At 38.6% G+C, this 144,179-nt stretch overlaps 1 protein-coding gene across 1 annotated transcript; it reads left to right on the forward strand.

Moving 5' to 3' along the window:
• Positions 1-60,366: 60,366 nt before the first annotated feature.
• LOC132363354 (MAP/microtubule affinity-regulating kinase 3-like) lies at positions 60,367-100,192 on the forward strand. Its single transcript, XM_059919081.1, has 2 exons — positions 60,367-60,806; positions 99,965-100,192. The coding sequence occupies exons 1-2, from the start codon at positions 60,543-60,545 to the stop codon at positions 100,190-100,192; spliced, it is 492 nt and encodes a 163-aa protein (XP_059775064.1). The 5' UTR covers positions 60,367-60,542.
• Positions 100,193-144,179: the final 43,987 nt, after the last annotated feature.

Below are 144,179 nucleotides of genomic sequence, written 5' to 3' on the forward strand. Positions count from 1 at the left end.
TTTGCATTTTCCTTAATTCTGACTTGCTCATGATTTAGCCCTATACAGTGATAAACCAATGCAGATTTAGAAAATAAATTGGCCCAGGATAACTTTTCCTTCAGGCTGCAGAACTGGTGAAATGAAAGCTAATCCCTAAAAAGTGATCTGCCAGGAAGAAAAACTGCACTGAAATGGGCACCTAAATTTCTCCTTCCTACTTGTTTGCTTTGGTCTTAAAGAATGTAAGAAATTCTTCCAGCAGGAATTTCTTCACTGGCTCCCAGTCACCTCTTCCGAACATAGGTTCATCTTTTATTTTTAGAGCTTTGTTTGGATCTATATGTCTTTTAGCTCTGAGTAGTGCCTTCCATGAGATAATTCAATTCTGAGAAATCAAACCAGGTGAAGATGAAATGTAAGATTTTCCCCACCTCTACTGTACTTTTTGTCTGCTTTTAAAGATGTATTCTTTCCCTCCAGGATTTCTTGGCACCATCTATATTTTTTCCTCTTAGTTACAGAACATTTTGGGTTTGATGGTATCCTAGCAATTGTGCAGTCCACCCTTCTTATCTTACAGAAGAGGAAATAGAGGTCTGAAGAAGTATCTGGCTTGTCAATAATTATACAGTTAGTGACTGAATAGGGACTTGAACACAGTTTTTCAGATTTCCAGTTTCGCGTGCATTCTACTTCCACGAGAGGCCAACTAATTGACCAAGTCAAGAGAATAAAAGCAATTCCCATTCAACGCAAACTGAAGAAAAAATATGGAAAAGAAGAAGAAATAGAGTTTTCAAAGTATTGAGTTTCACTAGGCAAAAGGGGAAGATTTTGAGCCATGTGGAGGAAAGAGGCAGAGAGGTATTGCTTTTTGGATGGATTGCTTTTAAGCCCACTGCCAGATTGCTTTATTCTCTGGGCAAGTGCCTGCATGTTTATTTCATGGGTTAAATGATCCCTTCAAGGTGAATGAAACACCGTCTCATTTCCATGTGAACAAAAATTTTAAAAAGAACTTTTTCCCTTTTGGGAGTTTGTCACATTAAATCTGCTTGTTTTGAGCATCTGTGTTGAAAACGGGCTAAGGGGGACTGGAACTTCATCTTACTTCTCTAATTGGCTTCTTGCCTTAACTGTCTTGCAAGAAGTGATGATGTCTGGGCGCCCTTTTCCTTTCCCGGCTCAGCACTGAATGTCCACTGTCCGCTGGGTAGCTTGTCTCTTTTTGGGCAACCACGCCCTAGGTCAGGATGGTTTGTTTTCAGTATAGGGCCAGCTGTTCCAGGATTACTTTTTCAGAGTTGGAAACCACCAATTTGAACCCTGAGGCAAAAGGCTGAGAATAAAAATGTAAAGAAAAATGTCAAAGAACTTTTTGTCAAATTGTCGCCTTTCTATTTGGAACTGATTCTGTCTTCAGTGTTATTCAGTATCCCTGCTCTAGACATATTGCTCTAAAGAACATATGATGAAAAGTCATAAATATTAAGTGAAAACACACATCCTTCTCCTTTCTTCTAGGCAACAAAAGCAAATATTAAAAAGGAGTAGAATGACTGAAATTTATAATCTTCCTTCTGAATAAAGAGGTATTTCATGGTAACACGAAGGGCTTGGGTTCCGGGCCTGGACTCTCAAGTCCCTCACTGTGTAAATAAAAGACAATGATCAAAGCAAACATTTTGGTGAGGAAAACAACTTCGGAGCCATCCTTACCATAATGGGTTGCTGAAGTTGAGTAATTAGTAGCTACAGAATTTAGAGCAGGGTTTTAGGAAGTCAGTCTCTGTAGTTGAAAGCATATGCCATGTCATGAGAATTTGCTGTACCATAAGAATATTCAATGAATTCTTTAAAACAAAGAAAAAGGAAAAAGAAAAAGATAAATATCAAGTTCAATAATTGAAGCTTGTTGTATTTTGGAAAGTTGGCTATTTTTCCCTTTGTATTTAGATTACACTTACAAACCTTTGAATCATAAATCCCTGTGATTTTTAATAAAGGTCAACAACAATATAAACACACATTTAAAACCAATTCATAATCACATTTCTCCATTCAATGATACATATTTTTGCATAATAGTCTCTATAGTTCTTTTCATAGGCCTATGTGTTTTATGATATTTATAACCACACTATTTTATATTATGCTTTTTTTAATGTAACATTCTGTTTCTCAACATTAAAATTTCCGATTTTTTATCATATTAACAATTGCTATTTTAAATGATTGCACAATATTTCATATTATCTATCTTAATTTGCTAACTTCTACTATTGGCCCCTTAGATAGCTTATATTTTAGAAATATAAATGTGTATTATAGATAACATTGCATTGAGCATCTTCATGTTTGTAGGTATTTATTTTATTAGTATTGAATTCCTTTCTCCTAACTAAATTACCCTAAATGGTATAAAGGTTAAAGATTATGAACATCTTTATGGTTCTTGCTGTACAACAACACGACACGTTGCTTTCTGAAGTGTTTATGTAATATGACCATATGACATCCTCTGCAGTGTTACGTATATTGAGTATTATCATTTCTTTGTTTTAATTTGCATTTCTTTGATTATTACTGGAATGAACATTTTCCTTTGTGGATTTTGTTTTATTGTTTTTGCTAGTTGTATTTATTTGGATGTGCATTGTCTATGACAGTTCAACAACTTATTTTTTCCTGTTTAATAGGTTCTCTGAGGAATAGTACACTTTGATCTCTGGACACTTGATTGTCTATTCTAAAGTGACCTTCAACGCAGAGGTAGAGAACGGACTTGAGGACATGGGGAGGGGGAAGGGTAAGCTGGGACGAAGTGAGAGTGGCATGGACATATATACACTGCCAAATGTAAAATAGATAGCTAGTGGGAAGCAGCCGCATAACACAGGGAGATCAGCTCGGTGCTTTGTGACCACCTAGAGGGGTGGGATAGGGAGGTGGGAGGGAGGCTCAAGAGGGAGGGGATATGGGGATATATGTATACATATAGCTGATTCACTTTGTTATACAGCAGAAACTAACACAACATTGTAAAGCAATTACACTCCAATAAAGATGTTAAAAAAAAAAAAAATACAGTGATCTTCAGGCCAGAAACATAGAACAGTTTCTTCTTATGTGAGATTTGCCTGAAACCATTGCACTACATTTTAGCTGAAATAACTATTTGTACCATGAGGAAACTATTCCACTTTCTCACTATGTCCTCAGAGAGAGAGAGAGACCTCTCCGGTGGCTCTTATTATACAGGCATTAATCCCATCACATCGCTCCACCCTTATGACCTCATCTAAACCTAATTACCTCCCACAGGCTCCATTTCCAAATATTACCACATCTGAGGTTAGGACTTCAATACATGAATTTTGGGGGGACACAAGCATTCAGTCCATAACAAGAAGGGGAGAAGTCCCCTTCTCCCTCAGGTCACTCCAACGTCTACCCAAGTACATATCCTCTTAAGTAAGGGGGACTTGATGTGTGTTAAAAACAGAGGTGAAATTTCATGAACACTTGATTGAGCTTGTAAAAATCTAGTCAGTAGATATGGAACAAAATGAAATAAACAAACAAGAAAACAGTGTGGAAAGAAAGAAGTTGGAGCATTTTACATCAGGGCCAGTCTCTAAGCATGATTTGTCTTGTGGGTATTGATGGTGGCATGTGGTTTTAAGAGTCCATTTGGAAGGGTATTTTTATGTCTTGTAAATCATGCATTCTGAAGTTTGAGTCTCTGTCATGAACGATAGGGATGGAACATCATAATGCAGGGATCTTAGCAGCACTAGGAATTACGTCGTTGGTGACTTCTCTCCTCCCCCTCCCCTTTTCTCCCTTCCCTTCCCTTCCCTTCCTTTCATTCCCTACCCACATCCCTTGCCCTAAGCTCCCACATACCAACTGGCATCAGGCTAGTTACACATCTGGTTATTTCTTTATTTTTCTTTTGTGAGTCAGAAATGAATCAATATCCTGGCAAGGAGTTAAGAATGCTGGTCTTTTCAAAGAGCTGTTTTGTAGGTAAATACAAACATGATAATTTGAGTGTTTAAAAACTTAAGCTTGAATAGTTATTTTAGGATTAAAAATAATTCCATTATTGATAATTTAAAAAATGCAATTAGTTTGTAGAATCTGAATAAATCTTATTTGCACATGGTAAAAATGCAAGCATTTCAAAAGGTGTGTGGTGAAAAACAAATTTCCTTCCCATCCTACAATCCCAGTTCCTTTGTCTCTCTTTTTCTCAGAGGCAACAACTACTAATTTCTTGGTAGTGCCCTATGGAAACACTCCCTATATAATCAAACTTAAATATTATTTATATAGTCCCCCTTAAAAAAATCCCAAATAGGGGCTTCCCTGGTGGCGCAGTGGTTGAGAGTCTGCCTGCCAATGCAGGGGACACGGGTTCGAGCCCTGGTCTGGGAAGATCCCACATGCCGCGGAGCGACTAAGCCCGTGAGCCACAATTACTGAGCCTGCGCGTCTGGAGCCCATGCTCTGCAACAAGAGAGGCCGCGATAGTGAGAGGCCCGCGCACCGCGATGAAGAGTGGCCCCCGCTTGCCGCAACTAGAGAAAGCCCTCGCACAGAAACGAAGACCCAACACAGCCATAAATAATAAATAAATAAATTTTGAAAAAAAAAAAAATCCCAAATAGAAAATACTATATATACCTTGTTTTTATTCTAATTTTTTACTTTTAACTTAACTATGTCTTGTTGCTTGGAGATTGCTCCATATCAACACATACAGCTTTATCCCATTCTTTTTACTGGCCATATATTGAAGATATGCTGTAATTTATTAAATTAGCCCCCTACTAATAGGTATTTAGGTTATTTCTAGTCTTTTAAAAAACAAACCCTACTGCAATGAAAAGGCTTGTATATATGTACTTGTGCATTTGTGCAAGTATATTTATAATATATTTGCATGCTGAATAATAGCATGAAGAGAAATGTGGTATTGTAGTGGTTAAAAGCATGGATATTAGAGTTTTACTATCCATTACCTGCCTACCACTTACTAGCCTAGGGACAAGTTCCTTAACTTTCTGTACCTCAGTTTCCTCATCTGTAAAATTGGTATAAATATTGGTATAAATAATAGTACATACTTTGGAGATATAAATATTAAGGGTACTAATATAAGTACAGCACTCTGACATAAGCATATAATATGTTCTCTATAAATTATCTTATTGTGATAATTTTCTAGAAGCCAGGACGTTATCTTTTAGAAGCATCAATGCTATTACTGGAGAATAACTTTTTTTCCCCAACCCTGATAAAGAAGAACTCACTGCTAAGCTTGTTATAAGTATTGACATAACTGATGCTTAATTTTGGCTCAAAGGAGATAGTTGGGAGGGCAAATTGAGAGTAAGAGTTCCTGCTGTAGGTGGGAAGTTGAATTTAGTCTCATTTGTTTTTGAACATTGGATTAAAAGTCATCATTTTGGGCCTCAATGTTCTTGTCAGTTATATGCAAGGATTAGATTAGATGATTCCTAAAGTAACTTCCAGCTCAAACAATTTTGTCTGTGCTTATTCCATTCTCAAAATGAGATATGATTTACATGGCATAGGCAATTGTGAGAGATAAAATTAAATCCTGACTCATGTAACAGTGTCACTTTGCACATGTTGTTCCCTCTATGCGGAATGACCTTCCCCCTTGTCTGACTGTGTAGCTGAGCCCTGACTCATCCACATAGACTTAGCTCTGGCTGCGCTTTCACGGTGAAGCCTTCCCTGGGTACCCCAGCTCAGTTAGAATCTCTCTCCCTTTGAACTATTTTGGCCCCTGTGTTATGTGGTGGGATAAGAGTTTTAAATTATTACCCGATAGCTTTTATTTGTCACCCCAGACTCAGCTTTGATATTTCATCTTTGATGCATCAAGGAGGATGAGATGACACAGTCTTTTCTTGGATTTTAAGATTCAAAAGTCTGGGCCCTTCAGGGAGTGAGAAGGTACATGTACATAGATAAACCAATCACCAGGAGAAGACATGCTGAGCAAGTAAAGCTCCCATGCTCCAGAAGAAGAGAGAAAGCTCTCTGGACTGGAGGAAGCAAGGGGTTTATAGACACTATGTGCCTCTGACAAAGGAGCAAGGCTCTCTGCCTGGTCCTCTTGGTCCTTTCCCTGAGCTCAGCACAGGAGTAAGGAGCATGGCAGAAATCCCCCAGAGATGTGCAGAATCTGAGCCCAGAGGGAACCCATGTTTCCTTTCCTGGATAGAGCTCAGCAAGGTGGGAAGAACCCAGAGTGGACATGGGGGCACAGAGTACCCAGGTACACAGGACTGAGGGAGCTCACAGAGGTTCCATAGAGTGTGGCATGGCATGGGAGCAGAGGGTGACATCCTGTGCTCTGAGAGGAGCATGGAGGTGGTGAAGGACTGAGGATGGCCCTGCTGCATTTCCTGGGACCCAGTGTGGTATGGGAAACACCAAATTGTCCCATGTACTGTAAAGGGGCAAGGGAGTTAAAGAGGGTTGGGCCCCAAGGTACTTTAGATAGAGAACATGGACAGAATCAGCAGTGTCCTACATGGACCAACTCCTGAAGACCAGTTGGAGGACAGCTCAGTAAATACCTGGACCTGATGTTCACACCCTCCCAACCCATCCCTGAGAAATGGCGGAATCCCAATTTGACTGAGATTCAGTTTCTGTAACCTGGAGAAACAGGAACTCCATGGTAGAAATTTTTTGTTAGAATTTTAAAATATTTAATAAATATTCCTAGGACTTCAAATTCTTCCCTATTGAATCATAAATGTTCGATTCCTTATCTGCTTCTCTGGATCACAAGCTCTTTGAGGGAAGACACTAAGTCTTTATTTTCTATTTTATTTTTTCCTCTTCATTGCAAGTGCTAACACAGAGAAAGCCTGTAGTAAGCTTTTTGAATGAGTAAATGGACATTTATTGGATGGCTGTTCTGTGCCACAACCTATCCTGGGTGCCTTCAGAGCCCTGTGACCTAGACGTTATTATCTCCGTTTTGCAGTTGAGAACACTAAATGAGACACAGGAAGTGATGTAACCATCCCTGGGCAGTCAGAGGCAGATCTATCATTCACACTCTAGGCCCTCTGACACCAGACTGCCTTCCTAGGTAAAAATGATTCTTTTCTCTTATTGTCTGAATATAACTATGGAATTAGGATGAAAATTAGTTTTTCACTTATTGTAGTAAATTTTTACATATTTCTTGATTACTTTTAAAATAAAGAGCAGAGTGTTCTGTTCATTTGACTTTCTTATCGATTACAAATTAGAAAAAAGTACCTATCACTGTATGACCATGATACTACAAGCATAATAAATGTACAGATAAAGCTTAATATTCTTGCTAACACTGCTTTATTTATAAAAGAAATATATATTTTTTGTAGATGATATGTAAAATCAGAAAAGTATAAGAAGTTAGAATTCACTTATAATTTCACTTCCTACAGATACCCACTATTAACCTTCAGTTATATTTCACCCTGATTTCAGAAAATTAGAAAATGTATACTGACACTTTGTTTATATGTCATTATATCCAGAGTGTTCTGCATAGCACAGGGTGTTTAATGTTTGTGGAACCTACTCTATTTAGACTGCAGGGATCAGTGGGACAAGTTATTGGAGTTAAGGCTTCACAGGTAAATTGAGATACTCAATATGCAAATTCTTGTCTTAGATACTCTTCTAGAAAACTTTTAAAATTTCATGAAAAGTGACTATATATATAATCCAATAAGACTATCATGACTACAATAAGGTTTAATTGCAATTTGAAATACCAAGAAGATGGTAAAAATAACCTACAGCATGGTTTATAAATGGTTTAACAATCTGCTGGAGAGAGGAGGGGCCTCATGTCCTGGAGGGATTTGACCACCTGACCTCAGTGTACCATCCATGCCCATGGGCAGATCTGTCACTTCATCTGTTTTCTTGAACCAAAGAGAGAGGTTAGAAAGTCAGTCATGGGGCACAAGAGTGACTGTGTAGCAACTCCCTACCACCCCAGAGGTGGTGAAACGGGGCTACAACAAGGAGGAAAGTTTAGTACTAGATTTACAGTCCAAACTTTCTAGAAAATTAACATGTCTGTTTCAGGCCAATTGAAGAAAGGTACCTTCTACCCAAGGTATTAGAATTTTCTCAATGTGAATGGAAACTGCTGTAGAATTGTTTTGGCTTGTTTCCATGGAGTTTAAGAAAGAAGGAGGCCTGGAGGGCAATCTAAATTGACTTGATGTTTTTAGGTTTTTGACATGTGGAGACTAATCTTATTTCCATGTCAATGTACCCTGTCAGCTGCTGCAGATTAAAATATGATTAGCCTTTCCCTTTAATTGGCCATGTAATAAACTCATCATCTCCAAACCATGGCTTGGTGGTTCAGAGCACAGACTTAGAGCCAGACTGCCTGCATTCGAATCCTAATTTTGCTCTTTATGGGCTTTGAGACTTGGGGCAATCTACTAAAGATCTTTATGCCTCATTTTCCTATTTGTTCTTATCTCATGGGGGTTGTTGATAAGGATTAAATGAGCTAAAACGTGTGAAGCACTTTGAATAATGCCTGGTACAGAGTCAGAACTACAAATGTGTTAAATAAGAAGTCATATAATTAGGCTCCCCATTTGTGATTGCTGGTGAACCAGCGGTAAAACAACTAACTGGGAGTGTGCTAATGACATATGGCTGACTTGGAAATCTCATAATAATGAAACAGTGCCTATGTTTTTGTGGCAAAGTGGGTGGGTGGTTTAGCAGGACACTGGCAGGTTAGGGCTGAGTACTGCAGGGGTCTTCAAGCCCCCTGGGTTGCTTCACTGAACATGGTATACTGGGGCTGCCCTGGGGAGTGGATAGGAAAACTGGGTTACTTTAGGAACAGGATGCATATTTGAAAGGAGGATTTGGATTTCTCAGATTACTTACCTGGACTGTGGGTGAGGTAAACTGAATCTGGGGATAGATTGGAGAGATCCAGGGTTATTCCTTCTTGCTAGATTTCTGGATAAATCAGATAGAATTTTAATCTTCAATTCACTGTTTCTGTCAGTTACCATTTGTTGGCTGGTATCACATAAGTCACTGCTGGCCGCTTGAATCAGAGAAGTAATTTATTGGAAGCAGGGAAGCTCAAACAAGCAAGAGGAAAGTCAAGGCAAGAGGCTTAGAAGGGCCAGGAATTACGGCCACTGGGAGTCTGGAAATCAGGAACTGCTGCTCTTGTCCCTTGTTCATATTCCAGAGAGGGGAATCTGATAAGCTTTGCTTGTGCCAGGTACCCAACCCTTGGCTAGAGGGCAGGGCATGTAAATTGGCAATCATACTTGCCTGTATTTGATGGAGCAGTTCCTCCAAAGCGAAATCAGGATGCTATTACCGGAAGAAGGAAGAAAGGAAGCAGAGTGGACAAAAACAGCAGATGTCTACCACACTACTCTGTATTGCTTCAAGAAACCGATGAGGAAGACAAAAGGCATAAGGAAATAAGGAGACACTGAACACTTTGATTTTTAATCTTTCTCCCCTATTCCAGCTGCCTTCTTCTCTGACCTTGAAGCTAGACTCCAAAGCCTGGACTTACACCAGAAGAAATCCTCAGATTCTGATGGAATTATCTCCTGATCCTACCATAGTCCAATTTAAAGGAAACAGCTTAAAGCACTGTATGGATTTTTATCAAAATGGTGATAGTTGTTTTTCCATTAGATACTTACTGGGTGTCTACTATCTATCAAAAAAAGGCAAATAGCCCTGTCTCCTGCCTTTCAGAAACTTATAGTCAGGGAAGCAAGACAGACAAATAAATTACATGATTACAATGTAGTGTGGAGAATAGAATAATAGAGAAACAAAAAACACGCAGCTAAATCTGCCTAGGGGCTTCAGTGGAGGTGGTATTTGAACTAAGTCTTGAACACTGAACGAGCATTTATAATTTTAAATTGAGGCATTTAATATAAAAACAAAATTGTGATCCCAAATTATAAACATTATTCACATGGCTGTCAGTGGCACCAATTTCATCTACTGGCAGGATAAATATTGTTCTTTTGGTCTTCTAAGGTTAAGAAGTGAGCTCATCAAAAGAAAGTCAAAGACTGAGGAACAAATACGCTGTTGCATTCCTAAATTATAACAAGTTTTAAACAAAGCCGCGTTCCTAATAACTGTAGTTTCATGAACTTAACTAGATATAGAATGTGCCAGGTCCCTCCAGGGCTTCTGGAACCCTTCAGAGCTGTCACTTATTGACTGGGCAGCTTGAAGGTCAGAGCCTCTCCTGGATCAGGCCGGGGTCTTGGGTCAGCTACTGACTTTTTATTACAGAAGCTACTTATGCATTTAACATTCATATCTTGGCTAGAACTCATCTATAGTATGCTTTTGGGTTAGTAATGTGTCTGGATTTCAACCTTATGTAGAAACTGAAATGAGAGTCAGGAATATAGCAATAAAAAAGAACTCAAAATTCCCATGGATAAGAAGAATCTCATCACAAAATAGGATGATAAAGCCTCACGAACTAGCAGATTCTTTTTTTCTTTTATATTCTTTTCCATTACGGTTTATTGCAGGACATCGAATACAGTTCTCTTTGCTATACAGTAGCACCTTGTTGTTTATCCATTCTCTATAGGATAGGTCACATCTGCTGACCCCAACCTCTCCCTCCCTCCCCCAAACCCCTCCCCCTTGGCAACCACAAGTCTGTTCTCTATGTCCGTGAGTCTGTTTCTGTTTCATAGGTTCATTTGTATTAGATTCCACATATAAGTGATATCATATGGTGTTTGTCTTTCTCTTTCTGACTTCACTTAGTATGATAATTTCTAGTTCCATCCATGTTGCTGCAAATGGCATTATTTCATTCCTTTTTTGTGGCTGAGTAGTATCGCACTGTACATATGTACCACATCTTCTTTATCCATTCATCTGTCGATGGACATTTAGGTTGTTTCCATGTCTTAGCTATTGTGAATAGTGCCAGCAGATTATTCTTACTTAGTAAAACTATTGTCAGAATTTCTTATAATGGGAGTGTGTTTTCCTGTGCCAAATGAATATTCCCAAAGTGTTAGAAAATATGTTTTCTCTTAGATTGATATGCATGCTTTACCGTGTTGCATGGCATGTGCCTCTGTAAACTACCTCAGATCACTTTTTAGACCAAGGTGGGAAAACAGAGGAAATGAATGAATGAAGGAATATATAAGCTCCAAAAAATAAAGTCTGTTAAAAATTGCCTTAATTATCTAATTTGAATTAATGAAGACTGTCCAGAGTCCTATAAAATGGTTCCTTTAGCCCCATTAGTTTGCCACAGATAAACTGGGAGTTAGAAGACCTGAGTTTTGTCTTGGCTCTGCACCGACCTACCTGTATGAGTCTAGGTAAAATAGTAGGAGGACCCTGATGGATGAATTGACCTCTGAGGAAATTTCTACAAGAGATGGTTAGCCCTACCCTTTTGCAATCTCTTCAAGTCACTCATCAATTTACCCCAAGAGTTATCACTACTTAAATCAACCAAATTCATATAATTTGTGAAGTTTAGTGCAGACATATTTGATTGAGGTCTACTTTTCATTTTAGTAAACATTCCTACTATCTGTTTTGATTAAAACCTCTCTGAAACAGAATTTAATTTAAAGGACATGCAGGCAAAAATAGCACCTCTAAAGGCTGTTTGTTGGTGGGCAGGGATAGATTCTAGGTGACCTGTGGATTTCCTGTTTGTAGGAACGTAGAACGACTTGATAAGTAGTTACATACTTAGCTTTCATATAACTACTATAATAGATAGTTTTCTCTAAGTGTTGGTGGGCAGAAATCCTTAAGCATAACATTTTGATAGATTCAATTTAGGTATTGAATTGCTTTATTATCAGAGGTTCACTTACATTTTCCCAGAGTCATCTCAAGGTATATAACATAGGAGAGCTAAGAGTGTATGTGCATTAAAAAAACAAAACAAAACATATTCCACCTAAAACTTGGAAGACCAGTCTTCTTAGGTAAAATTTGAACTTCAACTTAATGATTTCCTTTTTTCAGGATTCTACATTTTCTTCATCTTTCTGTTTTTCTTAGATTCTTATTCATTCTTGCTCATGGAAACTTTCTCTATACCAGAGGTACATAATAGAGAAAAGGCTCAGCAGAATGGAGGACGAGAGATAATCATAGAAACCCATGTTGAGCTAAATGATCCTTGGAATGCAATTTGAAGATGGATGTTCCAAATTATTTTTTCTCTGTCTAGTTGACAGAATAATAAGGGAATCAATCCATCAGTCAAACTCAATCAATGAGAACGGAGTGAAGCTCATCTGAGTGGTGATGGATGATACTTGAAAGTGAATTAGTGACTGATTTGGAGAGATTTCAGAGGAGTAGAGCTAACAATGGCAAATCAGGTTAACTTGTATGTATTACTGACAGGATGCGGGCTGGGCAACAGCAAATTTTATCCGACAGCCTCCAACTGCCTGTGAAGCTGACCTAGAGATCACTTCATATCCGATGGACTGAAACAGGTCCATCTGAAATAGTTTTTTTCAGCCTTGAAATTTCTATAATAATATGTATCAAGCCTAGAAACCTACATTTAAGTATCTGAATACATCTGCACGGGGCAAACAACTCCCAGCAATGCCTCCATGACAGTATGCTGTTAGTTGCTAATTGGGAAAAAGCACAAGTAATAATTAGAAGGCGTTCTATTGCTTGCTGGGGGGCTCCTTCCCGAGGTGGTTAAAATATTCAGCTCTATTGGGCAACCACCTGGTTTAAAAATCTTTGGCAGGTGGTGTTAGCAGTGCATATTTACTTGTTCATGTAATATCTGTGCAAAAGCTCAAAAAATCAAGACAAGCTACAAATGATCATTTATATGACCACTCTTGGGACCTCATCACCTCCTCTAGAGATAAAGTTCCTCCCATGTCAGTTCACCCTCAACACTCATCTAAGCCGCTGCCGTTCCTCTCTGTCCTCTCCAGGCCATGGTGCCAGCAGGATCTGTTCCCCAGGTGTTGACAATCAACACTTCAGCAAGGTGATTGCCAAGTAGCAGAGAAATATTTTGTAATGCATCCTGAAAGGACGTCAAACCCAGACTTTTAGCAGATTCAAATAAGTAAAATTAAGACAAAGCGAAAGTGTGTGGCTCACATTCTCTCAGCCTTTGAAGCCCAGGATTCCTGCCTGGGTCCTATAGTTTTGATTGGATTGCACCACTGGATGGAGATATTAGTGTTGCAAATCCATTAGGGGTTTATTCACTCTAGAAAATTTTTATATTGGAAAATAAACTATAGGGTTTTTACTATATTTTCTACTATATCCATTTCCCCCACATTTCAGTAGTTAGGAAGCTGTTCAATACTCGCCAGTCTCTCTTTAGTCTTATGTTTCTGGTGTATTGTCCCTCCCCCGTGCTCTTTTCCCCCAAGAAACAGGGGCAAAGAGTAGATTTTGAATGCTCCTGCTTGTGGCAGGCATCCTCTTCCTGGCTCACAGCTCACCCTGGCCTTTTTAGGCAGCAGGCTGGTGGGGTTACTGGGATACCCAGAGGTGATGTGTGTGGCTCTGACAGTACCCTGGTGGACTGAGCCGATTTGTCACAGCCAATTGCTTATTTTCAGGGATTTTCTTACTTTGCCAGCATCATCTAGGTGAGGACCAGATGCTTTTAGTTAGCATCTTTTGCAGTTTAAGGGGCTCCAAAAACCTTCTTTTATTCCGGGAATCTAATGCCCAGGCCTGAACAAATAGGTTTCCCCTATTCGCTTGGAAGGCAGTATGTGATTTTCAAAGGAGCAAGTGAACATATGGGTGCTTTTCTTTTCAACACAGAATGGAACACTGTTTTGGAGACAGTGGGGGAGCAGACATGAGTATGTATTTTAAAGACTGTAAATTGGTGCACACTTTTTTGGAGGCAATTTGATTCTATCTACCAAGATTTAAAATGCAGATACTCTTGACTGAGGAATTTTGCCTCTTACCATGTATCCCCAAAGTATAGCAGCATATGTGTTCAAGGGCGAATATATATTTATACAGCATTGTTTACAATAGCAAGAGATTGGAAGCAATCTAAATGTCCATTTAATAGGGGACTAGTTAAATTATCGCACATACATACAATAGATTCTTTTAACAATTGTTAAAAGAATGAGGCAGGTCTATATGTACTAATATGGAAAATTTCCAAGATATACTAGGTATCTAAGAAGGGATGGACAATGCTGCCATTAATGTAAAAAAAGAAAGAGGGGGGGCCATATGTACACATGTGTATGTGTAACCTATCTTGATTTATTATCAGCAGTTGACTCTGATGAAGGAACTGGGGAGCTGAGAGAGAACTGAGAGGGAAAGAGTATTACTTTTCACTGTATGCCTTTTTTTTTTTTTCATAAGGTTTTTAATCAAAAGATCACAAATTCTTTTGTGGATGATTGAGTCTTATACTCCAACTGTGAAGCAAGGGAAGAATAAAAGAGGAATATATCATATAACCTGAAAAAACTGTCAAAAAGAAAATATAAAAAGGGAAATGCAATCTTTTTTTTTTTTTCTTTTGCTGCTCTGAGACTCTTCCTTGTTTTTGTTTTTTTTTTTTCACACACACACACACTGTATTTTATTTTTACACGAGATAGACAGACACCAAACATTGTAAATGGATGACCACAACAGAAGCAACAATGATTGCAATTACCAAACATGAAACACACTCATACTACGGCATAATATTGACATTCAGTCCAGTAATCCTCCACTATAACAGCTCCTTTACTTTGCAGTGAAAATTGATTTGTATAATTTTTGCCTCTGAGTCCTTGTGGGGTTTTTTTTTTTTATTCAAACAGAAAGTCACAAAAATTATAATCATCCTCATCAGTTCACTCAATTGTATGCCTTTTTATAAAGCTTAAAATGTTTTCCTTGTGCATGTAATTCCTATTCAAATAAGTAGGTAATTAAACAAACCAACAATAAAGATGTTAATTTTTCATCTTTTCTTTAGGATATCTTCTCACTGCTCGCTTTCCACAGAAAGGATCCTCTTCCTGGTCATTGGTGTCAGTTAGACCTTTAGCTCTGGCCCCAGTGACTAGTTGTGTGATACTCAGCAGATGATTTAGTGTTGCCCAGAGCCTCACCACTGTTTTTCTCCTCTAAAGATGATTAAAAATATCTCAAGACTTGTGAGGCTTAAATAAGTTTCCTCGCATAATGCCTAGGACGTGATCCTTAATGGGACCTTGAGAAAAGGAGGTAATGCTGGTGGGATAGGTATTTCTAGCACCTTACTGCAGCCAAAAATCTTTCCTTTGCCCTTGTTTGAAGGCAAGTCTTCTCCTCATAGGACACTGAAGGTTTTATGGCTCACTCGGTTAAAACTAACAAAAACAGATGAGAAGATGCCATAAAGTAAAGAAGCAAAACCTCTTCTCCACTGGTGTTATGATTCAAAACAGGTCTCCCATGAGGGCCTCAGGCTGGCGTTAGAGCAGGTGGGACTGTGGTCCCACTGAGCTTGAAGCATCCTCCCAGGGCCCCCGAAGCTTTACAGTTCTTTGTGGCTGTGGCCCTTAGGCTCCTCTTGGGTCCTCTTAGTTTGGCAGCTGCTCAGTCAGCCCAGGAGGACCAACAGCCACCGAACTATTCAGAGTCTTTTTCCCCCAGTCTCCTGGGGTCTTAACTTTCAGGAAGAGGGTTTTTTTCCCCCTCGTTCTATTTATTTTTAGTTTTCAAACATGTTTAAAATATTGCTTCTGTTTTGGTGGGAAGAAGAGGGTACTTTTTGAATAAACACCTCTCTGGGGAAATTGCTGTGGCAATAGAGTGTGTGTGTGTGTGTGTGTGTGTGTGTGTGTGTGTGTTTCTTTTCGGAGATCAGCAGAGAATCTGAAGCAGCTGAAGTGTTTTGTGTTGGTCACACTGTGGCCGTGGTCTAGTTGCAGTATACCACATCCTGGGTAGTTTTACACACACCAGCTTCAGATTCTGTTGAAGCCAGAGGCCATGGCCTTGAATCCACAGAAGAGGACCTAGTTCTTTTGAGCTCTGGTGAGAGGCCCGATACCTATCCATTTATTCTAGCTTTTGGAATTTACTCTGGTTGCAGGTTCACAGGTGCATCTTCATGAGTATGGATATGTCTGTGAGTAGCAGAGACCACAGTACTTTGCACCTGTCTCCATTCCCACTCCACACATTGCATCAGGGTGTAGTATAGGGCTGGGGTGGAGGATGCTGGCTCTGGAGGAAGACTGACCTGGGTTTGAAAGCCAGACTTGCTACTTTCTAGCTGGGTAGCCTTGGTGCCTTAGTTTGTTTTGTCTGTTCTAACAGAATACCATAAACTGGGTAGCTTATAAACAGCAGAAATTTATTTCTTACAATTCTGAAGGCTGAGAAGTCCAAGATCAAGGCATCGGCAGATTCACTGTCACGTGAGGGTCTACTTCCTCACAGATTGTTTCTTCTTGCGTATAACCTCATATGGCAGAGGAAGAAGCGAGGGATTTCTCTATGATCTTTTTATAAGGGCATTAATCTGATTCTAACCACAGGCCCTGCCTCCTAATATCGTCATAATGGGGGTTAGATTTTCAACATATCAATTTGTGGGGGGACAGAAACATTCAGATCATAGCACTTGGGTAAGTTATGGACTCTCCCAAAGTCTTAGTTTCTTCATCCGTGATACAGGGATAATAATGGTACCTGTCTCATGGGGCTGGTGTGCCCAGCACAGTGCCTGGCACACAGCGAGCCCTCAGTCAGGTACACTGCTCGCTCAGACCCTGGCTGTCTTTCCACTCGATGATGAGTTCTTGCAGGGCAGACACTGTGTCTTTCCCTTTATTACATTCCAAGTGCCCAGCACATTACCTAAGCACTTGATGAATAAATAAAGGAAAAATGAATGAATGGATGAGATCCCCAAAGCAGAATCACAATATGACTGATTTTGTGACACATTTACCATTCTTATTTAACTGGCCTCCTTGGAAGAACTCCTTTTAACTTCATTTCCTTCTTGACTACTCCTCTCTCCTTGGAAAACTCTCCTGCTTCTATGTATTGTTCTATAAATTATTTTCCACAGGTGCCTTATTATAGTTTGTTTTGTCTTTTTTGGTCTTAAAGAAACCCTCTCATTCTCAAGACCAAAAGAAAAGAAAAGGGAAGAAAAAAAGATATCAGATTTATAGCAGATTTCGTTAGTATTTCTTTTTCCTTAAAATACACATTTGGCTAGAAAATAGGAGAAATATTTGCTTTTCAGGATTTTATGTATAAAATTCCCTTAGGTCTACTCTGTGGCATTCAGTATGTATCCTTAGACTCTTTCCTCGCCAAACTTGAGTTGGGCATCTTTTAAGTTTTCACGTAGCTTCCTGATGTAGCTTCATGATACCCAAATTCAAGATCACCATTACTGAGTTGGTTCAAACTATGCATTATGACTTTCAAAAAGTGAAAACCGACCAGTTAACTGTTTTGTATTTGACCTAAAATTTTTTTTATGACATACTACCTATAAATGGGAATAATTTGATATGAGCTTCCCCCCCAAATATTGTGATTATAAAGAGAAGGCACTGGAGTTTTTCTATTTCCTGGAGAAAAACCTCTTTACTTCTGCCTTTCAGACATGGCCAAACTGGGCTCTGATACCCTGTGGGCAGCTTTATAATCATAGAAGGAAAGAGCTGGCAGAGAACATAGAGGTCCCCCAGTTCAACCCCTTCATTTTACAGAGAGACTGTGTGGCTTAACCAGGATCACAGAGCTAGTGACCGGGTGGTGCCTAGAAGCCGGAGTTCTTAAATCATTGTTCAGTGATTTTTCTAATTCATGCAATGCCTTTTCTCCTACACTCAGGATTTAGAGGCTTTAGTGATTCACATTCTGATATTGTTATTCTTAAGTTAAATAATTTGAGGATTGATGGCAGGAGATTGATTTCATTGAGGAAATTCCACAGGCAGTGATGAGGGAGTGCCAAATTATTAAAATGAGAGAAAGCAAAAATGAGGGATCAAACAAAATGTGTTCGGGATCATATTTGATAGGAAGACCAGCATTTTGTGACCTAATTTATTACCTAGTTATGGAGATGAGTCTAGTGCACGTGAAATGAGCAGTGAACAATATACAGATGTTTTGTGAAGTGACAGATTATATGGTACAGAGAAAATGTTTATTGAGTAGTGCAGGAGTGAAAGAAGGCTTCATGGAGGATGTGAAACTAAATGCAGGCCCTGAAGAATGAGAAGGGTTAGGATATGCAGTTGGAGAAGCAGGGCATTTTATACAAGAGCAAACAGCATATGTGTAGTAGTGGAAGGCACTATGAAGCAGTGTGGGTGTGAGTCTTGAGTGTTCATGGGAGATTTGTGAGGAAGCCTGTCTGACTGGAAAATACGGACAGGTTGGTAGGGTGGAGTCAGATTATAAAGGACTGAAAGTGAGGAGAACTCAGACTTGTAGACCTCAGGAAGCTCACCTTGAATTTTGTGCTAAAGTGTGACTATAGAGACCTGTTTGAGATGGTCACTTGGGCAGTGTGGTTTGGAGACTCTGAACGGCTAGTTACCAGGCACTTGAGTGTACAGGCGGGAGCTGGTAAAGATGTCAGAGGCAAGTGGAGATGGAAAAGAAGAAGAAAATATGTAGACTTTCAAAGGAATAATTACTGGGGTAACTGGTTAGATTTGGTAGGTCGAGAGAAGAAAGTGTTCAAAGTTGGATCCAAGGGTTTTAACCTGCGTCACCAAGCTCAGAAAAGTTTGTCTTTGTCCCTGAACTTCTTTTCCTGCCAAGACTAGAGTTTGAGCTGATTGCTCTAATAGAACCTATTCCTGTTGGCCAATCTTTCTCTCCCCACATCTCTTTTCTTCTTGTTTCAGGTTACAGAACTGTTGTATTAAAGACGTGTCTCATTTCCCTTAAGGAAAAATAATCTTTGTAAAAAGGTTCTTGGTTCCTTGCACCTGCCTTCTGATTATTGTTGACTTTGCCACTTAGTTATCTCATGGTTAAATACAGAGAGAGATCCCTGGAGCCCATTAATCTCTGCAGGTGAGAATGTATTTAATCTATGGGAGAAAACAACTTACTTACTGGAATGTTTGTTCTCTGACTAATAATTTAATCACATTGATCCACCCTGTATGCCCAATGAGTTCCTATTTGTATTGGAGGGGGGGCATTAGAAATGGTTTAATTCACATATATAACTAAGGAGTCAGTTGAGGGACCTTGGTTACACTCACTAGGAGACTGATGAAGTTAAAAAAATATATAGTGCACAGAGGCCTGCAGATCTTGTATAACAGAGTGACATTTTTTTTCTGGTCCAAGAGACATCTCATTCTATCACTGCCATATCTCCTTCATCCTGAGAGACTGAAAAGAAGATACACTAGAAGAGGGCTGTGCTGCAGGTTTTCCTACTGCCAGCAAACGTTTATGTAGTATAAATATTTATTATTATTATTTAATCCTCACAGTAATCTTGTGATTACTTGTAAATATAATTATCGTTTTCATTTTACAGATAATGATACTGAGAAAGGCCGAGAGAGGTAAAATGAGATGGGTATTAAACCGGCTCTCTGACTTGAAATCCTGAATTGTTCTCACTCTACTGTGAAGAGCATGGGCAAGAAGTCAGGCTCACAGAAGCTGCCAACTTGTTTAGATGTTTATTTTTCAATTATGTGACACTGGTTCTTTATGGATTGTTTGGACTCGTCTATTACAACAAGTAATTCAGGGGGTTGTATATTTCTTTCCACTGGCCATTAGTTCCTGTGAACTAATTATGTTGGGAGTCATCCTTGCAGCTGTCTAAATTACCCAGCAAACCCAAATTCTTGTTTTGCTTTTTATAAGGTTCTGCTTGACTTGGGAAAAAATGGGTGTTCCATTTCTTTCACTGTATTTATCTGTGTGGAATGGTAACTTCTACCTGCTCTTGGGAGTTTGGCTCAAAGCCAAGGTGAATTGGGTAGTTTAGGCTTTATCTTGTGTCAGCCGTTTTCACAGGGGCAGCATTTTGAGAAAAATGTCACGACATGGCTGAAGGAAATGCTGGTTTGCAAACATACTTGCTGTGGTTTCTATAATTTTACTCATTTTTTTTACCCCATTAGGCTTTCTTGATAAGCTTGTCTTTTGGACATGTGTTACTCTAAAATAGAGTTCCATAAAAGGTGGCATGTTCTCTGCTTAAACATGTGGCAAATCATCAACATCACTCCTTTTAAATTCCAAGAAAATATTCTAGGCACCAAGGAAAAATTAGCTCGGATTTCTTCCTCATGTGATATAATCATTGCATTCCTTGACTGGAGGAGACCTTGAGAAGGCCAGCTTATACTTTCTACCTTGCCCCTATCTTCTTGACATGGATCCATTAAAAACATCCTTGGAAAAAAAATCACACTGTATTAAACCCCTAAAGAGAGTCCAATTTCTTTTTATTATTAATTCTACTGTTTAGCATTTAGACTGTGTTTAAATAACAGAAAAATGCAGATGATGACAAAGCTGACCAACTTTGTAGCCATCTTCCTGTTTGTTTTGGCCCCTACACAGCCAGTTGAATTGATTATGTAAACATCAGCTATTCATATGGAAGAAGACTTAGAGTACGTGGCACTCAGGTCACAAAGAAAGACCTAACCTTAGTATCAGTAAATGCATCTTTTACCTTACCTCAATTTCTGGGGTGTTATTCAAGTAAATCTCCTCTGAAGCTGTCCTAAATGGAGATGGGAGTACCTTCCTGCCAACTACTGTGTAAGAAACGTCCATATATACTGAAAGATAAGATAAAGAAACTTTGGATTCTTAGAGTAAATCATCAGAGACGTCTTTGCTGCTCAAGTCATCCTAGGGACCTAAAGTTGCTCATTAAATGAAATTGCTTATAAACAATTTAGCATAAAGCCCAACAGTTTTAAGGATTTGGCAAAAATTAGCTATTCTTCTTATTTAAAGAAACCAGAGCTTAAAATGAGCCCTCCACACAGAGAAGGACAAAAGAAGGTGATAGAACAAGTCGAAGGTGTTGGGAGCAGAACCAAGCCATTGTCCTAATGAATCCCTCTGAACAACTGTCATAACTTTAGAGAAGAGGCATTCTCACTCACTACCCAAACACGCCTCTGCAATACTGTGGTGTTGCTTCCATTTCATTTAACCACGTAGTAATCTGTTCCCTATTTATCCAGTTGACCTTGTCATTCTCAAATCCTCTTGTTTGAAGACCCTGGCTTTAAGACCCTATTCCATTACCATCTGCAGCAGAAGTATCTGAAGCTAGATGGCCCCTATCACCTGAGTGAAGGGCTGTACCTGCTTGGGCCCAGCAGATCCCTAAAGTACCTGATCAGATAACATTAGGTGAGAACCCCACACCAGTGCTCTGAGCAGGCCAGTACCATAGACCCCCATCAGAGCTGGCAAAAGGATGCCACTCCTGGGGAATGTTCCCATCAGTGGACTCCTGCTGGCAGTGTTTTGCATGTGTTCATGCAGATGAGTCACACAGATCACCAAAATTATCCAGCGCACTTAAGAAAACCACAATTTCCTGTGCCCTACCACCTGATATTCTGATCCTTTAAGTTTGAGATAGGGCCCAGGGAAAAATTTTAGAAGCTTCTTAAATGATTCTAGGAGCCTTTGATCTAAGTAACTGAGCTTTTCCAAAGGAATGATTTATCCTGAATGAATGGGGAAGCTCTCGGAGCTCTAACAGTTACTCACCTATCTACAAATGTAATATTTTACAGGGCTTTGGAGGGCTCTGATTTAATTCCATTATTAGCCCTTATTGAATTAGTTGTACCTCCTACAAAGTTCATGACAACACCAAGGTCTTTATTGGGATTTCAAGGTAGGACAGGCTCTTCTTAGGTCACCTTCAGTTTCTGAGACATGGGCTGGTGGACTGAGAGGCAGCAGTGTCTGGTCAGCCCATCTTCCCAGGCCCCCCACTGCAGGATCAGCCTCTTCTTTGCCCAGTCTTGCCCAGGTCTGGAAGTAGATTGATGGCCTTAGTCTATATTCTTCTGGGCCTGGCATGAGTTCTACCACATGCAGGTTGTATCTGGTGTGCCAGATGTGAGTGCTGTGTGACCTCTCTGTTGGAGCCTGTCGCTCCCCTAACATGCTGGCTTCTGCCTCAGTTTACCAGCCTAACTTTCCAGTTCTTCGCTGGGTCTGCAGCCTGCCTTGAGTGTTGGCCCACTGGCCCAGCCCTCTACCTTACTGCCTGGCTCTTGCGTCTTCTCTCCTGTGGCCAGCTCTCTGGGTTCCCTACCGACTAATCCTACAGCGCATGGAATGAAGTGTCCCGTGGGGCTAACAGTACATCTCTAGACTTAAGCTGTCTGCGTTGGAAGCTGGCTTGAGCACCTTCTAGCTGGGTGAGCTTGGGCAAGTGACCTAACCATTTAGTTTTTCCACCTTACTTTCTTCATCTTTCCTCCCTTAGTCTCTTTATCTGTAAAATGGAGAAATAATAGGTTCTACCTCACAGAATTGTAAGAATTAAATAAGACAACCATGTAAAATACTTAAAAAGTGCTTAAGTGTAAGCTGCTCTCATTATGTTATTATTGGCTTACTCGGAGTCATGAAACCATTGCCTGCTTGATTACAAATTTTGTCTGCTATATGAAGTTGAGTTCACCACATCCTTTTAACATTGTCCATCATGCTGCCCAGCTCATGAGTTCCCAGCTGCTTATCCTCCCCCATCCCCCAGTAATGTCAGCTGTGTCTCCTGGGACCCTGCAATTACCTTGCCCAACCAGCCTCATTTATAATAATTCATTCTCTTCAATTCTCTTGCTTTTTTCCTGACTGAATTGACTAAGTTCCTTCAGATTCATGGGTTTTAATTTCTAATCACTCAATCATCTGTCTGCCTCCACTTTAAACCTTTTCCAAATTCTTTACTCATTTAATTGCTTTATCCAAATGCAGTTTTAAAAGGTTACAAACTAGGCTGAGGGCAGTGGAAAGATTATCTTGGGGTTTCTACGTGCTTTCCCTGATTCTCCATTCAGGAGCATGCTAATATGAGGAACCTCAGAATACAGATGCTCATGTGCCGTCACTCATAACCAAGCATTTTCTGTGTTTTGTTGCATTATTCTACAAAAATAAACAAGATCTCCTCAAGAAACTGCCCATCTGTTATGGGAGGCTTAGTGGTAGGCTGCCTTTTTCTTTTTTTAAATTAAAAAAAAATTTTGCAGTGGTGAGGATAAGGAAATAATGATGAGACAAGAAAGAGTATTGCTATTTATTCAGGATATTTAACTAGTGCCATTTTGTGCCAGGCTTTGGTCTAGGTGCTTAGGAGGATATGAATGAATAAAACAGACAAAGATCCATGTCATGGAAATTCTCTATCAAAAATGGACACAAAATCAATAGTTGTTTTTTAATCAAAAATATTTTTGTTAAAATGTGGAGGGTAGAAATATTTTAAGATGTGTTAAAGTTTAAACAGATCATCGAGGATTGGGAATTATGACATTTTATAACATGCTTGGCAAAATCCAGATGCTAGTGATATTTGAATTAGTAAACAATAAATATAATAAATAGTAAATGTAATTACCTTGATATTTTTTACATTTTCAAAAACTAAACTGAATAATGAAAAGTATATAATTTTATTCTGGTGATCTGGAATCTTGTAGAAAATGTTGATGAGACTACGAGGCTCTAAGGTAAATTGTATGTAGTAAAATTTACAAATACTGTTTGACAGTGATCAGCCATCGTCTACGAGGGGCTGGCAATCTTTTGGATTAAAAAAAGTCAGATCTTCATTTATTATGATTTTCTGAGTAGTAGCAGAGGTGGCGTTCCTGTCTAAGAAGAGTTAACGGTGATGGCGGCAAGAGTAGTGGGAGGGCAGGTGTGAGAGTGGTTTAAAGATCATTTTCTTCTCACATCTATGTTGTTAGGTTGTCTGGTGGATGTAGAGGTTATTTCAGGACATTCAGGGGCAGCAAAACTGAGAGAGGATACAGAAAAGAGAGAGTAGTTCATTCCAGCCTTTAAAAATACAAATCACTTGGTGAAGAGTCATATCTTAATTCTTTTTAAACTAACATGCTAATATTATAGGAAAGAAAACCACATGAAACTGTGTTTTGAAATGGTTCTGATATTTTAGTATGTTTAAATTTATGTGTTAAAATATTAAATAGAAAAAAATAAAGCACAGCTATTAAAAGAAATAGAGTGGAAATTTAGAAATTCAGAGCAAATTCAACAAACTGTTATTGAAAATCCAGCCTGTATTCGGCATTTTGCCAAGACCCTGTGAATACAAAAATTGGCTAAGACACATCTCTGATTCTCAAAGAACTCACAGTATGGTAAAGGGTGAGAGTGACACACACACACCACCAAATAAATACTATTCAGTGTTGCAGATGGTCTATCAGGCTAGATTTTCTCAAATTGCAGTGTGGTGGAGAATGGGCTGGTTCTGGGTGTTATGTTATCAGGTTTTCTCTCTCTTTTTATTTTTTGTCTTTAATCTTATGTCTTAATTGTATGTGTGGCTCTTTGTGCAAGTCATCTCAAATTCTTTTGAGAAGTAAGAAATATCCTTTGTCAATCAATAAAGGTAATCCTCTGATAAAGTAAAATTTGAATACACAAATCATGTTGGTTTTACTCTAGCTGAGGCACAATGAATCTGGCCAGAATTGGGAAGAGAGGGCAACTGTGAAGAAGGAGGATTCTCCAGGTGGAAAGGCAGGTGAAATTATAGTTCTGGGGGATTATAGGAGAGGGAAAATAGGGTCTGCCTAGGTAATTAGTAACGAGATGTTTAAAAAGTTTGATCCCATTTCTGATCCCAGGGAGCAGGTTGAGAAGGTAAGATTTCACTCAGTAGCTCCAAAGCACAATCAGATGAGTATAACCTAAATGTTTCCAATTCTGAAAATCAAGACAGGGAGAAAATTTGGGCATGAGAAATAACACTGCATTAAACGAGTAGTGACAGGAGTCAAAGAGTCATGTGATGGAAGGCACCAACTTATTTGTATGAGTTTGCATTTCTTTAAATCTTATTTTATGTAGTTTTAAGAATATTTTATATTGTTTACAATAAGCAATGCTAATGAGTAGCTTCCTATTTATATTGTTAGTTTAGTAAAACTTCTTTTATACAAAAAGAAAAACTGACTCAATTGTGTGCTAAATATTCTGAGAAACTTATCTGGGGAAAGCCAGCTGGAATACATGACATAATCCAGACTCTATTGTGTCCCCTAGTGGCAACAACACAAATTGCAGGCATAGTGATCCTGCCTAGGAAGAATTAACCAGCCTTGCAAATCCAAACCTACTGAGTGACAGTAAATGGCAAATTATGGCAGGGATTGATTGGCAACCACTTTAGATCAAGAATGGAGCATACTATATTGTCATTACTTATTCCTATATTTCCCACTGTGTGATAAATTTTGTGAGAGCAGGAACTGTATTTGACTTATTTAAAGTTACATCTCTAGAGCCTAACAGTATATGATGCATAGTTGGTATTTGAGAAAAGTTGTGAAATAAATGAGACACTGGGGTGAGGAGTAAGGAAAGAAGCAGAAAAAGGGAAGTAGGAGGACCTCAAAATTGAACTGTATTTATTTCCCAAATTTGCCTAGAATCCTCTTTGGCTTTTCCCATGAGCCCAGATGTTTAACTCCATCTAGAAGGGCTTATTAAGTACTAAAAATAGTCTTAATTTTAGTTTTCAAAGTATTGATTTGTCTCTCTATTGACAGCATGTTTCATAACAACGTTAGTAATTTGATTGGTAGTTTCTTTGTAGTCTTAGAACTAAGAATTCAGGGCAAAGATGTGAGATTTCAGACCAAAATATATTTTCCATCACCTAAAATACACCAAATAGAGTAAGACTATTGTCTCCAGAGAATTCTCAGCACGCAGGCCTGTCCATTTTATAGAGAGCAGGTAATGAAGTGCCTTTATGAAAGTGCCTATTTAACTCATCTGAATTAAGTGGGAACAACAAACAGAAGAGTTTTAACCACAGAGATAAAGTAACCATCTGAGTTGCAAAGCCAAGAATGAGTCCAAGTTCATGGACACATATTAGGAAAGGCTTAGGAGAGCCCATTAGAAGAGGCACTGCAAAAATACAAAATGGGGTCTTAAAAAGGATCGTCTCCATACGGATTAAGGATTAGTGCTTTGAAAATATGATAGCACATAGAAAAATAGCATTAGGAACTGAAAAAGCCATTTTCTAATGCAGCCGTTCTCACCCAGAGCGCAAAAGACGCCTTTCAGCTGGAGTGGCTTTTGCCATTGCCTAGTTCCAGGGAGCTGCAGCATTGGCAGGCAGCTTCACATGGCTCCTTCCCTGCAGGAGTGCCAACAAGGAGAGGCTTCCAGACCCTGTCTGCACAGGAGACCAGAAAGCTCAGGTTCCTTAAGGTCTAAATAAGGAGATTCATTCTAAGATTCCTCCTTAGTCAATCCTTGATGACTCCAGAGATGGTAGCCCTGTTGGTTTCATTATGTTATTTAAAGGAACATATTAAAAATGTTAATAGGACCCCATGACTAACTATATGTATTGTAACACAGGATAAGGTCGGTTTTACACACCTTTTGTCTATTTTATATACTACTAGCCAGACTCCTTAGGTCCTCCTAGAATTTCAGTGAACAATTCCAGCCATCGAAGAAACATTTTTTATAAAAGTACTAGTTTTCAGTGACTAGCATATAAAAATAAAAACAGTTTGACCATCACCTCTCGGCAAAGGTACAACATTTTTAGACGGTAAATAAACAGAAGGTTGTTTTAAGGTGCAGTAAACCTGAGCAAGGAAAAGTAGTCTGGAGATGAATGTAAGAGCAGGAGGGAGGGTAGAAAGGGAGAAGAAATCTGGGTGGTAATTCTACAATCCTGTTGACTCCACCGTGGTCTGTGTTCCAGTGACGTCTGCAACAACTGGCGAAATCTCAGGGCCCCTTGTCCCCTCAACTGACTGAACTGTTAAAAGGATTCCCAGGTGATTTGTACGCCCACTGAAGTTTGAGAGCTTGGCTCCACCGGTCCTGAGAGGCTGGGTTCTGAGTAGTAAATCTACAGTTGCTAGGGCTTCTCAAACTTTGGTATGCATGAGAAACACCTGGGGAAATTGTTAAAAAGGCAAGTTCAGGGCCCAGATCAAACAGGTTGTGATTCCGTAGGTTTGTGTGGTGCTTAGCAAAGCTGTATTTCTAACACATTTCCCAGGGGTTTTGGCACAGGTGGTCATTGGAGCACACTTTAAGAAATCTCTGCCACTGATATCAAGATCTGGCAAAGGAAGACTATGCTTACTAAATCTATTGAAGCAGTAGGCCCTTGAAAACTTCCTGTCTGGAAACAGTAATGGAATTCCTTGTCTGAGACATGATAACTGGTTGTAGGACCCCAAGCGCTCAGCTTCCTAGCTTTATCTGTGTTCTTTATCTGTGTCACACTGAGCTCTTTGCTCTTTGCTTCTAAAACTCGGTGTGCTTCAACACCTTAGTCTTTGCTGTGCTCTTTGCGCAGGTTTCAGAGTCTGAAAGGCTGTGTTTGGATTTTCGCTTAAGGCATGTGCTAATTTGTTGACCTTGGGCAAGTGATCACAGTCTCTGACACTCAGGTTCCTCATGTGTAAAATGGGTACTGTAGTACCTGTATTATGGAGTTATTCAACAATTACAAGAGAAATGGCCTGTGTAAAATTTACAGCACAGTGCGTAGCATTTAGCAGACCTCAGTGCTTGATCACAACTACTGTTTGTGTTACTTTTTTTTTTTTTTTTTTTTTTGAGTCTGGAGAGCTCCCTTTTTTCTTCCAAAACTTGCTTGTTGTAGCATTCCTTCAAGAGCTCCCTTTACTTCCACCATGAATTACTCACGAATCCACAATCTCATAGTACTTAAACATTTCTCTCTTTGTGTTCCTTTTTGTCATGTGTTATTAGTTTGTTCTCTGTCTTTTCACTGAACTGTGAGCTCAACAAGACAAGCAGACAACAACGAAAACAAACTTCTGTCTTACCCCTCTGTAGTTTTAGCGCCTTGCACATAGTAATATTTAAGGCAAGGTGTTTGTTTATGTGCTACACACTGTTCTAAGCACTTTTAATGGATTAACTCGTTTAATCCTCAGAACAAGCCTATGATGTAGATGCTGCTATTATCTCCATTTTGTGGATGAGAAACTGAAACACAGGGGGCTTAAGTAACTTGTCCAAGGTCACACTGCTAAGCGGTAGACCTGTAATTTGAACCTGGGCAGTCTGGTTCCAGAATTCAAAATTTAGCAGATCCTAAACGAATACTTGTTGAACTGCATTACACTGTGAATACATCAACTTTAGGTGAGGTCTTTCCTCTTCAGGAAATGGTGTTCTGAAGATGAAAAAGGAGCAGGTCAAATCATTGCTCAGTTTTCTGATGTATTTTATTAACTTGAAACAATATCAAAACAAATCATAGATATAAAACGGTTACTGGGTTCCTTCTGAAAGGAAACTTCAAATCTGTTATGAATGTGATGGTAAGTATTCAGATTATTTCAAAGAGCAAGATTTTGTCTAGCAGCAGGAATAAATAAAGACTTCCTGACATTGTTTCTTTTTTTAACTTTATTGAAATATAACTTACATATAATAAACTTGCTCATTTAAGTGTACAGTTTGATGAATTTTGGCAATTATATGTAGCTGCAAAACCTCCACACAATCAAGATATAGAAAAATTCCGTCACCCTAGAAAGGACCCTTGTGCCCCTTTGTAGTTGATCCTTTCCTCTGACCTTTGGGTCCAGGCAACCATTGATCTGCTTTCCGTCACTATAGTTTTACCTCTTCCAGAATGTCATATAAATGGGATCAAACAATATGGTAGTCTGTTGTATCTGGATAGTTTTGCTTAGCCTAAAGCTTTTGAGATTTATCTGTGTTTTTATTTTTATCAGTAGTTTTTCTTTCTTATGGATATGTAGTATTTCATATTATAGATATACCATGATTTATTTATCCATTCACTAGTTGATGAACATTTGTGTTGTTTCCAGTTTTTGGTTATGATGAATAATGCTGCTGTGAACATTCATGTGTGGAAATATGCTTTCACTTCTCTTGGGTAAACACATAGGAGTGGGTGTGCTGGGTCGTATGATAAACCTATGTTTAACTTTATAAGATACTGCCATACTGTTTTCCAAGTGGCTATACTCTTTTGTATCCCCCCAGCAATGTACTACAGTTCTGGCTGATTCTGTCTTTGACAATATTTGATATTGTCAGTCTTATTAACTTTAGCTATTCTAGTGGCTGTTCAGTGGTAGCTCATTGTGGTTTTAATTTGCATTTTCCTGATGACTAATGATGTTGAACATGTTTTCTTGGCCTATTTGCCATTTGAATATCTTCTTCTGTAATTGTCTGTTCAAATCTTTTGTTCATTTAAAAAATTGGATTATCTTTTTCTTATTGATTTATATTTATGTTTTCTAAAGAAAATATACTCTTAATATAACCTTTTGTCAAATGCCTGGTTTGCAAATATCTTCTCACAGTCTGTCGCTTGCATTTTCACTTTCCTAATTGTGTCTTTTGAAGAGCAAACATTTAAAATTTTGATTAATTTCATTTTATCCATTTTTTTCTATTTTGCAGTTTTTGTGTCTTGTTTAAAAAATCTTTTCCTAACTCAGTGACACAAGGATTTTCTTCTAGAAGTCTAATAGTTTTTTACATTTAGGCCTACCATCATTTCAAGTTAATTTTGAGTCTGACATAGAGATTGAAATCCTTTCAATAGAAATGCTTTCACTAGAGTCTTCTCTTCTTGCTGATATGCCACATAGCTCATTCTGTAACCATGTCAGGTTAAGATGGCCAGGTGGAAACTAGTATAAGAGAACGTGTGGGTGTGAGACTCAGGGAAACCTTTTAAAGCTGGTAGCTGTTCAATTTTCAAGTCCCACAATACATGGTATTGTTTGAATTAGGCTTGTGACTTTTTGTGAGCTGTGTAGAAAAAATGAGAGGGAAATATCTCACAGTAGATATGGTGTTCAAGTAATTTTTTGAAATCTTTAAACTTTGGGTGGATAGATATGTTTGAATCAAAGTTAACTAGCTAGAATAAGGATGACTGTACTTATGACTCCAAGTTTTGTTGAATTTTCTAAATATTAGGCCAAGTGATATTGTTTTGCTTGGTTTTTCCTTTTTTGCCCATTTCCAGGAAGCACAAAGTTCTTATTTGAAGAGAACAAACACTTTTCTTCTTGCTGCAAACCTGTTTGAAACAGGGAAGGACCAGTCTCAGGAAAACTTTTCAGCCTGATGTCTTTTTTCCTAGCCTGCCTTTTGCCCATAACCACTCCCATACACTCTGTTCCTAAGACAGTCTGAAGTTTCAAAATGCCAACAAAAAATTCTCTGTGTTTAGGTTGTTTTGGATTGTTAATTATTGGTGGCAATGGATGAGTGTTCAGCACCTTGGAACTTTTGCAAAAGAAACTTAATAAGGATACGTTTGCTGTAGTTGGAAAAGTATTTGATGAACAGCTGACCTTTCAAATGTTTACATGAGTTGAATCTCTGAACTGGTAATGTTAGGAAGGTCCAAGTTCTAATTCAGACTCAGACACTGAATCCCTTTGTAGGGAAAGCTTTTAAATATCTTCAGTTTTCTCATTTGTTTTTTTAAAACAAGGCTGACTTTGCTCACCCATTAATTGGTTAATGTTTGTGAATGTTTTGAGAGGGTGCAAAGCGCTTTCTCAGAGCAGTGCCCTATCATTCCCTCTCATGATTGTGGTTTGTCATCCACCTGAAGTAAGTGGGTAAGTCATGTACCAAGTTTGCACTGTAGAAAGGAAATGATTTTACAGATCCTTAACCACGGGATGAAAAAATATGTTTCTTTCACGTGGAGTTGGTGAATAAAGCTTCCACTGTTCTGAGGGAAAAATGCCAAAGGAAGCCTGCTTGTGTGGATTAGTTCACTTATGAATACTTTTAAAAATATTTACATAAATCTCTACTGAGTAACCAGTTCTCTGAGCACATTCCATAAAAATTTCTTTTCAAGCAATTTCTTTTAGAAATTCATACATATATATTTTTTTGTCCCTTGTGTCTTGCACGAGGGCTGGTGTTCACGGTGCTCAATGGACTTAAAGAAGCCGATCCATGCAGCTAAAAGAACTGGGGAGATGGGCTGAGGAAGAAAGCTGGGGTTGAGAAATTCGGAAGGACCTCCTTTCTATTGTGGCTTTTCTCCCCTGAGGTCCTATTTCAGCATTTTTTTTTTTTTCTTAGATTCAGTTGCTTCATTGCTCGAGTTCCTCTTTCAGATGACCTGTGTTCCTCCCACCCGCCCCAGTCAATATGGCTGTCTCACCCTAAAGCTATTCCACAGTGCTCCCTCTGTGGTTCTGGACATTATCCAGGGAGCAGCAAGTCAGGGTACTTCCAAATTTTCACTGAACATATCACTTTGAGATTCTTCTAAAAGCATTGATCATTTTGGTTACAGCTGGAGTATGAAGGGAATCCTTAGGGAATCCATGTCTTTACCGTAGTAGTCATCTGGCTCCCATGAAGGGAAGAAAGGATTGTGTTGTTATTTTTGGAAACAGAAAAAAGAAATCCGGGCATCTGCTCATCCCTGTTGAGGTCTGACCACCGGTTGAAGGAATGGAGAATAGAGGTCACATTTAGGTTTTTATTTGACCTATAGGGTGTTCAAAAACTGAAAAGCAAAAGAAAACAAACAAAACTAACAAAAAAAAGAAACCTCAAAAGCCCAAACTGAAATTCCCAGCATTTAAAAATCTAGAGGTTTCATATAAAAATCTGAAATCTCAGCTTCTTTTGAAAAATCGGAAAGACTGGTATCTCTGGATCTGCATTCTGACATGGCAATGTTGACTAGATTGGAGCATCGGCTGCCCCTTTGGGATGTCTAAAGCTTCATATTACCAACTTGTCCCCTGAAGATATTATCTGTAAGGTTTTACATATTCAGATTAAAGGTCCAAATATATTACATTAAATCATTCTTTTCACTCTCTCTAGATAGTTCTTTTCCTCTGAACAGAAAATAGACATGAGAAAGTATGATAAGAGAATGTATGACTAGCATGTTTTCGCATGTCTGTTTCCTATTCAAAGAGCAGGAGTTACCTAGAAAGAGTGAAAAAAATGATTTAAAATGATATATTTAGACCTTTATTCAGCTGTTTATAGTCAGCAATTCACAAGGTTATCCCATAATTCAAATTCAAGTATACTGATTTAAATATACATCCTTTGATTCTTCTGAGGGGAAGGTGTACATGTGTTATGTATTATTTGTCTTAAAAAATTAAATTTGTTTTCAAAATTGTTTATCTAGACATTTAGGGCCTTTTAAGCAAAAACCTTTGTGTGACCACTTGACAGCTAAATAAACTAATCTCCACTGTAGTATGTTGAGTACCAGGATTACATTTATATCTAGAAAGAGTAAAACAGCAATTGGACACCATTAATACCTTTTTACTGAAAAGTATGTGCCAATTTATGAGACCACTTTTATTCTGAGCTATCTTTTGTCTTTAATTCTGCTTTTATCCATCAGACATAAATGGCCTCCCAGACTAGGCTTCCTGGTGTTCATTCTTCCTTCCTAATAGTATCCTGATTTCCTTTTGGACTGTTGTCTCTTTCCCATGTAATGCAGTCTTGGGAGTCTGGGTCTGATGGTGGTAAATCATCTTGGACCCCCACTACAGAAGCCCTTGGTTCTTTGCCTCCACTGCTGGGTATGTGTCAAGAAATGGGCATGTGACTAAAGCTTGGAAAGCTGAAGTCGCCTGGTTATTTGAATCTTGAGCGGAGCGGTGCAAAGTCAAAAGCAACAGTTAAAGCTCATGCACTCCGGGGGTGTCGCTCGATGGTCAGGTAGTTCCTAGCCTTGTTCCTGTCCGGTTCCCAAGTCTGCTTGTCCATGCTCCATGTCAATTTCAGGAGATTCCCCAATATCTTGTTTAATTTTCTTTTCTTTTCATTCTTTCTTTTTTTGGTTGAGTGGCTTTCTCTTGCATATAATCGGGGAGCTCTAACTGATGTATCCCGTCTCGCCATTTCCCCTGCTACTGCCCTAGTCCATTCTCCACCATCTCTTGCCTGGAATACCGAAAAAGCCTCCTCACCAATTAAAGCAGATGTATGTATCTTCTTTATATGTATCTGCTAGAACATTTATAAGTCAAATCAAGTCACTCCTCTACTCAAAACCTTCCAATGGTTGCCCAGTTCATTCTGAGTTAAAGCCAAAATGCTTAATGGAATACAAGCTTCACAAGGACCTATAATGTTCACTTCTGTATCTCCACTACATAGAGTAATCCTTAGCACATTAATTTGTTGAATAAATGATGTGCCCCTTGGGGGAGCAATCATGTTTTATTTGACTTGAATCCTCAGTATGTGGCACAGTGCATGGCATGGAATAGGCACATAGTAAATATTTGTTTTTGTTGTTGAGCCTAGCTGCTTTAGCTGTTAAAAAGGACAGAGTCATCAGGATCTAATCCTTTCATGGTTTCACTCTTGTTGATAAATGGTTTGTAAAAATCATAGGGACTAACTCCACCTAGTATTGAGCTTATATTCATTTTGGTGAAAAACAAAACAAAACAAAAAAATGGCAACCTGATCAGGATGGAACTTGCTTAAAGAAAGGCTCAGATTAGTTTCAGCAAGTTTACATAGTCTGCATTTTGGAGGTGAAGTTCTGAGGTTGAATCAGGCCAAGAAATACAGTTGATCATCCTACGGCAAATTTCATTTGCGAGTTCAATGGTAGTGTAAGTGGAATGGGATCATGTTATTAGTTCTCTTAGAGGCACAGATTTCCAAGATAGGAAAATGTGTGTGTGCTTGCCTGGTTAGGCAGACATGGGCTGTCAATGCAGTGTTCCCAGGGATACTCCTTGGAGGGAAAGAAAGGACTTAAGAAGGGACTGTTCTAAGTAAGATGTTTGATCCCTCCATTCTCTTCTCCACACTCCCCCCTCCCCAGCACACACCAATTAAACCAAATGGTTTTAGTATTGTGACAAAAAGATAAATATAATTTGAATCTAAATTTAGTCTATTCTTTCAGTCAGAATATTTCTTTTCTTCCTTTTGCAATTAAGCATTCTAATTTTCTTTTCCCACTGCAGAATTGTGTCTTTTTAGGTTGGCAGGGCTTCAAATGGTATTAATCATAATTTCTAAGTATTTAAGCTATTTCAGTGATTGAAGAGAACTTCTGTGATTATAGGATACTGTTGAGTAATGGGTCCTTTAAAAATCTCATTGGTCAGTTTCAATTTAGTTAGGAAAAAATCACAAAAGCAAAAATATAAGTTTTGAGAAACTACCCTTTTTAGCTTCAGACAAACACTAGGTTGTATTTTTCTTGTCAGAAGTAGAGGAAAGGTTTTGCTGCAAACTTGGGAGAATACTGCTTAATAACTTCCTTGTAACATGATGAGAACTTTTCCTTCCTGAATTTCAGCAATTTTGAAATGCTGAGACGCTTTCATTTTTCCTTTATAATTCAACTCTGGAACCCAGAGTTCTTCCTTGGATTGTGAATTCTCAAACCCCAAAAGAATTTTGAATTTCTAAATTTCTTTTTAAAAAAATAATAAAATGGTACTGGCAATATTTCAGTTAGATAAATCCCAGTTAAGGTCAAATCCACCTTGTTTGAAACCTGCTATTCAAATCAAAACCACCTGGGGCCAGGGGTGGTTCTGTTCTACCCACGTATCTGAGGAAATAAGAATGGAGCCTCCTTAATGAGGGGTAGAGAGCTGACTCTCAGACTTCATCTCCACATACCAATTGAAGAAATGAGATCACTATACAAACCTTGAAGCAAGAGTTTACTGGGGTTTTTTGGGGGGGTGGGGTGGGAGGGGAGCAGTTTGTTTTTTGTTTTAGTCAAGCTTGCACACTTATGGAAGTGGAATTTGTTATGTGGGTTTTTAATGGATATTCAGATGGCAGCATCAATTTTCCATTTTAATTTTGTGTCTACTACGATAAATGTTCTTGTACATGTGAGGTCAAATAAAGTAACTATCCAGACGGTGTTATCATTTTCATTATTTATAAGATAATGTACATTTGTTGTCAGTGGTACAGTTGTACATTCTAGATGGCAGGGGCCATTCTTATTAATTTTTTCATCCTCAGAGCCTAGCACAATGCCCAGCACATAGTAAGTACTCTATACCTGCTTAATGTGAATTAACTGAACTAATGGAGTGGTTTGTTACTATAATCTAGCTTTTGACCTATAGAAATGACATCTGTTATCTTGTTGATATATTCTATTCTCCTTATTATGCCATTTAGAAGTTGTTAGGATACATATATTAGGCTTATAATAATAGATCCTTGAATTTGAATAACTTTATAAGAAACACTCATATTCATTATTTTAGCATGTTCTTACCACATCTCTATGAAGTCAGGAGGCAGAGAAGCCTACAGGTTAAGAGATTGTTCATCATTCTTTATTCTAACCCTTAGGCCCATTCTCTATTTTTTTACTAACTGTATGGTGGGCATAATGAACACATTATTAATTTCAAATAAAAGAATTTCCTCCTAAAGGCTTGCTGGTTTATACTGTTAAAATATTGATGGGGAATTCAGAAATCAAACTTCTGACACCTTTACATTGTTGACATGAGTTTAATGTTTTATTTTAAGTAGCTATTTCCAAATTGAAGTTCAGCATGATGGAAAAACCAACTCTGGGCTATCTTGAGGATTGTTTACTTGGTGGATTAGTTAGACAGTTGTTGGTTTATTCCAAGTTTGTGTTCTCACAGGGGATCCCTGAAGGTTGATATGTGCTCACAAATTACAAAATAGTTTTAATAGCAAATTCAACATAAGGGAAATATCTTCTGAATTACTTGGCTAATGCACCTATTTAACTCCCCAATGGGGAGAATTGAGAGATGATTTTGTGAGTTCTTATACATTAAAACTCTTATTTAAGGTTTGCAAACATTAAAAAATAACCTGTCTTTTCTTAAAATTGTTTGCTTATTTCCCCCCCTGTGCTTTGCCTGTTTCACGGTCTTCTTTATTCTCTTCTCTTCAGAGTACGAACGCTTGTGGTTCTATTCAGCTGCCTCCTCTTTCCTTGAATAATTTTTCTAGTTGGTTCTTTCAGTAAGACAGGCAATATTTATTTGGTTGGTTGGTTGATTTCTCAGAATTTTAGATCTGGAAAGGTACTAAGTTTCTCCCCAAAATGTAATCATCCTGATCATCAAGGTTGTCCTTATGTGTGCTCAGACCAAACTCTCCCCGTTTCCTAAAATTTTTTGCTAAGATAGAGCTAATTAATGCCATCAAAAACTTTTTTATTCTTTTTCATTTTTAATACCCTTTAATTTTAAGTATCTTAAAATGTATACCCAACTACGTGGTTGACTCAGATTTAACTGTAAGTCATTATAACTTTCAAATTTTTTCATCTAAATGTGTAAACTCTTTAAGGGTAGAGACCTTACTTTGTTCCATGTTCCACTTTACATTCCTGTCCTATAGGACGCGTCTGGTACCTTTATAGGAGGAGTGTCGTACATGGTTATTTGCTTAATGAGCAAATTGATCGTAGTTCATACCTGTATTTCTTTTTTAAAAAAATTTTATTTATTTATTTATTTATTTTTGGCTGCATTGGGTCTTTGTTGCTGCGCGTGGGCTTTCTCTAGTTGCGGTGACCTGGGGCTACTCTGCGTTGCGGTGCACGGGGCTTCTCGTTGCAGTGGCTTCTCTTGTTGTGGAGCTCAGGCTCTAGGCGTGCGGACTTCAGTAGTTGTGGCACGTGGGCTCAGTAGTTGTGGCTTGCGGACTCTAGAGCGCAGGCTCAGTAGTTGTGGCGCATGGGCTTAGTTGCTCCGAGGCATGTGGGCTCAGTAGTTGTGGCTTGCGGACTCTAGAGCGCAGGCTCAGTAGTTGTGGCGCACGGGCTTAGTTGCTCCGAGGCATGTGGGATCTTCCCGGAGGGCTCAAACCTGTGTCTCCTGCATTGGCAGGCGGATTCTTAACTACTGTGCCACCAGGGAAGTCCCATATCTGTATTTCTTAATTGCAACAATAAACACTTTCAATATTGATCTCATATAAATGTTAGACAAGTTATAAGATTGGTAAAAAAACAATGCAAATTGTTTCACAGAACTGAGGGTTACATCAGCTATTAATGTGTAATAATGTGTACTGAAGATGTCGGTAAAGTTATCTCAATCTCATTTTATTTTATGTCCTATCACCTTGTTTACCCTGTCCATTGATGTTTGAATAGGACATCAATTCACTTTGATGACCAGTCTTACATAGTTATTGTCTTTTCCCCCTTGATTAAATTTTTAAAAGACTGTCCCTATTCTTAGAACAAAATGTCACAGTGGGGGCAAAGATGTGACAGTTTATGTGCATTGCAACTGTCCATATCTTACCAAATCAGGCTCTGATTCTATGCAGATTATTCTGAGCCTGTTATTTAACTAAGAGGATTTTGCAGCCTTTAAGAGCAAAGCAATCTATTCTCCAAAGTTGATGATAGGCTTTTGCTCAGCATTTTACGTGGTATCTAAAGTGCCCTTAAGCTGAAAGAGTGAACTTTTGGGTTGCTAGCCCAGTGATTAAGAACTTTATAAATGTCATATTTTATGGATAGATATGAATAATTGTAGTTTCTTATTTACAGTAACCTCAATGATTTCCCTCAGTGGTGGGGCAGGCATCTAAAGGTTATCTCTTTAAAGTTCAAAGCTAATTTAGATGGTGAGATACTGGATCACTTGTGGAGTTTTCATCTGATGTGGAGCTTTATGAGAGAGTTTTGGTATTAGAATGCCTACCTTTGACTCCTGGCTCTGCCATTTGCAAGCTGTGTGGAAGTGCTAGCAAAAGATTTGACTTTTGTATCTGTTTCCTTACTGGCAAAAAGGTAATAATAATAGTACTTCCCTCATAAGGTTGTTATGAGCTTGTTATTAGCTTAAAGTGCTCAGTTAGCACTCAATAAAGGTCAGATATTATTCTTATTCTCTTTCTATGAGGTATCTCTTCTTTTCTTTTTTCTTTGGCATTGGCGTGACTTTGGCCAGGAATTACCTGACCTTGAGGACTAACTATTTCAATATCTACTCCTGAGGATTCCCCCTTTCTTCCCCTTCTCCTCTTTCCTCCTTTCCATACTGGCAGTGATGTGGAATGCAATCTTCCTAATTTGTTTCCCCTTCCTTTTTCAGAGTTTTGATATTACTTCCTAAGAGAAAACAGTTTAACAACCATGATTAAGTGATAAAGCTTAAATTCTACAGAGTTCTTACATAATGTCTCTGGTATGATACTTGCCTCCCTTACAGCAATATCTCCATTCATTTAAACTATTTAATGGCAAAAGTACCTGCTTTCTCCTTTCTCCATGAATACCCTCTTCCAGAAAGATCAGTACAGAGGGTGGTGGGCTTGTATGATGAGGTGATATCCACTATAGATTTCTGCTTTATGCAGGAATAGTACCTTGGGGGAATCCTTTGCAAACCCAGCACAAAGTCTATTATATTATTAATTTCTCAAATTCAAAAAGTGCTTTTTGTTGCTTGGTATGGGATTTCTGATTTTATTAAAAAAAATATGTCACTGCAGTTTGGTGGGGAGTCTGTATCGAGAAAGTCTGTGAAATTTATCTTTCGTAAGGATACTGTTGAAGATGTTTTTCATTCTTTTTTGTCCTCTTTTGAAAGACTCTTGGAAAAAATTCCTGTCTTGTTTTAGTGTCAACTAATTATTGATTTATTTGTTCTGTCTTAGGAATCATACTGTATAAAACTGATGAAGCTCATCTTTTCTGACATTTTGCCTTTTTAAAATTAACCTCATCTTTTTTACTCTTTCTTTTTGTGTTTAAATTTTGATTTAGTGACTGTATTTTAAATATCTTTGTAAGCTACCTTAAAGGTTTCCTGAAACCAAGGTAGTACATATAAGCTGTCATGTTTGTAGGAATTCAAATTATGGTATTCTAATCATCCTTCGTTTCCTCACAATTACAGTTATCATGTGTTCATCTCTGTGGGCCACAAACTATGCAAAACAGTTTGTAAATTATCTCTTTTAATCCCTATAAGAGCATTATGCAGAGGCTTTTTTCCCCCCTTTTTATAGGTGAGAAAACTAAAGTATAGAGAGGTTAGGGTCATAACATTAGTAAATTAGGAAGCCAGATTTTGAACTCAGCTGGACCCAAGCTTGAATCCTAGTCTTTACTGTTTTTAATTACTTGAAAAAGGTGAGTTGGTCTTCCATGTTTTGAAGGCTTACTGATTTATAGCTTTTGTATGCTAGGATAATAAATATGTTGGCTATCCAAAATCTTCACTGGCAATGACATTTGAACAATTCAATGTCCTGGGCCTTTAAAATATGTTGAATAATTTAGCATTATTATCAAATGTCAAATTACAGACTAAAGAGGGCATAATAGACATTTTTACTTGCAATCACCTCCAAGATCATTTTACCTGAGTGTATTTAAAATTGGTAGAGGGTGGTCACAGGAGATCATTAGATGCATTACTGCAAATTATGTTTTTTTGTGAAATTGTGAATTCAATAGTTGGTCATGTGAAGGCAACTTCCATTGTTGTTGATTTTAAAAGTGAATTGTAAATTTATCTGAAAATGAGCTAATATACTTGAGTGTTGCCACTTGCTGTTCCTGAAAACTGTAGTGATTTATCTCAGCCACACCCCCTGGTCTTACTGATGAATTGCAAAGGAGAGAAAGAAAGGGCAACCTGCTTTCTTCAGCCCTTGATTGAGAAGTCCAAAGATCTCTTTTCTTTATTTTTGAGTGCCCTTTATGGTCTTGCTACAGAATATTAAGTGACAAGAAGAAGGTGTTTTTTTCCCTGTTTTCTTCTCAATTCCTTTAATTTATTTTTTTCCTTTTTCCTAACAGTTTTGGAAAGCATCCTCCTTCCAGGCATTTAAAAGCTTTTTTGGCATCTTATGCTGCCAGTGTTAACACTGGCAATTGGTGCAGTTTACAATTGTGCATTAAATATAAATCTCATTTTTACATCACTTGCTTAAAGTTGATTTGTGATACACCTTTTCTGGTAATGATAGATGTGTATTATGAATTATTGCATGTTTAGTCCATGCACTTAAACTATATGGAGGTAAGCAATTACACGTTTATTTAAGAAGTATTAATGTGTCTCTACAACTTAATTTTTGTCATGTCTTTGTCAGCTTTGCGAAAGGCCATGATGAGTTTTTTTTTTTTTTTTTAATTAATAGCTACTCTATTTATTTATTTATTTATTTATTTATTTATTTCTAGCTGTGTTGGGTCTTCGTTTCGTGCGAGGGCCTTCTCCAGCTGCGGCAAGCGGGGGCCACTCTTCATCGTGGTGCGGGGGCCACTCTTCATCGCGGTGTGCGGGCCTCCCACCACATGATGAGTTTTTATGTGCTTGAGTCAGGTCATTTCTGTTCTGGGAAAGAGACACTGAGCAATTAGAATAAATGATTTTGAGGCCTTTTTAGAATTTTAAATTAACTTCTGACATAAATCTTTCTCATCTGGATAACCTCTCAGCCTTGAGAGTTTTTGTGGCATGCCTTGTTATCTTTGTGTGATTAGAACATTGTTTGTAGGATATGTGAGTATATAGGAGTTTATTTCAAATGTTTTGGGGCCCCCCGAGGAGTACAGAGAAGCATAATATTTTCTAAGCTTTTCTGATCTCTTTTTTGGAATGGGGGCATTTGTTTTGGTTTCAGCTACACTGTATTTGATTTTAGTCTGCCTCATGTTTCCTCCACCCAGGCCTCTGCACATTCTGTTTTCCTTAGAGCACTCACCTTCAGTGAGTCTAACTTTCCTCTTTGAATCCTTAGTTCTCTAGAGACTTTCTGGCTTCTGGTTTATTTTTTATTGTTGTTTTATGGTCTGTGCCTTTACCAAATTAGATCTTTCCCCCGAATTGACCTTACTTTTTAAAATAGAGGGTGAAAATGATACTGTCCTCCAAACTTTCTTAACTTCAGCTGAGGTTTGTGTGAGAGAAATAAGCTCTACTGAAATTGATTTGAGTGGTCGTGTTTTCAAGTTTCCTAAGAGTGGTACTTAAGTAAGTACCCTTCTGGATGCATTGGAGAGGAATTCATTCATTTCATCCAATGGATGCCTTTGGGCATTAGGACTTAATTCCCTTGTAGAACCCCAATATAGAAGGACAGTAAGACTTGCTTTGAATGTACATCAAACAAAGGAAGGGGCAGGATGACTGACACTCCCTCAGTGGCTACGTTGCCTTGGGGTAATGCGTGGGGACCTTTAACGGATTATCTCAATTAATATTAGAGTTTGCTTGAAAATCTGTGAAAATAATTAGGACCACTGATAATGCTTCTGTTAGACCTTTCATGATTTTTTTTTTTAAGGCTTATAGGAGACCCAGGCTAAGTTGAGTATGTTTGATTCCTCTTGCAGCAGAAATGATAAAACAAAGACCCCAAGACCTTGAACTGCCTGATGGTAGGAATTATGTCCATTTGTACTCTTCTCTGTCCTTAGCACCTAGAGTTTCTGGCCTATTACAGGTGTACAATAAAAAATTTTCAATAAAGTAAAACGTACTCTAGACCAAGATATACTCTACACATTTATTCTTAATCTCCTCCAAGATAGTTTTACATGCTTTTATTCTAAATTTGTAGAGATTTTAAATAGGTTATGAGTTTGCTTATGGTCTCCCTGAGCCCTCAGATCTTCATTAAAGTGAGTGAAGATTCAGAGAATGCTGAATGTGTGTGGATTTGTTTTGTGCACTTGTGGGTGAGACAGGTAACTATGAGCAGAAACATGTATTTTTCACCAGAAAGCTGTTGCGAGAAGCTGGGATGTCCTGGTTCTCAGTCCTCTGGCTGATGCTGCACCAGATGAGACAAAGCAGAGATTATAACAGGAGATGCTCCCCATCAGGAACTGTCATGAATCACTGCTTTTATTGGGAAGAAATTGTTTGCAGTAATATGAAGACCTTGATACAAGAGTGACCATCCCTGGCACAGGAATACATGAAATAAAAATCTTGGTACCATTTCTAGACCCACTTGAAAATAATTAGGTTTAGAATGACATCAGAGGGGCTTCCCTGGTGACGCAGGGGTTAAGAATCTGCCTGCCAATGCAGGGGACCTGGGTTCGAGCCCTGGTCTGGGAAGATCCCACATGCCTTGGAGCAACTAAGCCTGTGCCCCACAACTACTGAGGCTATGCTCTAGAGCCCACGAGCCACAACTACTGGGCCCGTGTGCCTAGGGCCCGTGTTCTGCAACAAGAGAAGCCACCGCAATGAGAAGCCCGCGCACCTCAATGAAGAGTAGCCCCCACTCACCGCAACTAGAGAGCCCGCGTGCAGCAACAAAGACCCAACTCAGCCAAAAATAAAAAAATAAAAAAATAGAATGACATTAGAGACGTTTTTCTACATTATATATACTAAGAACAATCTGACTTCAGTGACAGAGACTTCAGTGAAAACATGAAATCATTTAGAAAATATAACAAGTCTTTGACCAGTGTAAACATTTAAACAATTTCAAAAACTATGAAGCTGTCTCTAAAACGTGTTAATTGTTAATCAAGTATTGTCTTGATTACCTTTGTTTTTTCCCCAGAGTGTGGTATTGTATTCCTTACAATTAATTGGGCTTTGTTGAGATCAGTATGCCAATCTTGTGACATTACATACAGTGCCATTAGTTTTGCTATGGACAAATGTACCAAATAAGGAAACAAACATCTATTTCCAAAATGAAAGGAGGAAAAATAAAATGGTTGAAGGATTGATAGGGTGAATGGAGGTAGGAGATGAGGACACAAGAGGCAGAAACACAGGATAATGATGAAATCCTAAGCCCTTGAGAAACAAAGAAATCTTGGGGAGATCTAGTTCTCCCCAGGCCATAGAGCTGAGGGTTCAAGGATGTCCTATCTAGATCTCAAGAATTAGGGAATCTTTGCTGATGTCTGGGTAGCGTTAGTCAGCATCTTGAGTTTTTTCCCAATATTGTACCAACTTCTCCCCCGCTCCCCATCCAAACCCCCACCATACATCCCATCACTTACACCAAAATCTAGGAGTCATTTTTGACTCTGCTTTTTCCTCACCTCCCACAACCAATCTATCAGCAATTCTGAGGTTCTATTTCCAAAAGAAATGTTGAAACTGTTTACTCATCTCTGATTCCACTGCCAGTCCTGGTCCTAGGACACCATAATTTCCTTCCTGGACAACTGCAAGAGAATTCTGATCTCCATTCTAACCACCCTTTTCCCACTCTTGCTGTCTATGCTCCTTCCTTCCACAGCAGAGGGATATATGAAAACTAAATAAAATCAATGTTCTTCTTTGTTAAAGATCCATCAATAGGTCCCCTTAAACCTGGGGATAGATTGCAAACCCCTGCACTGCTGGGGGGAAGCTGATCCCTAGCCCTGTGCCACCCACTCTCAACAGGCTCCAGCCACACTGCCTGACTGTGTTTTGGGTGCCAAGGTTTCTCCTGCTTTAGGCCTTTTGTTCTTGCTGCCTCCTGGACACATCCTTCTCTTTTTTCATCCTGTCTGCACTTTCTAATCCTTCCATGTTGGTTCAAACGTCCCTACTTGGGGAGGTCTTCCTTTCCATTCTACTGAAAATTGTCCCCATTTACCACATTGCTGTATTTCTTTCACAGCACTTGTTAAGATCTATGACTTGTTTATGTTCTATTTCTCTTTCTACCAGAGGCAGGAACCTGTGGCTTTTTCACTGCTGTATTCCCATTGCACTCCATAAATATTGGCTGAGTGAAAGAATTCTTTATTCAGATGTTCTCTCTCCTTATGGCTCAGAGATACCTCAAGCCTTGATATCTTGTATGTTACTTTCATACAGCTCTTCTCTCTTCCCCTCACCAAACAAACCTCCTACAAATCTACTCATGCAAATAGGTCTCCAGTGAGGCGGGGAGCAATCTCTCTGGTGGCCATAAGGACCCAGCCATGGCTGAGTCCCAGTAAGGGGCACAGATTAGGCTGCAACTGGGACTCTCTTTTTTTAAAATTTATTGAAGTATAGTTAATTTACAATGTTGTGTTAATTTCCACTGTACAGCAAAGTGATTCAGTTACATATATATATATACATATATATATATTCTTTTTCATATTCTTTTCCATTATGGTTTATCACAGGATATTGAATATAGTTCCCTGTGCTATAAAGTAGGACCTTGTTGTTTATCCATTCTATATGTAATAGTTTGCATCTGCTAATCCCAAACTCCTAGTCGATCCCTCCCGGCCTTCCCGCCCCCGCTTGGCAGCCACAAGTCTGTTCTCTGTGTCTGTGAGTCTGTTTCTGTTTCGTAGATAAGTTCATTTGTGTCATATTTTAGATTCCACATATAAGTGATGTCATATGGTATTGTCTTTCTCTTTTTTTTTTTATTGAATTATAGTTGATTTACAATATCGTGTTAGTTTCAGGTGTACAGCACAGTGATTCAGTTATACATATACATACATATATATGTATATATATTCTTCAAATTCTCTTCCCTTATAGGTTATTACAAAATACTGAGTATAGTTCCGCATGCTATACAGTAGGTCTTTGTTGGTTGTCTATTTCATACATAGTAGTATGTATCTGTTAATCCCCAACCTCCTAATTTATCCCCCCCCCCACCCCCCTTTTTCCTTTGGTAACAATAAGTTTGTTTTCTATGTTTGTGAGTCTCTTTCTGTTTTGGAAATAAATTCATTTGTATTTTTTTTTCCCACATAAAAGCAATATCATTTGATATTTGCCTTTCTCTGTCTGGCTTACTTTACTTAGTATGATAATCTCTGGGTCCATCTATGTTGCTGCAAATAGCATAATTTCATTCTTTTTTATGGCTGAATAAAATTCCATTGTGTGTGCATATGCATATGCATATATATATATATATATATATATATATATATATATATATAAAAACATCTTTATCCATTCATTTGTTGATGGACACTTAGGTTGCTTCCATGTCTTGGCTATTGTAAATAGCACTGCAATGAAAATTGTGGTGCATATATCTTTTTGAATTATAGTTTTGTCCAGATATATGCCCAGGAGTGAGATTGCTAGATCATATGGCAACTCTATTTTTAATTTTTTGAGGAATCTCCATACTGTTTTCCATAGTGGCTGCACCAATTTACATTCCCACCAACAGTGTAGGAGGGATCCCTTTTCTCCACATCCTCACCAGCATTTATTATCTCTTGTCTTTTTGGTAATAGCATTCTAAAAGGTGTGAGGTGATATCTCATTGTGGTTTTGATGTGCATTTTCCTGAGAATTAGTGATGTTGAGCACCATTTCATGTACCTGTTAGCCATTTCTAATGTCTTCTTCGGAAAAATGTCTGTTCAGGTCCTTTGACCATTTTTAATTGGGTTATTTGTTTTGTTGCTCTTGAGTTACATGCGTTCCTTGTATATTTTGGATATTAAACCATTATTGGATATATGGTTTACAGATATTTTTTCCCATTCTGTAGGTTGCCTTTTAATTTGATTGATGGTTCCCTTTGTTTTGCAGGAGCTTTTTAATTTGATGTAGTCCCCCTTGTTTACTTTTGCTTTTGTTGTCTTTGCTTGTGGTGTCAAATCTAAAAAATCACTGCCAAGACCAAAGTCAAGGAGCTTATCCTCTATGTTTTCTTCCAGGAGTTTTATGATTTCAGGTATTATGTTCAAGTATTTAAACCAATTTGAGTTGATTTTGCTGTCTGGTATAAAATAGGGGTCCAGTTTCACTCTTTTGATTGTGACTATCCAGTTTTCCCAACACTATTTATTAAAGAGACTATCCATTCCCCCATTGTATATTCTTGGCTCCTTGTTGTAAATTAATTGACAATATATGCATGGGTTTATTTCTCTATTCTGTTGCATGTATTTATGTATCTGTTTCTGTGCCAATAGCATAGTATTTTGATTACTATAGCTTTATAATATAGTTTGAAATCAGGATGTGTGATGTCTCCAACTTTGTTCTTCTTTCTCAGGATTGCTTTGGCTGTTAGGAGTCTTGAAGTTCTATACAAATTTTAGGATTTTTTTTCTATTTCTGTGAAAAATGCCACTGGAATTTTCATAGGGATTGCATTGAATCTGAAGATTGCTTTGGGTACTATGGACATTTTAACAATATTAATTCTTCCATGAGCACAGAATATCTTTTCATTTATTTGTGCCTTCTTCAATTTCTTTCATCAATGTCTTATAGTTTTCAGTGTACCGGTCTTTCACCTCCTTCCTTAAATTTATTTCTAGGTATTTTATTTTTTTGAAGCAATTGTAAATAAGATTTTCTTAATTTCTCATTCTGATATTCATTATTAATATGTAGAAATGCAACGGATTTTTGTATATTGATTTTGTATTTTGCAAATTTACTGAATTTGTTTATTAGTTTTAAAAGTTTTTGGGTGGAGTCTTTATGGTTTTCCATATATAATATCATGCTACCTGCAAATGGAGACATAGTTTTATGTCTTTCTTTCTGATTTGGATGCCTCTTTCTTCTTCTTGCCTAATTTCTCTGACTAGGATTTCCAATACTATGTTGAATAAAAATGGTGAGAGTAGGCATTCTTTTCTTGTTCCTGATCCTAGAGGAAAAGCTTTCAACTTTTCACTGTTGAGCATGATGCTAGCTGTGGACTTGTTATATATGGCCTTTATTATGTTGAGGTACATTCCCTCTATACCCAGTTTGTTGAGAGGTTTTTTTTTTTTTTTTTTTTTACTTAGAAAGGTTATTACTAGAGGATTAATACTTTATGTTATTGTTTTTTTATTTTTAACATCTTTAATGGAGTATAATTGCTTTACATTGTTGTGTTAGTTGCTGCTGTATAACAAAGTGAATCATATATACATATACATATATTCCTGTATGCCCTCCCTCTTGCGTCTCCCTCCTACCCTCCATATCCCACCCCTCTAGGTGGTCACAAAGCACCAAGATGATCTCCCTGTGCTATGTGGCTGCTTCCCGATAGCTACCTATTTTACATTTGGTAGTGTATATATGTCCATGCCACTCTCTCACTTTCACAATGTTGCTTCTTCCAATCCAAGAACATAGTATATCTCTCCATCTGTTTGTATCATCTTTAATTTCTTTCATCAGTGTCTTATAGTTTTCTGCATACAGGTCTTCTTTCTGCTTAGGTGGGTTTATTCCTAGGTATTTTATTCTTTTTGTTGCAATGGTAAATGGGAGTGTTTCCTTAATTTCTCTTTCAGATTTTTCATCATTAGTGTATAAGATTGCAAGAGATTTCTGGGCATTAATTTTGTCTCCTGCTACTTTACCAAATTCATTGATTAGCTCTAGTAGTTTTCTGGTAGCATCTTTAGGACTCTCTATTTATAGTATCATGTCATCTGCAAACAGTGACAGTTTTACTTCTTCTTTTCCAATTTGGATTCCTTTTATTTCTTTTTCTTCTCTGACTGCTGTGGCTAAAACTTCCACAACTATGTTGAATAATGTGGTGAGAGTGGGCAACCTTGTCTTGTTCCTGATCTTAGTGGAAATGGTTTCAGTTTTTCACCATTGAGAGCGATGTTGGTTGTGGGTTTGTCATATATGGCCTTTATTATGTTGAGGTAAGTTCCCTCTATGCCTACTTTCTGGAGAGTTTTTTTTAATCATAAATAGGTGTTAAATTTTGTCAAAAGCTTTTTCTGCATCTATTGAGATGATCATATGGTTTTTATCATTCAATTTGTTAATATGGTATATCACCTTTGTGTATATTGAAGAACCCTCGCATTTCTGGGATAAACACAACTTGATCATGGTGTATGATCCTTTTAACATACTGCTGGATTATGTTTGCTAGTATTTTGTTGAGGATTTTTGCATCTTTGTTCATCAGTGATATTGGCCTGTAGTTTTCTTTCTTTGTAACATCATTTTGGTATCACGTTGATGGTGGCCTCATAGAATGAGTTTGGGAGTGATCCTCCCTCTGCTCTATTTTGGAAGAGTTTGAGAAAGATAGGTGTTAGCTCTTCTCTAAATGTTTGATAGAATTCGTCTGTGAATCCATCTGGTCCTGGACTTTTGTTTGTTGGAAGATTTTTAATTACAGTTTCAATTTCAGTGCTTGTGAGTGGTCTGTTTGTATTTTTCTATTTCTTCCTGGTTCAGTCTCAGAAGGTTGTGCATTTCTAAGAATTTTTCCATTTCTTCCAGGTTGTCCATTTTATTGGCCTAGAGTTGCTTGTAGTAATCGCTCATGATCCTTTGTATTTCTGCAGTGTCAGTTGTTACTTCTCCTTTTTCATTTCTAATTCTGTTGATTTGAGTCTTCTGCCTTTTTGTCTTGATGAGTCTGGCTAATGGTTTATCAATTTTGTTTATCATTTCAAAGAACCACCTTTTAGTTTTATTGATCTTTGCTATCATTTCCTTCATTTCTTTTTCATTTAGTTCTGATCTGATCTTTATGATTTCTTTCCTTCTGCTAACTTTGGGGGTTTTTTTGTTCTTCTTCCTCTGATTGCTGTAGGTGTAAGGTTAGGCTGTTTATTTGAGGTTTTTCTTGTTTCTTGAGATAGGATTTTATTGCTCTAAACTTCCCTTTTAGAACTGCTTTTGCTGCATCCCATAGGTTTTGGGCCACGTGTTTTCATTCTCATTTGTTTCTAGGTATTTTTTGATTTCCTCTTTGATTTCTTCAGTGATCTCTTGGTTATTTAGTAGTGTATTGTTTAGCCTCCATGTGTTTGTATTTTTTACAGTTTTTTTCCTGTAATAGATATCTAGTCTCATAGTGTTGTGGTCTGAAAAGATACTTGATATGATTTCAATTTTCTTAAATTTACCAAGGCTTGATTTGTGACCCAAGATATGATCTATCCTGGAGAATGTTCCATAAGCACTTGAGAAGAAAGTGTATTCTATTGTTTTTGGATGGAATGTCCTATAAATATCAATTAAGTCCATCTTGTTTAATGTATCATTTAAAGCTTGTGTGTCCTTATTTAGTTTCATTTTGGTTGATCTTTCCATTGGTGAAAGTGGGGTGTTAAAGTCCCCTACTATGATTGTATTGCTGTCGATTTCCCCTTTTATGGCTGTTAGCATTTGCCTTCTGTATTGAGGTGCTCCTATGTTGGGTGCATAAATATTTACAGTTGTTTTATCTTCTTCTTGATTGGTCCCTTGATCATTATGTAGTGTCCTTCTTTGTCTCTTGTAATAGTCTTTATTTTAAAGTCTATTTTGTCTGATATGAGAATTGCTACTCCAGCTTTCTTTTAATTTCCATTTGCATGGAATATCTTTTTCCATTCCCTTACTTTCAGTCTGTATGTGTCTCTAGGTCTGAAGTGGGTCTCTTCTTGACAGCATATATATATGGGTCTTGTTTCTGTATCCATTCAGCCAGCCTATGTCTTTTGGTTGGAGCATTTAATCCAGTTACATTGAAGGTAATTATCGATATGTATGTTCCTATTCCCATTTTCTAAATTGTTTTGGGTTTGCTATTGTAGGTCTTTTCCTTCTCTTGTGTTTCCTGCCTAGAGAAGTTCCTTTAGCATTTGTTGTAATGCTGGTTTGGTGGTGCTGAATTCTCTTAGCTTTTGCTTATCTGTACAGGTTTTAATTTCTCCGTCGAATCTGAATGAGATCCTTGCTGGGTAGAGTAATCTTAGTTGTAGGTTTCTCCTTTCCATCACTTTAAATATGTCCTGCCACTCCATTCTTGCTTGCAGATTTTCTGCTGAAAGATCAGCTGTTAACCTTATGGGGATTCCCTTGTATGTTATTTGTGGCTTTTCCCTTGCTGCTATTAATATTTTTTCTTTGTATTTAATTTTTGATAGTTTGGTTAATATGTGTGTTCCCATGTTTCTCCTTGGATTTATCCTGTATGAGACTCTCTGTGCTTCCTGGACTTGATTGACTCTTTCCTTCCCCATGTTAGGGAAGTTTTCAACTATAATCTGTTCAAATATTTTCTCAGTGCCTTTCTTTTTCTCTTCTTCTTCTGGGACCCCTATAATTCGAATGTTGGTGGATTTAATGTTGTCCCAGAGGTCTCTGAGACTGTCCTCAATTCTTTTCATTCTTTTTTCTTTATTTTGCTCTGATATAGTTTTTTCCCCTATTTTATCTTCCAGGTCACCTATCCATACTTCTGCCTCAGTTATTCTGCTATTGATTCCTCTTAGAGAAATTTTAATTTCATTTATTGTGTTGTTCATCATTGTTTTTTGCTCTTTAATTCTTCTAGGTCCTTGTTACACGTTTCTTGTATTTGCTCCATTCTATTTCCAAGATTTTGGATCATCTTTACTACCATTATTCTGAATTCTTTTTCAGGTAGACTGCTTATTTCCTCTTCATTTGTTTGGTCTGGTGGGTTTTTACCTTGCTCCTTCATCTACTGTGTGTTTCTCTGTCTTCTCGTTTTGCTTAACTTACTGTGTTTGGAGTCTCCTTTTCGCAGGCTGCAGGTTCATAGTTCCCGTTGTTTTTGGTGTCTGCCCCCAGTGGGTAAGGTTGGTTCAGTGGGTTGTGTAGGCTTCCTGGTGGAGGGGACTGGTGCCTGTGTTCTGGTGGATGAGGCTGGATATTGTATTTCTGGTTGGCAGGACAGCGTCCGGTGGTGCATTTTGGGGTGTCTGTGACCTTATTATGATTTTAGGCAGCCACTCTGCTAATGGGCGGGGTTGTGTTTCTGTCTTGCTAGTTGTTTGGCATGGGGTGTCTAGCACTGGAGCTTGCTGGTCGTTGAGTGGAGCTGGGTCTTAGTGTTGAGACACAGATCTCTGGGAGATCTCTTGCCGATTGATATTATGTGGGGCCAGAAGGTCTCTGGTGGTCCAGTGTCCTGAACCTGGCGCTCCCACCTCAGAGGCTCAGGCTTGACACCTGGCCGGAGCACCAAGACCCTGTCAGCCACACAGTTCAGAAAAAAGGGAGAAAAAAAAGAAAGGAAGAAAAAAATAATAAAATAAATAAAGTTATTAAAATAAAAAACTGAAAAAATATTATTAAAATAAAAAAAAAGGAAGAGAGCAACCAAACCAATAAACAAATCCACCAATGATAACAAGTGCTAAAAACTAAACTAAGGTAAACATATAAATCAGAAACTAGTCAGTTGCATGTAGCAAACCCTAAGTCTACAGTTGCTCCCAAAGTCTACCACCTCAATTTTGGGATGGTTCGTTGTGTATTCAGGTATTTCAGAGGTGCAGAGTACATCAGTTGATTGTGGAGATTTAATCTGCTGCTCCTGAGGCTGCTGGGAGAGATTTCCCTTTCTCTTCTTTGTTCGCACAGCTCCTGGGGTTCAGCTTTGGATTTGGCCCTGCCTCTGCATGTATGTCACCCTTTGCTGTCTGTTCTTCACCCAGACAGGAGAGGTTTAAAGGAGTGGCTGATTAGGGGGCTCTGGCTCACTCAGGCCGGGGGGAGGGAGGAGTACAGAATGTGGGGCAATCCTAAAGCAGCAGAGGCCATCATGACGTTGCAACAGCCTGAGGCGCGCCTTGTGTTCTCATTGGGAAGTTGTCCCTGGATCATGGGACCCTGGCAGTGGTGGGCCACACAGCCTCCCGGGAGGGGAGGTGTGGATAGTGACCTGTGCTTGCACACAGGTTTCTTGGTGGCTGCAGCAGCAGCCTTAGCGTCTCATGCCTGTCTCTGTGGTCTGCGCTGATAGCCGCAGCTTGCGCCCATCTCTGGAGCTCATTTAGGTGGTGCTCAGAATGCCCTCTCCTCGTGCACCCTGAAACAATGTCTCTTGACTCTTCGGCAGTTCCAGACTTCTTCCCAGATTCCCTCCCAGTTAGCTGTGGCGCACTAGCCCCCTTCAGGCTGTGTTCATGCAGCCAACCCCTGTCCTCTCCCTGGGGTCTGACCTCCAACGCCCGAGCCTCAGCTCCCAGCCCCCACCCACCCCGGCGGGTGAGCAGACAAGCCTCTCAGGCTGGTGAGTGCTGGTCGGCACCAGTCCTCTGTGCGGGGATCTCTCCGCTTTGCCCTCTACACCCCTCTTGCTGTGTTCTCCTCCGCGTCTCCGAAGCTTCCCCACCCCACCCCCCGCCCATCCCCCGTCTCCCCCAGTGAAAGGGCTTCCTGGTATGTGGAAACTTTTCCTCCTTCACAGCTCCCTCCCAGAGGTGCAGGTCCTGTCCCTATTCTTTTGTCTCTGTTTTTTCTTTTTTCTTTTGCCCTACCCATGTACGTGGGGAATTTCTTGCCTTTTGGGAAGTCTGAGGTGTTTTACCAGCGTTCAGTAGGTGTTCTGTAGGAGTTGTTCCACATGTAGATGTATTTCTGATGTATTTGTGGGGAGGAAGGTGATCTCCACATCTTACTCCTCTGCCGTCTTGAAGGTCCTCTCCCCTGTTGAGAGGTTTTATCATGAAAGGTTGTAGAATTTTGTCAGATGCTTTTCCTGCACCTATGGAGATGATCATGTGATTTTCATTCTTCATTTTGTTAATGTGGTTTATCACATTGATTAATTTTGGATTTCAAAACATCTTTGCATCCCTGAAATAAATGCCAGTTGATCATGGTGTATGATTCATCTAATATATTGTTGAATTAGGTTTGCTAATATTTTTTGCCTCTGTCTTGATCAGGGATATTGGCCTATAATCGTGTTTTCTTATAGTATCCTTGTGTGACTGGTATCTGGGTAATGCTAACCTTGTAAAATCAGTTTGGAAATATTCCTTTCTCTTCTATTTTTTAGAGGAGTTTGAGAAGGATTGGTAGTTCTTGAAATGTTTGGTAAAATTCACTAGTGAAGCCACCTTGTCTTGGAGTTTTCTTTGTTGGGAGGTTTTCAATAACTGATTCAATCTCTTTAATAGTAATTGGTCTGTTCACATTTTCTATTTCTTCATAATTCATTCTTAGTAGATTGTATGTTTCTAGGAATTTATCCATTTCTTCTAGGTTGTACAATTTGTTGGCATATAATTGTTCATAGTTCACGAGCCTGTATATTTCTGTGGTATCAGTTTTAATAGTTCCTCTTTCATTGCTGATTTTATCTATTGAGCCCTCTTTTTTTGTGGTAAGTCTAGCTAAAGGTTTATCTATTTTGTTTATCTTAAACAAATTAAGCATCACATAAGTTTTGATATGTTGTGTTTACATTTTCATTTTTCCCAAGTTTTAAAAAATCTCTCTTTTAATTTTTTCTTTGACCCATTGGTTATTCAGTAGCATGTTTTTTTTTTTTTAAAGATTTTTTAACGCATTGTTTACTTTATTTATTTATTTATTTATTTTTGGCTGCGTTGCGTTTTCATTTCTGTGCGAGGGCTTTCTCTAGTTGTGGCAAGTGGGGGCCACTCTTCATCGTGGTGCGCGGGCCTCTCACTATCGTGGCCTCTCTTGTTGCGGCGCACAGGCTCCAGACGCGCAGGCTCAGTAATTGTGGCTCACGGGCCTAGTTGCTCCATGGCATGTGGGATCTTCCCAGACCAGGGCTCGAACCCATGTCCCCTGCATTGGCAGGCAGATTCTCAACCACTGCGCCACCAGGGAAGCCCAGCATGTTTTTTAATCTCCAGATATTTGTGAATTTTCTAGTTTTCTTCTTATGATTGATTTTTAGTTTCATACCAGTGTTGTCAGAAAAGATACTTCATATGATTTCTTTTTGATTGGAGAATTTAGTCCATTTACATTTAAAGTCATTATTTGTAGTTACGAACTTTAAAAGAAAATAATTTATTTATTTTTCGCTGCGTTGGGTCTTTCGTTGCTGCACGTGGGCTTTCTCTAGTTGTGGCGAGCGTGTGCTACTCTTCGTTGCGGTGCGTGGGCCTCTCATTGAGGTGGCTTCTTTTGTCGCGGAGCATGGGCTCTAGGCACGTGGGCTTTAGTAGTTGTGGCATGTAGGCTCAGTAGTTGTGGCTCACGGGCTCTAGAGTGCAGGCTCAGTGGCGCATGGGCTTAGTTGCTCCACGGCATGTGGGATCTACCTGCACCAGGGCTCAAACCCGTGTCCCCTGCATTGGCAGGTGGATTCTTAACCACTGTGCCACCAGGGAAGTCCCCACAGCTTGCTCTTTTCTACCCTCTCTTCTCTTTGCTGAAGCAAATGCCTTAGGTATAAATAAGGCTTTTTAAACATTTTATGTTCATTTGTGAGATATTTTGGAGTTAAGATATACAGGTATGGTTACTAAAGAATGCACTATAATTTTCTGCCTCTGGGACCTGCCTCTTGCCTGTCAACTTCTTCATATTTCGAATGCTCTAATCTGAAATACACTGATATTCTTATTTGGTATGTAGACTGGTCTTTACCCTGCTCCTTGTAGCATGTTGTCTTTGGTCCACTTGTCTAGAAAACTTAATATATAAGTCCAGTGGGTATGCTTCAAGCTTGCTCATTAAACTCACATTCCAGGGGTTTACTATGATGGGGACATGTTTTTCTTCTATTTGTAAGAACAGTGCTAACCAAGTTGCCTATAAAACTGTAGTACTTCTATTCTTTTAGTCTACAAAAACTCTAGAAGTTCTTCCTTTTAATGTTCATAGTCTTCAAATTTATGATTAGCTATTTTTCTATTGAAGACTTTCATTATTCTCTTTAATTACTTTATTTCTAATTAATTACCTCTATCCCTCTCCCCTTCCCTCTTCTCCTTCCTTCAAAACACATTCATTGACACTGCTTTGTGTAAAACAGTGTACAATTATAATTACAGCCAAATGTTTAATAATTAGATTGAGTAGCTCCAGTTGCCATCTTTCATCCATGTTGCTGAATGAAGCTTTGACTGTGTTGAGTACAGAGGAAATGGAGCCATCCTCAAGTATTCTGCTAGCTTTTCTCTTTTCTGGCTTCTTCTTCTTCTTTTTTTTTTTTCTAGTTTTACTCAGTTGGGTTTGTGTTTATTCATTATACCCTGTGACTCTTGCTGATTGGACTTCTCGTTTCAGATATCACCCATGATTGTTGATGTCACCTGAATCAAATTTATTGTTTTTGGTTTTCTTATGTATGATTTCCTACTTACACACACTGGACATCATTTTATTTTGGAAAATGCTGTTTCTCTGAATTGTCATAGCCCGTTAGAACCCTTTTCAACTTCTAGGAAGCTAACAGTTGCACCCCAATGGAGGGAAATACAGATTTACTGGGCTCCTTTCTCTCATAGGTCACTGATAAAAATAAACAACTTGGTGCTTTTTCTTTTGATGCAGAAAGTAGGTTACTGTGGGCCCATAGAAAATAGCTTCTCATTTTACTGTGTTACAATGTTGCTTCTAGACAGTGATCATGTGAGATGTTGCCGCAGTTCTGGCATTCATTTTTTTCTGTGTATTCCCTAGTTAAATGTAACATGTGACAATCATGCTTCATGTTTTATTTTATTTTATTTTAGAATATGTGTATATGAAGAGTAACAAGAGATTAAAGCTCTGTCTGACTCTTCTGTCGTAACATGTTTTTAGCCAGGTGTGTAGTCTTCCAAAAATATTTAAACATAAAGGCATATTCAGAAGGTTTTTAAAAATAGTTTCACACCATACATACTATTCTGTAGTTCTCTTTTACCACTTAAAATTACATGATAGCACCTCTCCAGGTTAATAGATATGGACTATACTCTTTTTTTATAGCTGCATAATATCCTATAATATGGATATACTGTAATTTATAGCCATTACCCTATTGATAGACATTAAGATTGTTTCTAATTTTTTGCCACTAAAAATATTGTATAACAACATTACAATGTTACACTGATAATCCTTATGCATATATATGTTTTCATTCTGGTGCTTTTACTGCTGTAGGATAGATTCCCCAAAGTACAGTTGCTAAGTGAAGGTGTATATGTGTTTCTTACTGCAATAGATATTGCCACATTACTTTGCAAAATGTTGTAGCAATTCATGCTTCCATCAGCTCTGTAGGTGAGTGTCCATTTTTCTGCATCTTTCTAAACACTGGATATTTTTACTCTTTTAAACATAGGCCAAAAGCTAATGGTTAAGAAACAGTATCATGTTTTATTTTCTGTTTCCCTTTGTCCACTGATAAGGTCAATGTCTTTTTTTGGTTTGTTTGTTTAAGTGTTATGGCCATTTGGATTTCCTCTCCTGTGAGTATCCTGTGCATAACCTTTGCTCATTCTTATTTTGAGTTGTTTGTTTTCTTCTTTTCAGTTTGTAGTTCTTTATATTTTAGAACTAGTAATCTTGTATTTGTAATTTTTTAAAAATAAACTTTTAATTTTAGAACAGTTTTAGATTTACAGAACAATTGTGAAGATAGTCCAGAGAGTTCCTGTATTACCCTCATCCTCCCTGCCCCTAGTTTCTCCTATTATTAACATCTTACATTAGTTTGGCACATTTGCCACAATTAATGAACCCATAGAATACCTTATTATTAAGTAAAGCTCATACTTTATTCAAATATCTTTAGTCATTTTCCCTAATACCCTTTTTCTGTTCCAGGATACCATCAAGGAGACCACATTACTTTAAATTGTCATGTCTCTTTAGGTTCCTCTGTGCTGTGAAAGTTTCTCAGAATTTCCTAGTTTTTGATAACCTTGTCAATTTTAAGGAGTACTGTTTAGGTATTTGTTGAATGCCCCTCAATTGAGATTTGTCTGTTTTTCTCATGATTGGACTGAGATTATGGGTATTTGGAAGGAAGATCACAAAGGTAAAATGCCATTGACATTGAATCACATCAAGGGTACATTCCATCAACATGAGTTATCATTGTTGGTGATCACCTTAATCACTTGGCTGAGGTAGTGTTCGTTGTGTTTCTTCATCAAGTTACTCTTCCCTGGCCACCACCCTTTCTATACTAACTGCACTCTGGAGAGAAGTAACTATGTGCAGCTCAAACATATAAGGAGTGGGGAGTTATGATCCACCTCCTCTGAGAGTGCAGTATTTATGTAAATTATTTGTAATTCTTCTGCAAGGGAGATTTGTATTTTTCCCCCACTTATTTATTTATTAATGCTCCCATCATTGTTTTGTTTGTTTGTTTTAGCAAGAGTACTTCCTTACATGTTCTACTAGATACTCCAGGCTCATCTTGTATTATTTCCTGCCCCAGTCCTAGAATCAGCCACTTCTCCAAGGGACCATGGTTCCTTTAGTAGACAATATTAGAAAATAACATCTGGCCCTACCTAAGATGTTGCTACAAATTCAGCTGACAGGGCAAGGAAATGTATGTTTATACATTTCTATACAAATGAATACATTTCTCTATATGTAACTATCTGTATCTATGTTACACTAAACATAAGTTTAAACATAAGTGTATACACTCTCCGAAGAGTTTGATGCCTCTCTTTTTATTTGTTTTGCTCATCACTGTATTAAAAACATAAAATTCTAACTGAGTAAATTTGAAGATCAAATTGGCTTTATTCAATGATTTATGAATCGGGCAGCATCCCATTGAGCAAGTAGAAAGGAGCTCTGCAGAGCTGTAAAAAATGCAAGAACTTTACAGGCAGGAGGGGGCAGAAAAGGGAAGTTTCTAGCTAAGAGTGGATTGTTTCAGGCAGGGTCACCTTCCTTTTGGGGGAAGGTGGGGGTTCACCCCTCTAGTGCTGACCAGGTAATTCCAGATCTATTGGTGAAAGGTCCCATTCCTGAGAGAGGCTGAAACTGCAATTAGGTTAGCTATTAAGTCTTGGTTTGCTGACGTGGGACTTAGCACAAGTGACTCCATTTGGGGTTTGTTGTTTCTTTACTAACAACTGTATCTCATTCCTAGCTCTTAACCCCAGTACCTAGATACTTGCTGGTGAATGGATGACCAGACCAGTGAATTCAGAATTTCAGAGAAGTTCTTTATAATGAGAGACAGGCAGAGAAATGGCAGTTCTACCACCCAGTAAGTTTTGAACTCTTGCAGGTCTGATGCCCAAATCAAGCGTGGGAACGTGAACAGTGAGACTGAGTGAAAACACAGCAGTTCTTTGTGTTTCTGTTAGAGAAACACTGGTGGGAGACAGAGGACAAAGGAAGGAGACACAGGACTGGAGTGACCTCAGCTGGGGGCAGGGTTTCACAGTGTTGGGTGCTGCAGAGAGGTAGTCAGCAGGAGCAGGGGCTGTGTACATCATCAGAGGCATTTTTTATTTTATTTTATTGTTTTTATTGACGTATAGTTGATTTACAATCTTGTGCCAATCTGCTGTATGGCAAAGTGACTCAGTTATACACATATAGACATTCTTTTTTTATATTCTTTTCCATTACAGTTTATCACAGGATATTGACTCTAGTTCCCTGTGCTGTAGAGTAGGACCTTGTTGTTTATCCCTCCTATATATAATAGTTTACATCTGCTAATGCCACACTCCCAGCCCTTCCCTCTCCCACCCCCCTCCTCCTTGGCAACCACAAGTCTGTTCTCTATGTCTGTGAGTCTGTTGCTGTTTCATAGATAGGTTCATTTGTGCCATACTTTAGATTCCACATGTAAGTGGTATCACATGGTATTTGTCTTTCTCTTTCTGACTTACTTCACTTAATAATCTCTAGTTGCATCCATGTTGCTGCAGTCATCAAAGGCATTTTAGAAGAGGCTCTGCTTGCCATAGCTTCTGGCAGCGTTGCTTCCTACAGTGGAAAGAAGAATGTTGTTGATGGGAATTCCCAAAGTTAGGCTAAAGTGGGGGTGAAGTAACTTTTCTAGGTGAAGAGGTGATCTTTTTTTTTTTTTTTGATTTGTATGTGTGTGTTTTATTATATATTAGTCTCTTAAATCAAATAGAAGACAAAAAGTGGAGCTACAAACCAAAGTTACAACAGTACTAGCTTTTCTCGTCGCCCGTCTGTCTACTTTTACCAGAGGTCTTTATTTCTTCATAAGGCTTTGAGCTACTGTCCAGGGTCCTTGACTCCAACCTGAAGAACTCCCTGTGGCAGGCGGGTCTGATGGTTAAGAACTCTCTCAACTCTTGATTAACTGGGAATGTCTTGATTTCTCCCTCATTTTCGAAGGAAAGTTTTGCTACATATAGGATTCTTGGTTGACGGTTTCTTTCCTTCAACACTTCAAGTACATTGAGTCATGCCATCTGGCCTCCGAGGCTCCTGATGAGAAATCTGCTCAATGACCTTCCTGGCAAACCTTCTCTCAGCTTCATAGACTTTCATAATGTACCGTATCATGTCTTATGCAACAGAACATTTTGTATAGTATCGTGAAGTCAGTTAAGTTGTAACGTTATTTTGAGGCCAGAACTTAAGGAAAAGGAATTGAACATTTCAAGTGTAGACATTATGAGGTCTTTAAAATTATTACACATTTTCAAACTAGAAATAAAAAGGCCACTGAAGTATCCTGCAGATTTTTATTTATAACAAAGTGAATACCAATATCTAATAACACACGTAAAGAAAAATTTCTTTGGGATCCTTTTTCCTAAGTGTAAAGGTGCCTTGAACTCAAAAAGTGAGAAAACCACTGTGGTGTATCCCCAGCGGTGATGGGTCCATTTCTTGCTCTGACCTCAGAGTGCACCATTGTGATGTACTTCACAAAGCCCTATGAAAGAGAAAGGTGGGCCCAGGTTTTTGGTCCTTAGAGCCCAGGAAGCTGCTTTTGGTGACCTGACGGCCTTGGACCTACAGTTAGCTTGTGTTTTCCTTGTTTCTGCCATTTTGTTGATTTTCGTTTCTCTTTTCTCTACTCTTTTTTATTTGTGTCATTGTTCTTTCTACAGTTAGCATAGTGAGTATTGTTGGTATAGTTAATACTTGATTAGCATAGTTAGTGTAGTTAGTACTAGTTAGTGCTGTTGGTACAGTTAGCGTAGTTAGCGTTGTTAGTAGAGACAGCACACTTAGCCCTGTTAGTACAGTTAGCATTGTTAGTTAGTGTAGTTAGTGTTGCTAGGTAGTGCTGTCAGTCAGTGTAGTTAGCAGATCACCATGATGAAGGGCCTCACAGCCAAATCTGCTGGCAAGGAGGCTCATATTGATGACTTCGAGATCCTCCACACCATTGGTGAAGGCACCTTCGGTAAAGTGAAGTTGGCCCGGCACATTCTGACCGGGACACAGGTGGCTGTGAAGGTCATAAAGAAAAGGCGTCAGAGCTTCTCAAGTGTCCAGGCACTTTTCCGGGAAGTGTGCAGTCTGAAGGCTCTGAATCACCCCAATATTGTAAAACTGCTGGGGGTGATTGACACAGAGGAGACATTTTTCGTGGTGATGGAGTACCTCAGTGGGGGGGACATGTACCGCTATTTGAAGACCCATGGCCGTATGACAGAGGCGGAGGCCCGAGGCCCGTTCCAGCAGCTGGTCTCCGCCCTGCAGCACTGCCACCGGAGGGGCATCGTGCACCGAGACCTGAAGCCACTGAGCCTCCTCTTTGATTCCAACATGAATATCAAACTTACAGACTTTGGCCTCAGCAACAAGTGTGATGGCACTGTCCAACTGGACACGATCTGCGGCACACACCCTTATGCTGCCCCGGAACTCCTCCTGGGGCAGAGCTCCAGCGGCCCTGCGGTGGACGTGTGGAGCTTGGGAGTAGTGCTGTACACCATGGTAACTGGGTCCCAGCCCTTTGTGGGAAAAGACTTCCAGGAGCTGCGGAAGCAAATCCTACAAGGGCAATACCCCATCCCACCTTATCTGTCTTTGAAGATAAGGGATCTGTTACAAAAAATGATTGCCCTCAACCCCAGTGACAGAGGCACCTTACCTGACCTCATGAGGCATCCATGGGTCAACATGGGCCAGAAGGAGCCACTCCAGCCACCCTGTGAAGAGGACCTGGAGGTGACAATGGTGAGGACTCCGGGCTTGACTTGCTACCAGATCCAGGACACTGGGACAGGCAGTGTGAGCTCCAAGAAACCCAAGGTGGAGGTCTCCATCATAACTCTGAAGCCCTTCTCTTGCGGGGACCTCTGTGGCAGTGAACTTGAGCCTTCTCCAAGCCCTGTGGTGTCCTCCCTGCAAACCAGGTGGCTCTACCACAGAAAAAATGTGCAGCTGCAGGAAGACCAGCAGGCAGGGCAGAAGACCGGTGAGTCTGCCTGTCCCCCACCCAGCCTGGAGGCGAGGACTGCCACCCCCAGCCCAGCCCCCCAGTGTGGCACTGGGACATCCACCTCCAGCAGCAGCAGGATTGGAGCCCCAGAGGGAAGCAGCTGCCCCCTGGGTGTGTCCAACACTGGAAGGTCCTCCCACGCTGGGCAGCCTGATTGTGTGTCCTCATCCACTCTCTCTGGCCAGAGCCAGAAAAAGCAAGGGGTGGCTGGGAGAATCTGGAACTTTATTTTGAAACATCTTTGTTGCAAGCTGCCCAGCATGAGGCGTCATAATAAAGTGAGCCCATGTGAACCCCATGGATGACCGAGGCAGGAAGGTCAGGCCGCCGCGCTCCCTGGGGCCCGGTGCAGGGGAAGAGGAGTGTGTTCTCTGCACGGCCTTCAGAAGCATCGTATCCAAGACCCTGGCCAGCTCAGAGGATGGTCCGGAGCAGCCCGGGCGACTGAAAGCGAGGCCACCGTGGCTGCAGGTCTGCCCCTCAACCCCCACCTGGGTGAAACTTGAGAGACTGGACTGTCATTCCTGGGGCACGTCTCCCCTCCCCCACTCTTCTGTCTTCCGTGTTGGTGGGGGAGGGGGATAGTTCTTGTTCCAAGAACTCCTTGGTTCTTCCAATTCTAGTTAATAAACTTGATGCTCCAGAAAAAAAAAAAGAAACTTGAGAAGTTAGTTTTACAAAAGAGAATAAATAAAAATATTAATCATCTTCTAAAAAAAAAAAAAAGAAAAAAGAAAATAACATCTGGCCCTACCTAAGATGTTGCTACAAATTCAGCTGACAGGGCAAGGAAATGTATGTTTATACATTTCTATACAAATGAATACATTTCTCTATATGTAACTATCTGTATCTATGTTACACTAAACATAAGTTCATACTGATGTCTGCAACTCTAATCTATTACCACAGGGATCATTCTAGTCTCCTCCTCTCATTTATTTGTAACCTCCACTCCAACAATGAGAAACCTAGCCCCCCCCCCCAATGACTATTCATTTTCTTAATTGTACCATTGTGTATAAATTGTTAACCTATGCTTACACCCAGGGGAGGTGACTTTATCAGCAAGAGTTCAGTAATTTAGTCAGGTTCTTTGGCCTTTAGTCTTATAGATTCTACTCATTTCCATTTGTTTAAGTCAGCACCTTTTGCCTCTATTCCCTTCCCTGAGGCTGTTTCAGACATTTGTAATGCAGTTAGAGTGTTTTGTCACATTCTGCATTCCTTTCTGAGATTGCCTGACCTACTAAATTGTGTTTTTAAAATTTGTATACATTAAGGTTCACTCTTTGTGCTGTAAAAGGCTATGGATTTTTGCAAATTCATAGTGTCATTTATCCACCATTACTATAACATACAGAATAGATTCAATGCCCCCAAAATATCCCTGGTAACTCACTTATTCAACTCTTTCTCCTTCCATAACCACTGATCTTTTTACCATTTCACTAGTTTTGCATTTCCTGGAATGTGATATAATTAGAATCAGGGTAATTAGCCCTTTCACACTGATTTCTTTCACTTAGCAATATATATTTAAGATTGACATGTCTTTTAATATTTTTCTAGATTATACCTTTTTAAAATCACTGAAAAATTCCATCATATCATATTTTACTTATCCACTCACTTATTAGAGAATTTCTTGGTTGCTTCCAGTTTTTGGTGATTATGAATACAGCTGCTATAAACATTCATGTGCAGGTTTTTGTGTGGACATAAGATTTCAGTTAGGTAAATACCTAGGAGAGTAATTATTGGATCATGTGATAAAAGTAGGTTTAGCCTTGTAAGAAGCTGCCAAAGTGTCTTCCAAAGTAGCCATAACCACCAGCAAGAGTGAGAGTTTCTGTTGATTTGCATCCTAGTCCCCAGCTGGTATTGTCAGTTTTGGGGATTTAAAAAATATTTTTTACAGGGGCTTTATTCATAACTGCCCAAATATGGGAACACCTGAGATGTTAGTAGGTGGAAAGATCCTATATGGGGTACATCCAGTCAAGGGAATGTTATTCAGTGAAAAAAAGAAATGAGCTATGGAGCCATAAGGAGACATGTGGGGAAAGGTAAATGCTTATTATTAACTGAAAGAAGCCATCTAAAAAGGTTACACATTACATGATTCCAACTATACAGGATATTCTGGAGAAGACAGAACTATGGAAACAGTAAAAAGATCAGTGGGTTGCCAGGGGTTAAGGTGGAGAGAGGGAAGACCCAGGTGTTTCTCATCCCAGGACTCCCGGAGTCCTGGTAGAACTCCCGAGATTCTGCAAGATCTGGCTTCCTCTGAGAAGAGTGGTCGAGCGCCTCCAGTCTTGATTCCGCCATATTCCAAGCCACCTGTGATTGCTCAGCACAAGTTTTTTTTGCATTTTAACCACTCTAATAGGTATGTAGATGTATCTCATTTATGTTTTAACTTGTAATTCCCTAACGACAGATGATGTTGAGCATCTTTTCATATATTTATTTGCCATCTTTGGTAATATGTCTCTTCAGATCTTTTGCCCATATTTTAGTTGGGCTGTTTGTTTTCCTATGGATTTTTAAGGGTTCTTTCTATATTTTGGATATAAATCCTTTATCACAGGGGTCCCCAACTCCGGGTCTGTGACCTGTTAGGAACTGGGCCGCATAGCAGGAGGTAAGCGATGGGCCAACGAGTGAAGCTTCATCTGCTGCCCCCCATTGCTAGCATCACTGCCTGAACCATCCCCCCTCCTCCATCCGTGGAAAAATTGTCTTCCACAAAACCGGTCCCTGGTGCCAAAAATGCTGGGGACTGCTGCTTTATCAGATATATATTTTGCAAATATTTTCTCCCAGTCTGTAGCTTGTCTTTTCATACTCTTAACAATGTCTTTCCAGAGCAGAGTTTTTCATTTTAATAAAGTCCAACTTATCCATTTCTTCTTTCATGAGTTGTGCTTTTGGTGTCGTGAACAAAGTTCACCACTAAATCCAAGAACACAAGTATTCTCTTATGCTTTCTTCTAAAAGTTTTATAGTTTTGAATTTTACATTTAGGTCTGTGATCTCTTTTGAGTTTAATATTGTGAAAAGTGTAAGGTCTATATCTAGGGTGTTTTATAATTTTTTTTTGCATATGAACATCTATATCATCATTTGTTGAAAGAACATCCTTTTTAAATTAAATTGTCTTTGCTTCTTCATCAAAGATTAGATGATTACATTTGGGTGGGCCTATTTCTGCATTCTCTATTCTGTACATTGTCTATTATTTTTCCAGTACCACATTATCTTGATTACTGTGGCTTTATAGTAAAGCTTGAAATTGGGTAGAGTGAGTCCTCCAACTTTGTTATTCTTCTTTAGTATTGTGTTGGCAATTCTAGATCTTTTGTCTTTTCATATACACTTTTGAATCAGTTTTTCGACATCTGTGAAATAGCTTGCTTGGTGTTTGGTTGGGACTGCATTAAAGTCACAGACTAAGTTGGGAAGAATTGACATCTTAACAAGGAAGTGTGTTTCAATACAGGAACACAGTATTTCTCCATTTACTTAGATTTCTAAAAATTTCTTTCATCAGAGTTTTGTAGTTTTCCATATACAGATTTTGTACATATACATAAGAATCTTATTTTATTTCTTGGTGCCATTATAAATGATATTGATTGTTTTTTAAATTTCAAATTCCAATTGTTCATTGCTGCTGTATAGGAAAACAATTGATTTTTGTATATTATCCTAATATCTTGTGACCTTGCTGTACTCACTCATTATGTGAGTTCCAGGAGCTTTTTGTTGTTGTTGCTGTTGATTTTTAAAAAATTTGTCTACATAGTCAATCATGTTATCTGCAAATAAATAGTTTCATTTCCAATTTTTCTTTTTGTTTGTTTTAAATTTTCTCTTCTTGTCTTATTTCACTAACTGGGACTTCTGGTACAATAATGAATAGGAGTGGTGAGAGGAGTATCCTTGTTCTGGATCTAAGGGAGAAAACAACCAGTTTCTTCCCGGTAAATATGATGTTAGTTGTCGGTCTTTAGTAGATGTTCTTTATTAATGTGAGAAAGTTCTCTTCTGTTCCTAGTTTGCTGTTTATCAAAGATTTTGCAAATATTATCCCCATTCTATAATTTGTCTTTATATTTTATTCTATCTTTTGTTATATACACATTTTACACTTGCTTCCCAAGATTATCATATATAAGCTCTCAGATAAACTTTGAGCTTCTTTGTATCCTTCTATTCTTCCTTTATTTTTCTCTCCAGTGCCTAAGACTTCTTAGTGGTCAAGTATATGGGCTTAGGAATCAGATTCTTCTGGGTTCAATTCCTAGATTTCCCTTTACTACTTGTCTGACCTTGGAAAAATTCTTTTACCTCTCTGAGCCTTAATTTTCTCCCCTGAAAAAGTTGGTATATTATACCTTTCTCAAAGCGTCTTTGTAACATATTTGTAAGTACTCAGTAAGTGGCTGCTTTTATGGAGAAAGTTAATGTATTTTTTAATTCTGGAAAACATTAAGATTATATTATCCAGTTGTGTGACATTTCTAAGGAAAGAAAGTGACCAGAATATAGTTTCATTTATGCAAATGTTTTCTTCTGTGAACAGAGAAATATCTCAGTCAAATTCTAGATCCATCCATGTTATATCACTGTTATAAGTAAGTAATCTTCTTCTAATTATTAGCCTTGACCGGGATGATAGAAGTGGTATTAAATTTTTGTTGCAGGGAAACTTGATGGGGACAATCTTTCACCGATGTGTGTAAAATGTTGTGGCTATAACCTGGAAAGTTGGTTGTTTAAATGCTTTACAGAAATTATAAATCAATGCAAAGAATGTTATTAATGAGTTACTAATACACAAAAGAAAATCCTTGGTGTACTATTACTTCATTATGGACATTCAAGTGGGATTTGTATTACCTGCACACACAGTTGGGCACGGGGAAGAAGTTGGTGACTGCTGTATTTCGTTGTCACAGTACTTATTTTGTATTTCTCAGATTGACATCACAAATTGGGAACAACTTGTCTAGAAATAGCTAAGGTTCTGCTATGAAGAGGATTTAATTGGGAATGTGCTCTTGGAATTTCTGAATTTGAAGAAGTATGATTGTTGAAGGCATACCAAGTGTTTGGAAAACAATACTTGCCAACTGTGTAAAACCAACGTGAATCCTGGGCTAGAAATTAAGCCGTTTGGGTGCTAGGGGCCCATTATTTCCCTTGCTTTAAATTGCTTAACCTTTCTTGGTTTCTCCAGATATAAAACAGTAATCATACTTTCCCTTATTTAGCTCACAGAATGTTATAAGAACAGAACAAAGATTCTTCATTTGTTTTCCATTACTTATAGGCTGAAATCCAAATTCCTTAGCAATATCATAGTGGCTGAAAAGACAGGTTTTGGAGTCAGATAGATATTTTGAGCCCAGATTTTTACCTCCATACACAGCCATGTTCTTGGACAGTTTACTTGGCCTTTCCAAGCTTCGGTTTCCTCATCTATAAAATAAAGATAATAATTTTTTCCTCATAAGGGTTGGTGTGAGAATTAAATTGGGTAATGCATGTACAAGGAAAGTACAGAGTTTGGTACATTTTATGTGTTCAGTAAATGGTAGCTGCTGGTATTCACATCACTGTGTCATATAGGCATTTGCTAGGTGGTCTTTCCAACCTCATCCGCCAGGTGGTCTTTCCAACCTCATCCGCCATCATTGACTCCCTAATTCACTCCTTGTTTATGCTGAGTACACTTCTCTATTACAACACACCCCACTTACCTCCTGACTTTTCTCTGTCATTACACTGTGTATCTTTGATGTCAGAAATGTTAGCCTATCCATGGTTGGATCCTCATTAGTTAACAGGAGATTGTAGCCAGTTAACTCAAGAAAATTGTGTAGAACTAAGCTAATATAGGGATAGTCATAAATATATAAGAATTGGTCAGATAAATGTTATATTCTGTGCATTAACGATAAAGTGAATAAAAATCCCTGTGTGTATGAGACATCTTAAACCAGTGGTCAGTGGGCCAAACTAGCTATATGGAGCTGTTTTATCTGGTCTTTGATGTTAAAATAAATCAGTGGAATTGACAACAAAAGTTTGCATTTCTGGCTTCTCTTGAAAAGGTTGGAGACCTAGAAACTGAACCTCCATTGCTTCATAGAAATGGTTGGGGTTCTCCATGTAGCCTCACTCTCCACTCAGGTGATAAGCAGTAGAGACACTTTGCAACAGAGACTCTTTGTGTGACTACCAGCAGAAAGTTCATATTTTCCTTCAGAAAAGGAGCTTTGATTCATGCAAAATAAGGAAGAATACTGCTCTTTATTTATTCCCAGGTAGGTAGGGCATAACTGATCTACCTGAAGAAGCAACAGCAGCCACCTACACCACATCCCAGTTCACCTAACCAAATATTCTTTAAAATGTTTGATCTTGGTAAAGCCCATATTTCTATTGCTATGTATAGTTTTGGTACTGAAAATCCTATTCAAAATTGCTCTTGTTGTTTGTTCTGTGCTCTTCTGAGAAGCCCTACAGTTTGTAAAGATGACTTTGAGTTATTTATAGAGATGGATTGTGTTAGATGAGCCCTGTTTTCCTAAAGCCCTATGACAGAGGTAGGTGGTGACAGGGTCCAGGGGCCCCTGTGCACTCATGTTAGGAGGCTGTGTAGAAGAGTGTTTTACATGGGTATCAGGCCAGTTTACAAGTTGAGTTTTTTGGGGGGTATTCATTCAAATTTTGATCACTTCAGTAATTAAATTAAATGTCATCTCTTGTGGCTGCAAGTACATCCCATAAATTCTCATGCTTAGGAGAATACCCACAAAGAACAAAGGGAAATGACTTAGCAGTAATCTAGTTAATTTGGTCAATGTAGGCACCCCAATTGGCTGTATCATATTCTGTTTTGAAACTTGAATTGTGCACCCTTTTTTTTTGTTTGTTTACACTGACTAAATTGAGCATAAAATTACCAGATCATTTTACTCCATGTTTTACATATACAGCATAAAAGCCAGATTAAGCAAAGAGATAGTATTTTTCTCTGAGCAGAGTGTGGGAATTTGAGTTCTTATCAGACTTTGAAACCTGTGAATGTTAAATTATACTTGGTTGACATTTCCTGCTTTTACTTGTCATTGAATTTATTTTCTTCTTCTGAAGCCCAAAGCAAACTTTCAGCTGTATATCCTTCAATGCACTGATGTGAGAAGAGATGAGGTAGAGTTGCAGCTGGGAAAATATTTAAAAATTTAATCAAGAAAATTTTGTATTATTCAGCTCAAGTACAGGAACAAACATGACTTGTGTAAGATTTGGCAACCTCTCATTCCTCTTTCAAAATGAGGCACATCCAAAACACCTTCATGAGGCATGTACTAATTGGCTCTTGCTGCTTGCTAGTTATTGTGTTATTACCTAATCTTATCCATTCAGAGATCCAAAAGGAGACCCATTTACAAGAGACAGTATAATTCAGTGGATTAAGTACAAACCCTGAAGTTTAATGCTCTGGTGCTGCTGACTTACTTGCCAGACTCTTGGGAATATGCGTCAACATTACAATATCTGAGTTTCCATAAGGAACATAATGGTTCTCTTTCCCCACCTCCAACATAAAGATATTATAATGACTTAAAGGTAAATTGCTGTAAAAGAAAATAATACAATTCAATGAATGTGGTAAGAAATAATTAGATGAGTATATAGACAATATGTTTATAAGAGGATATAATAACAGAGTAACTCAATTTTCATCACCAAATGACTCAACCATGTGCATGATCTTTCTTATATAAGCAGTAACTCTTCACAAGCACTCTTTACTTCTTGTCTGACCGGTGAAATGGGCTTGATGGGTTAACTTAAACTCCACTGAGATGTAGATACTGTCCCACAAGTATGCACTTTTAATATCTGGCTAAAAATCTCCTTCTATGAGAGGCCTTTTCCAAGTAATCTCCCCAATATAATTCCTGACCCAGTTGAATTTGCTCTCTTGTAGGTAATACCACGTAACTTTTCTTACGGAAGCTGTGGCCCAGGATTACATCTTTCAGTTTTGCTGTGGGCCTGCTCCTAAAGAGAGTGCCTTGAGTGCGGGACCCAACTTCTTCATCCTTGTATCCCGTAGGGCAGGTAGAGTGTCTGGTCTCTAGCTGCCTGCTCAGTGCATGATTATTGAAAGTATGAATCTATCCGTCAACAGTAGTGCTTTGGTAACCATTTACTCTAACAAGGTTAAGTTACTTCAACTCAATAGACCTCAGACTTTTCTACCTGTAAAATGAAGATTTGGACTAGCTAGTAAAAAAGTTTCCTTACAACTCCAAAATTTGACTCTATGATTTTATGTATTGTAAAACATGGCAAATATACATAACTTAAAAAGTTTGTGGGTCCCTGGTACGAATGATGTGGGAAAACAGAAAGATTTTGAGTTTGACTTATTGAAGTATTACTGTTTAATTTTAATTTATTGATGTATTTATGCTCATTTGTATTTCAGAAAGTATTACAAAATAATTAGGTGATCAAACATTTGGGGGGTTGTTTGTTTATAAACATATACTTGATAGAATAGCCATTGAAAATTATAATAAAAAAATGAACACTGACTTAAATAATATACTTACAGAAAATTAAATAGTGAAAAGAAATTAAAACAATAAAACATAATTAGGTATCTTGATGGCCAGCAAACATCAACCATGACTGTTAACATATGACTATCGTCCTAAGTGAAAATTTGTTACTTTTAGTGGAAATCTTAATGTTTGAAAGTTTTATCATCAAGAGTTTGGGTATATTAAACATTCCATGTAGAGACAGGCTTCTGGACATATGGAATTGACTTTGACTTAAATCCAGGTGACCCCTCTTATGACATGACTACCAATTACCTTTTCTTATAGATGTGAGGGAATGGTCAGGAGGGAGTGTGAGACCTTCCCTTTCTTTAGGTCCTTTTAAGGTGCTGAAAGTCTTGTTTCTCCTCTGCCCATGCCTGACTTGCCTGGGGGAGCGCAAAGCTGCAGGGCCTGTTTAGCTGCTGCTATTTACGTGTGCTGACCAAGGTTTATATGCCAATCACTTTCATATCAGAACTCTGTAGTTGAGAAAGCACCTTTGAAAAATTCAGTGATGCCTGTTCCAGGAGGGATTTTTATTTGAAATTCTGGCTTATTACTCCTTCCTCTTCATTTTGGTCTCTTCTTCTTCTTCCTTCACCATGATTCTCCATTCATTTATTCACTCATAAACACATATGGGACACTTCCTATATACCAAACACTTTGTTGGGTCATGAGGATAGAGAGCTAAAGATATGCTCCTCACCATCTAAGAGCTTATTGCCGAGTATCATTTTTTTTGGGTACAAAGTCTTTGCAAGATTGGTCCTTTGCTGTTTATAACCACTGGGCATATACTTATACTTTGAATGCTTAGCTTTTTTTTTTCTTTTAATTTTTTTTGATGTGGACCATTTTTAAAGTTTTATTGAACTTGTTACAATATTGCTTCTGTTTAATGTTTTGGTTTTTTGGCTGCAAGGCATGTGGGATCTTAGTTCCCTGACCAGGGATTGAACCCGCACCCCCTGCATTGGAAGGTGAAGTCTTAACCCCTGGACCACCAGGGAAGTCCCTGAATGCTTAGCTTTTGATTCTTAGCTTTAAATAATTGATTCCTAAATTCTGTTAAGTATCTGTGGAAGTCAATCAGCCAAAGCTGTCTTTAACCATCAGTTAAAAAGATATGACCACTTAATATTAGTTTTCTTTCGTTTTGCAAATGTCTCTTTTTCAATGAGAATTTCAAAACCAGGATAATGCTTTTGCAGCTTTAAGCTTTCTGATAACCAGCTTCTAATCTTATTGGTCACTAAATTTGAGGGTGGATGTGGAAAGAAAATTTTTATTTAGGTTATAAGGTCTGGCTCCTCTCTTAAACTTTATTGAAATCCTCTGATGAAGCTATAAACTTCCTGCTTCCACTTTCTTTTCTTTCTCCTTAACAGTTATAGATATAGGAGACAAAGACTTAGATCTCCGTTTGAAATTTATGGGATAGTTAGTAGAGAAATTATTGCAAGCTTTCAGAGTTGAGGATGGAGAAGCTACTTAAGTCTATTATTGTAGCTAAGCTGAAGGAGAGGGAAATAATAGGAAAAAGGCCATTATAAGGAACCACAGCAGTCAATTTGTTTGAGCCAAAGACAATGACTGTTTTGATTCTTTATTGCTTCATAACTCTCCTCTTCCCCAAAACTTGGTGGCTTAAAACAATAACCGTTAATTATATCTCCTAATTCTTTGGGCTGACTGGGTTCAGCTGAGTGATTCTTCTGGTTCACATGAAGTCATCTGGGGCTGCAGCTACTTTGGATCTCAACTGGGCCAGAGCACCGAAGATGGCATACTTAGGTAGCAGTGATGCTGGCCATCAGCTGGTAGCTCAGCTAGCGCTGTCAGCTGGGGGCCTTGATTCTTCTTGAGACCTCCTAAGCGTCTCCTTACGGCTGCTGAGGCTTCTGTGTAGCGTGGTGGTTGCATTTCAAGAGGCAGGAAGTGGAGGCTGCCAGTCCTCTTAAAGTCTGGCCCTAAAGTGGCATAGCTTCCCTTCCCTTCTATTCTACTGGTCAGAGCAGTCACAGGCCCAACTTATATTCAAGGGGGTAAAGAAATAGACTTCACTTCTCATGGGAGGCAGTAACAAAGAAATCGCAGTTAACTTTAATCAACCGTAGTAAATCTATGTGTAACTAACCAATATAAAAGCTAGTGTTTGAAAAAAAGAGAGGGGTATAAAAAAGACTAGGTATCTCCTGAATGCATGTGATATAAAGGGGGAAATTAGCTGCTCCTGATCACGTTCAGTTGGGTTTAAGAAATGGTTTCCTTAGACCAGGGGTCCCCAACCCCTGGGCTGCACCAGCAGGAGGTGAGCCGTGGGCGAGCCAGCAAAGCTTCATCTGAGACTCCCCATTGCTCCCAATCGCTTGCATTACTGCCTGAACCATTCCTCCCCCCCAACCCCGTCCCTGGAGAAATTGTCTTCCATGAAACCGGTCCCTGGTGCCAAAAAGACTGGGGACCGCTGCCTTAGATCATTCATTCTCAAACTTGAGTGTTCAGAATTTCTAGGAGGGCATGTTAAAACACATATTGCTGGACCCAACCCCTAGAGTTTCTGATTAAGCAGCCTGGGTTGGGGCCTGGGAATTTGAATTTCTAACTAACCCTCAGATGATGCTGATACTACTGGTCTTAGGAACCACAAGTGGAGAACCACTGTTTTAGACTGTGCAGGGCCAGAAAAAGTGAGAAAATAAAAAAAGAGAGAAGAAGGAAATATATTCTTTTCCTCTAATGGTATTTTTAAAAGCCAGTAGTATAAATTTAAGTTTCAGGCCACCATGAACATGTTAACATGGGGCCTTTATGTTTGTCATGGTCATTAATCCTAGTGCTGCAACATCAACCCCTGAAATCTCATTAGTTTAACACAGCAAAGGCTATTCTTACTTATGTAAAGTCCAGCGTGAGTCAGTAGCTTTCCTCTGTTTGGCACTACAGCATCTGGAACATGTGACCCTCAGTATTGCTGAGGCAGGGAAGAGGGAAGAGAGGTGAACAAGGCATACCAGTTCTGAAATGCCTCACCCTGGAAGTGAAACAGGTTAACTTCTCTGAGAGTCCTTTGGCCAGAACTAGTCACATGACCTCAACCTAAATGCAAAAGAAGCTGGGAGATGTTGGGAGCACGTGGATAATTAGCAAGCCCTGACTATCTCTGCTAAAGCACCCAACTAACTTTAATGTCCCATATTCTATGATTAGGCAGGGCTGGAAGTAGAAAGAGTCCCACAGGCCTTCAAAACCACATGTACGGGCTTCCCTGGTGGCGCAGTGGTTGAGAATCTGCCTGCCAATGCAGGAGACACGGGTTCGAGCCCTGGTCTGGGAAGATCCCACGTGCCGCGGAGGAGCTGGGCCCGTGAGCCACAACTGCTGAGCCTGCGCGTCTGGAGCCTGTGCCCCGCAACAAGAGAGGCCGCGACGGTGAAAGGCCCGCGCACCGCGATGAAGAGTGGCCCCCGCTTGCCGCAACTAGAGAGGGCCCTCGCACAGAAAAGAAGACCCAACACAGTCAAAAATAAATAAATAAATAAATAAATTTAAAAAAAAAAAAAAGAAAGAAAAGTGATCATTTAAAAAAAAAACAAAAAAACCACATGTACACCTCTGCTTACAATTCTTCAAACATTACTGTTATGACTTTAAAATATTTATTCTTGTCTATGAGTAATTTATGGTTTTATTCCTAATTTTCTGTGTGACATTAAACAGAATGCCTAATGACATCACTATCTCAAAAGGAAAATCTGTCGTAAAACCTCTTTTTCTCCTATTACAAATAACATGGTAAGTCTTTGTTCCAGGCCATTTTAGTTGTTCTGTTAAAGAGTGATGAACACCATCTCTTTTTCTTTGCTGATTTTGCCAAGCACATAATTCTTTAGGTAATTATTGAGGTGATTACTTATGCTTCTGGAGTCTCGACAGCTTGTGCCTATTGGCATCAGGGCATTATCAGGACTTTAAAACCATCTTGTGGGTGTTTTTGAAAACAAAGGAATGTTTTAACCGTATTATGTAATACTGTTAGCCAAGTATTAGATAATACAGTACGGAATATTGTCAGTGAGAAACAAAGCTCAGGTTTGGTTTAGTTTCTTCATCAGCTTCCCTTTTACTGCTGTTGCCTACCTTTGTCTGGAATTCTTTTCTTACGGTGCCTCCACAAAAATTGATACAGTAAATCCCCTACATACAAACCTTCAAGTTTCAAACTTTTAAAGATGCAAATGTGCGTTCGAATGTCCAATCGTGAAAGTTAGTTCACATGTCTGGCGTACATTGTCACATGCGTGCATCCTCTACAAGTGGTTGTGCTTTTGTGTACTTTACTGTACAGTACTGTATAGAGTACAGTAGTACAGTATCTTTATTTCAAGCTAGATCTGCAGGGGGATGACTTCACTGAACTCCTTGCTGTGCAACACAAGGAGCTTACTAATGAAGAGCTGATGGAATTGGAGGCCCAGAGAAAGGATGAAGAGAGACAAGAGGAAGAAGAAGTAACTAAAGAACCGAAGAGATTCACAGCACAGGAAAGGGGATTTTCGTCATCTGAGGAGGCGCTATTAGTTTTTGAGGCACAGGACCGGAACGTAGAACGGTACACGAAGGTTGCAGCAGCCATTCAGAATGCAATCCAGTGCTACCATGTCATCTATAACGAGAAAAAAAGAGCTACTACCAAGACATCACTGGATCGTTTTTTCAAGAGGGTAGATGGAATTGAATCCAGCAAGGAACCAGAACCTGTGCCATCAACATCAGGCGTGAGTGCAATTGCAGCTTGCCCTCCATCTCCTATTGCTGACGATCCTTCAGCTCTACCATCTCCCACCTCCTCTCCCTCCTCCAGTCAGTAACTCTTCTTGCCTGTTCACTTGATGCCAGCCCCTGTGTGCCAGCTGTTGTACTGTACTACTGTACTTTTTAAGGTACTGTACTGTAAGATTAAAAATGTTTTCTTTATTTTTGTGTTTGTTTGTTTTTTATGTATTATTTGTGTGAAAAGTATTATAAACCTATTACAGTACAGTACTATATAGCCGATTGTGTTAGTTGGGTAACTAGGCTAATTTTGTTGGACTTACAAACAAATTGGACTTACGAACTTGCTCTCAGAATGGAACTCGTTTTTATGTAGAGCACTTACTGTACTGGTGAGCAGGACTCCAGCCACATAGAGACTGTTTGGTCATGGGAAAGCAGTTCCTATTTTACTCAGCTGATGGAAAGACTTTATTTGGCAAATAAACATGCTTAGGAAATGCTACACACCCAGTCTCAGTAGCTTTGAGGCAAATTTCCATTTCAGTTTTGTCTCTTCAATTCTGCAGGCTTAATTAACACCTCTGATATGTTCAAACAATATGATGGTGAGATGTTTTCTGTAGAAACATGCTTGACTCGTAGCAGTCACCTGTTTGATAAACCGAAACACTGTATGTCATGATTTTTAGAAAACATCCAAGTTATGTGCCTTGATGCCTTAGTTATATGGTCTCAGTTTATACTTAGAATCTGTATAGGATTTTTCCCCCACAATTATTTAGTAGCTACCAGACAGACAGCTTCTTTAAATTAATAAGTGACAGATCAACATAACTCTTTCCGCTGAGCAGGTGAAGAAACTGAGACAATTTCATGGCTAGCCCAAAGCATCTTGGTGAGTCAGGGGCAGATTTAGGATTAACCTTAGTTCATATGCCCAGGCCAGAGCACCTTGTGTAACTCTGAAGTTAAATTTCTGGAGGCAAGGACACTCTCTTTTTTTAATATTTACTAGAACAGTAGGATGATATGTAGTTAAAAAAATCAGTGACTCTTTAAATCAAGTTATGTGCTTCATCTCAGAAGCGTGGCTGTAATTGCCTACCCGGATGCGTGAAGAAAGACTTGAGAATACACAGAAGGCTGCCTAATGTAGTGGAAAGAGCGAGGCACTACAGCTGGAAGAAGCATGTTCCAGTGAGAGCTGTGTGACCTTGGTCACGTCACTTAACTTCCCAAGAACCTTAGTGTCTTCGCTTGTAATATGTGAGGCATCAGCGTAGATGTTCCCTAAGGTCTAAATTTCTATTGCAGATTTTTGAAACTGTTATGTTTGTGTAAGGAAGCATCCTCCGTAGGTGAATCTTAATCCAACCAAAATTCCCATTCTTTTAAAGAGTTATTTCTAAGTGCAATTGCTATGAGAGAGAGTTTCCTTGGCTCTAACTTGGCATCTGGAATCTTCTCTCTGTCATCAGCTCTGCTGAAGAGCACAGAAGGGAATCGGAGAATGAAGCTTGGCTGTGAGGAGGCTGAGTGTACAGGGCAAGCACAAACTTGTAAGGCCAGGCTCTCCTTACAGCCCTGCTTTCCATTTTCCCCAGAGCTGGAGGCTGAACTCTAAACCACCTCCTGCTACCCACGCACCTTACTGATAGATAGAAGAAATCTTGGCGTGGGGACAGTGTTTGCCAGGTTATTTTGGTAGCAGCTCTTGTATTCACCCTCACCCCCATGTACTTGGTTGGTTTGCCATGGAAAGAGTCTGGGGAAATTTGCTTTTTCAAGTTTTTCCTCTTCTCCCATGCTTGTGCTGAGTTAGAAGAAAAATGGGGCATCAGCCTCATGGAAATACAATGGTGCCTCCCTATTTCTCCACCTGCCCCTGTGGAAGGGAGCTTGATGACCCTCATCAAGGGCGCAGCATGGGGGTTGGAGTCCCTTTGAAGGGGTATTCTCTGCGGAGGTCCAGGCTTATTTCTGAATATCACTCACCCAGAGGCCAGTTTCACATTCTGCAAAAATCTGTGAGAGAGTGTGTCAGCAGAACCAGCATTGCATGTCTAGACAAAGAATTGATATTAGCATCATCAGCCAGCATCCAATCTGTTAACTCTTGTGTAAGCATTTGCTATCTGTGCCCCAGGCATTTTTTGGCTTAAAGTGAAAACTGTAGCTCTAAGATTTAGACTTAGGTGTTTCAGGAGGTTCTTTCAAGGGAAGGAATCACAAGGTACCTTATTTCAAGATCAGATATTTTATTGATTAATATGAAAGTCTCCTCTTTTTTTCCTTCTTCAGTAAAATGGTGGCTGTGTCCTTACCATCTTCACTGTATTATATATTCATTATTTTAAAAAATATTTATTAAGCAACCTCTCAAAACCTATGCAGGGCATTCTGCTAGGTTCCGCTGATACATTGATGAATAAATCAGCTAAGGTCCCTGCCCCTCTGGAGTTTATAGCTTAATGAGGAGACTGACCACAAACAAGAGTAACAGGATATTTCTGTCTCAGTTTCGACTGAGGCACCAAAGAACAAAGCAGTAGGTGTCGAGTTCCTTGGCTTTCTAAATCGAGGTGCTAGACTACCTCTGCAGGATTTGCAGAAAGGGTGCCTCAGAACTGGTTCTGCCAGCCTGACCCATCATCCACCTCCTGGGCATTGGTGAGAAGGCTTAGTGTTCTTGGAGGTGCAAGTGCTGGTAGGGAGAGTTCGTTTGAGGAGAGTTGTCACTGTGCTGAGTGGTTCTCCTCACCTTGGGGAGGGGCTATGTGTCCCCTCACTCAAACCTCTTTGGGAGGAGCCTTCCAGGGAACCACTCAGAGAGAGCACTGTCCTGTGTTGCCTGGAGTTTGGGAACTTGGGGACTAACATCTGAGGCATCTCAAGGCAAAGGCCAGAGTGGAGGAGGGTAGGACATGGTGGTGGGGGTCACAGCAGAGAAGAGGTGGCTGCATTGGGAATGCCAGCACTTTTGGAGTTGACTGGGCAAGAATTGACTCTGAGGAAAGAACAGATTGGGTCATCTTGAAAGTTACTTGACAAGAAGGACATATGGAGGGGTGAGATGACTTTGGAAAAAAAGCCGGGCTTTTAGAATGGGGCAGCTGAGTGGGAATGAGGCGGAAATTCTTAAGGGGCCAACCAGAAAGGGCTTTGCCCAGTAAAGCTGCTGTGGATAAGACATCTGCCATGATGGGAGTCACTGAAGCCCCATAAAGAATGGGCTTGGGAAGCTTGGTTGTCTGCTAAGTGCAGAGGCACCAAGCCCAGATTACAGCCATATCTGACAAGTTAGATCTATTTCCCCCTATTCTAATCCATCCCCTGCCCCAACCTGGAAGGGCCTGAATCGACAGCTAGCAAGATGGGAGGAGGTGGGGTGAGGAGAGGTTTGCCCCATTGGACAATCTTCCAAGCCTGAAGCAGATCTGAGCTGGCAGAGGGGAGAAATAGCAGGTTAACTTAGGTTTGCAGTTTTGATATTAAAATTACCCGTGAAAAGGGACTATTTGCTTATGATCAGGAAATGACTAGGATAGCTACGGGACAAGTGGGAAATTTTCATCTAACGACAGGGAAGGACATATGAAGGGAGCAGATTTGAAGTAGCAGGAGTAGGAGAGGATAAATTGCTTTTAGCTCGTGCCATACTGACCCTGGTTCTTTTATTAATCAGGTAACACTAGTGAATGGATAAAATATAGAATTATAAAACTGTGTTCTTAAAGGATAATGGGGAGGGGTGGTAGTGGTCTGGAGCCCACTTAGAGAGCTCGACAAGGGTGACCTCTCAGGAAACAATAATTAATGAATGAGAAGGAGCCAGCTGTGCTGTGTTTGGTGAGAGTTGGGTGAAGGCGGTCCCTGTAGGGTCCAGGCAGAGGAACATTTGTAAAGTTTATGTGGAGTCATATGATCCGTACCCAGTAAACATTCGAGTGGCTTCAACCAAGGCTATGTTCGTTCTTTGTACAGGGCACTGACTTAAATGCCAGGACTACAAACAGGATAAATGCCTCCTTCCCTGAGGTTTAAGGCTTAATTGATCAACACATTAAAACAAACAAACCAAACAAAACAAAAACAAAAAAGCAAACCAAAAAAACCCCAAAAAACTTTGATGAAAGCTTAAGATCTAAAGGCTATGAAGAGGGAAGAAGCTCTTGCCCTCTGCTCTCAAGCTCCTGATGGCCCCAGATAACGTTCTCCCTGTTGGAGAATTGCCATGACAAGCAGCCTCTTTTAGTGCACTGGTGACCTTTTATGGAGTGCAGGGGCAGCTGGACAAAGAAACATAGAGCTCCCCGACAGTTCCAGGAGGGAGGGAAAACCTCTGAACTTGTCCTAGGGCTCTGTTTATGTGTAAGACTTAGAAAAGACTACTTGCTGTAAGCATGCCATCCAAAATAATAGAGGTAGGATGTCAACAACTCTGTCAGTTGGGGCAGATATAACTCCTCGCATTGACACAATGATTGGAAAAGTGGCTCGCCTTAGCTGGCATAAGTTTGTTCACTCAGGAAATGAAAAGAACAGAAAGCGGAACTGGTGACCTGGTCACAGCCTGTGGAGAGTCTTTTTGGGAATGTGGACTCATCCATTTAAAGCTCAGATCCTGGGCAGATAGTGACCTCAGCGAGTGTCTGTGTGGGTGGCACTTTCCCAGCCTCGCTGGGGTTCTAGGTGGCACTCAGTCTCCACCAGGAGATGGAGCATCTCAGGGCAGGGAGCAGTGCACCAAGGCCTGTGGGGCTCTCAGGAGACAAGGACTGACAACCCCTGCTTTCAAGGAACACCCTGGTTGGGAGATAGAACTGCCGTTGCCAACATATCTGGCAGGCACATGTGCAGAGCCAACTCAGGGAGGTGAAGAAAGAGGTGAAATATGCTTCCTGTGAATCCCAAGAAAAGGCAGTGCAATCTCAATGACCAGAGTTTTCCATGTCTCTAGCTTTTAATTTTGTCTGTTCACTTTCCCAAAAACACATGCTCAACAGAGAAACTAGCAAGTGCAGACAGTGTAAGAAATCAGCGATGTTCATTTTTAAAGAATATTTCGTAAATAGAGAAGACACTACTGAATTTTGGAGGAGAGAGTTTGTGCTATGTCTTTCCTCTTTTCCCTTTGGTAGGGAGAAGAAATTTGCCCCATTAGAACCTGTGCCCCTTAGAGAGGAACCAATCTCTAAACAGGCTGTCTGGTTCTCAGAAAGTTCTCAATAAATATATTTAAAAATCAAAGTTGGGGGATTTAGGGATCTAAGAGTTTCAATTTTTTTAAAAAAAAATTGAATTAGAGTGCTTTGTAACTAGTCTGTCTTGCCAGTATTATGTAAGGATATCAGACCCTAAACATGCTCTCTGATACTCTTTAACTTAAAAACACAGTGAGTTTCAAAAATCAGTTTTCAAGTTGATATTGTGGTCCTTGGGTGTACTTTTTCCTTGGCAACACACAGTAGCAGAAAGAGCACAAGTATTTGAGTCAAGCAAACGTGCATTCGAACACCAGCCTTACAACCTGTAGATCTGGAGTCTGGGACCCTGCTCTAGAGTTCTACTTTGGAGGGTCCTCTCTGATCCTGTGACAGTTGCAGCCCTCCTCATAGAGAAGTCTGAGGGGCTGAGAACACGTGCCCACCTGAACTCTCTGTCCCTGTGCTTTCAGGACCTGAATTCCCTGCCCAGGCAACTGAGAACACACTTCCAGGGACTGCTGGGGCCTGGGATAGGCTGGCTGGGCTGTCCACCCTTTGCAGGATGGGGCCTGACTGGGATGGGTGTGGGGTGAGAGGCAAGGAGGATGGGGCAGTGGGCTGGAAAACTTCCATTTGTCCTCTATATTGAGTACTGAAAGTGTCACACTGCTAGCAAGCGACTTGACAATTCTGAAGGTCATTTTTCTCCTTTGAAAATGTGTATAAGAATTCCTATCTTACAGATATTAAGGATCCAATCAAATTATTATATAAACATAATTGTATGGAATATACTAAATGATAAGTTCTTATCCCTGCTACCAATCATGGCTAGAGTTTCAGGCTAAACTCAAAATATCTGCTAAATCCATCATACAACTGAAATGCACTACTAATTATATTATTAGCACTAACAGTATTTCACGTATATGGTTTCTTACCTAAAACCTTTGGGGCCAGATGTTTTCAGAATTCAGAATTTTGAGGATTTTAGAAATATGTGCATAAACCATATATCGCATTGCCCCTGGAATATTTGAGGCAGGGCCATGTTATCAAATACATTAATATTTTTATAGCAAAACCTATTGAATGAATATGTGTGGTAAGTAAAGACTATACATGGCCTCATGTCAGTTTAGGTTATTTTTTTAAAATAACTTTTAAAATTTTAGAACAGTTTCATATTTATAGAAGGATTGTAAAGACAGTACAGAGACTTTTCCATATGATTATCATCTTACCTTAGTATGGTACATTTGTCACAATTAATAAACCAATATTGATACATTATTATGAACTGAAGTCCATACTTTATTCAAATGTCCCTAATTTTTACCTGCTTTCCTTTTCTGTTCCTGGATTCCATCCAGGATACTCCACTTCATTTATAGTTGTTATGACTCCATAAGCTCTTGTTGGCTGTGACAGTTTCTCAAACTTTTCTTGTTTTTCATTACCTTGATAGTTTGAGGAGTACTGGTCAGATATTTTGTAGAATATCCTTCAGCTGGGATTTGTCTGACAGTTTTCTCATGATTAGACTGGGGTTATGGGTTTGGGGGAGGAAAACCACACAAGTGCCATTCTCATCACATCTGAAGGGTACATACTATCAATATGACTTATCACTGTTGATGTTGACCTTGATCACCTGGCTGTGGTAGTGTTTGTCAGGTTTCCCCCTTTTTTTCTTGCCTTTTCATTTTGAACTTGTTGGAAGTCACTCTGTACAACCCATACTTAAGGAGTGAGGAAGTATGCCCCCCTCCTAGAAGGGGAAGTGTCTGTAATTGTTTGGAATTCGTCTGTGCGGGAGATTGGTCTCCTCTTTCCTCTTTCTATATGCTGCCAAATGGGTTAAGAAATCTTTTTTTTTTCTTTATAAATTTTTGTACTGTGGATAAGGGATTATGGACCAGAACCAGCGTTATACCTAAATTTTAAAAGTGCTTGCACTCACTGTACCCCTGGTGATAGAAGAGACTGAGTTGGTGGTTCCTTATAGGAAGAAAGAATGAAAGGGACTAGTGGGAAGGGATAATGGTGGCCTGTTTCTGAGAGCCGTGGATGGTCGCCTCCCACCACACGTGGCTTGGCTGTACATTCCTAAACAAGAAGTACATTTGGTTGCTTCCATACCTTCATAACAAATTTATCCTGAAGGGAAATACTGGGAGATATGGTGATGACCGAGTTAAGAGTGTAAGTTTTTAAAAATAAGACAAATTTTCCCCTTCTTGTGTTTGTCAGACCTTTTAAAACACGCATTTTCATAGAAACTCTTAAATTGGGATTATTCAGGACTAGGAGAGGTGTGTATAGAAAGCAATGTAAATTGTTCTCGCCCTGGGCATGCAGAGTCACCTCCCACAGTCACCAGGGATCCGCTCCACCCTCCTACATTCCCTCCTCCCTCTGAGATGCCCTGTACCTGCCTCCAGGCAGCAACATGTCCCAGGCTGAGTCTTCTTTCTCCTCAACTCTTCTCACCCTCCTGCCCTCCCAGCTGGGTGAGACCCTCTCAGGATTTTTATCATCCAGTCCTAGCTCCCCTGTGGTCTCTATATGGCTTCTGAAACTTGCTTCTCCCCAGGGTTAATAATCAAAGTGTCTGACAATCTATGCCCTGGAGCTGCAGCTGGGTCTTACTGTGACAGGCACTACCTCTTCAGGTACAGAGGGTCCAGTAGGAGGGGACTCACCGAACGATGTTTGAAGGGATGTGGAAATGGCTGAGAGCAGCTGCAATTTATCAACCTGAAGAGGAGTCTTGATATTTTAACATTCAGGAAAAGTAAATATTATTAAATATATTTTGTATCATATTGGTCATAGGAGGCTTCCAGAATTAAGCTCTAGCCTCCACTTACTGATTACTAACATAATGCGTACATACCCTCAGGGTTGACTTTCTAGGTTTTGGAGTTGCTCACTGATGCCCCAAGAAGGCATCCATTTTAATTAGGGCTGCAGTGTTACTGTTCAAACTCACCCCTAAAACCTAATAGCCAATGTCATAATGATCTTAGAGCAAACTCACAAGATGGTATGAGCCCCAGGCAGCACCAGAATTGTTTAAAATGGGCTGACAGGAATGTAGCTGTAGTGAAGTTTTTCCTATTTCAGTCTTCAAAGGAGCACAGGTCAGGAAATTTCTCTTCTATTGATTTCACTTGATCCCTGTCCAACCTATGACATCATTGCCTACAATTACATGCATCTCTTTAGTATACAATGGGTGATCCTATCTCTTCCACCTAATTTAGAGGAATAATGTGGAGGTCTTGAAAATGGTATGAACTTCTGAGAAAAAAGAGTTATATGTAGGGGTTATGGGGACATGTGTATGCATATGACTGATTCACTTTGTTGTGCAACAGAAACTAACACAGTATTGTGAAGCAATTATACTCCAATAAAGATCTATTAAAAAAGAAAAAAAAGAAAAAAAAAAAGAAGAAAGTTATATGTAATTTAGATGATGAATAATCTTCAAACAACTCCCTGAATTTGAGCTCCAATTAGAGAGGAATAATTAGACATGTTGGCATTGAAGAAATAAAATATTTCAAACCACTCTCTGATCTTGGTCATGTCTCTTTTTCAAAGTCCAAAAATTAAACATAATGATGGACTAGATAAGTAAGTTTATTATTCACCATCTGGTTATGCCACTTGATGAACTGACTGGAGTTTCTCAGAGACCTTCTTTTCAAAGTCTCCCCTGGGTTAACAATTCCCTCAAGCCTGTTTTTTTGTGGTGTCTTTAAACCACATGTCACTGGGTTTAATTGCCTATAGCAAAGGCCTGTCAACTTTTTTGTCAAATGCTTTTATCCATAAAAATTATTTGACTTCTTAAGTCTTATAATACACTTTATACATTTACTACCAAAATAATGCATTATGTATGTCGTAAAACTGTTTGCATAGTTCATTTGGAAATTTCTTGTGTACTGCCTTGTGAAAACCTTGTATCTTGAATTGTTTTTTAAATAGTTAATTGTGATTTACATTTTCATTGGTTTATGTTTCCTTTTTGTGTCTGATTAGATTTATAAAACTAAGGTCAAGAATTAAAAAAAGAAAAATATTCTCTACAACAGAACCTTTTGCTTAACTGGAGTCTTGTCCGGTTTTGCCCCATTTGTGTGATCAGGAGCAAGCCACTTAACTTGCATGAGCACTGATGATCTCATCTGTAAAGGAAGGGCTTGGACTAGATGATTTCTAACATCCCTCCAGCTTTATAATTTGGATGATAGGATTTGATTTGGCAAATCTCCCAGAGAGATGTTCTCTGGGTTTGAGAAGGCTGTCCTAATTTGACCATGGATGTTATGAATTTAGAAAAAACTCTTTTAGAAAACTCCCCAAAGACAAACGCCCTAGAGGCTTGGTGTCCTAAACCATCTTCCTGCTGCATGGCTCTGACAGTAGGTTGAGGGGTGCCACTGTGGAATGCCACACCACAGCACCACAGCGGCAGGAGGCTGGTTGCACATGTGAATCATGAAACTGTCAGCAACAGCATTATTCATAAAGAGAACTTCAGTTGAGAGCTGAGTTCAATAATTTTTAGCCCAATATGCCAGCACTTGGCCTTCTCACATTTTTTGGTTGCATTATGTTAAAAATCTTGATTTTATTTTCTAATCCTTTGTGTGTGAGCTGTGGTGTTTAGAGAAATAGATGCATAAAAAATACATATCAGAATGCCACATCCTGTAAGCATAGCTTACGCTGATTATTTTAAATGTTTTCTTTACTCAAGCAGGTGGATTTAGGACATAACAGTAATAATAAACACTCATCTAAAGAACAGATTTTGATCAAGGAAGTCTCCCATTGGTTATATATATATAATCTTTACTCTGTTGGTTTTCCCAGGGCAAAAATTGCACAAAAGAAACAGACCACAGCTCTTGCAATATAATACCAGTAAAAGAAAACAAACAAAAGAAAAAGCATACAAAAAACCAAACAAACCCCCTCCCCCCCCCAAAAAAGTAAACAGAACCTCAAGACAAAAACTGGCCTAACAATGCAAACTAGAACTTAAATGAGATCCTACCACACCTAGGCAGCCACCCGTATCCAGTCTGTATCCTGGAAAGACTTATGACTAAGCAAAGAGAGGAGAGACCATGAAAAGAATCAGTCATGGATTTTTAATTTATAAGCACAGACTGATCCAGGGAAGACTTACAGCAAATTTTATTCCAGTGCCTCTTGCTGTTTTTTTATCATACAATCTGTGTCTGTCAGCAACAGCCTTTGATCGCTTCTTTAGCCAACCTGAAATGCTAGGAGGATCCTTGTTTAACCAGTTTTTAATAACTACGTCTCTATGCCACCCTCACCATCATTTCATTTGTTTTCAGGACCAGAGATCTTTACTCACATTATATTTAAGGGTCTGTTAGAATATTATCAAGGGGGGTTAGAAGTAATTATATAGGAAATGAAAAATCAAGAATCTTATATTTCTGTCCCAGGCAAGGACCATAAATTAGTTGTGCCACAGCAGTCCTCTTTTCCATGGGATTATCTTTGTGATAACACTGATGATAACACATTTGACATTTTGTGTAAAAGATGCCTTATTTTTGTCATATAGAAAATATGAATGTGCAGTCAGCATTGGCATCTAAGCAGATGTAGATGCTGTGGTTAAACACAGGAGGAGATCTCCTATGAAAAGTGGACAAATGTGTATTACATGAAAGTGATTGTCAGCACTACTTCAAGTAGATACTGCTGCCCTTAGTGAGAAGAGTGTAGAATAAATGCCAGTTGTTTTTATTTCATGCCTAGATTTTGTGTGTTAAAAGTCAGGTTAGTTCTCTGATTATATGATTTAAATGCTTGGATTGATTCAGTATCATTAATAATTTTGCATTTTGTGACCTCAGTTGTTCAAGCCAGCTGTTTTGCTCACCAGGTATGCTCAAACTGGGAAGAAAGGCAAAGTCTGTCAGTCAACTGAAGTCTGATATAGACTTTCTTTTAGATTTAAAAAGAAAAAATTTAAATCATGATATTCCATGTGGAAAATATACTCTACTGTCTTTTTTTTTTTTTTTTTTTAATGCCAGTGAAATCCCCACAGCACGTTCAAGGTTAAATAAGCAGGGAGGTTGCAGACCATGCTTATACTTTATAGTCTGGGTATTTGGGAGACTCTCTGAGTCAGCACCCTTTCTTCTGTGCCTTCTGCCCTCCCTGCCTGGGAAGGCCAGTATGAGTAGGGCTAGCCTTAACTGTGGGGACAGTCAGTAGGTGGCTCTCTTAAAAATGCTATTTTCTCCCCTGTTAATTTGTCCTTTTCAGATATCTATCTATCTATCTACCTATGATGTATATATATGTAATTTACTCACTTGATAAAATGTACTGAGTACATTTATGTACAAGGTATGTAGAAGACAGAAGATAGAAAAACAAGTTTCAGTGAGTCCTTTAGCTTACAGAGGTGTGTGGAAAATGAGAAATAGTCACCTATAAATATAATATAACGTAGAAAGTGTCAAGTGCCATAAAAGGGAAAGAGCTGAAGTACTCTTTCCTTTGGGTTAAATGAACATATACTCTGGGTGCAGCCTCATTTTGGCTTCAGTCTGGATAACTGGTCTGGCTAGCCCATCATCTTGCAGAATCTGAAACAAGAGAACCCATGAGGAGTAAGATTTGCTGGACGAGGCGTTGCAAAATCAGATCAGGAAGATGGTTGGCTGATTGTTAACAATCCGTCTGTAAATCTTTACTGAGTCTCCACTTTGGGCTGGGCGATGGGGATATGGAAGAGAACAAGCCAGATGTGGTCTCTGCCCTCCAACAGTCTGGAAGTTGTTTTAATGAAGAGCATGATCAACCAGAAAGCAGGAGAGTGTGCAGAGAGAATAAACTGGAAATAGAAAAGTAGCTTTACCTGCTTATAGTTATGCTATGCGTTAGCCAAGAATGTGAATAAATGTCATGAGTCTAGATCTAATATTTCCCTTTTTTCTCTCTTTGCATTGAATCTGTCTGTGAATTAGGCAGAAGTACCAGGAATTGTAGTGGGAAATAGATTCTGGAATGGTCCAGAGCCTGGCTGAGGGAAGAGGAGGGAGAATTGGTGGGCAGCCTTGGTAGTGCGGTGGGACATGAAGAATGGGAATTCTGGGAAGAGATGTATACATGGTTTTGTACTGGCGATGCTGCCATTTATGGTTATATTTATAAATATTTTGATTCTGAGAAGATTAGAAGTGGCTGAGGAGAAAGGGAGAGCTCTGAGAGGTGTCTGGCAAGTGGGTGATAGGAGAGGAGAAAGCAACAGTGGAATCTGACAACTCAGCAAATTCCTCGATCTTTTTTCCCCATTAGCTAAGGAGATAGTGTCTTTGGGTTGGTGATAAGAGAAGACAAATGGAATGGAGAAGGAGGATAGAGCAGAAACCTGAGCCACAGTTGGGCTGAGTGCCCTTCTCTGGGGAGGATATATGTATGGAGAGGTGCAGAGATTGACTAAGGACAGATTTTAAACCAAGAAAGTCTATGTGACAATGTGTTAAGTACTTTAAAGAGTTAAATAATGTAAGAATCAATTGTATTCATTGTTTTCATTTATGTCTCCAGTCTGCCCTCTCTCCTCTCTTCCTGTTTTCCTACCTTCCTTTCATTCCTTTTTTTCTTTTTTAAGTACTAATTAGGACATATAATTCTTTTTTCCCTGGTGAATAACTTCCCATCTACCTAGTGGTGTGCTGATAAAGAAAAAAAAAGCATATTTATGTACATACATTTATTATAAACTTTTTTTATATGAAGGATGTATAGCACACAATTTACAAATAACAAAATATGCAATACTGTTTATTGTAAATTTCATATAGCCAATTGATTCTCACAGACTGCTTTTATTGATTTTTGCTGAACTCCTATATTCTTAGCCAACCTGTGGTTGCAGCTGATGAAAGAGCATAGTTCTGATGTGAATGTTCGTTGCATTTTCATTAAAGTTAATAAGTAAAACACAGGTAGATCAATGATGACAACTGTCAGAACTTCACTTGTTTGTCAGTGGTGTGATGACTTCTTTGCTGAACTAGCTACTAATTTTTGAATACTGGAAGAATAATTCCTGAAGGGTTTGTTTGTTTGTTTTTGTTTTTATGTTGTTTTATTCATAAGGTGATAACTACAAATAGGACACACTTTTGAGTTTAATCTGCATTATTAACATTTTCTCACTTTCATTATTCATTATTAACATTTTCATCACTTTCTTAAATGTAAGCAATTAACAAAACAATAAATCAAGCCCCGATTGGTAGCTTTTGCCAATTTCCATGGTGTAAATACTTCCAGCATAGTGTCAACTGAACATGCAGTTGACTAGTAATAGGCAGCAGCATACCATAACACATGGACCATTTCCTCTAATTCAGATACAATAGAGGTAAATCACCTCAACAGAACAGATAACAGTAAATGTAGTAAAATAATTAGGAAATGATGAATTTTGAGTATTTATGACCTTTCTTTTAATACATTTTTGAGAATTTATTAACTTAATTTTTAATATAATGAATTTAGTTGTAAGTTTCTATAATTTAATTTTTAATAATGGCAGCATTTAACAAATAACTGAAAAATTCCTGAAACTGTAACAGTCAGCTCTCTTGGGCCAGAATGAGCTACTATTTTCATTATTATATTATAGCTTAGGAATCTAGGTCTCAGAGAAGTAAAATTTTTTTAAGTCACATGCCTACTAGGAGATTCATCTTTTTTTTTTTTTTTAAACATCTTTATTGGAGTATAATTGCTTTACATTGTTGTGTTAGTTGCTGCTGTATAACAAAGTGAATCAGCTGTACGTATACATATATCCCCATATCCCCTCCCTCTTGTGTAGGCGATTCATCTTGAACCCAGATTTTTTACTCCAAATCTCATGAAGACAGTCACTCCAGAGAACCTGGATAAAGGGCACCCCATCAAATACAACACAGAGAAAGTCATGCAGAGAGACTTTGAGATTCCCAGGAGCTTCTTTGCGCTACCTAATCTTACCAGTTTTCTCTGCTCTGGGCGTTTGGTTCTATTCCACCAAAGAAACTCCTGTTCTGATTCTTTCTGGACCATACACTACTAGGTCAAGTTATTGCTATGAAGGATATCTTCCAATTTGCATAGTCTGTTAAACAATCAATTCACAGGTATTTGTTGAGTAGCTGTGAACAAGGTCCTGTGCTGGGTGCTGCAGTCATTCACCCCTCTGTACACTTCTGACAGGTCACACTTCCTCTTGTTTATGAGGGGAAAAAGAGCCAAGTTAGAATCATCTGTGTGGCAAGTCTACTATTCATTGGATTATAAAGCTTTAATGTTTGGACGTGGGTTATAGTTTTAGTCGGGCAGGTTTCCCTCTCTAGTTAGAGTTAATAGTTTAATATTGGAACACTTATGTTTTTGGAGGGGGCTCTAATTTGTTTAAGAATTTTTAGAGGAAATACAATTTCTCTCTCTCTCCCTCTCTCTCCCTCTCTCCCTCCCTCCCTCCCTCTTTCTCTCACTTTGTACAGCTTCTGACTCATGATTTGTATTCTTGTTAATCTTTTCTTTTCTAACCAATAAAAATGAGTAAAATTGTGGTTCCTTATTGTTGCCATAGAATTAATGGGATCTGACCATATACAATCCCTGTAATTCGTCCCCCAAATGGGGTGTGTGGTATTCTAACATTTCACCAAAGTATATATTTAAATTTTTTTGGCTTTTAATGAGTTAAAAAACTTTCCTCCTCAATCAATTCTTTTCTATTAATTTCAAATTTATCTAGGCAAACTGATATTAATAGTTTACTATCAAGTCAATAGGAAGATAACACATTTTGACTGGATTTTTCAGTGTATGTGAAAAAATACTTAGCCTCAGATATATCTTTTTATGTATCAAACCAGAAGAAAATCAGCATAAGCTTTTTAACTTTATAAGACATAGACTTTCCTTACTTTTATTATTGCTCTAACAGTAATACTCAGAAAATGTAGTATAAACTAACTATGAAATAGTACACTTGAGTAAATGAAGTCATTACAATACACAACAGTGGTTTTCTGCTGGTCAGGACTCATTAGTTGATGAGAAGAGCCCATTGGTACATATGAATTTTCGGTGAGGTGCAAGGGATTTCCACTTCTTTTTTCTGGGCAGCCAGTGCCAGTGAAGCCATCTTACTGGCCAAGATGGAAATTGCTTTAATTCTGAGGTTCCTTGTTGCACATATATTTAAAAATATTATTGAGCATCTGCTGAATGCCAAGCAATCATCTAGGTTCTGGGAGTGTGAAGCACTGAACTAGACATACAAGGTCCCTGCTCTCATGGAGACTATCATCTAGAGGAGGTGAAGTAAAAATAAACTAGTTAACATAGAAATGAATAAGACACTCTCAAAGAAAGAGACATTTAATGAAGACAGCAAGCAGGGCAATGGGATAGAAAGTGATTGGGGTAACTTTACCCAGGGGTGGTCAGTGATGTCCTCTCTGAGGGGGTGACATTGTTGCTGAGACTTGAATGACAGGAGGCAACTTTCTGTGGAGCAATCTGTTAGCATTTCACACAGCTGCTGTTCTTATTTATGTTGTAATGGTTAGACTGGAGTGATACTTCCACTCAGTGAGAGCAGTAAGTTCAGAGATGTGTTAGTTTTCTCACACTTTTGTGACTTTCTTCTGCTATGTCCTGATTAATTAAAAAAATTTTAAGCCAGTACCAAGAGTACATAGTTAATTTCCCTAGGAGCTCCTATTTGAAGCCAAACTACTGATGAATAATTTCACAAATACCATTATGCCTCTAGTTAGGTCATTGCTGTGTAGCAATGATAGTCCAAGTGGGTAAGTGCTATCATAGGGGAAATCACAGGGTGCTATGAGCCTGTTTAGTTCCATTTTGGAGACCAGGTTAAACTTTTTGAAATAAGATACTTCTAAACTGGTATCTGAAGGACAAAGAGGAGTTTCCCAGATGAAGGAGCAGGGGAGCAGGAGAGAAAAGTCTTCCATGCAGAGGAACATGTGCACCAGCCTCCAGGGAGAGAGAATATGGTACCTTCAGGAAACCACAGATAATCTGAATTTGGCTGAAGTGTATAGCACAAGAGGAAAAGTGGTGTGAGAGAGGACACTAGCAGGAGTCAATTACAGAGGGGCTGGTGAGCCTTGTTAAGAAAGGAAGACTTTAGAGAGACCTTCAAGATGGCGGAGGAGTAAGATGTGGAGATCACCTTCCTCCCCACAGATACATCAGAAATACATCTACATGTGGAACAACTCCTACAGAATACCTACTGAATGCTGGCAGAAGACCTCAGACCTCCCAAAAGACAAGAAACTCCCCACGTACCTGGGTAGGAAAAAAGAAAAAAGAAAAAACAGAGACAAAAGAATAGGGACGGGACCTGCACCGCTGGGAGGGAGCTGTGAAGGAGGGAAAGTTTCCACACACTAGGAAGCCCCTTCACTGGCGGAGACTGCGGGTGGCGGGGTGGGGGGAGCTTCGGAGCCACGGAGGAGAGCTCAGCAACAGGGGTGCGGAGGGCAAAGTGGAGAGATTCCTGCACAGAGGATCGGTGCCAACCAGCACTCACCAACCTGAGAGGCTTGTCTGCTCACCCGCCAGGATGGGTGGGGACTGGGAGCTGAGGCTCGGGCCTCGGAGGTCAGATCCCAGGGAGAGGACTGGGGTTGGCTGTGTGAACACAGCCTGAAGGGGGCTAGTGCACCACAGCTAGCCAGGAGGGAATCCGGGAAAAAGTCTGGAGCTGCCTGAGAGGCAAGAGACCATTGTTTCGGGGTGCGCGAGGAGAGGGGATTCAGAGCGCTGCCTAAATGAGCTTCAGAGATGGGCGCGAGCCGCAACTATCAGCGTGGGCACCAGAGACGGGCATGAAACGCTAAGGCTGCTGCTGTAGCCACCAAGCAGCCTGTGTGCAAGCACAGGTCACGATCCACACCTCCCCTCCCAGGAGCCTGTGCAGCCCACCACTGCCAGGGTCCCGTGATCCAGGGACAACTTTCGGGGGAGAACACATGTCGTGCCTCAGGCTGTTGCAACGTCATGCTGGCCTCTCCCGCTGCAGGCTCTCCCCACATTCCATACCCCTCCCTGCCCCCAGCCTGAGTGAGCCAGAGCCCCTTAATCAGCTGCTCCTTTAACCCCGTCCTGTCTGGGTGGGGAACAGATGCCCTCAGGTGACCTACACACAGAGGCGGGTCCAAATCCAAAGCTGAACCCCAGGAGCTGTGCGAACAAAGAAGAGAAAGGGAAATCTCTCCCAGCAGCCTAAGGAGCAGCGGATTAAATCTTCACAGTCAACTTGATGTACTCTGCATCTCTGGAATACCTGAATAGACAACGAATCACCCCAAAATTGAGGCGGTGGACTTTGGGAGAAACTCTAGACTTCGGGTTTGCTTTCTGCATCTAATTTGTTTCTGGTTTTATGTTTATCTTAGTTTAGTATTTAGAGTTTATTATCATTGGTAGATTTGTTTATTGATTTGGTTGTTCTCTTCCTTTTTTTAATATATATAGATATATGTATATTTTTCCTTTTTCTCTTTTTGTGAGTGTGTATGTGTGTGCTTCATTGTGTGATTTTGTCTGTATAGCTTTGCTTTTAGCATTTGTCCTAGGCTTTTGTCTGTCCTTTTTTTTTAGTATAGTTTTTAGCGATTGTTATCATTGGTGGATTTGTTTTTTGGTTTGGTAGCTCTCTTCTTTCATTCTTCCTTTTTTTTTTCTTTTTTCTATTACTTTTTAATTTTTTTATTTTTAATAATTAAAAAAAATTTTATTTTAATAACTTTATTTTACCTTATTTTTTCTTTCTTTCTTCCATTTTTTTCCCTTTTCTTCTGAGCCGTGTGGCTGACAGGGTCTTGGTGCTCCAGCCGGGTGTCAGGCCTGTGCCTCTGAGGTGAGAGAGCCAAGTTCAGGACATTGGTCCACCAGAGACCTCCCAGCTCCAAGTAATATCAAACGGTGAAAGCTCTCCCAGAGATCTCCGTCTCAACGCCAAGACCCAGCTCCACTCAGTGACCAGCAAGCTACAGTGCTGGACACCCTACACCAAACAACTAGCAAGACAGAAACACAACCCCACCCATTAGCAGAGAGGCTGCCTAAAATCATAATAAGGTCACAGACACCCCAAAACACACCACCAGATGCGGTCCTGCCCACCAGAAAGACAATATCCAGCCTCATCCACCAGAACACAAGCACCAGTCCCCTCCACCAGGAAGCCTACACAACCCACTGAACCAACCTTACCCACTGGGGGCAGACACCAAAAACAACGGGAACTATGAACCTGCAGCCTGCGAAAAGGAGACCCCAAACACAGTAAGTTAAGCAAAATGAGAAGACAGAGAAACACAGAGCAGATGAAGGAGCAAGGTAAAAAACCACCAGACCAAACAAATGAAGAGGAAATAGGCAGTCTACCTGAAAAAGAATTCAGAGTAATGATAGTAAAGATGAACCAAAATGTTGGAAATAAAATGGAGAAAATATAAGGAATGTTTACCAAGGACCTAAAAGAACTAAAGAGCAAACAAACAATGATGAACAACACAATAAATTAAATTAAAAATTCTCTACACGGAATCAATAGCAGAATAACTAGGGCAGAAGAATGGAGAAGTGACCTGGAAGATAAAATAGTGGAAATAACTACTGCAGAGCAGAATAAAGAAAAAAGAATGAAAAGAATTGAGGACGTGTCAGACATCTCTGGAACAATATTAAATGAACCGATATCCGAATTATAGGGGTCCCAGAAGAAGAAGAGAAAAAGAAAGGGACTGAGAAAATATGTGAAGAGATTATAGTTGAAAACTCCCCTAATATGGGAAAGGAAAGAGTCAATCAAGTCCAGGAAGCACAGAGAGTCCCATACAGGATAAATCCAAGGAGAAACACGCCAAGACACATATTAATCAAACTACCAAAAATTAAATAAAAAGAAAAAATATTAAAAGCAGCAAGGGAAAAGCAACAAATGACATACAAGGGAATCCCCATAAGGTTAACAGCTGATCATTCAGCAGAAACTCTGCAAGTCAGAAGGGAGTGGCAGGACATATTTAAAGTGATGAAGGGGAAAAACTTACCACCAAGATTACTCTACCCAGCAAGGATCTCATTCAGATTCGACGGAGAGATTAAAACCTGTACAGATAAGCAAAAGCTAAGAGAATTGAGCACCACCAAACCAGCTTTACAACAAATGCTAAAGGAACTTCTCTAGGCAGGAAACACAAGAGAAGGAAAAGACCTACAATAACAAACCCAAAACAATTAAGAAAACGGTAATAGGAACATACATATCGATAACTACCTTCAATGTAAATGGATTAAATGCTCCAACCAAAAGACATAGATTTGCTGAATGGATGCAAAAACAAGACCCATATGTATGCTGTCTACAAGAGACCCACTTCAGACCTAGGGACACATACAGACTGAAAGTGAGGGGATGGAAAAAGATATTCCATGCAAATGGAAATCAAAAGAAAGTTGGAGTAGCAATTCTCATATCAGACAAAATAGACTTTAAAATAAAGACTATTACAAGAGACAAAGAAGGACACTACATAATGATCAAGGGACCAATCCAAGAAGAAGATATAACAATTCTAAATATTTATGCACCCAACATAGGAGCACATCAATACAGAAGGCAAATGCTAACAGCCATAAAAGGGGAAATCAGCAGTGGCATAATCATTGTAGGGGACTTTAACACCCCACTTTCACCAATGGAAAGATCATCCAAAATGAAAACAAATAAGGAAACACAAGCTTTAAATGATACATTAAACAAGATGGACTTAATTGATATTTATAGGACATTCCATCCAAAAACAAAAGAATACACTTTCCTCTCAAGTGCTCATGGAACATTCTCCAGGATAGATCATATCTTGGGTCACAAATCAAGCCTTGGTAAATTTAAGAAAATTGAAATCATATAAAGTGTCTTTTCTGACCACAATGCTGTGAGACTAGATATCAATTACAGGAAAAAATCTGTAAAAAATACAAACACATGGAGGCTAAACAATACACTACTAAATAACCAAGAGATCACTGAGGAAATCAAAAAATACCTTGAAACAAGTGAGAATGAAAACACGGCCGTCCAAAACCTATAGGATGCAGCAAAAGCAGTTCTAAGAAGGAAGTTTATAGCAATACAATCCTATCTCAAGAAACAAGAAACATCTCAAATAAACAACCTAACCTTACACCTAGAGCAATTAGAGAAAGAAGAACAAGAAAACCCCAAAGTTAGCAGAAGGAAAGAAATCATAAAGATCAGATCAGAAATAAATGAAAAAGAAATGAAGGAAATGATAGCAAAGATCAATAAAACTAAAAGCTGTTTCTTTGAGAAGACAAACAAAATTGATAAATCATTATCCAGACTCATCAAGAAAAAAAGGGAGAAGACTGAAATCAATAGAATTAGAAATGAAAAAGGAGAAGTAACAACTGACACTGCAGAAATACAAAGGATCATGAGAGATTACTACAAGGAACTTTATGCCAATAAAATGGACAACCTGGGTGAAACAGACAAATTCTTAGATAAGCACAACCCTCTGAGAGTGAACCAGGAAGAACGAGAAAATATAAGCAGTCCAATCACAAGCACTGAAATTGAGACTGTGATTAAAAATCTTCCAACAAACACAAGCCAAGGACCAGGCTTCACAGGTGAATTCTATCAAACATTTAGACAAGAGCTAACACCTATCCTCCTCAAACTCTTCCAAAATAGAGCAGAGGGAGGAACACTCCCAACCTCATTCTATGAGGCCACCATCACCCTGATACCAAAACCAGACAAAGATGTCACAAAGAAAGAAAACTGCAGACCAATATCACTGATGAACATAGATGCAAAAATCCTCAACAAAATACTAGATAACAGAATCCAGCAGCACATTAAAAGGATCATACACCATGATCAAGTGGGATTTATCCCAGGAATGCAAGAATTCTTCAATATATGCAAATCAATCAATGTGATAAACCATATTAACAAATTGAAGGAGATAAACTGTATGATCATCGCAATAGATGCAGAAAAAGCTTTAGACAAAATTCAACACCCATTTATGATAAAAACCCTCCAGAAAGTAGGCATAGGGGGAACTTACCTCAACATAATAAAGGCCACATATGACAAACCCACAGCCAACATCGTTCTCAGTGGTGGAAAACTGAAACCATTTCCTCTAAGATCTGGAACAAGACAAGGTTGTCCAGTCTCACCAGTATTAGTCAACATAGTTTTGCAAGTTTTAGCCACAGCAGTCAGAGAAGAAGAAGAAATAAACGGAATCCAAATTGGAAAAGAAGAAGTAAAGCTGTCACTATTTGCAGATGACATGATAGTATACATAGAGAATCCTAAAGATGCTACCAGAAAACTACTAGAGCTAATCAATGAATTTGGCAAAGTAGCAGGAGACAAAATTAATGCCCAGAAATCTCTTGCAATCTTATACACTAATGATGAAAAATCTGAAAGAGAAATTAAGGAAACACTCCCATTTACCATTGCAACAAAAAGAATAAAATACCTAGGAATAAACCCACCTAAGCAGAAAGAAGACCTGTATGCAGAAAAGTATAAGACACTGATGAAAGAAATTAAAGATGATACAAACAGATGGAGAGATATACCATGTTCTTGGATTGGAAGAAGCAACATTGTGAAAATGACTATACTACCCAAAGCAATCTACAGATTCAATGCAATCCCTATCAAACTACCAATGGCATTTTTCACAGAACCTGAACAAAAAATTTCACAATTTGTATGGAAACACACAAGACCCCGAATAGCCAAAGCAATCTTGAGAAAGAAAAACAGAGCTGGAAGAATCAGGCTCCTGGGCTTCAGACTATACTACAAAGCTACAGTAATCAAGACAGTATGGTACTGGCACAAAACCAGAAATATAGATCAATGGAACAGGATAGAAAGCCCAGAGATAAAGCCATGCACATATGGTCACCTTATCTTTGATAAAAGAGGCAAGAATATACAGTGGAGAAAAGACAGCCTCTTCAATAAGTGGTGCTGGGAAAACTGGACAGCTACATGTAAAAGAATGAAATTAGAACACTCCCTAACACCATACACAAAAATAAACTCAAAATGGATTAAAGACATAAATATAAGGCCAGACACTATCAAACTCTTAGAGGAAAACATAGGCAGAACACTGTATGACATAAATCACAGCAAGATCCTTTTTGACCCACTTCCTAGAGAAATGGAAAAAAATAAATAAACAAATGGGACCTAATGAAACTTAAAAGCTTTTGCACAGCAAAGGAAACAAGACGAAATGACAATCCTCAGAATGGGAGAAAATATTTGCAAATGAAACAACTGACAAAGGATTAATCTCGAAAATTTACAAGCAGCTCATGCAGCTCAGTATCAAAAAAACAAACAACCCAATCCAAGAATGAGCAGAAGACCTAAACAGACATTTCTCCAAAGAAGATATACAGATTGCCAACAAACACATGAAAGGATGCTCAACATCACTAATCATTAGAGAAGTGTAGATGAAAACTACAATGAGGTATCACCTCTCGCTAGTCAGAATGGCCATCGTCAAAAAGTCTACAAACAATAAATGCTAGAGAGGGTGTGGAGAAAAGGGAACCCTCTTGCACTTTTGGTAGGAATGTAAATTGATACAGCCACTATGGAGAACAGTATGGAGGTTCCTTAAAAAACTAAAAATAGAACTACCATACGACCCAGGAATCCTACTGTGCATATACCCTGAGAAAACCATAATTCAAAAAGAGTCATGTACCACAATGTTCATTGCAGCTCTATTTACAATAGCCAGGGCATGGAAACAACCTAAGTGTCCATCGACAGATGAATGGATAAAGAAGATGTGGTACATATATACAATGGCATATTACTCAGCCATAAAAAGAAACGAAACTGAGTTATTTGTAGTGAGGTGGATGGACCTAGAGTCTGTCATACAGAGTGAAGTAAGTCAGAAGGATAAAAACAAATACCGTATGCTAACACATATATATGGAATCTAAAGAGAGAAAAAAAAATGGTTCTGTTGAACCTAGGGACAGGACAGGAATAAAGATTCAGACATAGAGAATAGACTTGAGGACACAGGGAGGGGGAAGGGTAAGCTGAGACAAAGTGAGAGAGTGGCATGGACATATATACACTACCAAATGTAAAATAGATAGCTAGTGGGAAGCGGCTGCATAGCACAGAGACATCAGCTGGGTGCTTTGTGACCACCTAGAGGGGTGGGATAGGGAGGGTGGGAGGGAGACGCAAGAGGGAGGAGATATGGGGATATATGTATATGTATAGCTGATTCACTTTGTTATAAAGCAGTAACTAACACACCATTGTCAAGCAATTGTACTCCAATAAAGATGTTAAAAAAAAAAAAAAAGAAAGTAAGACTTTAGATGAAGAAAAGGACAATGTTCATTCAACACATTTTTATGAAGTGCTTCCTATGCACCATGCACTGTTCTAGCACTGGGAATACATCAGTGAACAGACGGAAGTTCCTGCCCTCATTTAGTCTATATTCTAGTGGCGGGGAAAGGTTGATAATAAACCCAAAACATTCTTTTTTTTTTTTTAGCATTTTTATTGGAGTATAATTGCTTTACAATGGTGTGTTAGTTTGTGCTTTATAACAAAGTGAATCAGTTATACATATACATATGTCCCCATATCTCTTCCCTCTGGTGTCTCCCTCCCTCCCACCCTGCCTATCCCACCCTTCTAGCTGGTCACAAAGCACCGAGCTGATCTCCCTGTGCTATGTGACTGCTTCCCACTAGCTATCTATTTTACATTTGGTAGTGTATATATGTCCATGCCACTCTCTCACTTCGTCCCAGCTTACCCTTCCCCCTCCCCGTGTCCTCAAGTCCATTCTCTAGTAGGTCTGTGTCTTTATTCCCGTCTTACCCCTAGGTTTTTCATGATACAAAACATTCTTAATCAAGTAAGGTGCCAAGGTTTGGAGGATTTTTGAGCTTGATGCAATATGGAAATAATTTTTCAGCTGGGAACACTCAAGAGATTGTAGGTGAACACCATAGAATGTATATATTGTTGACAATGGCACTTGAGATTTTGACACACTTTTCACTTTTCTGAGTGAAGCTAAACTACCGTTTCACAGACACAAGGACCCTTTCTGATCAGGATTGCTCCAAAAGCCTGAATCTTGGTGGATAAACTGGTAGCAAGAGTACTATTGATATCTTAAAGTTAATTGGAACTCACTGAAATTGTATTATTTTGCAGAGATTCTGCAGTAATGTGCCTTTAAGGTTAGGGCTGCAGTGTCCAAACTTCTATGCTATAGAGCTTTTCAAAAATTGTACTAAATTTGGAGGAATATGCTATTATAATATGTACCAATTCAAGGGAACTTCTCATTATCCAGGGTATTTGCCCTATAGTAATTAAGAGTTGGTCACATATGTAAGTTGAATTTAAGAAGTGAAGTTTTGTGGTTAAGCAAATTCTTGATTATTATTATTATTATGGAGACAGTGAAATTACATTTAGTTAAAAAAAAAAAAAACAAAAGAACTGCACTTAACCAACAGGGTAGATTCCAATGAAGCACCAAGAGATTGCTCTAAAGATAAGTTCCAAATTGCCATCAACTTCCTATTTTCGGAGAGAAGAAAGGAATCCAATTTTAAGCCCTGTCTCTTTAAAACAAAATGCGAGGTGGTGAACTACGTGGCACTTTTGATTATATGTTGAAACTGCACTAAATCCCTGAAATCCAAAAGAATATTGCACTCTGGTCCTTTGTGCAGAATGCTCACATGAGTGCTCACAGGAACCAATCCAGAAGCAAATTGCTGCTGATAGTAACTGACAGCATGAATTACTGCACTCTCAGAGACTCTGCCAGCATCAACCCATATGATCTCACTGTTGCTCATATGGCAAGCCGAATTTGTGCATGTGCTAGAACCAGCCTCTCAAGTTCAGGGAACAGCAAGGTTTCTCAGCTGTCGTTTGAAAATAGCCAGCACCTTTGAAGTGAACCACCATGTTATCTCATCAGCTCACCCTTATAAAACTGGGGAAGATTTTTCCTTTGCTGAGTTTTTGACCCTAATCATGTAGAGTCCCTTAGAAAAAGGGGAAACTGACTCATCTGTTTGTCATATGAAAAACAGACGAGACAGTGAATGCAGAGGACAACATCAATTTTTCTTCCACAAGAGAAATTGCCTCTGGGTCTGCCCCCTGCTATGGTCCATTTGGAGACATTCTGCTGCTGGTAATTGCTGTGCTGATTCATAACAACCTTCAGAAATCCTTCTCTAATTTGGAATGGAAGAAGAATTATACTCTTCATTAGTAATGCTCAATTGAACTAAAATATATATGATGGGAAATTCTCTAAAAATGAATTTGTATATACCAGCACAACCAAGATCACTAAAATATAAATCAAATATAAGAGGAGCTCATCCCATATGTATATGACTGTAAAAAAAGCAGGAACTAGAAACATTTTTCCAAAGGATGAAATCATAGACCCAATATCCACAACCCAAGATCAGTCTTCAGATTTCTTCTCTTATTTCAGTTCATTACAAAACTCACCTAAATAGTACCAAAATTACAGGGGGGAAAACTCTTATGGTTTAGCCTTTGCCCATCATTAGCAATATAATCTACTGTTTCTGGGAAAACATGGACCTTCTGAGGTCTTGAACTCTGTTCTTGGCAGGTAAGAAGCCTTCCAGGTCATCTTTAAAGGCATATTTATTTTTAATTCTTAAGCCTACACATGTTTTCTGTTAATAAGTTGGAATCTTAAACAAGATTGTTATTCACTCTATTTATTTACCTTAGAAAGTACTCAGTTCTTCTGAAACAATGGTCCCTTTGAAAATGGGTGCTATTAAAATAGAGGGAAAATAGCCTTTCTTTTTTCAGTCCATGTTTTTGGTCTCTCTAGAAGAGGTGATGAACGACAGGCCTTGCAGGATATTTCTTCCAAGTTAGCACGGTTCTAATGAGAGACAGGAAAAATGGGAGAGCCTTGTTTGTCATGGGCTAGTTGAGGGCACCTTGAAGGGGAAGTTTTGGGATTGAATGATCTTTTCTGTCTGGGGAAAGTCAGAGGTAGAAGACAGACAAGCCCAGCGATGATAACACAAGGTAATGCAACAGGGTAGTGAGCAAACAGAAGAATGAGCACTTACCTCCCAACGTGGATGTTCCACAGGCCTCTCCTGTTCAGCAGATTCAGAACTCAACCAATCACTTCTTGCTCCTCCTCCTGAATTCCTGATCTCAGTGAGTCTCACTGTCTACTATGGCAAGAAGGCAGAGAAACCTGGGGTTCCCTCTTGACTCCTTTCTGTCCTTTGTGCACCACGGCCCATCCATGACTAAGTCCTATCACTTCTCATTCATTTATCTCTCTCAGATTCTCAAATTCTCTTCCATATTCTTTTTTTGTTGTTGTTGTTCTTCAGTAAAATTTTGCAGTTTTATTTATATTGTTCCTATCCATTTCTTTCTTTTTTTGAATTTTATTTTATTTATTTTTTTATACAGCAGGTTCTTATTAGTTATCCATTTTATACATATTAGTGTATATATGTCAGTCCATGTTCTTGATTCCCATACTAAGTAACCATGTCATCTTCTTTACAAATTGGTCTCTCAACTGCCCTAATCTCGCTCTCTCTAATCCGATCTCCACACTTTCTAAAAGATACATCTGATCATCTCATTCTTCTGCTTAAAATGATCCCCACTGCCTTCTAGAAAAAAGTAAAATCTAAACTCCCTTGAATGACATATTTACCTCTCAATCAGCATTCTTTCTCTCCACCCTTGCTTCATCATATATAGTTTCTGTCTTGAATGCCCTCCCCTCATCCTTTCTTCTCTTGGAAAATTCCTACTCATCTTTCAAATTTTGATTCAGCTGTTACCTCCTCCAGAACACCTTTCCCTGACCCTCTTCCTGGCCCCCATCACAAAATGTTCCCACTGTACCTCTTTTGACGACTGTGCATCATGCATCTTGAGGGCAGGTGCACTGTTTTTATGGTACTTACTCAGCATCTAGCATAGCGCCTGGCAAATTGCAGGTGAATGAATGCAAGGAGTAATCAGAGAAAGTCACAGAGGAGGTGGAGTTGAACTGACTCACTTTTTTTTCATTTTCCTTTTGTTTACTGTAGGCAATATATAATATTAGGATTTGGTTTACCATAAACAAGGTGCATATATTTGAAAAGTAATGTTTTTAATGAAAATTTTTAGTTAAAACTTTTAAGATTAAAGTTAAGTCTAGTAAGAACAGTTGGCACTTTTGATATCATTTCAATGACTAATTCCTATTCCAAATTAATTTCTCCAGAGTTCCACATAATGTATTCACAAGACTCATCAATGTTTGTTTATTAAAGTCATGAACTGACTCACACTTGAGAGAGAAATAAGACAATGTAGAGAAGAGTGTTGAAGCAGACAGCATAACATGTACAGGAGGCATGAGAGAGCTTGCCATGTGTAGAGAAACTACAAATGGTTTAGAACTGCTAGAGAATAAGAGGTGAGATACAGAATTCTGTGGCATGAGCCATATTCACAGTTATGACACATTTGTTATAATCTGTGACCAGCTTTTCTCAAGGGTTGGAAAGACTTCCTGCTGCTTTTCTTGAGGCTCTATGTATAGTTAAAAGTGAAGAAGCATATAGATCCCTACTTTTCTTTTTCTTTTTTACATCCTTAATGTACTTGTTTTCTCTTCTTGCCATCAGATAAAGAATGCATTGGTGTCTCTGAGAATATTCACAACAGGAAACATGCTTACATTTATAAAATGATCAAGCTGTTATTTCTTCATTCCCTGATAGAATCTCTTAAAATCTTCATCTGGAGTGAAATATTCCAGATTACTTTTAGTCCCTGATTCAACTTCATTAGAAAAGTTCAGAATTTATACATCAGGATTTTTCTTCCTCTGGAGTCAGTGCAAAAATTTTTCTTCAAATGAAAATTTGGGCAAATCCTGTTGAGTTTCCAGATTCTGTGTATCAGGGCCTGCTTTTGTCCTTTGCCTCCTTCCTGGGGCTGCTGTTACCTTCTGAGGTGGACTTAGGACACAGGGCAACAAATGGACTTGAGGAACCACAGTTAACCTCCCAGGAGGGTTAGCAAGACGTGCAAGCCACTGTTTGCTGTTTTTTCTCATTTCTCTCTATCACGTAACTGTGACTCAGGTCTTTGTTTCTCAGAAGGAGAAAAGTGAGGTGCAGACAGCTGCAGCATCACTGGTGACTCAGTGGTAGAAGACGATTTAGGAAGAATACAGCTTCCCTAACTTTTGATTCTGTATATTTATTTTTCTCAATATTTTGTTTGTGGTTATTTCTTTGTTAGGGGAGTGGGAGAAATATCATTTAATACTTTAAATGACTTTATATACAGGAAACTGAAAAAAGGGCCAAACTCGCAATATTTCATTTATAGTTAGTTGCATAAATACACAGACATTAAAATAGACAATTTAGAGGTTGTAACATTCTTTTTTTGTTATATAAACATACCAAGGAAGATTAGAAGTGGCAGTTTCATCTGTTGTTTTTTTAAACAATTGGAAAACCTCAGTCACACCAGTTTTCAAAACAGAACATTTTTCTCATTTCTATAAAATAAGTGAGGAAGATAACAAGAGCTGTGTTAACTTCTTATTTATATGCATAACATTTAAATAAAGTCCTTGTGATTTAAAAAAATGCCTTTTATATTTAGTATCCATCTTTAACTTCCTCAGTGAGGTTCTTAATATTGTAAAACTTTGAGTTTCTCTCTTTGTTTTCTCTTCTCTTCCACATTTTATGCCCTGGTAAATAGCCCTCTGGGTTAGAAGTTCCCTTCACATTTCCTAGGGTGTTTCCTAGTTAGCCTGCTAGTGGTCTGTAGGGCACTAATGAGAAGGCATCTGGTGATTTGAACTGGAGACTCTTGGCCAGTCAAGAAGTCCTCACTTGTGCTTGGGAGTAGGGTCTGCAGCAAAGCATGGGCTTCACCTCTAGAGCCCTCCTCTGGGTTGGAATAAGGAAAGGAAAGCAGTATTCTACTTCTGCACAGGCTCTGGTTATCACCTAGGATTTAATTATGGGTGGGTCTAAAGAAAGACCTTTAATCAAGCAGTCTTCTCTGGAAAGGGATGGATTGCTTTTAAATCAAGGGTAGGCAAAAGTTTGAACTCTTCCAAATATTAGTGTTATAGATCAGATTTTTACCATATAAATATTGGACATAATGTGTGATATACAAAGGTTGATGGAGAATTTTAATACAATATAGTATTAATTCATTTATTTATTCAACTAATATTTATTTAGTATATTCTATAAACCAGGTGCTGTGATAGATGCCAGTAGATGCTGATAGTCATAGGCAAACACAACACAGTCTCTGCTCTAATACAGTCTATTTTTAAAATACAGTGCCTTTAGATATAAATATAAGTAAATATTAAGAAAGTACCTATTTAAAAAATATTTCCTATTTTTGCTTTGATAAAACAAAAATTGTATGTAAGTGGATGATTAGCTAATTACCATTTCCCTGGCTACTTTAGCAGAATAAAAATGTGTACTTTTAATAATTATTAATAACTTAAATAATTTAAAAATTAATTAAAATAGTTTGAAAAGAAATATTTTGTATTTTGGTAGCCAGTATATATACATTTTGTCCAAGTAGAAAAACATCTGAAGAAAAATAGATCCCTTAAAAGCTATTTGGAATTTATTTCAGAAACACTGATAATTCTACATCTATTGCCAATAACTTAATTAAGCATTAGTTTTAATTTCTTTATTATCTTTGATTTTTTTCCTGTCCTCTCATTTTTTTTTCAGCATAGTATCCTGAAGAAAGAGCTTCTGGACCTGCATTTGAAAACTTGGTTTAAGTCCAGGCTTTGCTCCTTGTGGTTGCATAACCTTGGGAAGTCACATTTACTCTATCTTGGCCTAGTTTCTTCATCTGTAAAATAATAGGATTATATTGAATAATATTCGAAGTCCTTTCCAACTTTAACATTCTCTGGTTCTTTACTCTTTTGGACTTGGGGGCAGAATGTAGACACATGGACATGAACACATGTTGAGATATGGTATTAAAAATAGAAACTACCTAGGATTTCAGATTTAGTTGGAGTTATGAATGAATTCTGTTTTGCTTATACCACAACACAGACTTCTCTGCTAGATTTCTGGTTTACCAATTCATATTTTCCAAGGAAAATGCATATATGTGAATAAGCGAGGCATTTGAAATGAATGTAGCATTTAATCACAGAAATTCAGAGTCACTCCAAACTGGAGATACCAACATTATCCATGTCCAGGGCAGGTACAGCTCAGATAATATTGCTCTCAGATTACATCCCAAGTCACAGCTGCATCACAGCACTATCCTGCAGGCATCCTGTTGATGCAAGGCCCCAGGATCCCACCTCCTTTCTGACATCTTCTCACTTAGTCTTTTTTTAAAATTTATTTTTAGCTGCGTTGGGTCTTTGTTGCTGTGCATGGGCTTTCTCTAGTTGCAGCGAGCGGGGACTACTCTTCGTTGTGGTGCGCGGGCTTCTCATTGCAGTGGTTTCTCTTGTTGTGGAGCATGGGCTCTAGGCGCGTGGGCTTCAGTAGTTGTGGCATGTGGGCTCAGTAGTTGTGGCTCACGGGCTCTAGAGTGCAGGCTCAGTAGTTATGGCGCACGGGCTTAGTTGCTCTGCAGCATGTGGGATCTTCCCGGACCAGGGCTCGAACCCATGTCCCCTGCATTGGCAGGCAGATTCTTAACCACTGTGCCACCAGGGAAGCCCTTCTCACTTAGTCTTTCCTGATCCCTTCCTAAGTTGGAAACACTTTCTTCCTTCTTTATGCTCCAATTCACTTGCATTCAGTCTTGTGTTAAAATTAGCTGCATGCAATTCTCTCTTGCTCAGTGGTTCTTAAGCTCCCTGAGAGAACATATCTGTCTCGTTTACTGTGTATTTCCCATGGTGCCTTGCACAAAGTAGGCACTCAATCGTTTTTGTTGAATAGTTCAACTCAGCTGAGAGACTACTGAAGTTAAAAACAACTACAAAAGTGTTGTGTTTTATCTCCTTTTAAGTTCCAATGCAAGGTTAGAGCTTGATAGAGGTACTGAGCTTGATAGTGGCAGAATGGCGTCCAGTGAAGAACCTCACGTCTACTAAGGTATGGGAATCTTGGCAGCTCAGTCAAGATGAAAACAGATTCTTGCCTGGGGTTTTGGAAGGAGACTCCAAATGCCTTTGTAGTTACCCAAGGGATGACACTCACCTTTGGTTAGCCCAGTCACTGATCCGCTCTCCCATCCGGGGCTGTCTACATTCTCCCGTAGAGCCTGACTGTGGGTCATGCTAATATTTCCTCACATGATTCATTACTTGCTGACTAGATAGGCCTAAGCCTTTATGTTGCACAAAAAAAGTACTAGCCTGAATAAAGAATGAGACACTAAGTAAAAAAATCATCTAGTATAGAAATATTTAGTAGTAAAATATACTGTTCTCTGTCCTTTTTGCAAATCACATTCTTCTCAGTTAAAATCACTTTTATTTTTTCAATAGTTTCTTCCATAAATATAGTAATATATTTATACTGTTATTTCTTGATTAAATCAACTTTAATTATTGATGTTTTCCTGCTCTGAATATTGTGGATTTAACTTATTGAAACACTATTCAACTTTTCTTCCATTCTTTCTCCCAATTTTAGGTTTTCTGTTGTTACTTTTTTCATGTCTGCAATAATAGTTTTTTTTACTTCTTGTTCCCTCAACTTTAGGTGTACTTCTTGAATCAGTACTAAGTAAGATAGTGATAATATTCAGTGGCCCTTTCAATGTGGTGGCTGTATCTTTCTATATTTTCTTCATTTTTTAAAAAAAATACTGACTTTTCTGTATTTTCTCTGTTCTCTTTCTGGAACCCCAATTGGTTGAACATTGAACTTTGTGGATTGATACTTTGTGACTCTTATCTTCTTTGTCACCTGTTTCATCTTTTAATTTTTCCATTCTATGTTCTAATTTTTTTTAATCTTTCTGCCCGTTTATGAATTTTTGACTTTTGCATTAAAAAAAATTTAAGAGCTAGTTCTTACTGTGATCTATCCCATTTTTGTAGATTCTTGTTCTTGTTTTTAAGGTTACAATATCATTTAAAAACTCATGAGGAGTCTAATTAGAATTTAAGAAAAAGATTTCTTATGTTCCTTGCATTTCTACTATATTCTCCTGGGTCTGAGGCTCTGATTTTATCTTGATCTTTGTCTTTAATGCTGTTAGTCTTCCTCGTATGTCTGGTAGTCCTTGATCATCTGTTCCTATTTTAGGCTAAATGTTTAGGTTGATTATTCCAGGTTGGGGTGCAAGTTTCCTTGACAGCTGCTCTATAGGTCCGTTTCTTTCCCCAGGATGACTCTTCCCTGAATTGAAGGCTCTTTGTATGTAGGTAGGGCTTATTATCTGCAGGATTTACATAAGGGTGGGTGGGTGAGAGACTGAGAAACCAGAGCTCACACTAGTACCCTATACTTTTCCCAGGCAGCTTACTCAATTCCTTTAGGTGCCTGCGCTGTTTTTCTCTCATAGGAGTGAACACTGAGTTGCCTTTTATTTTACATGCAGAGGTCCTGGGTGTGTTAGATGTATAAGCGTGTGTGTGTGTGTTCGTGTGTGTGTGCATGAACTAGTACAGCTATTTTATTGAAGGACTTTCGATAACCCCCCTCTTTTCACTGTCCACCACTGTATCTGTTCACCCTGACCTGGCAGTCTCTCCAAAGTTCTATTGGAAATTAGGCTCCACCCTTTGCTGTGGCCCTTTCTGCTGTTCTGTGCTGCAGCGTCCTGTGCGCCATTTCATGTAGCCATAGAATTCTATCTGCTTTCTGTCCCTAGGAGTTTACTAATTCATCTCTCTTGTTCTCTTTGCTGTGAAGCCTTCATTCTCTTGTGAATTTCTTTATTATCTTTTTCATGGTCTCAGGAAAAAGGTAAAACAACCTGAGTTGTCAGCCCACTATCTTGAACTGGAACTCCTTTCCCATACTCTTGCTGTAGGTGCTGGTTCCCAGTTTGATGCGTACTTTAGCAAGCTTTTAAGGGAATTATTTTAGAGAAGAATACTATCCTATAAGATTGTAAGAAATTATAACTTCTATATCCAGCAGAAGCAGAAAACTACCATACCTGAGGAACTTTAACTATATGATCCAATAATAACAGGCACATAGAGCTACTTATGTACCAGGGCCTGTTCTGAGTACTTTATATATATTAACTCATTCTTACAATAACAGTATAGGGAAAGTACTATAATTGTCCCCATTTTACAGACGAGGAAACTGAGGCACAGAAAGTTTAAGTAACTTTTCCAGGGTCACACAACTTATGAGTAAATAAGCCAAGATTCAGATTTCATCTCCTGAGACTGAGCTCTTAAACTTTATGCTATATTGCCTCTCCTAATCATGTCATTAAAAAAAATAAACCATGAGGATATAATAAAGGTAGAGTATCAGATAATAACTGATGAAATATTGTCTTTAAAAAATAAAACATTTTCGGGCTTCCCTGGTGGCGCAGTGGTTGAGAGTCCGCCTGCCAAGGCAGGGGACACTGGTTCGAGCCCTGGTCTGGGAGGATCCCACGTGCCGCGGAGCAACTGGGCCCGTGAGCCACAATTGCTGAGCCTGCGCGTCTGGAGCCTGTGCTCCGCAACAAGAGAGGCCGCGATAGTGAGAGGCCCGCGCACCACGATGAAGAGTGGCCCCCGCTTGCCGCAACTGGAGGAAGAGAGGCCGCGATAGTGAGAGGCCCGCGCACCACGATGAAGAGTGGCCCCCGCTTGCCACAACTGGAGAAAGCCCTCGCACAGAAACGAAGACCCAACACACCCAAAAATAAATAAAGAAATAAATTAAAAAAATAAAAATAAAACATTTTCAAGAAAAGACAAAAAAGTGAATGTAATTCCATGGTGATGAGGAATACTGATTTATGGAATTCTGGCTACACAACTAAAAATACTGTCAATGGAAAGAAAATGGGGAGGCATGAAGAGAAGGTGGCATATTGCACTGTAAACTGTCTGATAAGGCTGGAAGATATCTGCGTAAATTGTGGATAGGAGACTATATAACTAAGGAGAATACAAAGGAATAGGACAAGAATTTCAAGACAGTCAAGGCCAAGGATTAGCTGAGTCTCACAAAAACCACTAGAGACAGCAGCAGCAATTTTTAGAGCTATTTTCAGAACAATATATAGATGAAAATTATAGGTCCATTGCTTGAGAATGAGGGTATCATGTTAAAAGAAAACACTGTACTTCCGCTTTTTTTCTGTCTATACCAAGAAGAATGACCTCTAATCTGGCAACAGTGAAAGATTGTTGCATTAAGAGGTCATTGACATCCAAGATAAGAGATGCTTAATGATAACTTAAATATTTTAGATTAATTCAAATTCCAGGCCCAGACAAATTACATTTTAGGCAATAAACAATCTTACTGATATGATCATAGTACTATCATACTGTTTGAGAAATTTTGGAGAACAGGGAAAAGAATTCAAAAGGTTGGAGAAAGGTACATAAGATCCCAATTTTCAAAAAGGGGGAGATGATGGGTTATATTGTGTGTTTTAAATATTTACTCCCCTTTCCTGCAAGCACCTTTCATTTGGGCCCTTTTGTATAGGAAGATTACACTTCTAACCCCATCAATGTCAGGCTTGGCCATGTGTCTTGCTATGGCCAGTGGAACGTGAGAAGTGACACTAGCCACTTTCAAGCAAAATCTTTAAGAAACTCCGTGTTTTCTGCCGTCATTGTTAAAATATGTTATCAATTATTTGAATGACCGTATAGATGTTATATTTCTCAAGTTTACATAACATCAGACCATTACATAAGATAATTTCTGGAAAAAAGATTCAATATGTTGGATGGCAAAATTAGAATTGAAAATGATATAATCTGTTGAAAAGATACAGAAACAAAGGTGATAGAATTTATAACTTGAAGTTATAAATAACTTCATATATAAGTATAACTTGAATAAATGTGTGACTTGAAATTGTATTTGTAAACATCAGTTGTATTGAATGAAGGAGACCTGCTTGTTGAAATTCAGGTAAAACCAAATAGTATGGATTGGTCCAAACCTCAAGTAACATCAGTTTGCTGGTACCTCTATAAAAGTGAAGGTGATCTGAAGCTATATTAATAGAATGTTTAGTATCCAGATTATTAAGGGGGTTATTATGTATTAGTATTATGTCCAGTTATGGGTATTACCCTTTAATAGGAATATTGATAGAACCCAAGAGTGTTGAGGTCAGTTTGCTGGGGAGAATTGGGCAGGTATAGCAAGTATGTCTAAACCTAAAGCAGAGGACACCTGGCTTGATACGAGGAAGGCTAGAAAAGGAGGAAAGGATATCAATTGCAGGTGTGTTCATACCTAAAGGAGGAAGCTGGCTAAACATTTATATATCACGATCTGCCTGGCTGCTTTAATACACTTGATCGGACTCCTGCTTTCCTAATCAACCCCACACCCTGGTGATTTTAAACCATAAATACCTGGAAGAGAGTCACTGAATAAATGCATATCATGAAAGTGCTTTCTAATCCTGGACAAACATCAGGATCATTTGGGGAGCTTTTAAAAATGCAGATACCAAGACTCACCTCAGACCTACCGAACCATAATTTCTGGTGTTGGGCCCTGGGAATCTGTATTTTCATAAAACTCTGTTGATTCTAATGATCTAATGATTTGTGAGCCACTGTGTCTTGTAAAGTGGTAGGTGTTCCAGAGGAAAGGGTTGGGTTAGAGAACATTGGTGTATCAGCACAGGAGGCAAGTCTAGGTCAGTGGTTCCCAGATTTTGGTCTTCAGGGACCAGTACAACTCTTAAAGAAATAGGACTCATCAACATAGGATGGCTGACTTTCTAGTATAACAAACCAACCAACCAAGCAAACTATCTATTATCCTTATAGTTTCATTTGAAACAAACATTTCAAAAGGACCTGGGCAGATCACGGTATAGGAAGAAAGTACTACAGTCTTTTAGATTGAATGAACTTAGCCATTTTTCTCCTTTCAGCATAGACTGGTGACACTTTCTTCGCCTTGTAGTGCCATCTGGTATGTCAGCATTTGAGAAGCAACAGTGTAGGGTATGTACGGTTCCATATGATCTCTGGCAACATGCCGCTCCACTGCTAGGCAGGGTCAAATGGCGCATAGCTGGCTTAGGGACTCTACTTCTGACAGTGGTGGAGGGGAAGGCTCTGAAAAGAGAATGTGGATGGTGCAGTAGGGTGCAGGGATGCTTTGGATGATATAGGATCTGTGAGCAGTTGTTTGGGAAACCAGCTCTCTAGCTGTAGAAGAAAAACTTGTGGGTACCTGAAAGCTGCATTAAAATGCATGAAGGGCTTTCATATATAATAAGCCTTGTCATGCCAGAGGGCAGAGCTAGACCTATGGGAGGAAGCCACTGCAGACCCATTTCAGTTTAAAGTAAACAAAAGTTTTCTGATAATCAGACCTTTCCAATAGATGTTAACAAACTACACGGAGATGGGATTATCCCCTCCGGAAGAGCTCAAAACACATCCGAGTAACAATTTGTTAGAAATGTGATAAATCAGGAGTTTGGGATTAACATATACACACTACTATATATAAAATAGGTAAACAGCAAATTCCTATTGTTTAGCACAGGGAACTATACTCAATATCTTGTAATAACCTATAATGGAAAAGAATCTGAAGAAGAATATAACTGAACAAGTTTGCTGTACACTTGAAACTAATACAACATTGTAAATTAACTATACTTCAAGTAAAAAAAAAAAAAAAAGAAACGTGGAAAAAGTGTTCTGGACTAAGTTGGAAATTGGATTAAAATCACTGTTTTCGGGCCTTAATAACACCTGGAAAGCCTTTTAAACAAATACAGATTCCGGGACCTCTGCTTAGATGCATAGAAACAGAAACTCTCTGAATGGGACTAAGGAATCTGTATGTTTAATAGGTACCCCAGGAGACTGTAAGTTAAATTGCCTGCTGCTGTGGAAAACAATTAGATGAAGTGAACTCCAACATCTGAGCATCTGTGATGAAAGATTCTATAAAATTCGTAAAAAGCACTTTTTTTTTAATGACATTAACATTTGAATATTCACTTAATATCAAGTGTTTTATTATTGCTTATTTAAAAGTTACATCTGAAACAACTGGTTATCTGAACATCAACACAAAATGAAAGCACTGAACTGTTTTTAAAACATGGTTTGCTTTGAGCTTGAAAGAGGAATTAGCTTCACATGATGAAAAGGAGTTATGGACCTAATTATGAAATATGGATATGTAAAACTGCCAGAGATAACATGTTTGTGCCAAAATTTTTAATTAACAAGATTAGTGATTCATTCTTTCCAATCTCTAATAGCATATTGGTTTAAAATGTTTATTTCTGTGGAAGAAGACTTTAATTGGGACTTTTGTTATTTTGAAATAATTTTTCATTTTTGTGACTGTTTCATTTTGTTATAGCTTGAGTGACTGTCTTAGTAATAGCATTATCAAGGCAGAATGGAAGAGTGGCCCAAAGGTCCTCTAACTAGTTTTTAGAGTCTGTAGGCTGATCTGGACTGTTGTCTCTATTGAGATTCTATCCCAGTCTTCTCTGTATAGATGATCTAAAAGGCTTTCAACTGTTGACAAGAGGCTAGGCCTTGAATTACAGGCATAAGAAACAATTGAATATATAAACAATCAATCAACTGAATCAATTGAATAAATCAATTGAATCAGTCAATCAATTGAATATATAAACATTGCTCAAAATTTTTTGAACCCGAGAAAATTTTTTCTAATATCCTTTGAGCCATTCAGTGCCTTAGAAATATATTCTCATAAACACATTTTCCTTCTGTTCTTTTAGCATCTAAGCTCTATTTGAATATTATTCATTTACATATTCAACAGAAACCTAGTGGGAGCTAACTTTATGCCAGGCACAAACAAGGCTAGATATTGGGTAAATAAGATCCCTGCTGTCATGAAGCTATGTTCTGATAAAGGGAAAGAGATAACAAACTTACAGGTAAATGTATACGAATTTCAGCTAGTGACAAGTGCTGTAAGGAAAATTAAATGGATCAGAGAACTGTTGGGGGACTCTTCTTTAGATGGGGTAGTTTGGAAGAGGAGGTGATATTTGAGCCAAGACCTGAGCAGTTGTGAGAGAAGAGCTTCAGGGAGAGACAATAGCCAGTGAGAAGTCCCTGAGGTCAGAATAAGCTGGGGAATTGCGAGGTCAGTGGTAGTACCATTGTAATGAGAGCTTGGGGGGAAAAAAGGAGGTTAAAAAAAAAAAAGGCAAGGGCAAGATAATGCAGAATCTCACACGCCCGTGCTAGGAATTTGAATTTATTCTAAGTGTGATAAATTCTGATCAGGCAGTGATATACCTTTGTATTTTACAAAGATAACTCAGACTCTGTGTAGAGATCACCACAATCAGTTAAGAGTGGAATGAGGAAGACCAGCTAGAAGGCTGCTGCTTTAGTTCAGTTTAGAGATGATGACTGCTTGTTAGAGTAAAGCTTTTTTTTTTTTTAATTAATTAATTAATTAATTTATTTATTTATGGCTGTGTTGAGTCTTCGTTTCTGTGCAAGGGCTTTCTCTAGTTGCGGCAAGCGGGGGCCACTCTTCATCGCGGTGCGCGGGCCTCTCACTGGCGCGGCCTCTCTTGTTGTGGAGCACAGGCTTCAGACGCACAGGCTCAGTAGTTGTGGCTCACGGGCCTAGTTGCTCCGCGGCATGTGGGATCTTCCCAGACCAGGGCTCGAACCCGTGTCCCCTGCATTGGCAGGCAGATTCTCAACCACTGCGCCACCAGGGAAGCCCCCTAGAGTAAAGCTTTTGACTGAGAGAGTATGTGAAAATCACATATATTCCCCTTTCAACAGACATTCTCAATCAAGGTCACATATGTGACTCTTACAAGAATCATGTGATTCTTGAATTTGTATTCAGCCTTAATGTTCACATGTCCAGCAAATGTCATTAGTTTCATTTCTCCCTGCTCTTAGCTTACTACCGCCTTCAGTTGAGAATCACTAGGGTAGATGATGGAGCAGGACAACTTGGTTTTTATCAGGCCAAATGTTGTACCTCCCAGTTAAAATCTAGAGACCAACACAGTTATTTCTGCCATTTCCCTTTTTCTTCCCACAGGCTTCTTTTCCCAGTTTCTACCTCTTAATTTTCTGTCCTCAGAGGAACACAGGCTCCCAACTTCTCCCCTCCTCATCTGTCTACTCTAAAAGACACACAGATCTTAATTTTTATGCTGTTGTTTTCTGGGATTTATTTTTTGTATATAGAGGAATACAGAGATGAATATAAATAAAAATGTAGAAAACTCCTCAATTTATTCCACCAAAGGAAGGGAAGGTGAACAAGCTACCTTTTCTTTTCATTAAATCATAAGTACAGGGGAGGGGGTGAGACAGATTTTCAAACTTTTTTTTAAAGGGGATGTAATATGGGACTTCCTTGGTGGTGCAGAGGTTAAGAATCTGCCTGCCAGTGCAGAGGACATGGGTTCGAGCCCTGGTCTGGGAAGATCCCACATGCCACAGAGCAACTAAGCCTGCGTGCCACAACTACTGAGCTTGCGCTCTAGAGCCCATGAACCACAATTACTGAGCCCATGTGCCACAACTACTGAAGCCCACGTGCCTAAAGCCCATGCTCTGCAACAAGAGAAGCCACCACAATGAGAAGCCTGTGCACTGCAACGAAGAGTAGCCCTCACTCGCTGCAACTAGAGAAAGCCTGCATGGAGCAACGAAGACCCAACGCAGCCAAAAAATAAATAAATAAAAAATTAAAAATTTTAAAAAAGGGGAAGTAATATGTTGACATGGCTGTTGATAAGAATATAATAAAATCTAACATTTACTGAGTGACTGTTATGTGCCAAGCATTGTTGTCCAGGGTTTTCCTGTACTGATTCTCTTATTGTTATCCCTCTTCATAGATGAGGAAACTGAGGTACGTAGCTATTAAGTAATTGGCTCAAGGTCCCATAGAGAGTGAGGGGCCAACCCAGGATTTAAAGCCAGCCTTTTCTCTTCTCTAGGCTATGCTGCCTCTCCAGGTGAAAGGACTTGGGAATCTGTAGAGAAAGGAGCCTTTGCAGGTGTGGTGCTGAAGAACCATTCACCAGGTACGTGCCCTGCCTTCCTGACTCCCAGTGTGGCCCTAACTCCTCCTCCAGACGTTCTGTGCTTAATCTACCTTTTACCTCTGGGCCTTGCTTTCAGAGCCCCATTTTACCTCTATCTACCCTTCACTTAGATCTTTACTGATAAGTATCTTTTTAAGTATGTGGTTGCCAAAATTAAAAGAAATATTCCCCCTTTTCTTATCACTGAATTTCTGACTTGCTTTACCAGCAGCTGTCTGCTTCTCTGTGGGTGCTCTCCTTATGTCTGAAGCAGGGACCAGGAGATCAGAGCTCCCTAAGCTACAGGGACACAAAGCTTTCCTCTCTGTGGTTTGTCCACTTGGGTGTTGAGACATTCATTTATCAGCTTGTCACTCTCACAGGTATACTCTTGGTCACAGCAGGCTCCAGGAGATTACTTGTCTCGCTACTGAATTTTCTTCATATGTTTGTTTTTAAGTATGTATGAAATTATAGTCTTGAGCTTTCCTTTTTCATACACAAACTAATCATTATGAAACCCAATAATGATCCCTGAGGGAAAAACCACATGGAGTGAAAGGGCTCAGACGTGGAGTGAGGGTGTTGGACAACAGACATCATTCCGGGACCCGTGGACACAATTCTTTCCGGGGGTTCGGTGCACTACATTTTTATGACTTGAAGCTATTTTTTCAGCATATTACACCATAGTTTCCATGAAGCACAACTGTGTGTTGTAATGTCCATTTTGCATGCTCCATATCATTCTTGAGCCTGAAACTGCAAAGTTTGAACATCATGTATTATTGATCTATGTTTTTGACTTAAACACAGGAGAGGGGAAAGCTTAAAGGACCAGAAAATTCAGAAACACTCCATGAGATAAAGGGACTGATTTTCTATAATCTCTTTGACAAAAATGCTCTAACAGTTTATTCTTATGGGTGATGTGACTACAAGATGGTTAACTTGATTATTTGCTTTTGAATGTAAGAAGGAGTCTGAGGGAGAAGTTCCTTTTAAATTTGAGATTTAAATATAATTTCTCTTCCAAAAAATAGAAGATGGGTATACCCCAGCATTTTACTTTTGAGAGAGAAAGATTTTGGCATTCAGTTTTAAAGGTAGAGCAGTCCTGTTCTTGGGCCAAAATCAGAACAAGGAATGTTCTGGCATCTTTGCCTCTCAGAAAAGGGGGGAAAATATCACTTTTTGTCTTCTAGCAAAATCTGTTCTTAAGAAAGACTCAAGTACTTGTTTACACTAAAGTGAAAATGACTGAACACCACTTAAAACACCATCTCTCTCTCCCAAAGGAAGTTGTAGTTTCACAAGGATCAAATCTTCAGGTGAAAGAGTGGAATTCTCTCAATTATTGATTTATGTATTTGTTTGTCTGTCTGCTTCTTTCTTAAAGTTTACTTTGTACTTTGTTCCAAAAGGGAGATTTAAGGCCATGCCTCATGCGATAAAAAAAAATTAAAAACAAATAATTGAGAACATTAGGATGACTCTAATATTGGGGATTTGGGGTTTTAGGGAAACATGGAAAGAACTCTTTATTTTGTTGTTGTTGTTAGAAATTCTTATTTTTCTCTTGAAATCTTACTGGGGCAGGGGTTGGGTGGAGTCATCAACTCCCTTATAGCAGACCAGCTTTTCAGCACATGGGAGATAATTTTTGGTGAAAAGTTAGGGTTTTTTAATCTCTCAGCTTGCTTGGGGCATTTAGTACAGTTTACTATTCTAGGGTTAGTTCTTTGATAGCCTTCTCGTTGGTTATTTATTAACCTCCCTTTAAAGTACAACTTAATCATTCAAGAAAGGTACAAAGTTCAGTTAAAGTTTCTATTGTTCCTAATTATGATAACACATAAGACCACTGTATAACTTGAAATGCCTCCTAAAGCATAAAATTCCTATATGAAACAATTAGCCTGTGGGGCACTGGCTCAATATCAGCATTATACAGGGGAATCCTGCAGTAACAGGAAAATGCTGCCACATCAATGGAATGTTTATACATCATCTGTGTTCCAGATAGTCTATGTATGTGCTTCAATCCTAACTTCCACCACCTCCTCCTGCCCCTGTTGCTTTCCTTATAAGGACAGGATGTCAAAGGAGATAGAATGAATATTCCCGTAGGGGAATCCAGAAAGAAGAAAGCAGTAGATCTCCTGCTTTCTAGAGATATGTCTGTTTTGCAATTCATCGAGGATGATGATTGCTTAGGATCCAGAATTCAAACTGAATATGGGGGTTCAGTTTTTATCCCCATTTGTAGTAGTGGAAAAAGGAGCCCTAGGAGACTTGAGTAAGTTTAGGTGCTGCATTTACCAAGCAGAAAGAGATTGTGCTTCTCTTACCAGTCCTCCTAGAACCTAGAACAGTTCCTACATATGTATGTGTTCAGTAAACACTTGTAAGGTGAATGTACAACGAAGTCTTCCTTCTGAGAGCTTGTTTCTAAGTGTCAACGTAATAGGAACTCTGAGGTACTTTTCAGGAACAGGAAATCCTTCAATTCCTACCCTGTTGATTGACTGAAAATGAACCAGCTCCTGCTCATTATACTGTGTTGGTCAAGGGTGCTTAGCCCTGGAATCAAGTTGCTTAGATTCAACGGGTACCTTCACCATTTGCTAGCTGTGTAAACGTGGGGACGTTGCAGAGCTATTATGGGGCTGAATTTCCTCAACTATGAAAGAGGTGGTTAGGAGAAGGAACTGAGGTATGAAGTGCACAGTACTAGATACCCTTTGCCTGATAAATATTGGCCAGCAGCCACAGTAGAGTAGCCCTAACCCTGGGAAAGCTCAAATCCTATGTGCTAAAAGGAAGACTCTTTTTGGCTAGAAATAATAGGAACTTCCAGGAGTTAAAGACAGATTCACAGCTGCCTGTGGCTTTTCAAGTTATGTAATAATTAAAAGATCATTGTAAACGACTGCTTTCCAGAAAGAAGTAGGTAGCTATCAAAAGGTTTTGAGTCAGGAATAAATATTGGTGGATTTCTTTCTTTAAAGAGATTTTTAGAATTATTTCCAATAAAATAAAGAAAGTTTATGGATCTAAAAAATAAAAATAATGTTTAAAAGCCTTAAAGATGAGATTTTGCTTGGAAGTTATTTTTCTTTAACGAACATGCCATTCATTCAACAAATATTTATTAAGCAACTACTATATCTAGAGCACTGTATTAGGTGCTAGTGAGAAAAAGTAAAAAAAGGTATGGTGCCTGTTCTTAATGAGTTTAGAGAATCTAAATATTTAGATAAGCAATGCCTTCAAAATCATTATCCTGAGATCCTATGCATTTATTCCAATATTGCTGCTATTGCTTTCAACACCTTCAAACAACTTTTGGGCAAGTGCCTTCAGAGTCAATGCCCAAGCCCCACAAAAACAGCAGTGGCGTCTTTACTTTTTGGAAGGACCAGTATTCAGCTGACATTAAAATACCCCAAATCTCCTTTATTGGTTGGTTAATGTCACAGCTCAGAAACCCCCAAGTGCCCACTCATCCCCACCACTACAGTTTCCCCTACGGGACCCTCTAGAAGGACTCACAATCCTGCTACTAAAGAGTTAATACTTGGATCTTGGGCAAAGCCGTCTAGTACCTTGCTTCAGTGACATCTATTCTGATTGATCTGTGTCCTGCCATACCTATTGCTGAATATTTAAAATATCACCCCTAATTTAGAATGTCACACTGCATTACCCCTAATCCTTTTGTCACATCCAATATTTTTCTACCCAGTGCACCCAGGACCCCATCTCCTACTCTAGATTAGTTTTAGCTATTGATGAAGATCAAATCTAACTTTAAAGGGCAACCCTTGGCTATCTTTAAAGACATTTGTTTTTAAAATAAAGGAACAGAGTAAAGTCAAGTCCAAAAGAAAGGTCCTAAGATTGTTCTGAACAAAGGCAAACATCATCAAGGTTTGTCTGGAGAGTCCCAAGGTGACTGCTCAGAGGGGATAACATTCATTTCCTATGTAAATTCTGATGCTTTTGTGAACAAAAAGAATAATATCAGGCCAATTCCTTTATAGTCACATCTTGCATATTAGATGAATGTCTCCTTTTAGAGAAGTTGTGTTTAAAAGTCATAAACCCTCACTTAGGAGCATTATTAGAACCTAGCATATTTCTTCCAGCTAACAAAATGTTAGCATAAAGGGATATGATAGGCATTTTGGAATTCCTAATAACCAGGTATAAAAATAAAATAACAGTGAATATTTTTTCCAGTGACAATATGATTCAGAATCATTCAAAATTGTGTAGTGTGGCACAATCCTAGGGGAGAGAAAAGTTTTTGTTTCAGGGAATGTGAATTCAGAAACATGTATTGTTATAAAATATGCTTATTTTTAAGAGGAGAATTTGTATGAGGGGATCTGAATTTATTTTTACTTTGTTAAGAGACACTCACAAAGCAAAAATCCCAACTGGCAAAACAAAATAGAACAAAAAGGACTTTGTGAAGATAAAATTATTTAATGATTGGTGGGACACAATTTTGAAAGGAATGAATATCTGATACTTGTGCCAACAACAATGACTTTAGGTCCCATATCCTAGAAAGTTGATAAATGGTGCTTAATTAAAAGTTCTGCTGGTTCAGCTGCTAAATCACTGTATGAAAATCAGTAGATTTTTTTTCCATAATGACAGCAGATTTTATAGATAGCATTAATTCATTCTATATCATTGACCATTGAACTGAGGTTTATTTGTTGAATGAATGTACAAAGAACTGATCAGAGGTAAGAATAATACATCTTTTTGGATATTTTCTTAGGGCTTTATTTAAAGATAATAATTTTTAAAAATTTCTTGCAAAAATAATTACAAATGGATAGAAACTTTTTACAAATGAGATAAAGATTACCTGCAGTTCCTACCAACTGTAAGTAACCACCATTAGGATTTTTGTGTGTCTTGATACACATTTTCTGTACATGTGTATGGTAGGTATGTGTATATGTGTATGTATATGTGATTTACAAAAATGATCATATGCACAACTTTTTCTTTTACGTAATATATTGTGATATCTATCCATGTAAGCCATTAAATAGTGTTCTACAGAATTTTTAGTGACTGCATAATATTCTAGTTTATGTATATATCATAATTTATTTCACTAATCTGTTATTGGGTGTTTAGGTTGCTTTTAATCCTTTAGCTATTATGTTGTAGAGACTTTTGGCCATTCCAAGAATTTAAAATCATTTTTGTGCTATTATTGCCTTGGACAGTTTAGTTAAGCCTGTGAATCCCTTCTCAGAATAAATTTTTTTTTGCATAAAAATATAGGGTTACAGAAGAAACCATTATATTGAAAGTGTTATCAAAATATTTTTTAAAATTTGTGATATATGTGCCTCATTATAAACATATTAAATAACAAGATCTAATGGCACATCTAATAACAACAATAATTTTAACTAGTGATAAACATAAATGAGTTTTGAGATACCTAAAGCAATTAGAATAATAGTAGCTGCTGTGTTCCATTTACTTCATTGTGATTTGTTGCTTACCTTAGTAATATAAGGAAATGCTCAATTTCAGTTAAAGGTTAATAATAATAAAGATGTGAGGGACTTCCCTGGTGGTCCAGTGGTATACAATCAGCCTTCCAGTGCAGGGGACGTGGGTTTGATCCCTGGTTGGGGAACTAAGATCCCACATGGGGAGGGGCAACTGAGCCCATGCGCCACAACTACTGAGCTCACACGCCTCAACGAGAGAGCTCGTGTGCCGCAAACTACAGAGCCCATGCGCTCACAACTAGAGAGGAATACCCGCACACCACAGCTAGAGAGAAGCCTGCGAGCTGCAACCACAGATCCCGCATGCGTCAATGAAGATCCCACGTGCGTGCCACAACTAAGACTCGATGCAGCCAAAAAAAAAGAAAGAAAGAAAAAAAAATTAAAAAAAAATAAAAATGTGAAATGTGTTCCTTCCAGACTCATAGATAGCTTGCATTTTATCCATTAACCTTCATAGCCACAGACCTCAGATTAAGAACTTTACTGAACATTATCAGATTAACTTGAAAGCATTGAAACTAGTAATAAGGGAGTTTTGTATGTTCCCCAAAGAATATCAATATGAACTTAAAATAACAAAATGGTACTAAACTTGGTGAAACCAATGGAGGTTGAGAATCATAATCTGTAACACAAATAGACCAGGATGATGAGTAATGGTGGAAGAAACCTAGGAGGAGTTGTGGGAAGCTAATTATGAGTAGGGTTTCAAAGGAATGGAAGAGCAGAGAAAAACCCTGCTATTTAAGGCTTCTAATGAAAAGACAACGTGTTATTGAAAAGGGGAGAGTGAACTTTTAGCTTAGTGAAACCAAATATCCTAGCCTCAACAACCAATGACTACAAAATATTATCTTATTTCCTCTAAATACCCAAGTGATATGAACTCCAGTCTCACAGACCAACCCGATCGCCTGAAATCGGCCCCTCCCGCAAAGTTTGCACTGACCTTCCCTCCCTTCCCAAGGGTGCTGTCTTGAGGATGTGCAGGATGGAGCAGGTCTTCGTGTTTTTCCATTTGGGCTTTCTACAAAGCCACTACACATTGCCTCTGTTGTCAGTCACCCTCATGAGGTTGATGTGAAGATGTTTTTACTATCTCTCTGACTTGGTGTTGGCGGTGGGGAGAGTCTTCTCTGTGCCCTTAGCTACTCAGTTCCAAGCAAAAACCAGTTCTTCTCCTAATTCCACAAGCAGAGACCAGGCTGCAAGTTCCCACAAAACTTCACCCAGCGTGGGATGTGGACTGGATCATGTTGGGAAGTACTACATAGAATAACTTACATCCAGGACAAAGCCTGTAGGACCAGCCCTGCCTCAGGGCAGCTAAAGGGATTTCTCACTCTCTAGCTCAGTTTGGGAGTGTTTAAGTACTCCCAAGAGGCCCCAGAGAGGAGAGAATTTTTCTTTTCTCCAGTGCCAGTCCTACTCCCCATAGTTTCTACATTTCCAGTCCAGACCCCTCCTGGGATTGACAGTGAAAACACCATATGAGGAAGATCCCAGCTATAACCACAGGGGTTGGCCTGTAATTTATTAGTTCAGCATCTATATATTCTGGGTTATTTAGTACTAAACAACATCATGAGTAGGAATTCCAAAGTCCAGCCTGTTTCTTTTTTCATTTTCTCCTCTAGCATTCAGTGACGTTCATATCTGCATATATATATACATTTTTTAAAAATTTATTTATTTATTTATTTTTGGCTGCATTGGATCTTTGTTGCTGTGCGCGGGCTTTTTCTAGTTGCAGTGAGCGGGGGCTACTCTTCATTGCGGTGCATGGGCTTCTCATTGAAGTGGCTTCTCTCGTTGTGGAGCACAGGCTCTAGGCGCACAGGCTTCAGTAGTTGTGGCACGGGGGCTCAGTAGTTGTGGCTTGCAGGCTCTAGAGCGCAGGCTCAGTAGTTGTGGCACACTGGGCTTAGTTGCTCCGTGGCATGTGGGATCTTCCTAGACCAGGCCTCAAACCCATGTCCCCTGCATTGGCAGGTGGATTCTTAACCACTGCACCACCAGGGAAGTCCCTGTGTATACTTTTTATGTCTTTAAATTAAGTCTTCTGCAAACAACTGCTGTGACAAGGACAAACACACCTTCATGTCTTTTACCCATTTTCTAATTGCATGGTTTGTTTTTTTACTGTTTGGTTTTAAGAGTTCTTTATACATCCTATATAGTAGGCCTTTGTCGCATATGTAGTTTGAAGATATTTTCTTCCAGTCTGTCTTTTTATTCTTTTTATGGTCTTTTGCAGAGAAAAAGTTTTCCTTTTGGTGAAAGGACAGTTTATTGATTTTCCCTTTTATGGGTTGTCCTTTTGGTGTCAAGTCTAAGAACTCTTTGCTTAGATCTCAATCCCAAAGATTTTCTCCTGTTTTTTCCTCCTAGTTGGAAGGTAACATAGTTTTACATTTTACATTTAAGGCCATGATCCTTTTTGGGTTAATTTTTGTATAAGACATTTAGGTTGAGGTTCCTACTTATTTATTTTCTTTCTTTCTTCCTCCCTCCCTGCCTCCCTCCCTCCCTTCCTTCCTTTCTTCCTTCCTTCTCCAGTTGCTCCAGCACCGTTCATTGAAAAGGCTATTCTTCCTCCATTAAACCGCTTTTGCACCTTTGTCAAAAGTCAGTCAAGTATATTTGTATGGGTGTGTTTCTAGGTTTTTGATTCTGTTCCATTGATCTATATGTCTGTCCCTCCACCAGTACCCCACAATTTTGATTACTGTAGCTACACAATAAATCTTAAAATTGGGTAGACTGATTTCTCCTCCATTACTCTTCTTAAAAAATTTTTTTAAAGCTATTCTAATTCCTTTGCCCTTCCATATAAATTTTAGGAAGAATAATCTTGCCTACATCTACAAAAATTCTGGCTAGGATTTTGATAGGAATTGGATTAAACCTATGTATTAATTTAAGGAGAATTAACATCTTTACTTTGTTGAGTCTTCCAGTCTAGAGACATGATATGTCTTTACATTATTTAAATCTTTTTTGATTTCTTTCATTAGCATTTTGTAGCATTCAGCATACAAATCCTGTACAAATTTTGTTAGGTTTACACCTAAGTATTTTTGGTTTTTTTTGATTGATTGTAATTGGTATTTTTAATTTTTAAAATTTTTTAATTTTTTAAAAATTTTTGGCTGTGTTGGGTCTTCGTTTCTGTGCGAGGGCTTTCTCTAGTTGCGGCAAGCGGGGGCCACTCTTCATCGCGGTGCGCGGGCCTTTCACTGTCGCGGCCTCTCTTGTTGCGGAGCACAGGCTCCAGACGCGCAGGCTCAGTAGTTGTGGCTCACGGGCCTAGTTGCTCCGCGGCATGTGGGATCTTCCCAGACCAGGGCTCGAACCCGTGTCCCCTGCATTGGCAGGCAGATTCTCAACCACTGTGCCACCAGGGAAGCCCTGGTATTTTTAGTTTTGTTGTTCATTACTAGTATATAGAAGTGGAATTGATTTTTGTATATTTATTTTGTATTCTGTACCCTTGCTGAACTGACATAGTATTACTAGAAGTTTTGTTGTAGATTCCTTGGGCTTTTTCTATGTAGACAATCATGTCATCTGCAAATAGATCTGTTTTTTTCTTTCTGATCAGTATGCCTTTTATTTCCTTTCCTTGCTTTATTGCAATATCTAGAACTTCCAGTAGTATGTTGAATAAGAATGTAGGTGTCTTTGTCTTGTTTCTGATCTTTGGGGGAAAGCATTTCGTCTTTCATTATTAACTGTAATATTAGCTTTATCAAGTTGAGGAAGTTTCCCTCTATTTCTAGTTTTCTGAAAGTTTTTATCATGAATGAGTGTGGGATTTTCTCAAATGCTTTTTCTTATCAAGTGATATAATCATGGATTATAGGCAATATTTTAAGTCAAAATATAGCTCCTGGAAACTTTGTAGAATACTTTATGGTGTTATTTTCTTATATACTCAAATAGGGAAGGCCTAATATCCCATGAAATAAAAGAGAATTTTAGATCTTGGAATTTTCATTTGCCTTCTGTGAATTGCAAAATAAACAGATTTATGAAGAGGGGATGATTAAGCTATTAAACAAATATATATTAGGTACCTACTGTGTCCCAGACACAGTTCTAGTCAATAGAGAAGACAGACAAGGTTTCTGCAATCTTGGAGTTCATATTCTGGGGAAGGTAGTGAGGAGGAATGAAAATAAAGGGATAAAAATCAAGAAAAAAACCCAGGTTGTATTAGGCATTTTGATGAGAATAAAATGGGGTTATGTGTTACAGAGACACAGGGAGAATGTTTTATATTTGGTGTTAGAAGATGCTGTTAAACTGAGAAGCCCAGGAAATTATATCCATAATCCAAGAAAAAGTCTTGTGCTTACATTGCTCTAGTTTGCTCTGTCCTCCTCTGACCTCCTTCTGGCCAAATCCTTAAAGCCACAGCACAGTCCCACATTCTTGGTAAATCCTTCTGGGATACTCCTGCCAGGAAGAAGAAAGTGCACCTGATGTAACAGCCACTGTAAGTACTAGACTGGAGGATGATCTGATTGGCCCAGTGCAAGAAGGTTTGGAGAGTAGAAGAAACCACAAGCAGAAAGGCCAGATGAGGAAATTAAGCTAAATATATACTATCTCAAATATATTCCCAGAAGTTACAGTTAAAATTAAATCCTTGCTCACAACGAAATACTGTACAGCAAAGGTTCTCAAACTTTTTGGTCTGAGGACCTTTATGCCCTTAAATATTACTGAGGACTCTATAGAGCTTTTGATTATATAGATTATAGATATTCATATTTACCATATTATTATACAAAACTGAAAAATTTTTAAAATACTTATATGTATTCATTAAAAATAATACTAAACTCATTGCATGCTAACACAAATAACATATTTTTGTTAAAAAATCTCTTTATTTTCCCCAAACAAAAAATTAGTGAGAATAGAGGCCTCGTTGTACATTTTGCAATCTCTTTAACAATTGGTTATGAGAAAATAGCTGATTTATCATCCCTACTTCTCCAGTGATCTATTGGTATATGTTTTATTTAAAGAAATCCCAGCCTCACATAGGTAATTTCATTGTTTTTTTTTAGATAAATGTGGATATTCTTCTTTGATACTACATTAAAACTTGACAAGTGGTAGTTTCGTAAAGGTTAGTTGTAACGTGGATTCTGAAATCATATCAACAAACTTTTCATATTCTGTTACAATAAAATCCATTGGTCTTACATGAACTTTGAGTGGATCTTTTACCCAGGCATGACTTTGTATCGTGCATTGGTTATTTGAAAAATATTGGTATACTTAATTATGCAGATCCTCCAAATGTTTGTATATTTCCTCATATAGTGTTTTTTAAAAAATCACAAATAGTAAAGTCGTTAGATATTGGGAAGCTGTCAAGTTTATGGTGGTAGATATGTTTTCCAAAATTCTAATTTTGGTTTGAAAGCTCAAGTTTTGTCATTGTCATCAAAGACTGCCTGTCATTTTCCTTGAAGTTCCAGGCTTACTTCATTTATTTTTAAGAAAATGTTTGCCAAATGCCCAGTTCTCAATAACCATAGTTTTCCTGTCATTCTTTCAAGTAAAAATAGTGTTCTGTGATAAAAGTGACTAGTTTAGTTTGCAACTCAAACAAATTTCTTTACCTCATGAGTTCTTTTCATCCATTGTACTTTGGGATGCAGTAGAGGTCCTTTATGCATACTTTAAATTATATCACACAGAATATTAAAAGAAGTGCTCAAGGGCTGAGAGTGACCATGTCCCTGGGATGCCTTTTTTGAGAAATCTCCTCAGGGAAAGGTCTGCTCAGTTTATTCCTGAAAGAGTGGAGCTAGGCATCACAGTATATACTGTGCCAGACCATTAATAACCCACTTTTAAGGGTTGTTTACCCACAGCTCCTTGCCAAGCAGTATGTAGTTAGGAAAGGAAGAGAGCAAGACAGAGAGACAGACAGATTATATGTAATTAATATGAATTAATTATGTTAAGGGCCCTCTTTCTGAGAAAGGGGAGTAGAGGGGAAACTAACATTTATTGTGGATCTACTGTATTTCAGGCACTATATAGGCACTTTACACATGTTCTTTCATTTAATCCTCAGAATAAACCTATGAGGTAAATGTTATACCTATTTTATAGATGAGGAAACTGAGACCTATAAGGATACTAAATAATTAATCCAAGGTCATGCAGCTAGTAAGTGATGTTACGTAGGACACGCCAAAGTTGTTGGCATGACTGACAAAAATTGATATCTCTGAAATCCTTCTCTCTCACTGAATCCACTGAAGACCCTGCTCTCTCTCTTCCTAGGAGGCTGTCAGTGTCTATTACAAAGGTTCTAAAGTCACTTTCTTTTGGGGCCTCTGGCTGGCCCTATTTGTTGCCTAATGAACAATTCTCTCTCCCCTTTCTTCCTTGCTGTCTCTCATAGCAGAGGCTAAAAATGCTAAATACTGGTTTTCCCTTCCTCCTTTGTTGTTAATGGCATGGACCTGTGACTCAGTCCTGGCTAATGGAACCTGAGGAGAAGTTTGCTTGGAGACTTTTGAGGAGGGTTTGCCTCCTTAGCACAAAGATATGTAAGAGGAGTCTCTACCCTTCCTATCCTTCCTGCTTTGGACATTGATTTGTGAAGACGTGATGCTTGGAGCTGTGGCAGCCATCTTGTGACTATAAAATTTCCTCATGCTTTTTTTTTTTTTTTTTTTTTGGCTGTGCTATGCGGCTTGCAGGAACTTAGTTCCCTGACCAGGGATTGAACCCAGACCCTTGGCAGTGAAAGCCTGGAATCCTAACCACTGGACTGCCAGGGAATTCCCTCCTCATGCTTTTTATTCTCACATGGTAAAAGACACCATCAGGCACACTGGAACATACTATAATTAATCTCTTTTATTGATCTGTGAAGTACAGGCTATGTAAATAAAATGACCATGGTAAAAATATAATTTTTTTATGCAAACATTTTTGAGGAGAAAGGGACTTTTGAGATTATCTTGATTATCCACTCTTCATTTTACAGAAAAAAGAAACCCAGAGCAATTAAAGGTTGTTCCCGAAGTGATAGAGCAATTAAAGGCTGTTCCTGGAGTTATAGAGCTGGCTAGAAGACTATATCCAACGTTAGTTCCATAAGACATTCCTTGATGAATAAGACATCACTCATACGTAGCTACACCATTGAAACTATTTGTGACTAGTAAGTGACCATCTGAAATGATTCAACTTGTTTGGCTCATTTTTGTTTCTAAATAGTTCTGAACTTAGTTAGCTATTTAATGATATTATCTGGCATTCTTTTCTACTGAGAGTCTTCCTTGAGTTTAATAAGTTATTTGAAATAAAAGTACCATGATTTCAGTTATTCTGCAGAAGAGAAACCCAACACATTTTCTGTGATGCCCTTGCCCAGTATCATTTATCAGAGATAGAAGAGTTGTATCACTTCCCAGTGCCATTATATATAAATTGTATGCTTCACTAAAGGAGATTATAGTTAATTTCATTCACAGCGTATATTTTCAGTGCTAAATTAAGCAGTATTAGGTCATTATGAATGACCTGAAGGTCACTTTGTCTTCTCTAGTCTGTTATGGGTTGATGTGTGTCCCCCAAGAGGATATGTTGAAGTACTAACCTCTGATGCCTGTGAATATGACCTTATTTGGAAATAGGATCTTTGCAGATGTAATCATGTTAAGATGAGGTCATACTTGATTAGGATGTACCCCAAATCCAATGACTGATGTCCTTATGAGGAAACAGAGATTTGGACACAGGACACAGAGACACAGAGGAGACGCAAGAAGAACCCCACCTGAAGGTGGAGGTAGAGATTGTAGTGATGTGTCTATGTGCCAAGGAACACCAAGGATTGCTGGCAATCACCAGAAGCTAGGAAGAGGCAAGGAAGGATTCTTCCCTGGAGTTTTCAGAGAGTGCATGGCCCTGAGGATACTTTAATTTTGGACTTTAAACTTCTACCCTCCAGAACTGTGAGAAAATAAATTTCTGTTGTTTTAAGCCACCAAATTTATGGTGATTTGTTATGACAGCCACAGAATACTAATTCACCTTCTCAGATGACACATGATGGCAAGTGGTTGTCAGAGCTCCCCTCAGGGTTCAAGTAGATTGAAGAAGAAAGCATTTGTTATCCTGGCTTCCACACAAGTAGTAGAATTCACTTTGAGGTGGCCAACTTGGGTCACATGCCCACCCCTGAATCAGTTGGTATGTCTAGGTTATTAGGTGTTCTGATTGGCCGGACCTGAGTCATGCACTCAGCTCCCTGTGTTCAAGGGTGAAGGCCCACTCATCCACATGGACTGAGAGTTGGTGCAGTCTGGTGTCCCAAAGGAAGTTTGCCAGCTGGCCCCAAACCAACAAGTATCTACCCTATGACCCTTATCAAGTTCCTTCATGTCATGATGCTATCCTCTTCTCAGTCCTAGTGCTTTACTTTACCGGTCACTTAATTAAAGTATTAAACTATGGTTTGTTTTGTATTTATCTGGTTTCTCTTCTTTTTAGGAAGAAAAATTCCTGTAAATTCCTGGAGGTTAGTGGCTTGTTTTATTTTTAGTTGGTAGCCCAAATTGTGCATAATATTTTCTTGTTGGTGCTGTTGAATTTAATATTAAAAGGATACATAACAGTAAATTTAGTGTTATAGTGCTAAATATCTCACTGTAATAGCAAAATTAGCCAGAAATTCATCTAGAATACATTCAGATTCATTCAGTGCAACATAACCTCAATTCTATAATATTTTATTGCTTATGTATTCAACTCACAGTACACATTTTCTTTCTTTTACTTCCTCCATCAAATTATATTTTTATTTACGTACCACACCCCAAGTTTTTTCAATGATGTAAACATAATCAATGTTTTATTTCATTATTATAGCAAAACCTACAATGTCCAATATATAATTGTTTCCTTAAAATATATTTCATATATATGAAATTTTTATTTGCCAAGAAATTCATGTTGGTCAGCAGTTAGGGCTTTGGGGAAATCACTAGATCAAGAGTTGTAAGAGCAGCTTGGAAGACTGAAGGAGCAGATATACCTGCTCTTATGAAAAGATGTGTCATTTGCTTGCTCTTTTCAGATTTCATTCGACCAGTGCTTCTGTAACTTCTCCTATTCTTTGTGCTATGAAATTTATCATTTTTGAACAATAATAGCTAAGCAGCATTGTATCTTCATGGTCCCTATTGCTCTGTTTTTGACCTCTAATGTTTGTGGTTTAGGTGCCTCAAGAAACAGAAATTTATGCTTCTATACTTCTGAGGCAATTATATCTGTGCTATCTAGCATTTAAATGACAACAAACTGTGTCCTCGGTGATAAGGGAAGGTTGTTAGAAACCTTTTCTTCTCCTTAGGCATGTGAACTTGACATTTATCTAAACTGTTGGCTGATAATCGGGAATGCATTTTTATAAGGAATGCTTCAGATCTGAAAAGTAGACCAACACCAGATGAATCACAAATAACTTAAAAAAGAATTTAAAAAGTCAGTAGTAACCCAGTGAAGAAATGAAAAAGTCAAGCATCAGATCTATTTGCATTATATTCTCTCATCCATTTTAAGACAGAATGTAAAAGGTGAATTGTCTTTCACACATTCAAATAATCAATATCAGTAATTGTCTTATTTTTAAAATAATTATTTAAAAGAAAATAAGAAAAACTCTTTTCACACATTGGTTGATCTTTATCTGTTTTTCACTCTTTAATTTTAACCCAATTAAAAAAATGATTCATAATTGTCTATTAATATGCTTATCCAGAAGTAATGCTTCTGGAATAGGTAAGAGAAAGAAAGCCAAATTAGCAACTATTACATATCACCATAATAATGAAGGATAATTCAGTATAATTTCCTGATATTTGAGATTATTTAATTGTTGAAATATTTTTATAAAATTAATTCTTAATTTCATGAATACATGAACAAATAATTAGATAAACGCACTTAAAGTGTGAAGTGCCCAGCACTAAGGTTAGTAACTATGTGTGCTTTATTTTTTCCTAACTGAACTAGAGTCAGATTTCCTATAAGCTTGTGTATTCACATCTCTTGAGGAGCAGGCATAAGTAAGGGAGAAAACGGTCTCTTTAAACAGGGCCCTGCTCTAACTGCCCTAGTACTGCAGGAGTCTGGGTGAGGGGGAGGGGAAGGAGAATGCAGCACAGCTGCTTACCTTTCATGTTGAAGGCATGGAGCCAACTCTTCCAGCTTTGATATTACATCAGGCTCTAAACTTAAAATCATGTCATATACAAGGGATGAAAATAAAATTACTCCACTTATGAACATGAATGTAGAGGCAATTGTACCACCTCTCTGTCATTTGCCAACAATGGTGTTTAACAAATTTATTGACTTAGTTTCCCTCCTTTTTTCTTCCTTTCTCCTTTCCTTCTTTCCTCCCTTACTCACTTTCTCTCTGCCTTGTTTGGTTAAAAAATAGATTTATGGAAGTTTACAATAATATCTATACATTAACACTTATTACATGTATGGCAGTGTATAATATGGGAGGATATAGGGATGTAACAATTTGAGCAACTTACACTTTAAAACACATAAGGAACATACTAGATAGTAAAGGGTTAAGTGGGAGTCCAAAAATAAAGGGTGGAAGAAGCTCATTCATACTTCTGTAGAAGAGGGGAGAATACTGAGTTTACTTGGAAAGCAGTGAAAGTAAAACTATAGATATGTTGGAAATTTTCTGAAAAGATTTTACTTATGAGTTATGGCTACCTCCTTACAATGTATATGTAGATACCTTTTTTTCTCTCTCAGGTGATTTTTTAGAGGTCTGTTGTAATTTTTGAATATTTGTAGATCTAACAGAAAGAGTAATATAGTAAGACAAATTATTCCTTAAAGATAGGTACATGATAGATAAATATTACTGTTGGGAAGTAAGTTGGCTAAATCAGGAGCATTATACTTGGAGAGAGCTGTTCTATAATCTATAACATGATCCTATTCAGGGAAAAAAACCAATTTAGTTGACTCTCCCTCATCCTCCCCTCTCCTCTTCCCCTTTCTATGTTTTTGAATGTCTACAGCTCTTGAGTTTCTAAACTACTTACCTTAGCATCTCTCTGAGGAAGATAAATGTGGCCTAATGTGGCATTAACTATAGTTATTTCCTGACCAACCTCTATTTTTACCTATCCTCACCTTGCACTTCTCAGACAGGGAGAAAATAAAAAAATAGCATGAGCATGGGCATTTCTGAACCTACAGAAATTCTTACCAAAAGACCTTGACTGCCCATTGGCTGTAGCAACTGGGAAGTAAGGATGAGTAGGAGTCATCTCTTGCCTTTATGCAAACTGGAAATCTTTCTTTAGTGTCACTTTGTCAACCTGGCGAGTGATCCGAAGGTGAAGAGCATGACGTTATAACCTCTGGGATAATGAGCAGCAGGGACTCTTTAAACATAGCCAGGCTTCTGGGTAATGACAATTGGAGGGGAAAAAAAACCAAATTTATTTTAGATTATAAGAATCTGTTTTATTGCAGAAAGTAAGTAGTATTTTCAACCTTTCCAGCTTCTTGTTGTCTAGATTTAACTTTATTTTCCCCCCTCTTGGTTCTGCCCAACAGCCATCTTGGCAACTATTCTGTGGACTCATTTCCTGTCATGACATTTTTAGAAACCAAAATAACAGCATTTACAATGTAACAGCTAAATATTCCTATAGGGTATCTGGGTAAAACAAGCATTTTACACGGTAGTTTTGAGCACACCATTGGGTATGTATTCAGGCGGAACCTCATCTGGGTGTCCACAGTTTCTGGCTAACCGATAGGCTGATTGCAGCCTTGTTTGCTGTCACTTTAGAATCATACCTGGCGTACACAACTGGCGACATTCTAGCTTCCAAGCTTTTCTCATGTAGTGCCTTGTTTTAATTTCAGCACGAACATTTATTCAGTGTTGGGGTGCTTTTAATAATAAGGGGCAGCTGTGTAATTTTCTGTAAAGAATGAAGCAGAGGTACATTGTAATATTTCATGGGCATATGAGATACCATAAATGGAATGTCAGTTGGACAAATTCAATACGTTTTGAATTCTTTGGATTTTTTTTAAAGAAAAAGATTACTCGTGTTTTTTCCAATGGAATTATTTACTCAACCTTTTACATCATCAATTTTCCATTTTAAATTTAGTGCAGCGTAAACTCAGAGAGGTGCTGGGAAAAATATCTAAAGTATCTGCAGACAGTCAGTGTTCTTAAACCACGATGGCAAGACCTCAAAAATAGATGCAGCCCCATCAAAGTTAAATTGAATGACTCAGTGTCTGGACCACTCAGAAGGTTTTTTTTTCTATTTAGGAGAGGGGAGAAACTGTTCACTTTAGAACTTCAGAATCATGGATGGCAGAAGTTTGTTTTGTTTTGTTTTTAGATGGGGGAAAAGTGCCATCACAGGAAATTTGTATAAAAACCGAAGCCTCTTAAAAAATATATAAAGTCAGATCACTTGTTTTTCATTCATTAGTCTAGAGCTGTGCCTGAGAGATCAGTTTACCCAGCTCCCACATTTTTTAGACAGAGCCATGAGGCTCCCTTCCACCTTGTCTGTCACCTTCTATAGAGGCTGGATAAGCCAGATACAGACTTTCCCAGACTCTCTTGTATATAGGGGTGGCCATGTGACCAAGCTTTGGCCAACAATATCAAAGGGATAATCCTGCTGGATTACTTCAGGCAAAAAATCTTTTCATTGTTAAAAAGAGAAAGTAGCTAGATAAAAGATAAAAATCTTTTTCAGCCTCCCTGGCTTCATGTTTTTGAATGGGAGTGTGATACTTGGAGCTTGGCAGCCATCTTGGGACTATAAGATGGCAGGACTAGGGATGGAGAGACAATAGAGCAGGAGGATGGAAAAAGCTTGGATCTTTGATGACTGTAGCCAGCTACTGCACCAAATCTGGAACATCTTATCTCTGGATGTTCTCCTGTGTGAGACAATTAAATGTCTTTATTTCTTAAGCCACTTTTAGTCAGTTTTTCTGTTACTCATATCTCTCCACATTCTAATTAATACACCCTGAGAAATTAATCTGCTCAAGTTCATAAGAGAACATAGTAGCATAGTCTTGATTGGAATTCAGGCCTTCTAATTTCTTGTTTCATAGCTTTTCCTCGCTTCTACCCTGTTCCATCACCAGATTATTCTCTGCATGAATAAATATCTTATTGTCTTGATTAAACCTGTTTTTAAGCGTGGTTCTCCAGTAATTTTTATTTGTCCTGTAGATTAGTGTTTGCATTTGTAATCCATTTAGCCAGAGAAACTCTTATAAAGTTTATAATCCATCTCTGCTCAGAAAGGCTTGACAAAGTAAGTTCCAGATTATTGGATGATTCATTTACATATTGAAAGCCTTGATTTGAGAAGGTGTAACTATTCTGAGTCACAGTAATACTCAGAGAATTTAATGTGTCAACATGCTTACAAAGTTGATTGTATTTCAGAACCTCAAATTTCTATCCTGGAGAGTATTTTAAGGAGCAAGTAGATAACATTATATCAAAATGGAAAAATATGAGCAAATATTTTATGAAAAATTTAAAAGTAAGAATAAAATATGTAGGTAACAATATCTCAAAATACAGGGAATTTTACTAGATGAAAATTATCTGAAAATTGAGCTTTGTTCCTGAATCTATTCTTTTTGTGTAATAAAAAAAACTTACCTGATTGGTTTACTCTCTCTTTAAAACAACCATTTTGTGGCACCACAGAATTCTAGGGTTGAAAAGACTAAAAAAATTCAGGTTATCCGTTACCCAGCTTTAAGAGAGGACCCATCAAAACATTCCACTCAGGTGAGAATGGACTCTCTTCCAAATGTTCTCTGTTTCTGTACAGAAGAGAGAATGATCCTGTGTTATGAATATATATCAAATCATGTGTTGAGTACTTCTAGATTATTACATGAAGGATGCCAAATACAAAGGACGCTTTGCTCTTTTCTCTGTCAGGTCCTTAGAAGACATTTTGTTTTCCACCAGGCTGGTGAATGACCTTTCACATGTTACCATTGTGCTGTGACTGAGTTTGTTTTCCATGAATGATGCCATCTAAAATGGCTTCATGGCATAGTGACTTAGCTCAGAAAGTGTCCATTGGAAAAAGAGACATGATTTCCATAGCAGTAGCAGTAGCATAAAGATAATGAAGCTTGAGGAAGCAGTACTATAGTTGCTTTAAAGAACACATTTTTTTTTTTTAAATTAGAGGGTCCTAAGTCTCTTGAATGTATAGTAAAATATATCAAATAATTCACAGTGAACATTATGCTTTGTATTCTGTTTTAAAGGGAAGGAATAACGTTTCAACACAGTGTGCCCTGTTTTTCACTCATATGATCCATTCATTGAATTAGGAGACATTTCTTCACATAATGTAGGAAATGTGAAGGGGAAACTAGATTAAAAATGCCCATGATATTCATTTCTTTGATGAAGTTATTTTTATTTTTTATTTTTTTTAAATTTTTTTAAAAATTTATTTATTTATTTATTTATTTATTTTTGGCTGTGTTGGGTCTTCGTTTCTGTGCGAGGGCTTCCTCTAGCTGTGGCAAGCGGGGGCCACTCTTCATCGTGGTGTGCGGGCCTCTCACTATCGTGGCCTCTCGTTGTGGAGCACAGGCTCCAGATGCGCAGGCTCAGCAGTTGTGGCTCACGGGCCCAGCTGCTCCGCGGCATGTGGGATCTTCCCAGACCAGGGCTCGAACCTGTGTCCCCTGCATTAGCAGGCAGATTCTCAACCACTGCGCCACCAGGGAAGCCCGATGAAGTTATTTTGATAGGCCATCAGTAAATTCTTTTACCCTCACCTATGTTCCTTCTCTTATAAAGTAATAGTGTCTTTCTGGTCCTTCTTCCCATCCGGACATGGAAAACAGTTGATCAATGACTCTTGGTATTTGGCTGTTGGACCTAAGAGGTAGCATCTATGGAGTGCCAGGGATGGTGACAAAGCAAATACTTTCTTATGCTCAGATATAGCTCTTAACCAGCTGGAGAAAGATAAACCTCCCATTTTCACAGTGACGAATGATCAAGCCTGTATGGTACCAAGTCTGAACTTCGTTGTATAGCCCGGAAATGACTCCATTCCCTCTAGCTGATGTCCTGCAGTATGAGGGCAGGAGTTAGGGTTCCTGACTTCTCCCTTATGATTGGCAGCTATCAGAGCTGCCTTTGGAATGTCCCTCCGAGTTGCCCTGGCCAGAGGGACAGATTTGTCCTCTGACTTCTCACCAATCCAGGTTCCCTACCTACTCCTTAAGTCCTTTTAGGTCCACCATGACTTTGTAGTTCTCTCTTTTCTGGTATTTTTTTCTCTTTCAGTTTATCTGTAGTTGGAGTTAATGCCCAGGCACTCTCCCATAATCCTAATAATTATTATCTGTAAAATTAAGTAATTGAAATATTTTCCCTTGATAGTTCTCTGATTATACATCTTTAAATTTCACTTCCCATTCATTCGCATCTATAAAAATCATCATGGTAATAAAAATGGTGGAAGAAAACACAGAATTAAATCTTCATAATCTTGGGCTAGGCAACGATTTCTTAAACACAGCAGCAAAAGCACGAGCAATAGAAGAGAAGGTTGTTAACTTGGATTTCATCAAAATTAAAAACTGTTTTGCTTTAAGGGACACCATCAGGAAGATGAAAAGACAGCCTATGGACTGGGAGAAAATATTTGCAAATCACATATTTGAACATATATCCAGACTATATCCAAACTATATATATCATATATTTGAACATATATCCAGACTCTCACAACTCCATAATAAAATGACAGTACAATTTTTAAATGGGCAAAGGATAAGAATATACCAACAAGCATATGAAGATGCTCAACATCATTAGCCATTAGGGAAATGCATATCACAACCACAATGAAATATTACCTCACATTCACTAACATAGCTCTAATAAAAAAGACAGACAATAGCAAGTGCTGTCAAGGTTGTGGAGAAATTGGAACCCTCATACATTGCTGGTGGGAATGTAAAATGGTACAGCCACTCTGGAAGACAGTTCGGCAGCTCCTCAAAATGTTAAAACACAGAGTTACTGTATGACGCAGAAATTCTACTACTAGGTATACACCTATGAGAATTGAAAAGAAGTCTAAACAATAACTTATACATGAATGCTCATAACAGTATTATTCATAATAGCCAGAAAGTGAAAACATTCTAAATGTCCATCAACAGATGAATGGACAGACAAAATGATGTATATCCATACAATGGAATATTATTTGGCCATAAAAAGGAATGAAGTACTGATATATGCTACAACATGGATGAACCTCAAAAACATTCCAAGTAAAAGAAGCCAGTCACAAGAGACTACATATTGTATGATTCCATTTATATGAAAAACACAGAATAAGCAAATCTATAGTGACAGAAAGTAGATTAATGGTTGACCAGGGTTTGTGGGAAAGGGAGGGAAAAGAATGAGAAGTGACTGCTAAATGGGTATGGAGTTTCTTTCTGGAACAATGAAAATGTTTTAAAATTAGATTATAGTAATGGTTTCACAATTCTGTAAATATGCTAAATACCATTGAATTGTATACTTACACACATTTAAACAGGTGAACTTTATGGTATAAATTATATCCCAATAAAGCTGTTAAAAATAGTTATGGTATAATAACATGAAACAATGACATTAAGTAATACTTTATGATTTATTATTTTCCTTGTGGAACAGAATGATGAGGTTATAAATAACAACATTTAAAAAAAAATAAAGGCAAAAACACACATATTGAATTTTGGCAGTGCCTAGGTGTTTAGATGCTATTCAGTAAAGCACTGCATGTCAGAACAGAGGAGATTACCAGAAGGTTATTTAAAAGAATCTGGTGCAGGGTGCCAATCTCAATTACAAGTGGGTGCTTAACCTATTTTTACTAATCAGGATTGGATGGGGTAGAGGTGAGATGCCAATAGGGCCATTGTGCTTTAAAAAAATTATGGTATGTGTTGGTGGTAAAGGGATTAAAAAATCATAGATTTGGTATAGACCACAACCATGGGTGCATACTTTATGTAGAGAAGTTTTTCTCTGTAAACCAGGGTCAATTCTCATCAGTATTTTGAGGAGAGAGTACTTATTAAAAAATGAAAATTTATCAATCCCACCCTAGACCTATGAATATCTTTACAGGGTAGGGTGATAAAAGATTGAAGGAATTTTAATAATGTTGCTAGGTGATTCTTTTTTTCTCTCCATCTTTATTGAGTTATAATGGACAAATAAAAATTGTATATATTTAAAGAGCACGACCTGGACTTGACATTTTGATATACATCTACATTGTGAAATAGTTGCCTCAACAAGCTAATTAACATATCCATCACCTTACATAGTTAACCAGGTAATTCTTTAAAAAAATTTTATTTATTTATTTGGCTGAGCCAGGTCTTAGTTGCCGCACGTGTGATCTTTGTTGCGGCATGCAGGATCTTCAGCTGTGGCATGTGAACTCTTAGTTGCAGCATGTGGGATCTAGTTTCCTGACCAGGGATTGAACCTGGGCCCGCTCTATTGGGAGTGAGGAGTCTTAGTCACTGGACCACCAGGGAAGTCCCTAACTAGGTAATTCTTATGCAACTAAGTTTGAGAACACTGATACAAAGCAGAAGGGCCAAATTTATTTAAAAATTTAATGCCATTCCAATAGAAATTCCTACAGGGCTTTTTGTAAAAATGCACAAAAGAGCACAGCAATTCTACTGTAAAGTGCAGTCATATATTTTAGTGAAACACTTGCATATGTGTACACAGATATTCTTTACAGCATTGCTGGGTGTAGTAAAAATTGAGAAACAACCGAACTGTCCACTAGTCAGGGAATGGATAAGTTAACTGTAGATTATTGCTATTTGACAGTTAAAATGAAATGCTTGCATCAGTATGCATATATCAATATGAATAGACTTGTAAAACAAAATATTCTATGTAAAAAGTAAATTACTAAAAGATATGTACATACGATATAGAATAAATGAAACTTAAAAACCAAATAATACTATACATTAATTCCGGCATACACATGTGGTAAAATTATGCAGTCTTGCATGGAATTGATTCCCCCGAACTTCAGGACAGCTCTGGAGAAAGAAGAGAGAGAAGGCATGGGGTGGGATTAGTGCTTTAGCTGTATCTGGAATACTTTATTAAAAGAGTAAATAAATGTGAAGCCAAGATGAACTAATGTTAACATCTGTTAGGCCTGGGTAGCAAATAATTAACTTCTGTTATATTTGAAATTCAAAAAACAAAATCAATAAACAAAAATTGATTTGTAGAATTTTCAATACTGATCAACTCTTTTAAATGAGCTGACACAAAGCCCTATACTTAGTTTAACTTAGTTTAAATCCTCCCATCAATATTTGCCATACCTGAAAGCTGGACAGATGGCAAATATAGTATAATTTCTCCTTAACAGATGGGTGAACTGGAAGGTTTAATTACTTTCTCCTAGTTACATAGTAAGTAGCTCTGGAAATAAAATATTTTGGTCAATAACTTGGGGGTTTGGCCACCACATAGAATGTCAGAACACAATGCTAAACCTTTATAGTTTCTACTATGAGACAACATAACATATTCACATATATGTTCTGTTACATATATAAAACAGAAAACCTGTATCTTCATGTATAATCAGACACTATAGAACAGGAAAATATTCTTAAAATTTTGGGTTTTCTTATGACCGCTGCTGTAAATGAGCTTTTCCATTCTGACATATTCCAAATACATGATAACTTATTAATCATTTTTTAAATGGCTTTTCACATTAACAAAAAAAGCCAAGAGTAAATCAGGTGTCTTACCAGAGCATTTGATTTTCCTACTCCAAAAATGGGTATTCAGGGCAAAGAGCATCTGGCTTATATTCAGAAGACATAAATTTTCTTCTCAAGTCTTCCACTGGCCACTGTGGTCGGCATCAATTCTTTGAATCTTCCAGGGTCTGTGAAAGATATATCCGGTTAAGAGAACAGCATTAATCTTAAAATATGTTGCTTGTTTGGAATATGATAAAGAGCTTGCTGGGGCTGGAAAGACGTGTTTATGGAAGGCCATAGTAGGAGATGAGACTGGGGAAGCTTTGGGTCTTAACTATGCAGCAGCTGTAGACTTTTTGAGGAATGGTGCAGTGTTCTCTTCATTATGCTTTGCTTGGGAATATTGTCATTCAGTAATTGCAAGCAGTGGATGAAGAAACCATGCAATATCAAGTCAACCAAATAGAGATTTATTTTGCTCACAAAGCAAGGAATCAGGAGGTGGACAGGCCAAAGCAGGTGTAACCTCTCCAGATAGTTATCAAGGACTCGGGTTCCTTGTAGCTTCCTGTTTCACCAGCCTTAGCTTCAGGCTTTTGTCCTTATTCTTTCAGGATAGCTGTTTCACCTCTAGGCAGGAAGAAAAGGGAAACTCAAAAGGCAAAAGTTCATTCCAACTAAACAGTAACACAATAGCTTTGATGGAAGCACCACCTAGTAGACTTCTGTGTACACTTATGAAATCTTTATGATAATTAAGGTACCAAATATTTCTAGTAGGTGAATGAGAACTTTGTCACCTGAATAAATCAAAGTTCATTTAGCAAGGGAAAACTAGATACTCGAGAGGCAACTAGCAGCATCTGCCACAATTTCTTGATTCATAAACTCTCCTCAGGGTGCCCTTCCAAGTGGTTTTCCCAGTTCAACTTGGTGGACCCCAGGAGAGCTTGGAGGGAGAGAGCCAGGGCAAAAGCTTGCTTTGGGATAGCTTCTGGCCTGTCTGCCTTGGCTGGCAGTATGACACAGAGGCGAGTGTGGTTTTGAGAGTCAGACTAGGGTTCAAATCCCAGCTCCTTCCACCAACTCATTGCGTGGCTTTGAATGATTTAGTTCAATGGATATTTATTAAGTACCAGCTATGTGCCAGGCACTCTGCCATTCCTTGGGCATATGGCAGTAAAAAGGGCAGACACAGTCCATCCCTTCACAGAGCTTACTTTCTGGTGGTGACTGAGCCTTTTCTATAAACAGGAGTTGTGGTAAGGATAAATTTAGTTCTTATAGCATGTAAATGCTAGTTAAATGGTAATTGTTCAGAAGCTGTCCTAGATTTGGTTTCATTCTACTGAAACTAGTACTTACATTTGGGAGCTTGGATCTCTCCACTAGAAGTTCTGCTTGCTTTTGGAGTAATCCCAGGAGTCCTGGGCTTTTTTTGGAGCTAATTAAGGCCAACTATCTTCTCTCTCCCTCCACAGTGACCCTAAACCTCATTGGGTTAAGAGCACATGACCTAGTTTCTTCCCTCTGGGGGAAGAAAGTTCTCAAATATCTTCTTGGAATCTCAGAAATTCCCTGCCTCTGAAAATCCTTCTATTTTGAAGTTGCTCAGGGACTGGAGCATACTTCCCCACCCCTCCCTGCTCTGTGGGTAACTCTGGTTTCCTTTTCTAAGAGCAGGAACCTGAGAATGATCCTAGCACTCCAAAGACATTAGGATGCCTGGGATGCTGGACTTGATCCTAGATTATGGGACTTTGATTCTAGACCGCATGATTCCTGATTTCTCCCAATGGTCTAAGGAAATGCTGGGAAGATCAACAGTTCTAATTCTCCTTGTCATTTCTTTTGCCTTTGATTACATCCAAAACATATTGGAATATTATAACGATTACCTCTTACTAAGTAACTGCTATGAGCTAGGTACTTTTTCTGTATTATCTCATTTAATAACCTTGTGATTATTCCCATTTTACAGAAAGGAAACTGAGTCTGCAGAGATGACTTGCACCCTGTCCAAGGTCACTTGACTCACAGTGGGTGGAGTTGGGATTCACACCCAGCTCTGACTTCACACCCCATTTTATAAACCACTGTGCTATACTGTGGTTGTTTTTGGAATTACCTATTCTTGTGAAATATTTATCACAGCCGTCTTTGGACACAGTTTTGTGGAAATCCCAAATACCATAATGGTCAGCTCTATTTCCCTTTTAAAATTCACAATTCAGTGATATGTCCAGGAAAAGTGGCTGCTGTTGCCAAGCTCCTGGCTTCTCTGCCTTGAGCCTGGCTCTTTGCTTGCCGGCCTGGCTCAGTGGGCAGTTGCCAGTTCTGAGAGCTTGGTGCACACTGTGTCCTGATGGAGACCAGAGCCGGGCTCAGTACGCAGTTGCTTCTCTAGGACTGCCTTCCGCAGGGACCCTGGAGTCCTTCCCCTTTCTCAGTCCAGAGTTAGTTGTGTCTGAAATGTGCTTGGATGGGTACTTCCAGTGCATACCTCTGAAATGTTAAGTGAGCTGAGGGATTAGGAATGGAGGAAAGGCAAAACAAAACATTCTATGAATGTCTAAAAAGTGTGTCAGAGGCATTTCTGCTAAACTTTCTGATACTCCATTCCTAGCCCTGTGGTGCTTTCTACCAAATATTGCACGTTTTATACATATTTATACTAAAAATTATTTGCTTACCTAAAATTCAAATTTAATTGGGTGGCCTGTATTTTAACTCCAATGAACACTGTGTTTATTATGCTCGTGACTGACTGGACCTGGGTTCTTCTTCTCTGACTACGTTACATTCCTCCCCATATGTGATGATGCAAACATGTCCAAACCCTGTCGTTGAAGAACCAGCTCAAATGCTGCCTCTTTCCTGATTCCCCATCCTTCCAATCAGAAGTCATATTTTCTTCCTCTGAATCCTATAGCTTGCCTCTAGTTTTATTTGTGTGTTTGATATATAGTTGTGTAAGCATTTCTCAGAGTGAAGCTGAGACCTAGATGCTTCTGGTGAGTGACGTTAGGTGACAGACCTCTCCCCTTCTATCGATTCGAATTCATTGATATTCAACAGAAACTAAAACTGTTTGAGGTCTGTCCTCAGTAGGAGTTCATATATCGGCATCTGAGGTGGCCCTTAAGAGGCTTGTCCTGCAGGGGGAGAGAAGTACAGCCCTGAGGGGAGGGGTCTGGAATGGTGAGCCACCTCAGAACCTTCATATTGGGGTTGGTATCCTTGGTTTGTCTCTGCTAGAATTTTACGTATATGAATCTTTCTTCAAATGTGTGTTTAAGATTTTTTTTTTTTTTTGTATATCTGTTTTCTAATTTTGCCTAATGTGGGAATTAGGGATAAATCAGTTTCTTAAAATGTTGTCTAGAACTTTTATATTCTTTTCTTGCCTGTGGAAGCGATCACAAATAGTTTGAAAATCATCAATTCCTTGGACATTTTCTATAATTTGTATATAAAAACTAAAGGGGCCTGGAACCATATTCTGGAGATAATCTTTAACAAAATTTTAAATTCTTTTCATAATCATTGATCTATTCAGGTTGTCTGTATTTTCTTGATTGAATTTTGGAAGTTGGAATTTTTTTTTCTATAAGCATATCATTTTTATTCACACTTTATTTTTCATAAAATTGTATGTACATATTTTTAGCAATGGGAGAAAATCTCCTCTATACCTGTTGATTTGTCTCCTTGCTCATTCTTAATTTTTCCTAAAGCTTATTTTTATCAAAGGATTTTCTCATGGATTTGTTTTTAATTGTCTTTTTCCATTTTTTAATTTATTAAAGTATATTTTCACCTTTAATTACTTCTTTTTGTTCTTTAGGTTTGCTTTACCTTCTAATTTATTGAAATTGTATGCTTAGTTCTTTCATTTTCATTATTTCTTGATTTAATAATGAAAGATTATATATTGATAAGTATAACCAAAAACAGTTTAAACCATCTCCCATAATTAAAAAAAATTAAATACAGTGTTATTTTCTCAAATGATGTTGAGCAACGTAAAGACAAGAAAAAAAAGGTTTATAATCCGAATACCAAGTTTAACAAATTTTAACCTTTTGGGGCATATCCTTTTGGATTGTTCTCTTTCCTTTTCTCTCTGTACATATATTTTTTAAAATGGCATCATGCTGTATGCAATTTTACATTTCTATAATTTTTAGATAATATTTTAATGTTATAACATTAAAAT

The sequence above is a fragment of the Balaenoptera ricei genome, chromosome 3, assembly GCF_028023285.1.
Source record: "Balaenoptera ricei isolate mBalRic1 chromosome 3, mBalRic1.hap2, whole genome shotgun sequence".
Lineage (NCBI taxonomy): Eukaryota > Metazoa > Chordata > Mammalia > Artiodactyla > Balaenopteridae > Balaenoptera > Balaenoptera ricei.

What these genes read in the sequence shown, in the direction of transcription:
- LOC132363354 (XM_059919081.1), top strand. Translation starts at nt 60,543, where the DNA reads ATGGAGTACCTCAGTGGGGGGGACATGTACCGCTATTTGAAGACCCAT. An exon ending in GCGGCACACACCCTTATGCT is followed by an intron (nt 60,807 to 99,964) that starts GCCCCGGAACTC and finishes TCCTTTGTGCAG; the next exon opens with AATGCTCACATGAGTGCTCA.